Source organism: Oryctolagus cuniculus, chromosome 5, assembly GCF_964237555.1.
Source record: "Oryctolagus cuniculus chromosome 5, mOryCun1.1, whole genome shotgun sequence".
NCBI lineage: Eukaryota > Metazoa > Chordata > Mammalia > Lagomorpha > Leporidae > Oryctolagus > Oryctolagus cuniculus.
Window position 1 is genome coordinate 131,976,365 of NC_091436.1, and position 132,102 is coordinate 132,108,466.

Genomic DNA, 132,102 nt, shown 5'->3' on the forward strand with positions numbered 1-132,102 from the left:
GGAGAGGGGGAGGGAGGCGGGGGAGCGCGAAATGAAAAGCTCCGAGGGGCGAAAAAGCAGCACAGCGAAGCCTAAGTTGCCGAGCGAGCGCAGCGCTCCCGCGGCCCGCAGCCGAGCGCCGCCGCGCCCGGGAGCCTGGCCCGGCCCCGCCCGCTCGGGGCCCCCGCCAGCCGAGGCTGCCGGGCGGGGGCGGGGACGCCCAAGTTGGGGCGCGGCGCAGTCCTCTCCGCCGCGCCTCGGAGCCCGGGAGCGCCGCGGCCGCGGCCAGACGGCGGGAGCGCAGCGCGGCGAGCGGAGGCGGCGAGCGGCGCCCGCGCCGCAGCCGCGGCCTCGGCCAGAGCGCGAGTATTTTTCAAACTTTCCTCCTTTCCCGGCTTTCCGGGGCTCTTCTCGCCTGGAACTGCTCTCCAGATTCCCGCGGGGCACCGGGCTGCGACTCGTCCTCCAGGGCCCTCCGCGGCTCGCCTAACTTCGCGGACCCGGGGCACGCGTGGCGCTCGCCCAGCCCGCGCCGTTCGCCCGCTCGAGAGGGCCGGGGCCCGGGCTCGCCGGGGGACGGGCTGCTGAACCCTCCACAGCGGCTGCAGGACTGGAGTCGGCGGATTAACCCGAGCCGAGCCCGGCCTCGCGGCCCCGGCTCCGCGGAGGGCGTCCCCCGGGCAGGGAAGCGACAAGTTTGTCAGTCGTCGGTGGCTGCTGGATCCGAGCGCCGCTGCCGCCGCCGCCGCAGAGAGAGCTCCGGCGCCCGGCACATCGCGCGGACAGCCCTGGGCGCCCTGGGCGGCTCGGCCGCCAGGCTCCTAGGGCCGGGGCGCTGGCTGCCGCGCGGGGCGCGCGGAGGCACCCGGGCCCGGGCCAGCGCCCCCTGCGTCCCCACGCGGGCAGCGACCCTGCCAGAGTAGGAACCCGGGTCTCCGCCGCCGCCGCCGCCTCAGTCTCCCGGTCCCCGCCACCGCCGCCGCCCCCTCTCTGTCGCCTCTCTGGGAGAGGGGGACACACCGGGAGCATCGCGGGGCCCCGGCGGATGCGCCCCCCGCCGCCTCTTGGGCTGCGCCGCCTCGCGGGGATGAAGCACCGGCCGTGAAGATGGAGGTGACCTGCCTTCTACTTCTGGCGCTGATCCCCTTCCATTGCCGGGGACAAGGAGTCTACGGTAAGAGCCCGCCTCCCGCTCCATGCTGGCTTAGCCCCGCGCGGAAACTTTACAAGAGGCGCAAAGCGCGCGCTGCCGGGGTGTGGTGGAGACCTCGGCTCGGACTCTGGAGTGAGTGCCCGCGTCCCCGCCCTCCCGAGGGCACGAGGAGACCGAGCTCGCTGCTTCGTGGCACAGGGACGGGTCGTAGGGTCTGGCTGGTGAGCCGGCCGTGCCATGGGGGGAGGGACCCACTTTCCCAAACGCTGCTAAGGGGCGGGCGTGACATGGGGTCCTTGAGAGCATTCGGCCGGCTCGGGAGCCCCTGACCGCCCGCGAGCCCGGGGCTGGGGCAGCTACATGCATGGAGACCGCGTCCTCCCCCTGGGTCGGCCTCTGGAGTGGAAGCCAGAGCGCGGCGCGAGCCGGAGTTGCGCGCGGCTTTCGGGCGAACGGGCTGCCCGCACCGCGGCGGAGCGCCAGGCTTGCCTCCTTCCGTGCCGCTGCTGCTGCTGCTATTGCGGCTTCGTTTCTGGACAGCCGGAGCGCATGCCGGCATCCTCTGGCTCCGGCGCCTAGGACCCTGGCATCTCTGGACCTCTCCCAAGCTCCCAGCTACAGAACCCCTGCCCCACCTTCCTTCTCCCTGCATGCGCGCGCGTGTGCACACACACACACACACACACACAGAGGCACATTCCGCCACGGTCCCCGGGAAACGCAAACACGGCACGCACCGTTTGGGCTGCGTGTCCAAACTGTACCTCCCCGCCAGGCAGCTTTGCTCCCACATCTCCAGGCCTTGTTCCACTGGTCCCCACTCCCCCATCCAGTCCCGAGGGTTTTCCCAGGGAAGGGCCTGCTCCCGCAGTGCCCTGACCTCCTTCCCCCAGTCTACAGGGTCCAGCGGCCCTCCCTCCAGGGCTCTGACCCCAGGGGGGCCTCCGTAGGTCTCTTTAATGCTGGGCAGCTGGGCTGGGCAGCCTTGGTGGCTACCTTCCCCCCCCCCCCCCTTGGCATATCCTCCAGTTTCCCCGGACAGACGTCAGAGGAGAGTTTGACTTGTGGTGTGCTGGCTGGCGGAGGCATTGTCCCCGGCTGCCAGCCTCAGGTGCTGATGCGAAGTGCTTCTTTCCGGAGATGCCTGGTCTTTGGGCCTGAGCCCGCGCCTGGCCAGAGGAAGGGGTGCCCTGTGGGACGACCGGAGGTGGTGGGCTCCTGGCCCTGCACAGTCCACTGACTTGGGCTTCATTCCCTGGTGAGGCTGGCTCAGGCATCTGGCCAAACTCTGCTTCTTAATTAGTTCGTGTGTCTGACTGCACACAGGCCGGGAGAGGCAGGCAGGAGGAGGGAGGCAGCAGGACCAGGAGAGGCTGGGTTGTGGGAGGAGGCCCCTGAGCTGTTCCTGGAGGCCGTGGCCTCCACAGGTCGGAGGAAGATGCCAGGGGCCCGGGCCTTCCTCTCTCTTCTTCCTCCTCAAGCTCTCCCTACAGCTCCACTGCCTCTTTGGAGGTGCCCTAAGAAGGAAGCAGCAGGGGTGCTTACCTGCTCTGCACCTCCCCACCGTGGCCCCATGCTCTCTATGCCCTTGGGCAGACCTGGCCGGCCCTCTTCTCCACCCCCTCCTGCCTCTCCAACCATCTCCAGGTCTGTCCAGAAACCATCTGGCGGGGGCTTCTCTGGGCAAGGGCTGGGGAATGGGGCAGTGGTCTCTGTGACCCTCATTTCAGAGTATCGTGGGGCCAGGATTCAGCCTCGGGCTTCTCTTTCTCTCTCTCTGAAAGTTCTTCCCTCCCTCCTGTGCCCAGGTGCCAGCTTCTGTCACTGGGGCCGCACTGGGGCCAACCCCCGGCTCTTGGGTCGCGTTACTTCCATCTTCCTCCCAGGAGCTTGGCTTTAGGAATGCAGGGTGGGGAGAGGGGACGATCTCCTAGGAGGATGTCAGGGACAGCGAGAGGCTGGGATAGGAGAGGCTTTGGCCAGCGGCAGCTGTGTCAGAGTGACACAGGTTTAAGAAGTCGGGTGGAGGGCTGGGGTTCGAGCTTCTGAGCCCCAGCTTCTCTCTACCCCGAGGCAGACAAAGTGGCTTGAGAAAGGCGGAGGAGAGCACATGGGGGCCAGAGATGGATAGTCATGTCCATCACTATGTCCATCACCCAGCGTGGTGCCTGGCGCACAGCAGGAGCTTGGCATATATTTGTTGAATGAGCAAGGGACCATGGTTGGAGGAAGGTTCTGTCCAAGCAGTAAGTCTCTCCAGGACCCGGGTTCCAAAAGGGTCTCTTTCTACAGATAGACAAGGAGTGGTAGGCTGGCAGCCTGGTGTTGGCCTGGCTGTGGGGAGGGAGAAGGGCGGCCGCAGGTCTTACTGTAGGCACAGGGGGAAGATGCCCTGAGCAAGCAGCCTGGCCGCTGCCCCACTGCCCCCAGGCCTGGGTGGAGGCGGGCAGGGCGGATCTACAGGAAGGCTGAACTGCCAAGAGGGAAGGAGGGCAGGAGGTGGAGGGCCAGCCAGCAGATGCTGGCCTGGGCTGTGGCTGTCTACCAGGTGCCGGCCGGGAGCCCCCTGCCTGCCACCGCGGAGGTCCACTTACCCGCTGTAGGGGCTGTGGTCGCCCTGGCGCTGGCGAGGTGTCCTCAGTCTGACCAGGTGGCTTCACTCTTCTTTGGGGGGCACAGATGCTACAGCAGCCGAGTGCCGGGCCAGATGGTCCATTTGGAGCCCGTCCCCCCTCCTGCCTCGCCTCCCAATCTCCTGGCCCAGTTTGTTGTCCTCCGGGTGGGTGTGTAATCTGCTTTCTGGCCGGCCAGGGGGCTGGGCTAGCCTCAGAGGCCTCATTCTGGGTGAGGGAGAGCTCGGGAGACCACCCCCTCAGGCGCTCCGGCCTCCTTGGCAGGCGGCAAGACTTGCAGCCAGGAGCAGGCTGGTGGGATTCCTCTCCCTTACAAAAACACAACAAGCCCCTAGCTTATTTAATATGCAGGCGTGGGAATTGACATTATCCTTAAGACAGGTTGTTTGCAACTTACTGGTGGAAGTCAAAATATTTCACCAAAGGTGTCATCAGAAACTACTATCCTATGCTAATTTTTGTGGGAACATGAAGACAGATGTTGAATAATTTGACAAGAGCAACATAGCTTACAGAATTATCACCAAGTCAGGTTTTTTCCCCTCCTCAGGGGAGTGTGGAGAGGGCGTTCCAGGAAGCCGGGCTCCTAGTGCCGCCTCGTGGGCGTTGGTCTGGGCGTGGGCACTTGGCATTGCTCCCCGGGAGTCCCCACCTGCATCTCGACAGCTGCTGTCCACATCTGGCTCAGGGAAACTCCGGTGCTCTGAGGTGAACGGAAGGTTCTCTGAACGGCCCGGGGACATCCCTGCCTCTGCCTCTTCCTGCGGGAGGGGAGCGGGAGCTTGCTGTCCGCAAAGCCAGGCCCATGTGGTTTGTGTCGCCTGCTTTGTCCGTGTTTCCCCGGCCCCAGCCCAGCCTGTGGGCTCCCCATCCGCCCCCACCCCCATCGCAATGTCCCTTCCTGTGTGGCAGGCTGGGAGCCGGTGCTTCTTGAGTGGGAGGGGGCGCTAGGTGATGGGGGTGGGGTTGGCTGGAGGGGGTTTCATCCGCCAGGAAAGCACCCTTGGGGGCTGAGCTGGGGCCGTCCAAGGGCCTACGTGTAATTGGCCCAGGCCTGGCTGCGAGCTGCTGGGGCTGGGTGGCAAAGCCTCATTTAAAGCCTGGTATTAGCTCTGCTTTGCTGGAACATGGAGGGACGGGCGGGGGGCTCCGCGGGGAGAATGGAGGGAGCTAATCACAGCCGCCAAGGCCTGGCAAATGAATGATGCAGGAAATCAATACCTGGGGGCGGGAGTGGAAATCCGGCCGTGGTAGCGGCCCTGGCTTCTCCCGGCTGCCCAGGAGGCAAGGGCGGGCCTGGGAGGAGTGAGACAGGGGCAGAATGTGGAGGACTACCCCCTCCCCCACCCATCCCCATCTTCTTCCTCCTCCCTCCTTCCTGACTTTGATCTCCTTGGAGCTGGACTCCCAGCGGTTAGGGCGGGAGCTGGCCCACCCGGCGAACACGAGGGATCTGAGAGAGGGAACCTTGAGCTTTTCAGTCCACCAAGAGCCCTGGCCCACCTGCTGCCTGATCCTGACCCGGTCCCAAGAGCCGAGCCTGTAGGTAGCTGCCCAGAGGCCCTGCCTTGCGAGGCTGGCACTGCCGCGCCAGATGTGGCCAGCAGGGGGAGGGCTTGGCCGCCACATTGCTGCTTGCCTTTCCCCCGGGCTCCCTGGGCCTCGCCCTGTTGGAGGCAGGAGAGTTATTCTAAATCTTCAGCCTGGGGCCCAAGGGGACTCCTTAGGGCCTTCTGGATCCAGACCTCCCTCTGGTTCCTAGGTCGCTCACCCCGGTGCCCTAGGGCAGCAGCCTGGAGCGGAAGCCATGCAGCCGTAGGTTGGAGGGACTCAGCTCAGACCAAGGAGCTCCTGCACAGTGAGGGGTTTCTGGAGCGTGGGCTGTGCCCTTGCAGAGAGCTGCCTGTCTCTAAGCTGGGTGCAGGCCCTCTTAGGCATCTTCTTCCCCCTGCTTTGCAGGCATGGAAGGCGCTGGGAACTCAGGGTCCCTGTGGCATTTAAATGTTGAAATGGGAGGCCAGAGCTGTGCTCAGTTCAAGGGACTGAGGTTGGTTTTTTTTTTTTTTTTTGATAATGCAATCTCCTTTTCCCTAAGTCTATGAGTAACACATGCTCTTTGCAAAACAATGAAGGACATAGAAGTGTAAGGAAGCGAAGCACTTGTGAGTGCGGCCATGCATGTGATGGTTCTTCCAGGCGTCTTTGGTGCAGAGAGGAATGAACCCCTTGCGAGGACTGTTGCCCATATGGGTGTGTAAAGGCCTGGGGGCCTCCTCAGCATGTCCACGCCTCTGTGGCCTTTGATTGCCATGGCTGTGAGAGGTCAGCTGCCCAGGGCTCACGGTTCCCAGTTAACATGGGAGGTCACTGAGGCCAGGACACTGCGCAGCTGGTGACAAGTGTCTCCGAGGCTCCATCCTCGCGGATCTCCCACTTGGAGGTAGGGAAAGCAGGGTGTCCCTCCCACTCAACCATTTGTCAAACGTTTACTGAGCCCCTACCTGGAGCGAGACCCAGTGCGGCTGAGATGCAGAGCTGGATGGGAAGGGGAGGGGCCTCACAGATGAGCGGGGCTGATGAATGGTGGGCAGCAAGGGCAGGTGGAGGGCTGTGGGCCTGTGCAGAGGGAGGAAACTACTCCAAGGCCCCAAGGAGGAGGGAGCACTCAGCCTGGCCTTGATGGCCAGCAGCTAAGTGCTCCTCCCAGGTGGAGGCCAAAGAAACTGGGTGTGTGGAGGGAGTGGCGGCTCCCTCAGTTGGGTTGGGGCAGAAGTTGAATTAGGGGTGGCAAGGGAAAGGAGCCGTTCAAATCCGTGCACTTGGGGCCCAGGCTGAGATCACGGATGTACGTTATCTTCCAGGCTTCGCTGTGGCCCATGGAGCGGGTGGAGGGCTCAGCAAGCTGCAATCACTGGGCCCAGTGGCGGAGCCAGGCTCGAACCCAGATCTGTGGCTTGCAGAGCCCGTGCACCGGGGGTCTTGGGATCCTGGCTTTGGGAGGATGGGTAGCAGGGTCCTAAGCAGCGAGGTGGGTTGGCGTGAGCCGTGTTCAGGCCAGGCAGCCATGCAGAAGTGTGCTCGTGGCTGTGGGAACGCACAGGAGGGAGAGGTCCCAGTCATTCTTCAGCAGCCGCACCGAGTGCTGCTGTCCTGGAGTTCCCGTGCAAACTGGGGGGACACCGGCGGTGAAGGTGTCAGTGAGTTAGTCTTCCATGCAGCCTATGTGGGACAGAGCCGTCTAGGGGACGAGGAGTGAAGAAATGTGGTTCAAGTTCACGCACTGTGGTTGAGGGACCTCCCTGAGGAGGTGCCATCCAAGCAGAGACCTGAAGATGCTGAGGGAAGAGTCCTTGTGGATATCTGCAGGAAGTGTGTTCTGGGCAGGAGCAAAGAAAGTCAGTGCAAAGGCCCTAGGGTAGGCGCATGCCTGGCCTGTCTGAGCAACAGTGAGGAACACAGTGTGGCTGGAGCAGAGTGAACAGGGGAGGGAGGGAGGTAGAGAGGTAGTGGGGGCAGCTCTTGGAGTCTTGAAAGCGATGTGCAGACTTTGGATTGCATTCTGAGTGACACAGGGGGCCTTGGGAGGGTTTTGAGTGGAGGAGGCACGAGCACTGACACCTTTTTAATAGAATCCCTGGGGCTTGAAGGCAGGAGAAGGGAGCCAGTTAGAGGCTGTTGCAAAAGGCGAGAAAGGAGACTGGCCCTGAAAGCATCAGGGAGAGTGCGCAGGCGAGGGCTGGGAGCTGCCGCTGCCCCCAAGGACACACAGAGGCCACGAGCAGGGCGGAAGCCCCCTGGGAGTCACACGGGGCTGGGGCAGGGAGTGGAAGCAGTCGGGAGCCTGTGCTGCCGGGAGGAGGGGCCTGGGTCTGCCCACGGCGCTGCGAGAGTCCCAGAAACTACCCTGCTTGCTGAGCTGGTACCCACCGCATGGGTGACAGCTGTGCGCCGAGCCCGCAGCCAGCACCCAGCAAGCCCGCAAAAGCTTGTTCTAGTGATGGCGTGAGCACGCTCGGGGTGCCCGGATGCCTGCAGGTGCTCAGACGCAGGGGCTGGTGCCAGGAGAGAGCGCCACTCTGGAGAGACCTTGCACACCTGGATTTCCCTGTGCACAGAATGGCATGGTTTGAAATCTCGAGGTGGAATAGAACTGTCAAGGATCAGAGAGGTGGGAGGAGAGAGAGAGAGCCAGGCGGGCCGGAGCCGTAGGGTGCCCTAGCCTAGGGAGTGGATGGGGAGAGAGGAGAGGGCGGTTGGGGGTGGGCAGCAGAGGAGAGCTGAGGCGGGGCTGAGGGCCTGGCAGGCGGGGCTGTCCTGCAGTGGGGAGCCACTCAGGAAGGGTGTCTGGGCAGCTGCAGCACCAAGAAGAGCCCTGGGGACCCTGTGGAAGTGCATGATGCCATTCAGTGGGGCTGGGCCTTGATTCTGCCTTTTTTTTTTTTTTTTTTTTTTTTAAGATTTATTTATTTACTTGAAAGGCAGTTACAGAGAGAAGGAGAGACACAGAATGAGAGAGATCCTCCATCTACTCCCTAAGTGGCTGCAGCAACCCTGGCTGGGCTGATCCCGAGCCAGGAGCTCCATCCGGGTCTCCCATGTGGGTGCAGGAACCCCTGCACTCGGGCCATCCTCTGCTGTTTTCCCAGGTGCACTGGCAGGGAGCTGGATCGGCAGTGGAGCAGCCGCGACTTGAGCCGGAGCCTAAATGGGGATGCGCACGCAGGCTCCTTGGTTCCGCGTTTCTCGCAATGCTCCCGGATGCTGCCGCTGCCGTGCCTAGGGATTGCACTTTGCATCATGAATTCACAAAGGAAGGAGGAGTGGACGCAAATGGGCAGGCTTGGCTGGAGGGTCAGGAGGGCCGCTGAGAGCTACTTGCCCAGCAGCCCTCTCCTCTCCCAGCCTGGGCTTCTGCAGCCGGCTGGCTGCTTCAGGCACAGCCGCCCGTTAACGGGACGGGGTGGAGAAGCCTGCACGGGACAGTACCCTGTAAAGCCCACGGTGAAGAGCAGGGGAGGGAGCCGGAGGCAAGAGGAGGAGGCAGGAGGAAGGTGGCTGGAGGGATGAGTGGCAGGCAGCTCAGCCCAGCCCCTTGCCTGCAGGGCAGGTGATGGGGTAGGGGTGGAGGGCAGAAGATTCCACTCCAGGCTCTTTTTGGGTCCTTTGCAGACTGGGACCTCCACTGAGACACTTGATTATCCTTGAGGAGGGAGGCAGAGGGAGGCAGCCTCGGCACAGAACCGCCTAGAGGGCTTCTTGACTCCCAAGCTCTGCCCAAAAGCGTGTCTCCCTCCCTTGGGCCTTTGGGGGCATGTCTGGGTGTTCCAGGTCAGTGCCCATGCTTCATTTCAAGCTCATTTGGATCTTAAAAAAAAATCCTACTTATTATTTTTAAATTAGGAGCAGGCAGATTTTGAACAGTGCTAACTGGAAGGTCCAGGCTGAAAGCTCTCAGGAGCAGTGTCCCCTCCCTGCTCCTAGCCAAGGGGCTTCCAATCAGCAGGTGGCAGAGTCAGGATTCGCATTCAGTCCCGCCCAGTGTGAGGTCCCTGTGGCGGGGTGGGAGTCACGCTGCAACCGTGGGGAACAAACCCGAGCTCGGAGCCTTTGACACGTGAAAGCTGATTTTCCTAAGTCGCTGGGCTGTCCAGGCTCCTCTCACCTCTGCGCTCTGCTCTCCCTGGCTGCGCGTTAGACTCACCTGGGAGGCTTTGAAACATCCCAAGGCCCAGGTGCAATTAGAAGGGAATGTCCAGGGGCTGGGAACCAGGCACCGGCACTTTAAATGTAAGGATCTCAGGGGCTACCAAGTTTGGCTTGGAGAATTTGGCCTCAAGGCCACCCAAGGGCTGCTGGAACTCAGTGATCATGACGTGTTCCAGGCTGGAAGAAGGGAGGAACATTCCAAAGGACAGACCTATTGGTTGGGGCGGGTTTCTTTTTTTTTTTTACAGGCAGAGTTAGACAGTGAGAGAGAGAGACAGAGAGAAAAGTCTTCCTTTTTCCATTGGTTCAACTCCCCAAGTGGCTGCTACGGCTGGTGTGCTGCGGCCGGCCGGTGTACTGCACCGATCCGAAGCCAGGAGCCAGATGCTTCCTCCTGGTTTCCCATTCAGATGCAGGGCCCAAGCACTTGGGCCATCCTCCACTGCCTTCCTGGGCCACAGCAGAGAGCTGGCCTGGAAGAGGAGCAACCGGGACAGAATCCGGCTCCCAGACCGGGATTAGAACCCGGGGTGCCAGTGCCGCAGGCGGAGGATTAGCCTACTGAGCTGCAGCACTGGCCTTGGGGTGGGTTTATTGAAAGAGACTTCCCAGAAGCCCCCTCCAATGACTCTTACTTGGGCCACGTTGGCCATTCTTAGCTCCGAGGACTGGCCCATTCTCACCTAAGGAAGTGTGCAGGTTCTGTTAGAGGGGGAGCCTGGATATCTGGTAGGTGATAAGCAGTCATTGCCACAATTCCACCTGGGGGTCAGCTGGCCTTTTTTTTTTTTTTTTTTCCAATTTCCATTTATTTATTTGAAGGTTGGGGGGAGAGTGCTTCCATCCATTGGTTCACTCCCCAAATGGCTGCAATGCCTGGGGCTGGCCCAGGCCAAAGCCAGAATCCTTGAGCTCCATCTATGTCTCCCCAGATACGTGGGCCATCTGCTGCTGCTCTCCCAGGCACATTAGCAGGGAGCTGGATTAGGAAGTGGAGGAGCTGGGACTTGAACTGGCGCTCTTAGGGTGTGCTGGCATCACGGTTGGCAGTTTAGCTCGCTGCACCACAACACCGGCCCCCCGCTGGAGGCTCTTGAATAAGAGGAGAGCCAGGTGGATGTGAACAATGCCCCTCCTGCCAGCCTAGCTCGGGGGGGTGGATTGGGGTGGCTCTGGCTGTTCTGAGGATGCCCACAAGGCACCTTGGAGAAGACTAAGACCAATACCAGGGAAGTGGCCGGCGTGGGGCCACCCAGCTTCCAGTCTGTGCCCTCCTGGGCTCGTGTCTGCCTGTTGGCACTTGCGTGGTTTGTTGACTTCCCTGGTTGGCACCTCTCGTCTCATCTCGTTGGGTTCCAGTGGCAGGGAAGTGCTGCGGAAGAGTGAGCAGCCTCCTGATCTTGGGAAGGGGAACCAGTTGGACCCGAAGGCAGGGCCAGGGAGCTTGGGGCGGGGACGGGGGGGCAGTGTCCTGCAGGCCACACCCATGCATGGTTTGCTGTCTCCAGTCCCTCACCAGGAGACCCAGTCTTACATTATGTCAGCCGGCTGTGACGTCAACCCTGAGGAGAAAGATGCAGGCGCCGGGACTGTGCTCAGCGTCTCCCTGGCCGGGGCTCTCCCCATGGGTGCTTTTGAAACCCTTGGTGAAGGCGGCGTCCCCTGCTCCAGCGGCCTCGCCTACTGGATCTTGGTTCTGCTCTTCTGGTCCTGTGCCGCCAGGGCCCTTGGAGGCCAGCTTGCCTTCTGGCAAAGCACCCAGGCCCACGAGGCAAGCCGGAGGCCCGTGCTGGCTGACGCCTGGCCACGCGCTCCTTTCTAGGGTGAGACCACAAAGAAGACACAGAGAAAGCTGTGCGAGGAGCTGCAGGGCGTGGCGAGCGCGGTGAGGGGTGAGCCGAGCTGCCGGGTCAAGACACTCCAGAGCTGGGGGTCCTCTTGCTTCTCCCCCCTCATTTCCCAGCTCGAGAGAAGCAAGGCCTGTGCAGAGTGTCGGTGAGCTCCGTAACCCCTCCCTCGCCCTTGCAAACCTCATCTCTTCTTCTCAGGCATCTTGCACGTGGGGCTTGCTCTGGGTCTGGGACTCCTGGTTAGATGTTAGAAGCCCTCGAGGGAAATGTTGGAGCCACCCAGGAAGGACTCCCGGAGGCTGGGAAGGTGGCTGGCTTGGTGGCGTGAGCTGCAGGTTGCTGCCAGCTCTCTCCAGGCCCAACATCTTGTCACACTGCCTGTAAGTTGCATCTTGGACTTGTTATCCAGGGGCAAGACCACCATTGTTTCCAGAAGGTTCCTCTAGGAATGCCTGGCAGCTCTCAGCCTGGTAGCCCAGAGTATTTGATCAGATGCGTTGGGTCTTGAATCGTTGGACCCAGGGAGTGGTGGGTGGAGGGAGAGGAGTGTGTGTGTGTGTGTGTGTGTCTGTGTGTGTGTGTTGGAGGGGGTGTCGTTAGGCAGTGTGCACAATCTGGGTTGTGGCCATGTGGGAGCTCTAACAGTGGAGCCTGTGGATTATCCAGGTTCCCTTGGGTTGTGGTCTTAGTTCCGTTTCCCCTGCAGCAAACGCTGAGATAAGGAGTCAAGTTCAGGTGGTTTATGTGGGGGTGTCAGCCCCAGGAAGCTCTGAGAGGGATGGGGACATGGGACAGGGGAGCGAGGCAACCAGGGGAATGTGCCTCAGCAGAGTGGTTACCACGTGTCCCACTGGGGAGCTCTGGGACACTGTGTGCGGCCCACACTTCGGGGCTGTCCCCACAGAAGGCGAGGGGGCTGGGGCACGCATACACCCACTCCCGCCTGTCCTGGGTGAGGGCTGCTGTCGGGTGTTAATTTCCCAGCCCTCGTGGCCACTAGAGAGGAGCACGCAGGCTGGGCTGGTGGGGCCTGATGCCCGCACTGCGTCGTGCAGGCGCCGAAGTCTTGCCTTCTCCAAGCCCTCCCCTGTGGCCAGCAGACCTGTGAGCTGCTCATTTGCTTCCTTGGAGACTGACCAGGACTCAACGCATCGATTTCCCTAAGACGTCCCTGATAAGGTTCAAGTTCTTCCTGCAGGATTGATGGGGCCTTGTACCCGCAGAGGACAGAGTTGGGGCAATCAGCACAGTCAAATCCAGGATCCGAGGGCTCTTTGGGGGCACTGCCACAGAGCCACGGTCATTTCCTCCCTGCCCTCCCTGCCTGGCTGAGCTCAGAATCCAGATGCCGGCAGGGAGGGCATCGGGCACTGGACAACTGCCCCTTCTCTCTGCAGCCAGGGTCAGCGTGAGGGCTCTTGGGCTTGGGGGAGGGGTCACAAGGTCCACTCCCATGGGTCAGGACTGGGCTAGCCTACACCGCAAGTCTGGAATCAGGGAGTTTGAGGTTACCAGTTCAGGTTTTAGAATTGGAAACCAAGGCCGGAGGTGAAGTGGCTCTGTTCTGCCTGGCCTGGGCTGTAATTTATGGAAGGGTGTGTGTGTGTGTGTGTGTGTGTGTGTGTGTGAGAGAGAGAGAGAGAGAGAGAGAGAGAGAGAGAAAAGGGGGGAGGGGGAGACAGAGAGAGAGATGCGGGCCAGGACAGCAGGGAGGAGAACTGAGTGACCTCCTGACCAAGCCATCCCACCTCCTCCTGGAATGTTCAGAGGCTGCAGGGTGCTCTCCCTCCATGCTGCTTTTCCCCTAGCTCCTCCCTATGACACTGTCGCTGGCACAGAGGCCTTGACGATGCCAGGAGATGCTTGCTACTGAGGGATGCCCTGACGTGCCCAAAGCACCAGTGCCTTTGTCCAGCTGACTCCCTCGTTTCCTGAACCAGAGGCTCCGAGGCCGGCTGGAGCGAGGGTGGGCTACAGCTCCCGGCCCTCACCCGTCTCTGCCCCTCCTTCGGTTAGAGATGTGTGTGTGTGTGTGAGTACACCGTTGACATGACGTGAACTGCTCTCACCGGTCCCTTGACAGGAGCTGAAATACAGTCCCGTGCACCCTCTACCCTGTGCAAATGCACTTTGCATTTTTTTGTGCACGCAGAGGTACACGGAACGCATGTGTATGTGTGAAGATGTTTCACACAAGAGCACAAATGTCTGTGGCGGGGGGTCTTGCAAACATCATGGGGGCTCCCCTGAGTCCACCTTTAGCCCCCTGCCAGGCAGCCCCTGGTCTGCTAGCTCTGGAGTACAGGCAGGGGGCCGGGCGTGGGCATCCAGTGGCCTGGTGTCTGTCTGGGGCTTGTGTCCAGCCTGGGCATGGCTGCTCTCCACTCCACCCGGGAGACCTGATGTGGGGGCAGGGCAGGCCGAGGGCGGCCTGGAGCTCCTGGCTAATTTTCCCAGCCTCTATCGATCGAGCAGCTTCTCCTGAGTCTATTAGCAGTCGGCGAGTGAAAATCTCCCCCATCGAGAGCCCTGACCTGAGACAGGGAGGATCCATAGCAATTTGTTCCAACAGAGGAGAGCGTTTCCCTCTGATTTGTATTCCAATTTATTCCAGGCAGGAAGGGGGTCAGGGTGGGAGGCCGAGCCCTGGCATGGCCAGAGCCGGGCCCAGGCCTGCTCCCCTGGGTCCCCCGTGCCAGCTGGAGTGGCAGCTGGTGCTCCCCGGGGTTCCGTGGCAAGCCCCTTTGCGGGAGGGAGGCGGGAGAGGAGGCCTGCCAGGCTTCCCAGCAGGCCCCGCTTGGCTAGAGCTTGGTTGTGGATTTGGTTTTCACAAAACACAAAGCCGCCCGCTCGGAGCCTCTCCCGGGCCCAGGGGCCTGTGCCAGGCATGCATTCGTGTGGTGTGCTGCTGCCAGGCTGGGGGCTGGGCTGGGCAGAGGCAGCGGCCCCAGCTGGAGGGAGCTGGTGCCCCTGAAAAGCTCCCAGGGGCCCTGACTCCCCACTCAGGCTTCCTTCCTGTCTGAGCAGACCCCAGCTCACTGGGGTCCTAACTAGGAAGACTCCCGCGCACCTGCAATAGTGACAGCGCTGGCCGACATCTGTTAAGTGCCTGCTCTTTGCCGGACACTGAGCTCGTGGTGCTGCGGGGGTGCAGTTCTGTTGCCCTCTTATGCTTTGGGATCCTCATGGGTGCTTCTCCCACCCTCGCATGAACCTCTGTCTCTGTTACTTCCTCCCCGCCCCTGCTCAGTCCTTGTCACTTTCTGCTGAGGGTGGCTTCTCTCCTCCAAGCCAGGGTGGCCCTGGTAGCTGAGGGGCTCAGGATGGATACCTCTGCAGCCCTCTTTCCCAGAGGGACCCTAGGGGCAAGAGAGCTTCCTTCCTTCCAGGTTGCTCCCTCTGGTCTCACACGGCTCTCTCCTCCCCACCTCAGCAGAGGTGGTGCCATGGCAACCGGAGAGGAGGATTCTGGGAAGGGCCAGCCAGGTGGTCTTGCCCGCTCCTGCCTACCTTGTCTCCACTGTTGACTTCCCTGGCCATGCCCCCAGGGAGGGAGGAACCTGAGAAGTTTTTCACAGTGAGGTGTCAGCGGCTGGCACTCTGTGGTGGGCTGTTGCACATGACTTGCCGGCCTTTATGACACCACAAGGTCTAATTCCAGGATCGAGTCACTAAATATAGCCCAGTCACTTGAGTGGGAGGCAGGGAGGCGGTGTGGCCATGGGGATGGGCTGGTGGGGCAGAGGCTTCAGAAACGCATCTGGGTTCAGTTCCAGTTCTGCCTCAACCACTCACCGCGGGGGGACCCTGGGGTGCAGGACAGATGTGACAGTCCAAGTCTCCCCTGTGGGTGCAGGGGCCCAAGCGCTTGGGCCATCTTCCACTGCTTTTCCAGGGGTGTTAGCAGAGAGCTGAATCAGAAGTGGAGCAGCAGGGACTCGAACCGGCGCTCCATTTGGGATGCCGGTGCGGCAGGCGGCGGCCCCATGGACGCTTTCCTAGCCCAGCGCCTGTGTGTTTGGAGGAGGCCCTGCTAGGTGAGCCATGTCTCCAGTGCCAGGCCGTAGTAGCTCGGATGCTGTCACCGTGACCATTGTCACAGAAGCTGCTGCTTGGGAAGTGGCACAGGAGGTCCTGTGCACAGGCAGGTGACACAATATTGGGAGGAGACCGAGTCAGAGCCGGTGGCCGGGAGGCAGGGGGTAGAATTCCTGCCCCCCTCCCCCCTTTGGAGATCTGCTAGTGAGAGCATTCCCTGATGGCTGCCGTAGGTTGGAGATGGGGTGCTGTGCGCCCCGCCTTGCTGTCCTCTGTCGGTGGCAGACCTGGCCTTCCTCCCCCTCCCTCGTCCTCAGCCCCCAGGAGCCTGCTAATGGCAGCGACTCTTCGGTCCCTGGCTGTGCTGGAACTCCGATCCAATTGGCCTCCCCGTGCGCAAGTCCTTCACTCTTCCCCCCCAAACTGCTGACTTTCAAGTTGTTCAGAGGCTCAGCATTGTAATCACATCCTACGGCGCGCGCCACTTATGTGATTTCTCAGATTTTAGCCATAAAAGGAGGAGAAACCCTTCAGAGATGGAGGGGAAAAAAGAATACTTACACATAAGGAGGGCAGGTATTGCATTTCCTGATTTATAAATATACCTGGTGCTAAAGAAAATAGGTAGTTAAACTTTCTTGAACTGACTCTTGTTTAAAAAGAAAAAAAGATTGAGTATGCTATTTGGGGATTGAATGTGTCAGCTCCCCTTCAAGGGATGGTCACCTTTTTTTTTTTTTTTTTTTTTTTTTTTACAGGCAGAGTGGACAGTGAGAAAGACAGAGAGAAAGGTCTTCCTTTTCCGTTGGTTCACCCTCTAATGGCCGCTGCGGATGGCGCACCACGCTGATCCAAAGCCAGGAGCCAGGTGCTTTTCCTGGTCTCCCATGAGGGTGCAGGGCCCAAGCACTTGGGCCATCCTCCACTGCACTCCCAGGCCATAGCAGAGAGCTAGCCTGGAAGAGGGGCAACCGGGACAGAATCCGGCGCCCCGACTGGGACTAGAACCCGGTGTGCCGGCACCGCAGGCGGAGGATTAGCCTAGTGAGCCGTGGCGCTGGCCGGGATGGTCACCTTTTGAAAGGGACGCATGGGGCCAGCGCTGTGGCATAGAGGGTGAAGTCACCTCCCGCAGTGCCAGCATCCCATATGGGCACCGGTTTGATTCCCGGCCGCTCCAATTCCGATCCAGCTCTCTGCTATGGCCTGCGAAAGCAGTAGAAGATGGCCCAAGTCCTTGGGCCCCTGCACCCCCGTGGGAGACCCAGAAGAAGCTCCTGGCTCTTGGCTTCAGATCAGCAAAGCTCTGGCCATTGAGGCCAATTGGGGAGTGAACCAGCGGATGGAAGACCTCTGTCTCTCTCTTCCTCTCCTCTCTGTGTGTAACTCTGACATTCAAATAAATAAATAAATCTTTTTAAAAATAATAATTAAAAAAAAGGATGCAGGGAAGGGAGCAGTGACTGATATGAAGAACCCGCAATGCAGGCGCGGGGATTGGGAGTGATGAGGCTAGGGCAGGTGCACTGCCTTCACTGGGGTGGTCCCGGGACAGTTGGTGGAAGTAAAGGAGCAGGCTGCAGAGAGCTGGGCAGGACGTGCAGTCCAGGCAGGGGACAGGCGGTGCACAGGCCCTGAGGCCGGGCAAAGAGAGCCGTGTGGCTGGCCGCAGTGGGGAGGAGGAGGGCAGTAGAACGGAGCCGACTCAGGAGCAGGTGACAGGCAGGCTGTTGGAGAAGCCGTGGCTTTAACCCTGCAGGAAATGGGTGCCACGATGGGGCGCTGAGCAGAGGAAAAGCCAAGGCTGACTCAGGGCTGCCGAAGGGTCCCGAAAGGTTCCCGCGGGGCGTGGGCCATGCCGGGCGAGGCAGGAAGCAGGGAAGACTCACACAGCAGCAGGTGGTGGCAGTGGCTGGGGTGGCACAGTAGGAGGGATTGCGGCGTCAACCCTGAAGGTGAAGCTAGCCGGGGCCGTTGGTGGGCAGGGTTTGGGGTGGGTGACTCGGATTTCTCCCTGACACGGGGTCCACAGAGAGTGTATTCCTGGGGATCCAGTTGTGGGGGGGGGGAGTGGCTCTCAGGTCATGGAAGTGTCTACGTATGTGTGTGTGTGTGTGTGTGCAGGGGGCAGGTGCAAAGGTTGGCTACCAGGGGTCAGTGGACAGGGAGCAGATAAAGCCTGCAGCCCCTTTGCATTTCTGCTGACTCCTGCTACCACCCCCCTACCTCCCTCTCCCAGGCTGGGGATGAGGCCTGGCCTGGAGGAGCCATGCCACTCCTCTACAGAGGCCGCATTAAGAAATTCCCAGCAGTCAGGCTATATAGCACCCCTCTTCCCACCCTGCAGCTGGGGCGTGGGGTGCCTTCCAGGAACTCAAGCTGGGGCCAGGAATCTGCAGTGGCCCGGGAAAGGGGAGCTGCATGCTGCCTGGCAGCAGGAGGCCCCCAGAAACCTGTCCTCCCGCCCCCTCCTCTTCCGTCCTGGGGGCGAAGGCCACCCTGCTCTCAAGCTGGGAGATCGATTTTCCTTTCAGCATTGTTACTGTTATCATTATCCGCTTAAACAACTTCATAGAAGGAAAGAGCCGCCCACTGACACCAGACGTGAACCATTCACTCCGGATTCCCTGTCCCACGGTCCGTTTATTTTTACGGAGCAGGACGCAGTGGGCCCTTGTGCTTCCTCAGCTGGCCGTGTCCCCTGCACTCATCTGCTGCTGTTGAGTGGACGCTCAGCCCTGTCATTTTCATGGCCTCCGGGCACCTCCTGCAAGGATGTGTTTGGGTCGCCGTGTCTCTGCTTCTGGGTGTCTGGATAGGAGCCAAGTCCCCTGTCTTTTAAATAGCTCTGCTGTGAATATCCTTATGTGAATTACTTTTTCCTTTTAAATTATTTCCTTGGGGCCTATTCCCCAAAGTGAGATTGCCTAATAGGTCACAGGATGGGAACAGTTTTATGGTTCTCATTTCGCACCGCCGGCTTGCGCTCCGGAGGGTTTGAGCCGGCGTTGCACACAGCCCAGCCACAACGGATTTTATGATTTTAATTTATTTTCACTGGTGTAAGAGGTGTATTATGACCTGCGCTCCAACTTCCAATTTTCGCTCCCGGAAGCCGTGCTTGGGCCTTGCAGCGCCTGGTAACAGTGAGGCCGACACAACTTTACGCGACACTTCCTCACGGCTCTCCGCGCTTGAGGTGACACAGCCCAGAGGGCCTGGCCTCTGCTCTGGAGTCTCCCTTTGGATTTGGCGACCTTCCTAGCACGTCACCCATTCCCTTCTCATCTGAGGGATCAGGGTCCCCAGATGTCCATATCAGCCCCAGTCCAGCGCCCTAGCCCATCGTCTCCCTGGGGTGGCCGCAGCCGGGCCTGAGCCGCGACCCCGAGCTGAGCCCTGTGCTTCGAGGCAGGGTCTCAGCTGCGTGGGGTGCAGAGGCAGCCGGGTTGTGCCCTTGGCGCGGCGCTGTTGGGCTTTTGGTCAGGTGGGGCTTTGGCAACTCCCTGCCTAAGCAAAGGCACGGCTCGCCCCACTGCTGGCCCAGGCTGTGCATTCTAGGTTACAAGGGAGGGGTGGGTCTCTGGCCCCGCCCAAGAGATGCCCTACTATTAGGAACTGTGCCTCAGGCTTCTAAGGCCAGAGACACCTGGGGCCCTCTGCATTGGGATCAAAGGACCTTTTCAGGGAGACACGCCCCGAGCTGTGGGTTGGGTTTTATTCTACCCCCCACCCTCCTTTTTTTTAAAAAATATTTTTTAGTTTTTTTTTATTTATTTGACAGGTAGAGTTACAGACAGTGAGAGAGAGAGAGAGAGAAAGAGAGAGAGACAGAAAGGTCTTCCTTCCGTTGGTTCATCCCCCCAAATGGCCGCTACGGCCGGCGCTGCGTGGATCTGAAGCCAGGAGCCAAGCGCTTCCTCCTGGTCTCCCATGGGGTGCAGGGCCCAAGCACTTGGGCCATCCTCCACTGCACTCCCTGGCCACAGCAGAGAGCTGGCCTGGAAGAGGGGCAACCGGCACAGAACCCCGCGCCCGTATGGGATGCTGGCACTGCAGGGGGAGGTTTAACCAAGTGAGCCATGGCGCCGGGCCCCCACCCTCCTTTTTAAAAATATTTATTTATTTGAAAGAGTGACAGAGAAAGGGAGAGAGAGAGACAGATCTTCCAGCCACTGGTTCATTCCCCAAATGGCTACAATGGCCAGGTCTGGGCCAGGTTGAAACCGGGAGCCAGGGACTCCATTCAGATTTCCTGCGTGGGTGCAGGGCCCCAACCACTTAGGCCATCTTCTGCTGCTTTCTCAGGTGTGTTAGCAGGGAGCTGGATCAGAGGTGAGACAGGACTCCAACCAGCACTCTGACGTGAGATGCCAGTGTCGCAGGCGTTGGCACCATAACGCCAGCCCCATATTCCACTTCCTTCTTTTTTGAAGATATATTTATTTTATTTGAAAGTCAGAGTTACAGAGAGAAGGAAAGGCAGAAAAAGAGACACACACACACACAGAGAGGTCTTCCATCCACTGATTCACTCTCCAAATGGCCACAATGGCCAGTATTGAGCCAGGCCAAAGCTAGGAGCTAAGAACTTCCTCCAGATCTCCCACATGGATGCAGGGGCCCAACCACTTGGGCCATCTTCTACTGCTATCCCAGGCCATAGCAGAGAGCTGGATTGGAAGAGGAGCAGCCAGGACTCAAACCAGCGCTCATATGGGGTGCCGGCACCGCATGTAGCAGCTTTACCTGCTACACCACAGCGCTGGCCCCTTCCACTTCATTCTAACTGTCCTTCTAGAATATCTACTGTGCATCCACACCGTGCTCAATAGCGTCCCAGTCCCATTCTCACCAGGTATTTTAAAAAGTTTGTAGAAAAATGGAATAAGAAATATGAGTTTATTTTGGTGCAGAAAATTTTGTGGTCCAAAAATAATTGTTTTTCATAATACAATGAAAATGCATGTTATGAAAAAAAGCTATGCATGGATTTTAAAATTGGTTTTGCACCAAAATAAACTCATACTTTCCCTTTCGTTTCTGCACAACTTTTTTTTTTAAGATTTTATTTATTTATTTGAAAGTTAAGAGTTACAGAGAGAGAGGAGAGAGGAGAGAGAGAGAGAATGAGAGAGAGAGAGAAAGAGAAAGGTCTTCTTTCCATTGGTTCACTCCCCAAATGGCCGCAACGGCTGGAGCTGTACCAATCCGAAGCCAGGAGCCAGGAGCTTCTTCTCTTTCTCCCATGCGGGTGCAGGGGCCCAGCACGTGGGCCATCTTCCACTGCTTTCCCAGGCCACAGCAGAGAGCTGCATTGGAAGAGGAGCAGCCGGGACTAGAACCGGCACCCATATGGGATGCTGGCACTGCAGGCAGAGGATTAACCTACTGCGCCAAGGTGCCGTCCCCTCTGCACAACTTTTTGATGCCACTCCCCCCACAAGCAATGTGTTTCATGCTCAGTCTGGGGAGCACTGCCAGACCATTTTGCAGTCAGGAAACTGAGGCTGTAGCCGGCAGGGTTGAATGATCCGCCTCGTATCAACACAGCCATCACCGCAACAGGCTGCTGGGGCCTTGGCCGGATCTGAACTCTGGGCTGTGCCGGGTGCCGGGGTCTCTGTTCCCCAGGGGCGAGGCGAGCTCGGGTCTGTGGTTCCCAGGAGCCATCGTCTGCCCTCGTGGGTGGCAGCCCCTCCCTCCACCGTCAGCCTTGGGGGGCTGTTCTCTCTTTCAGCCCACCAGACTCCCGGCTTCCCTCCAAAGTAGACCTGCTCGTTCAGTGTTGTTTTCCCAAAGGCTCCTGGGCTACACTGTCAGATAACAATGGACCCGCAGTGTTCCGAGTACACACCAGGTCCTGGGCGTTGTGCTGTGGACGCCATGGGCATCATCTCATCTCATCCTCATAGCAACCTGGACGCTATTTCTGCTGGAGCCTGAGATGTAGCATTATCCCCATTTTTCAGATGAAGAAACTGAGGCTTAAGTAGGTCACACAACTTGCCCGATGTCACGTGGTCGTTCCGTAAGAGGTGAAGCCCTACCTTCCACCTTGCATAGGCCCTGGGGCTGGTTCAGGCCCCCAGACTGGCATGTTATGGCCTCCCGTGAGGCAACACCCAGCTGGTGGCCTGGGCCACTGTGCTTATCCTCACCCAGGACTGTTCTGCCTGCGCTGGCTTCAGCCTGATGTGCCCCCCTCATTGAGAGAGTTGATCCTGGTGTCCCGGGCCCTCAGATGCCTTCAGGGACCTGACAGTCCTCGGGTAGCATCCCAGAGCTCCCTAAGCGAGTGTGCAGATGCGGCTCCACCCGCCCGCGGACAGTGAGGGTCCTCTGAGCATGAGCTGCAGCCTCCATGCTCTCCTGCCTTCCGGGGGGGCCGGGACGCCCCTGGGCTGGCGCACAGGGACCGGCTACACACAGGTGCTTCTTAGGGGACCCCTCCTGCAGGGGGCGTGAGCTTCGCACACAGGGCCAGGCCTGTACCTGCAGAGGGAAGCAGAGCTTGTGTTTATGCTAAGCTGTGGTGATGGTGATGGCGTGGCAGCTGGTACGCTAACCCTTTCAGCTGGGGCTGCTCGCTGTGTTCCGGGACAGCACCCTTTGTACCCCAAGGCCAGGGCCACATGCACCTGGGCCAGGGAGAGATCAGCTGCCTGTGGGTTCGGTTTAGGCTGGCGAGAAAGGCCTCGTGAGGGAGAGCAGGTGCAGCAGTGTGGGTCGGTGACTCAGTGGCAGCTTGGATGGTGACTTGTGTGTCTCTGGAAGGGTTGGGAGAATGGGAAGGGAAGAGGAGGATGGAGAGGGAGAGGCTGATGACCTGAGAGAGAATGACCCGAGGTGCAACGGTCAAAAGACTGACTGCAGGTGGGGCCGGTGCTGTGGCGTAGTGGGTGAGGCTGCCTCCTGCAGTGCCGGCATCCCATATGGGCGCTGGTTCGAGTCCTGGCTGCTCCACTTCTGATCCAGCTCTCTGCCTGGGAAAGCAGTAGAAGAAGGCCCAAGTGCTTGGGCCTCTGCACCTGCATGGGAGATCCAGAAGAAGCTCTTGGCTTTTGGATCGGCCCAGCTCTGGCTGTTGTAGACAATTGGGGAGTGAACCAGCGGATGAAGACCTCTCTCTCCCTCCCTCTCTCTCTGCCTCTCCTTCTCTCTCTGTGTAACTCTTTCAAATAAATAAATAAATCTTAAAAGAGAGAGAGAGAGAGAGAGAGAGAGAGAGAGAGAGAGACTGCAGGTGCTTCCTCTAGACCTGCGTTAGGGCCAGGCTGGAGGAGATGGTGGGGGGTTTTTGAGCCCAGAAGTGGAGGCTCCCCCAGACGCGCCACCGAGGCTGACTCACCTTGGCCCCATTAAAGAGTTCTTGGGCTTTGGTAAAGCACAATAGGGCAGGGTTGATTTCCCGGAGACGCCCACAGTCCCTGAGAGAGGCTCAGAGCAACGTCCCTGGCAGGAGGCGGCCCAGGAAAACCTCGTCCCAGGCCCCCAGCCGCCATTCTCTGAGCAGCTAATTAAAAGAGAAAAGCTTGTTAATATTTCAGCACTGTTAACTCTGCTAAATTATTAAGTGTCCATTTGCATTACATGCATAAAAGGCTCGGTAAACATGTGCGTACCAGGAGCTGGGAAGGCAGAGGTGCATCGATGAGGGAGGCCTGGGTTGTCAGGATGCCGCACGGGACTAGCACAGCCAGCGCCGGGGTGTGCAGCCTGAGCCCCGAGTCCCCGCTTGGTGCCAGGCGGGCACTTGGGATGTGGACACACGCAGGGGTTGCTGTGAAAGGCAGGGGGCCAGACAGATTGCAGGCCAGGGCGTGTCCTCCTGCAGCTTACTGAGATCATGCTGAGCCTCAGCTTCCCCATCTGAAAAATGGGGCTTTTTTTTTTTTTTTTTTTGACAGGCAGAGAGGACAGTGAGAGAGAGAGACAGAGAGAAAGGTCTTCCTTTGCCGTTGGTTCACCCTCCAATGGCCGCCGCGGTCGGTGCGCTGCGGCCGGCGCACCGCATTGATCCGATGACAGGAGCCAGGTACTTATCCTGGTCTCCCATGGGGTGCAGGGCCCAAGCACCTGGGCCATCCTCCATTGCACTCCCTGGCCACAGCAGAGAGCTGGCCTGGAAGAGGGGCAACCGGGACAGAATCCGGCGCCCCGACCGGGACTAGAACCCGGTGTGCCGGCGCCGCAAGGCAGAGGATTAGACTATTGAGCCACGGTGCCGGCCAAAAAATGGGGCTCTTTATGAGCAGCAAATGAGTTAACAGAGAGAGCACTCAGACAATGAAGGAACTGTTATGGTTATGGTCACCTTATGGGGATGGGGTGGAGGGAGACCTGACGCATAGCACCGAGTTCTGGTTCTCAGCAGGCACCAGTCTTATCCTGCTTCTTCCAGATCGTATGCTTCCCTCATGCGGTGCCCAAGTGCCGTGGCTCCCTGCACGCCCAACACCAGGGTTAGCGCCTCACACCGACGGAAGTTTGTTGAATGACTGCTAGATGGAACCCAGGACCCGAACACAGATCCCAATTCTGTATCATCTGGTCCCCAGACATTCCACAGGACTTCTGAGGGGTGGCAGGTAGGGTGATGGCGCCTGCTCTGCTGTCTGGGGGCAGACAGAACCAGCTTCAGGGGAGCGAGTCTGCAGCACCCCCTCCTCCCGTCTCCTTGCCCCCCTCTGCACGCACTCCGCTCTTTGGGGGCTTCCCAGCCTGGAGCAGGAAGCCACACTGCAGCTCCGGCGTGGCCCGGCTGTGATCTGTCTTCGTAAATGGAGGCTGGGCAGGTGGGCTCATGGGGGGTCTCCTCACAGAACCCCCATCGCACTTGCTTCTGCACCGGGGGTCGTGTTCCTGCCCCTTGCTTAGGAAACGCCCTAAGTTCTGATGGGAATTCCCTCTGGAGAGCCCCGAGGGGCTGGGCTCAGTCCCCATCAGCTTGGGTTCCCCACCGGGCCTCAGCCACCAGTGGGGGTGCACACAGTGTGTAGGGGAGGTGAGAGTGAGCTGATAGGCCATCGGCGTCCTGCCTCAGCCCCAAGGGTGACGTTGCTGGAGCCACTTGCCACTCGCCAATTCTCAGCCAAAGAGCCGGGGAGGGCGTGGGCTGGCTGCGGCTGTTAGCTTCGCAGTAAGCCTTAGATCCCACTTGCCCAGTCGTTTTACAAAGCACTGCCGTCTCTCGAGGTGGGAAGAGGTGTTCAGGATGTGAAGAGGTGTTCTGTGAAGGGTTTTGTGGTCAAATAAACGTGGAAAGCACTGGGTGAAACCGCGTTCCACAGCTGCGTTCACTGGGGGACTTGTTGGAGTTTAATACAGCACATTCCGTGCCGGGCCTCCGACGGGCAGAGGGCGTGGTGACCCCCGGTGGCTGGCCGCTGGCTGTCAGACGCTGGTTCCCTTCGCCAGGAGGTTTTGTTGGCAGAGCTTGGGAGAGTGGGGGAGAAAATCTCATGGAGCAGAGACTTGAACTCATATTTTGTTCCAGCATGCTGGTCAGTTTCCTGTCTACCAGTGTGCTACCGAGCAGAGAGGGTCAGATCCAAGGGTGCCTCCGAGGTCCCCCCGGGAGCCTGTTCCCAGTGCAAACTCAGAGACCCCTCCCCTAAAGAGTAAGATTAGGAGGTGTTGCTGCCGCAAGGCCTGGGAATCTGCATTGCAACATGTTCTTCCCACCCCAGCCCACTGAGGATACAAGGGAGGTTGGAGGCGGTGGTCCCTGGAGGACTGGGACAGTGACCAGAGCCCCAGCCTAGCAGATGGAGGACCTGGGTTTGAGTCCTGGCTCTGCCGCTGTCGGAGAGAGTGACTCGATTAGGTGTCTGCTTCTCTGCCTCATAACTGAGGTCTGGAGCTTCGAGGTGGGCGATGGACCCTGGGAAGCAGGGTCATCTGTGGGATGCTAGCACAGGCTGGCGTGTCCACATTGCTTCTGGCAGAGCAGGCACTATTTGTGATCCTTGATGCCAGGTTACTTCTTTGGTCCTCACAACAACCCCATTTTACAGATGAGAAAAACTGAGGCTTGTGTGAGCTGCCACACAGCTAAGTGTGCTGGGATTGTAAGAGGGAGATGGGGAAGGGGCTCCCTCTCGCTGACCTCTCTTCGAACTTCGCAGCCCTGCTTAGCCCTCAGTGTGAATCTTGAATGTTTCATGGGACGTGTCTGCCAGTGTCTGCTTTGAGGGCACTGGGGCAGGCCTCTGCAGTCTCCTCTCCCCGTCTCTGGCTCCTATTGTAAACGCTGCCTGCGCCGTCATTTATTTTATTTATTTATTTATTTTGACAGGCAGAGTGGACAGTGAGAGAGAGAGACAGAGAGAAAGGTCTTCCTTTACCGTTGGTTCACCCTCCAATGGCCGGCGCGCTGCGGCCGGTGCACCGCGCTGATCTGAACCAGGATCCAGGTGCTTCTCCTGGTCTCCCATGCGGGTGCAAGGCCCAAGCACTTGAGCCATCCTCCACTGCAGTCCCGGGCCACAGCAGAGAGCTGGCCTGGAAGAGGGGCAACCGGGACAGAATCCGGCACCCCAACTGGGACTAGAACCCGGTGTGCCGGCGCCGCTAGGCGGAGGATTAGCCTAGTGAGCTGCGGCGCCGGCCTGCGCTGTCATTTATTGAGAGAGCACAGCTGTCTTACCCACGTGGTATTCAACCATCACTCCAGCCACGGGAGAAGGCACCATTGTCTGTGTTTCACTGATGCCAAGGCTCAGGGAGGTCAGAGCACTTGCCGCATGTCACCCAGCCAGAGGGCGGCAGAGCAGGGATCGAGTCCCGGAATGTCGGACTCCACAGCCATGCTCCCTCCAGTTCTCCGGAGCAGACTTCACCTCTGCGCACTGCTCCAGGCTCTCGCCCCTGCTCTGGAGTCGGCGAAGCCGTCCAGAGTGCTCCCTCACTTGCTCCATGGCTCCCCACCAGTGCTCTCTAGAGCCCTGTCTGGTTGCCTTTCCAATCAGATGCTGCCGCTGCCGCCGCCATGTGTGGTGTTGGAGGCTGCGGTAGAGGGGGGCATTGGGGTGCGGGGTCCTCCCCACCATTCCCAAGGCGAGCAGAGTCTAGGAGGGGCCGAGTCGCGTTCATGAGACTTAAGGTATGTGTGTATGGGGTGGGGCAAGCCGAAATGCCAGGGCCAAGCGGGTGCAGGTGTCTGCTACCAGCAAGTGCTCCGTCCGGAAGGAGAATCCGTGCCTTGAGCCGAGTCGGTAGTGGGAAGGGGCTCGTCAGGTGGGAACCGGGACGAAGGGAGCCATCGTTGTGATGGCTTCTGGACCACCATGCAGTCTCTCCGTCGGTGACAGAAGGCGTTCTCTTTCGTAAATGGAATGGTCACTTAGGGCGCCATCTTCAGCCAATACCTGGGCATGTTTTTTATACATGTGTTCACCCACCCGCGTCGCCGCCACGTGTGTTGAGACATCCGCCAGACAGGACCCCAGCTATTCCCTAGAAGACTCTCCTGTGCCCACCCCGCCCAATCCTAGGGCCTCTATTGCTGTAAGCTCCCTTTGTCCAGTTTTGAATTCTGAATGCGTGTGTTCCTACACTATGCTCCTTTCCGTCAGGGGTCTGTGACCCAGATTGGGACCGGGAGAGTCCAGAGTCACCTCAATTGGTAGTTCACTTTTTAAAAAGATTCATTTTATTTTATTTGAAACAGAGAGAGACATTGACAGTGACAGAGAGAGAGAGAGAGATCCTCCATCCGCTGCTTCACTTCCCAAATGGCTGCAATGGCCAGGGCCAGGCCAGGCCAGGCTGAAGCCAGGAGCCAGGAGCTTCTTCTGGGTGTCCCATGTGGGTAGCAGGGCCCCAGATAGTTGGGCCATCTTCCGCTGCTTCCCCAGGTGCATTCACAGGGAGTTGGATTGGAGGTGGTGCAGCCAGGACTTGAACTGGCGCCTGGGTATGGGATGCTGGCATCAACACCAGCTCAGTAGTGCCTTTTTCTCTCACTTGCGTGTGATATTCCATTACATAAAAGTACCCGGATTGGATTGCCCTTGCCACGCTGAGGGACGTGTCGATCGGTCCTGTGTGTCGCCGTTAGAAATAAAGCTGCTGGGAAGATTCTTGCGCCTTGCTGTGGGATTGTCAGAAGCGCGCTTCTCTTTGGGGTGCATCCCAGGAGCAGGTCAGCTGCATAATACTCGGTCAGCTGCAGTAGCCACTGGGAACCGTCCTTCCTGAAGGCTGTGCCAGAGCGGAACGGTCCCGTGCTACCTGCGCCCAGCCTCTTCGCCAGCTCCTTTTCAGCGTTGCTTATCAGTCACCAGAGCTTCTGTCATTACAACGCTGCCTCGCCCCGGGCAAGCCCCAGTACCCGAGATTGCAGCTTATCTCGCACCAGAGCCTGCTAAACAGATGTCTTCCTCACCGAGAAGCACCCCAGGCCTCGCGCAGACGTCCATGCGGGCCGTGGGCTTATCAGCGACTGGCATGTGCGTCCTCTCTTAGGGGGTCTTTTTTGGACGAGGTTTCCTGGGGTCCTTGGCCGCAGATGGCTGTCCCTTCCACGCACGGTGATGCTCACACATTTTCCCCGCTGGAGCCGACAGGTTCAGGCTCAGTCCTCAGACCCGAGGGTGCATCTTGTACAGGGACTGTGTGCTGACTGCAAAATGCAAAGCAAGTTCAAGCAGACCCCAGAAGTCATCCAGTCCATGTCCCAGGCTCAGAGAGGTGGATGGACCTCCCCAGAGTCACACAGCCTCTCTGTGGGAGCCAGGCACTTGGAGCCCAGATTCTGGGTGGTTGGCAGCTGTCACTGGCTGCAGAGCCTGCTTCCGTTGGCAGAGGGCTTCATGGAGAAGCACGGCCGGTGTCACCCCCTGTCGCTGCCCAGTGTGTTGCCAGGCTGCCTCTGGTCGGTTCATGTCTGTGCCCTCAGCGCAGGCTTCTGTGTGACATACCACAGTGCGAGTTAGCAGGCCTGGTTCAGAGGCTGCCTCCTCCTTGGAGCCCTCTGTGGTTCCTCCTCCAGCAGACGGGGTGTGTGTGGGGGGTTGTCTCTCTCCTCTGACCTTCTGGTACCTTCTCAAGGATCTCCTTGTGGGAGGTCTCCTTCATGGCCTGCCATGGTCGAGGCCTTGTGCTCAGGGGTTGGTGGGCTGAAAGAGAGGCAGGCTGAATCTGCTGGACACACAGGCCTGACTCTTCCTTATTGCACCATGGGAGTGCTGCCCGTTCGGGCTACAGAGGGATGGAGCATGCCTGTCGATCATGGCGTGCTTCCTGGAGGAAGCTACGTATGGTATCTTACAGCTGCAGGGCACGAACTCTCTGTAGTCCCTTGTGTCCCTCATGCCCTGTGACAGCCCTAAGCATGCGGGTGTGAGGTTGGGGCTGTCTCCCTCCTTCCCAGTGCCTGGGTGCTGCGATGCAGGGGCTGGTCTGCCTTTAGGACGATGGGGCTGGACACCAGGGAGGGGCTGTGACACCGGCAAATTCAGTCACTTTCCTAGCCATGTCCTAGGCTTGGTCCCCCAGCCCTGGGCGCTGTGAGAGGTCAAAGGGGTGGAGCTACAGTACCCTGAGAGCTGCCAGCCCCCCCCCCCCAACCCCCAGGACTCTGTGCCTTGGTGATGAAGCTGGGCACGGGCTCAGGGAGCCAGAGAGACAAGGAGCAGGCCCCGGGGGGAGAGGCAGGGGCGACCTGCGGCGCGGGGCTTTGGGCAAGGCTGTCGGGAGGTGAGCCTGATGTGGCTAGGGCAGCCTGGGGTTTGTGGCTGCGGCAAGCGACTTGTTGAGAAAATGCTCTCAGGAGAAACCGAGGGAAGCAGGCGAGCGCAGCTGGGGCCTAGGAGGGTCAGCCTCGGCCTGTGCCCAGGGGGAGCCTGCGGACAGCGGCAGTGCCAGGGTCACCCCACCTTCAATGTGTGTGTGCGCATGTGCGTGAGTGTGCACACGAGTGTGCCTGAGCGTGCTTGTGTGTGTGTTGGGGAGGGGGGTCACCTCCTGGGCGCGTTCTTATTTCTTCTCCTGTTTTTCTAATGGAAATCGACAGGCATTTGTGGCTAAGCAGCTCCTTTTGGCCGTGGGCGATCCCCTGGGGAAGGGGTGCTGCTGCACCCCGCGTCCCCCAGGCGCTGCAGCAGGAGCAGTAACGGATATGTGCAGACGCCTGAGCTGGCTAGGGAGCACGGGTCTCTCCCCAGCTCCACTGCTGGCCTGCACCCTGGCCGGGAGGTTCTTTCCTGGGCAGAGGACATCCTGGGAGGGCAGCTCAGGTCCGGCGCTCCCGGCCTCGGGTGTAAACCTCCGGCCTGGCTCTTGGTCCCACCAGCTCCAGCGCAGGCGCAGATCGTGCACGCAGGCCAGGCGTGCGTGGTGAAGGAGGACAACGTGAGTGAGCGCGTCTACACCATCAGGGAGGGGGACACGCTCGTGCTGCAGTGCCTGCTCACCGGGCACCCGCGACCCCAGGTAAGCACGCCCTGAGGGAAGAAGGCCAGTGGCTGGGACATGGCCTCCCGCATCCCTGGGGAGGGGCTGGCAGCCGTGGGCTGGTTCAGCCGCAAACCCTGATGGCGGCGGAGGGGGGCGCTGTGAGCCCCGCAGGGAGCAGACCCCTCCCTAGATGCTCCTTTGGCCACCGCCTGGTAACTGCTTTCTCCCTATAGCCTAGCCATGGGGGAGGCACTGTTGGAGTCCCCACTTCACGGCAGGCTGGGGAGGGGGGAGGTCGGGTGAACGCTGCAGGTCACACGGCCCTTGAGAGGGTGGGATCAGAGGTTGAAGCCAGAACCAGAGTTCTCCGCCGCCGAGGACCCCACCTCCCAGCGTCTCCGTCTTTGGGCTGGGGGCTGCACGGGTGACAGGCAACCCAGGGTCTGCTTGCCAAAGCTTCTGGCAGGCACGCACTGTGCTTCGGAGGCTCGGAGACCCGGAAGCCAAGTATCGGAGTATCCGGGAGCGCTCGGTGGAGTGTGTGACCGGCTGGCCAAGTGCACGGAGCTTGAGAGCTGACAGGAGGGGGCAGGGCGAGCGGGGTGGTGCGGATGGAGGGGGGGAGGGAATGTGATAGGATCTTTAATATTCGGAGCAGCAGGAGAGGTGGCAGTTGGATCCTGGAAGGACAGTGGAGCACAAAATCCTTTTTCTGGATATTGGGGGGGAGGAGTGGCGTCAGTAGGTCTGGCTGTGAGACAAGCAGAGAGAGAGGAAGCTCTGGAAGACTTTTTTTTTTTTTTTTTTTTTTTTTTTTGAGAGGCAGAGTTAGACAGTGAGAGAGAGACACACACAGAGAAAGGTCCTCCTTTTTCCGTTGGTTCACCCCCCAAGTGGCTGCTGCGGCCGGCGCTGTGCCAGTCCGAAGCCAGGAGCCAGGTGCTTCCTCCTGGTCTCCCATGGGGTGCAGGGCCCAAGCACTTGGGCCATCCTCCACTGCAGTCACGGGCCACAGCAGAGAGCTGGCCTGGAAGAGGAGCAACCGGCGCCCCGACTGGGACTAGAACCCGGGGTGCTGGTGCCACAGGCAGAGGATTAGCCAAGTGAGCTGTGGCGCTGGCCTGGAAGACTCTTTGCACCTGAAACTCTAACTGCTGCCTACAGCTTCTCAAAACTTGTCTAGAAGTGAAACCAGCGCCGCAGATAGAGGTCGGGGTGGCCATGAAGGTGGCGAAGGCCTCCCGGGAAGCCCGGGCTGCACTGGCCACCTCTGGGCGGCCCCTTGGCTGTCCCCATGCATGAGTGATTCATGGCCATGCCTCTGTGCACATGAGCTTGACTTTGTGTTTCCATCCTGGGCTCATGTTTGGCTCTGCCCCCTCTCGCTCTGCACATCTCAGCGGGCTCACAGGTGTTCTATCAATAGCTCTTGCATGGCTCTCCTCCCTCTCTGCTCCTCATATTACATCCCCAGGTCATACCTCTGCGCCTGTCCCTTGGACCACTGCAGTAGGCACAGAACTGGCCTCCCAGCCTCCTGCCTCTCCCCACCTTGCATTCAGGAGTGTGCTTACACCCAGCCTACTCTGTCCTATCGCTCCCTGCTCAGAAATCTTTAGAGGCTCCCCCGTCACTAACCAAACCCAGTCACGCTCCTGGCGTGGGGTTGAAGACCTTCTGTAACCTGGTCTGCACTTGCCTCTCCTGCCCTGCCTCCCAGGCCACCCACCTTATGCCCTGTGCTGTGAGCACACTTGCTGCTCCAGGTGCACCTGCTTTGCTCCTGCGCTAGCCACTGTGCTTACCTTTCCTGAATTGCCTTCTGCCTTCTCTTCTGCTTGCTTTGTGACCACCAGCCTGTGTTGAGCACCTGCTGCGTGCCGACCACGGGGGTGGTTCCCGAAGATGTGGCTCTAGCTCCTGCCCTCGCGTGGCATCCAGCCTCATAGGGGACGCATCATCTCCTGGCCCACGTTATGGTCAGGATGGGGGCCCAGTGGACATGGAATTCCTCACTCCAGACGAGGAACAAGAGCAGGGGAGAGTGCAGAGGGCGTTTATAGCAATGGCAATGAGCAGCTGTTGGAGAAGCTGGGCCGTGGAGAAGCTGGCGCTGCACCCACACCATAGTCCTTTAATAGAAACGTGAGGGGAGTTGGGCGTTGAGGCCACAGGTCCATCCCTGCATGGGAGGTAGAACTGGACTCAGCCTAAAGCTGGACGCACAACAAGAATGGCACCACCTGTGAGTGGGACCAGGAGGTTTCTGGCCCCCAGCCCAGGGTCCCAGCAGGAAACAGACTTTCTGCTCCAGGGCGTGGATGCAAAGTTACCTAGGAGACAGCTTAATCCTACACCTGGGCCTTGCAGTATCCAGATGGCAAGGGAGCCCTATGTTGAGAAACTAGCATGAAAACTGGCCAGAATCTTTGAACCCATTATCTTGGGCATAGGCAACCAAAAAAAACCACATCACAGACAGGCCTGGAAGGGCCCCAGTGGGATTTCCGTGGAAGATAATCCCACGGAATATGAGCCCACAGAGAACATTTTGAAACACATTTTAAAATACACTGCTAGGAGAACCAGTCCATAGACCCAGCAAATCGACCAATTCATAGCTACAATAGGGAAAATAAAGCAACCTGAAAGGCAATTCAAAATAAGTCTGTTTGAAATATTAGGGGGAATCCTGGAAGAATGCAGTCTGTAAGGCAGGACGTGATAAAACTGATGACTCAGATACGGGCAAAGCAAATAGAACTCCAAGATATAAAAGTGATACAGTCCGTAAGATAATGTGGCCTCAGGGGTGGGTGTTGAAGCACGGTGGGTTAAGCTGCTGCTCAGACACCCACATGCATATCGCCCACACCAAGTCCCACCTCTGCTCTCCATCCAGCTCCCTGCCAATGCGATCCTGGGAGGCAGCAGGTGATGGCTCAAGGTGGTTGGGCCCCTGCCACCTGTTGAGGAGACTTGGATGGAGCTCTTGTCTCCTGGCTTTGGTTTGGCCCAGCCTTGGCTGTTGCAGGCATTTTGGGAAGTGAACCAGTGGTTCTGACTTGTTCTCGCTCTCTCTTCCTTTCAGATAAAAACGAATAAATAAACTTTCAAAAATTTGGGCTCAACACCCTAGAGCTAGCTAAAAAGAAAATTAGTGAATTGGATGGTCTAGGGAAGTCAGCCATTATGCAGGCTGGAGAAGACAGAGATGGAAGATGTAGAAAAGTGATGAACGAGGAGCTACAACAGATGCAGGCACGCCAGAAGGAGGCTAGGGGAGACAGAGAGAAAGACTGAGATTTGTGTGGGACTAAAGAAAGCTAGGAACTCTCAGATGGAGAAAACTAGCCTTGAGTGACGTGTAAACAAATTCCATCCACACAAACCACAACAAAGCCCTAAAACATCGCATACAAACAAACAAAAAAACCATATTTGTGGCCCTTTCCAACATTTTTATTTTATTTTATTTTTTTTTTATTTTATTTTATTTTTTTTTTTATTTTTTTGACAGGCAGAGTGGACAGTGAGAGAGAGAGACAGAGAGAAAGGTCTTCCTTTGCCGTTGGTTCACCCTCCAATGGCCGCCGCGGCCGGCGCGCTGCGGCCGGCGCACCGCGCTGATCCGATGGCAGGAGCCAGGAGCCAGGTGCTTTTCCTGGTCTCCCATGGGGTGCAGGGCCCAAGCACCTGGGCCATCCTCCACTGCACTCCCTGGCCACAGCAGAGGGCTGGCCTGGAAGAGGGGCAACCGGGACAGAATCCGGCGCCCCAACCGGGACTAGAACCCGGTGTGCCGGCGCCGCTAGGCGGAGGACTAGCCTATTGAGCCGCGGCGCCGGCCTCCCTTTCCAACATTTTTGAAATCCATGCAGCTCCTTATAATATTCATGTCCATAGACCCCTCATACATAGGATTTCAAAAATTCTTTTTGGCGACAAAATAAACTTACCTTTTAGGTTTAAAATTTATTTATTTATTTGAAAGGCAGGGGGAGAGAGAGAGAGAGAGAGAGAGCAAGAGCGAGAGAGAGCCTGAGCTTCCATTTTCTGGTTTATTCTCCCAGTGTTCACAGCAGCGGGGGACTAGGTCAACCTGAAGCCAGGAGCCAGGGACTCCATCTGGGTCTCCCATGTGGGTGGCAGGGACCCAAGTGCTTGAGCCATCACGTGCTGCCTCCCAGGGTGAGCATTAGCAGTGCACTGGGATCAGGAATGGAGCTGGGACTTGAACACAGGCACTGTGATATGGGATGCAGGTGACCTAAGTAGCCTCTTTTTTTTTTTTTTAAAGATTTATTTGTTTATTATTTGAAAGGCAGAGTTACAGACACACACACATGCACACACACACACAGGGAAGGAGGGAGGGAGGGAGAGAGAGGTCTTCCATCTACTGGTTCACTCTCCAAATGGCCACAATGGCCAGAGCTGAGCCAATCTGAAGCCAGGAGCTTCTTACGGGTCTCCCATGTGGGTGCAGGGGCCCAAGGACTTGGGCCATCTTCTACTGCTTTCCCAGATCATTGCAGAGAACTGGATCGGAAGTGGAGCATCTGGGACTCAAACCGGCACCCATATGGGATGCCAGCATTGCAGGTGGCAGCTTTACCCGCTACGTCACAGCGCCGGCTCCCCTAAGTGGCCTCTTAACCACTGCACCAAATGCCCGCTCCAGACTTAGCTTTAACTGTATTTTCTGTGAACTTTTTGAGGTACCCTCCCATTAGTTATTGCTGCATAACAAATACTCCAAAATTCAGGAGCTGAAAGCAACGATCTCTCTCTCCCACAGTTCCTTTGAAAGGACAGGAATTCGGGCACCACTTGGCCAGAACCAGGGTCTCTCCCAAGGCTGCAGTCAAGGTATCCACCAGGGATGTAGTCGGCTGAGGATGCCTAGGGCTGGAGGACCCATGTCCATGCCAACTCTGTTCCCCCTAAGTGCCCCTCCAGAGGCCACGCAGGACGTGTGAGCCCGCTTTCCCCAGAGCAAGTGACCTGAGAGAGGCACCAGGGCGGAAGTCCCCCTTTGACTGCTAATGTTGGTGGTGACGCACTATTGCTGTTTTCCTGCTCTGTATCACTGGTCACACACACCCCTGCCCAGGACAGGAGGGTGTGAGGCCCAGGAGGCCATCTTGCAAGCTGGCTAGCACAGCCGCCTCTCACAGCTGAGACAAGTGAGCTACCCCAGGCTGCCGAGGCAGGAAGTGGAATAACAATGTTATCAGAGTCTTACCCTTGCAGCCAGCCAGTGTGGTGTGCACTCCCGTAGTCTGACCTGGGTTCCCCAGGCCCTTCCCTGTGCAGCCGCCTGACCCGTCTGTGCATCGTGGCCAGTCTGCATGGGTCCCTTTCCTAGGCCTGCCTGCACCCCACAGGCAGCCGTGGCAGGGGGCTGTTGCAGGGTGTCCAGCCCCGAGATGCCCCCACCTCCTGCAGGCTCTGACCCTGCCCTGCCCGGACTGGCCCAGGTGCGGTGGACCAAGACGGCGGGCAGCGCATCGGACAAGTTCCAGGAGACGTCGGTGTTTAACGAGACTCTGCGCATCGAGCGCATTGCACGCACGCAGGGTGGCCGCTACTACTGCAAGGCCGAGAACGGCGTGGGCGTGCCAGCCATCAAGTCCATCCGCGTGGACGTGCAGTGTGAGTGGAGGCCCTCCCGGGGCCCCAGGGGGCCGCTCGGGGTGGAGTGGGGTGGGGGGGCTCAACTGAGGAGTGGGCATGGAAAAGGGGCAATCGGCGAGAGCAAGACAATAGCACCCTCCTCTGTTGGAGCCCAGAGGGGTGGTTCTGCTCTCCCTCGGCTGTGTACCTCCCTGTACCTTTTACACAGTCCCACCTAATCCCGAATGGCCTTGAGACACCCAGCAAGGCGGCCAGGGCAGCAGGATGGGTTGGATACTGCCCCTTTCACAGATGAGGAAACCAAGGTACCACGTGGGATACGTCTGCAGGCGTGGATCTAGCTGAGGACAGGGGTCTCCTTCCACAGTCCTCACATCTCAGCTTGGCCCCAGGGTCAGCGCCGAGCCTTCCCTGCCACCCGTAGGAAGGACCACACACCCTCAGTCCTCACTGCTGGTTGAATGGAAGTGCTCCAGCCCCTACCTCGCTCTGTGTTAGCCCCAGGAGCCTCTGTCGCTGCGTGCCACCACCTGTGTGGCCATCCTACCTGTTACCTGTGCACAGTGGTGCCCTGGGTCTCATTCATGTCCCTCGTCAGTGACTGAGGTCATTTCCAGGGTCACTGGTGCTGGGAGGGACTGGCAGCCTCCCCACTGATCACCTGCACTCCTGGCCTTGGCTAAGGCTTCTGTTCAGGTGGGCTGTGGGGTTCTCCATTGTAGGATGTAGGACATCCATTGTAGGGTGTTGGGATGTGGACTGTTGGTGCCTGTGGTTCACAACCCTGGCGTACAGGAGAATCTCTAGGGGGAATCTGTAAAAAACGGTGATGCTCAGCCCTCCCCCACCTCGGGATTCTGATGGAATGGATGGAGGAGGGGGACTGACATCAGCATTTTTCCTTAAACTCTTTAAAAATTGAGGATTAACCTACATCCAGTAGAGTACACCTGAAGTGTACATTTCATTGGTTGTGTGTATGCGTGTGCGTGTGTGTGTGTGCATGGGTGTGTGTGTGTGTGTGTGAACGCCATCCAGTTCAAGGCATGTCCAGGACCTTGGAAAGTTCCCTCGTGCCCTCTCCCGTCAGTAACCCCCTGAGACAAGCCGCGTTCTGGCCTCTGACATCATCAATAGCCTTAGCCAGGCCTCAGTAGTAAAAGGAACATTTCCATGTGGTTCTTGCATACAAACAGGGCTGAGAGCCACCAAACTTGTCTGATTTTCCAATGTGGGCACTAAGGCCCGGAGAGATAAGGGACTTAGGCAGGTCCCACTACAAAGGAACCGAGTTTCCTGGTTTCCAGGCTGCATCTGCTCTCTCCATCCCGTAGTGGGAAGGCATAGAGCTAGGCACCCCGAGGCAGGTCTCTGGGGAGGGATGGCTGGGGCGAGTCTGGGAAGCCATCGGATGCAGACCCCTGCCTCCAATGGGTTGGTCTAGCAAATAGGGCCTGAGGGGGGGGGGACACATGGCTCCCTGGAAGTGCCCCCTTGGGGGCAGCTCGGCTGTGGGCTGCCAAGTACCCAAGTCTCCTTGGGGTCGCCCCATCCTGATTGCGTGCTGACCCCGCCTTGCAGACCTGGACGAGCCGGTGCTCACTGTGCACCAGACGGTGAGCGACGTGCGGGGCAACTTCTACCAGGAGAAGACGGTGTTCCTGCGCTGCACGGTCAACTCCAACCCGCCCGCCCGCTTCATCTGGAAGCGCGGCTCCGACACGCTGTCCCACAGCCAGGACAATGGGGTCGACATCTACGAACCCCTCTACACCCAGGTCAGGACGGGCAGCTGGCTCGCCCCACCCTCCCAATGGTGCACCCACGAGGGAGGGAATCCTGGGGGCCCAGACTTGGGGAGCACGCATTTGGATTGGAGTTCACACAGCCTGGGCAGAAAAAAACAGGGCATGATGGTCAGGGAGCAGCGATGAGGATGGGAGCGTCCCTGGGGAAGCATGTGCTCCCCGGGTGTTGCTGGTTAGGAAAAGGCACCCTAGAGACAGGCCAGTCATCCCTGCCCACCGCTGGCTGGCCAAGGGTTGGGAAGCTGTGCACAGACACACAAGGGCTGGGAACAAAGAGATGCGTTCTCTTCCCATGGCCCCTGCAGCCCCAAGCGATGGGGGTGATGCCGTCCTGCCAGGGAAGGCTCTCCGAGGGTCAACCCCGTGTTTGTGTGGGTTGTGACACACAGCAGGTTTGCCTCCTCACCCCAACATGTCCCAGAATGGCAATGCTGAGTCCTGGTCCCCCAGAGTGCACCCCGGCAGCCTCAGGTGCAGAGAAGCCCAGGCTCAGAGCCCCGCGGTGGGTGGAGGTGGGGATGGGATTGAGAGCAGGAGTTGGCCATAGCCTCTGAAGCCGGAGGGGGAGTGGCAGGGTTCCTGGGAGACTGAAGCAGCCCCTCACCCCAGTGGTCCTTGCTGCCCAGGGGGAAACCAAGGTTCTGAAGCTGAAGAACCTGCGGCCCCAGGACTACGCCAGCTACACCTGCCAGGTGTCTGTGCGCAATGTGTGTGGCATCCCAGACAAGGCCATCACCTTCCGGCTCACCAACACCACAGGTACAGGCACCTGCCCACTCGTACCCCTTGCCTACTCGGATCAACCTCCCGACGAGGAGATGGTGCCTCCCCAGCCCCTCTGCCTGGCTCCCTGTCTTCTCCCCACCCATCTTTCCTAAGATCCCACCTCCTTGTTCCCCTAGCACCACCAGCCCTGAAGCTGTCCGTGAACGAGACGCTGGTGGTGAACCCTGGGGAGAACGTGACGGTGCAGTGTCTGCTGATGGGCGGCGATCCCCTACCCCAGCTGCAGTGGTCCCACGGGCCCGGCCCACTGCCCTTGGGTGCTCTGGCCCAGGGTGGTATCCTCAGCATCCCTTCGGTGCAGGCCCGGGACTCTGGCTACTACAACTGCACAGCCACCAACAACGTGGGCAACCCTGCCAAGAAGACGGTCAACCTGCTTGTGCGATGTACGTGGCCTTGGGAGGGCTTGGAGGGACCTTGTGAGGCAGGTGGGGACTCTGGCCTCCAGGAGCCACCAGGAGCTGGGACAGGGGCCTGCCTGCTTCCCTTTGGTAGGGGACATATGTGGAGGAGGCTTGTCCCCAAGGACTTTGCTCTACCCACAATTCAGTTGTCTGCTAGCAGATGGCAGGAGGATCCGCACAGGTGTAAAAGTTTGTGTATAGTTTGCAATTTGCATTTCCCAACTTAACCTCAGCAATCCGAGAAGTAGGAAGGGCTGGTGGTAATTACCTACTTTTTGTTTTTAAATAGGGAAACTGAGGCTGCAGTAAAAGCTAAATGTGGACATTCTGGACCAGCAGGGAAATTTCTTGGCTTTCTCTTTGCACAGTGGTTTCTTCATTATTAACTGAATTTAAGTGAAAAGAACACACAGTTCCATATAGATAAATCTGTATGAGCAAAGCATTTAATTATACCTGAAGACAATTGCTAAGTGTGGAAATACACAAAACTTGGAGGCTGGACTACCGAAGGAGACACATTTCCCTTACTAAACCTCAGCCTCGGAGTCATCATTAGCTGCTCCCTCTGATCTGGATTTCGCTGTTGTCATTTAAGAAGAAAACTTTGAATTCTTTTGCTTTTGCAGCTTTAGGTCTTTTTCCTTTCTTTTAAAGACCCAGGCTGCTTTCTTTAGTACTTGCAAGCACAGCTGTTGAATTCAGTGGAGCACCTCTGAGGACAGGCTCTTTGTTCATCCCCCACTGACTGACCAGGCTGTTTCTGACGCTCCTCACGGAGAGAAGCTGGCTTCCCATGACTACTTCTTCTTGTAAAAAAATTTATTTATTTGTTTGAAAGGCAGAGTTACAGAGAGACAGAGGCAGAGAGAGAGAGGTCTTCCATCTGCTGGTTCACTCCCCAAGTGGCCGTGATGGCTGGAGCTAGGCTGGTCTGAAGCCAGGAGCCTGGAGCTTCCTCTGGGTCTCCCACATGGGTACAGGGGTTCAAAGACTTTGGCCACCCTCTGCTGCTTTCCCAGGCGCATTAGCAGGCAGCTGGATCGGAAGTGGAGCAGCTGGATTCGAACCGGTGCTCATATGTGATGCTGGCACTGCAGGCGGCAGCTTTACCCACTGTGCCACAGCGCCGGCCCCTTTCCATGACTTGTTAATCAAAATGAGACTGTGGCTCTCTGATGACTGCTTTTCCCACCGATGGTTCTTTCCCATCGGAAGACTACTTTTCTCCACGTAATTCCGTGTAGCCTTTAAAGCCCTGGCTGTTGAGCTCTAATTGACACCCAGTGCTTAGGCCACACTCGGGGTGCCTATGCAGCCTGCTTTGCCAAGTGCAGTCCTGGCTCGTGGCTGTTGCGCCAGGGTCCCATCCAGCCCATTAAGAGCTCTTAACTCTTGGCTTGCTTCAAACACAACCCAAGTCTTTCTAAAGAGGCCAGACCCTTTTCTTTCCCAACCCTGTGTTTTTATGCAATTGCATGTAAATAATTGTATTGACCTTTTATATATAAAAGTTACACCAACTAGTTGCAAGGAATCGAACAGCATAAAGGGTAAAATGTACAGATTAGATTCAGTTACCCTCAGTTCAACTCTCTGCTTAGAACCAGTGTTATATTCTGGTACATTCTTCCATATTTCTAATTTGCATATTCAAGGTTTAAAACAATAAAAATAAAGCAGCATAGCAATCAAGAGTCTGCAGGCTCTGACTGGAGTTCGAAAGTGGTGACATGGGGGCAGGTTACTTAAACAGCTCCAGCCTCAGTTGCCCCCTCTGTAAAATGGGCCAGTAAAGACACCTTGAAGATTGCAGGGCGTGTTGAGTGAGTAAATCCATGTGACGAGCTTCGAGCCCTGAGGGTCATGGTTACCAGGAAACCTCTTTCCTGCAGTGAGCTTTGTCCAACTTTTTAAAACATCTGAGCAGACAGAGCAACTTCCAAGCCGAGGAAAGTGCTGGGGGCTCTCCTGGTAGAGGGGAGTCTCCAGCAACCGGGAGGGCCAGTTTGAGGGGAGGAGCTAGGTCGGTGGAGCTAGAACATGGACCCCTGGCTCTGGGCCAGCCCCGGCCACTGTTCCCTCCTGTCCACACGCAGCCATGAAGAACGCCACATTCCAGATCACTCCTGATATGATCAAGGAGAGTGAGAACATACAGCTGGGCCAGGACCTGAAGCTGTCCTGCCACGTGGACGCAGTGCCCCAGGAGAAGGTGACCTACCAGTGGTTCAAGAACGGCAAGCCGGCGCGCATGTCCAAGCGACTGCTGGTGACCCGCAATGACCCCGAGCTGCCGGCCGTCACCAGCAGCCTGGAGCTCATCGACCTGCACTTCAGCGACTACGGCACCTACCTGTGCATGGCTTCCTTCCCCGGGGCGCCCGTGCCGGACCTCAGTGTCGAGGTCAACATCTCCTCTGAGACAGGTGGGCAGCGCGGGGGAGGCGTGAAGGCGTTGGAGAGTCCCCGAGTGGGGAGATGGGGGCATTTTTTCAAGCCGCACACACCCGTTGAGCCCGTTATTTGCCAGGCGCTGTGCTAGGCCCTGTAGTGGAACAGTGAGTGAAACAGGTTCTGTGCTCATTGAACTTAGCAGGAAGGCAAGCATGCCTCAGGAAGTCTCACAGATAAGTGGATGATCACAAACCTGACACGTGAGAGTCTGGAAAGGGTCCCTGAGATCACGCGTTTGAGCTGAGACCCGAGAGGGAAGGCTAGGAGTTTTCTAGGCAAAGGGGAGCCAGGGAGGGTCGGGTGGTGTGGGCTGAGGAATGAGCATGTGCAAAGGCCCTGAGGCTGGTAAGGGAACTGGAGACTGTGGCGGCTGGGAGAATGGAGTGAGAAGATTGGGAGAAGGCACCGAGGCTGCTTTAGTTTGTGGAAGCTGCCATGACAAAATATCACAGTCTGGGTGGCTTAGGCAATAGCAATCAGTTTTTCACAGTTTTTACGTCCAGAAGTCCGAGATCAAGGCGTTGGCAGGATTGATTCCTTCTGAGGGCTCCCCCTGGCTTAGGGGGCAGCCGCCTTCTCCCCGTGTCTTCATGTGGTCTTTTGTGCGTATCTGCGTCAGACTGGGTCGGGGCCACCTTAGCCACCTCTTACAGCTTAAATGACCTTTTTAAAGGCAGGGTGGCCACACGCAGTCACATTCCAAGGTGCCAGGGGCTAGGACTTCAACATGCAGATTTAGGGTCACATGATCCAGCCCATAACATAGGCTGTGGTTAGGACTCGGTTTGTTGGAAACTTTTATTTTTTTATTTGAAATGGAGAGGGAAGGAAGCGGGGGTGGGGGGCGGAATACATCTCCCATCTGCTGGTTTAGTCCCCAAATGCCTGTAACAGTGGTGTTGGGCCAGGAGCCAGGAACTCGATCCAGGTCTTCCATGGGGGTGGCAGGGACCCAAGTCCTTCAGCCATCACCTGCTGCCTCCCAGGCGTGCGTCGGCAGGCAACTGGAATCGGAAGTGGAGCCAACCTGGCACTTCGGTTTGGGATGTAGATGTCCCAAGTGGTGTCTCAACCACTAGCAAAATGCCCTGCTCCGAGACTTGGCTCTTTAGCCCCGGAGTAATGATGGTGTGATAATGGCTAGCACTTCTTGAGCGTTTACTGTGTGTGTGTGCTGATCTCACAGAAATCTGTCTCATGTTTGGGATTTCCCTCGCCGCACCATAGTTTGTCCTTCATGAAGGACCTGGGCTTGGGAAGTTTGAGAGCCTTGCCCAGGCTGGACGATAGTAAGTGGCAGAGCCTGCTGTCAGCCCCAGCGGAGAGTTTATACCTGGGTAGTGGCCGCAGCATCTTGTCTGCATCCCAGCAGCGTGCCGAGGGGCAGGCTGACTTTGGCAGCTGTCACCCAGTGCCCACCTGCAGAAAGGAAGACTAATAAATATTGGCGGTATTTCTTCCCTTGGCCCGTCGTCTCTCTGGGCCTCGGGTTGTCTTGGTGAGACTGGATCAGATCGCCACAAGGAAAGGCTGGGTAAAACTGGAGAGGGTAGGAAGGAGTGGGAGAGGACTGGAACTCCAGCGATTCCACTGTTCTTTTTTGGAAACAGCTGTGTGCTGAGCCCTGGGTGAGAAGCTGGAGGCTCAGGCATGGATGCCAGCTGTTCTGAAGAGCTCGCTGCCTGGCCACGTTAGAGGGGAGGGGCGAGGCAGGAAAGAGGCAGGCCTCGGACATGTGACGTGGGAGGGTCCTGTGGGCATCCTGGAAGATGCTAAAGGAGGAGGGACAGGCTACCTGGGGACGCCGGCCAGGGGCTCCCAGAGGAGGTGTGCTGTGAGTGAGTTGGGAGTGGGAGCGGGAATTGGCCAGCTGGGGGTCGGACAAGCCCACGAGAGGCTGTAGCAGCCTCTTTTGTGGAAAAGACTTGTGTACAGGGAGGGTATTCCTTACAAGTGGGTCCCTCGGCTGGGACACAGGACAAGAGATGGCACACAAAGCCAGGGAATGCCAGAGGCCGGGCACAAAAGTCCTCTTTGCAGAGCTGGGGAGTTTGTGCCTTAACCCAAGGCCTTGAAAGCAGAGACAGCTCTTGAGCTGTGGGGGGTGTGGCAGTGTCAGGAGCTGGGAGGGGCACATGGAGACAGGTGAGGGCCGCTGCCCGCAGCGTGGAAGCTTTCTAAGGACCCGTGCAAATGATTTAGACCGGGGAAGAGAAATTAATTGGCTCCAAAACACAAGGAGAAAGACTTCAGAATTAAAGTCAGTAAGTGTGTAAGTGTTTATGGAGCTTAAATTATGCTAATTAGATAACTGGCCTCAGCTTGCCTACAGACAGCTGTACAAACAATCACTCCAGGGGCCGGCGCTGGGGCACAGTGGATTAATTTGACATCAGCAGCACCCGCATCCTGTATAGGCACCAGTTTGGTTCCTGGCTGCTCTACTTGCAATCCAGTTCTCTGCTAATGCACCTGGGATAGCAGCAAAAGATGGCCCAAGTCTTTGGGTCCCTGCACCCACATGGGAGACCCAGATGAAACTCCTGGCTCCTGGCTTTTGTCTAGCCTAGCCCTGGCTATTGCAATCATTTGGGGAGTGAACCAGCATATGGAAGATCTCTTTCTGTCTGTCTCTCCCTCTCTCTAATTCTGACTTTCAAATAAGTAAATCTTTTTTTAAAAAATTACTTCATATTTGATTATACTTAAGGCATTTTGAAAAGATTTATTTATTTGAAAGGTAGGGTTAGAGAGAGAGAGATCGTCCATCTGCTGGTTCGCTCCCCAAATGGCTGCAACAGCCAGGGCTGGGCCAAGCTGAAGCCAGGAGCCAGGAATGGCAGGGGCCCACACACCTGGGCCATCTTCTGCTGCTCTCCCAGGCTCAGTAAACGGAGCTGGATCAGAAGTGGAGCAGCCAGGACATGCTGGCATCATAAGCAGCGGCTTAGCTATTTTAATGTTAATGCATGAGTACATTTTACTTTGCTTGAAGTGGTGCAGGATGGGACCCGTGGAGGTCTTGCAAAGACCTTCAGGTTGAGCCGGGTGCTGGGTTGGGTCAGATTCGTTATGAATCCCCCACTGTGACTCTCACAAGCTGGCTCGGCAATTCTTCCTCCAGGGAAGCTGGCTGGTGGCTCTGCTCCAACAAGCCCTCAGGGCCGCAGGCTCCGTCTGGGTTGCTGTTCCATCATCCTTAGCACCGGCCACCCTGTCCACAATGGCAGCTCCAGCTGCAGCTGTCTGCATGCTTGGGGGGGGGGGAGGCGATGGAGAGGAGGGACACAGCTGCTGCTTTTAAAGACTCACTGCCCCTCATCTCCTGCAGGCCAGAGTGTAGGTGTGTGGCCACCGCTAGCCATAGGCAGGCGGGGAAGAGAAGTCTTTATTCTGAGTGCCCTGAGAGAGCCAGGCATTGCACTGCTTGGGGAGGAAGAAGGAGAATGTGGGGCAGACCATGGCAAGAAGGACGAGGGCTTTAAGTGGGGGTAGGAGAGAGAAGAGACGTTTAGTGGAAGTGTTTGAAAGGTGGCAGGGTTCCTTCAGAGCTGGGAGCCCCTGGGGGCCGGACCGTGGGAAGCCTGGGAGGAGGGAGGAAGGCAGGAGCACCCCCGCAGGGGCCAGGGCCGTGGCGCCCTAACTCCACTGCTCTTTGCGCCCCCACCCCGCAGTGCCACCCACCATCAGTGTGCCCAAGGGCAGAGCCGTGGTGACGGTGCGGGAGGGCTCGCCCGCAGAGCTGCAGTGTGAGGTGCGGGGCAAGCCACGGCCACCCGTGCTCTGGTCCCGCGTGGACAAGGAGGCCATCCTGCTGCCGTCGGGGCTACTGCTGGAGGAGACTCCGGACGGGAAGCTGCGGCTGGAGCGCGTGAGCCGAGACATGAGCGGGACCTACCGCTGCCAGACGGCCCGCTACAATGGCTTCAACGTGCGGCCCCGCGAGGCCCAGGTGCAGCTCAACGTGCAGTGTGAGTCCCTGTGCACCCTCCCCCGCTGCCTCCGCGGCTCCTACCCTCCCGGCCCCCTCCACGCCCCCGCGTGTCCTTGGCCTCGCTTCCACCGTCCAGTGCGCCTCCGTCTTTCCTTTCAGGGCCTCGGCGAACAAAGAAATAACTTGATCTTGACAGGTGGAAATGGGATTTTGAAGGAGGAAGGCACCTCAAGGGGTGCACATTCCCTGATAACAAAATGATGAAATTAACCCACCTTGTGCCAAACACAAGAGCCTTTTAATGCGCAAACCCAGTGGCCCCGCCACAGCCCCATGAGTAGATTCTGTTGTCCCCGTCTTTACAGATGGGGAAACAGGTGCAGCGGGACAGAGGCAGGGCTGGGATCCGAACCGAACCCGTCCAACCCTGATGCTTCGTGGGGGTGAGGGGCCCCCTTAAGGCATGACGGAGACCCAGTCTGGGACGCATGCCTGGTGGGAGTGGGCCCCGGGGGGTCGGGGAGGTAGCGTGGAGGTAGCAGGACACTCTCAGACCCCACGGGCCCCGCTGACCGCCGCCCCCTCCCCCAGTCCCGCCGGAGGTGGAGCCCAGCTCCCAGGACGTGCGCCAGGCGCTGGGCCGGCCGGTGCTCCTGCGCTGCACGCTCCTGCGAGGGAGCCCCCAGCGCATCGCCTCAGCCGTGTGGCGCTTCAAAGGGCAGCTGCTGCCGCTGCCGCCCATTGTCGCTGCCGCCGCCACCGAGACCTCCGACCACGCCGAGCTGCGCCTCGACGCCGTGACCCGCGACAGCAGCGGCAGCTACGAGTGCAGCGTCTCCAACGACGTGGGCTCGGCCACCTGCCTCTTTCACGTCTCGGGTGAGCGTCCCGTCGGTCCCGCCCGCTCGCCACGCCCACCAGGGTCGGGCCCCGCCCCTTCGAGATCGGCGTACCGGAGACCCACGCCCTTCCAAGGCCCGCCCACCTGGGCCTAGATCCCGCCCCCATTTCAGCTGGACCCAATCCTTGACTTCCAGCTTCGCCCCCTCCAGGCACGGGCCACACCTCCTCACTCACCCTTTCAAGGCACCAGGGCGAGGCCACGCCCACGTAAACCTAAGCCCCATCCTAAAGCCTCGTCCAATCTCAGCTCTGGGTTTCCAGCCCTCCGTTCCCACCCACACCTCATTTAGACCCGCTCAGCCTGGGCACCATCCGGTCTCAGCCTTGGGGTTTCCAGCCCTTGCTCCTGTCTGGTGACGGTGGCTACAAGACAGAGAATCCCTCAGGGGCCCCAGTTGTAGTTTGGAGAGCAGCTGTTGTTGTTGTCCGAGTGGCTCTGAGCCAGCCAGCACACATTTCCCAGGCTGTCATCCTGGAGCCACCCAGAACCCCTCTGCCCCGGCTCTTCATCACATCACTCCCCGGAGGACTGTCTGGGGCTGCAGCGGGCCCTGTGTGGGTCAGAAGGGAGTGGAGGGCGTGGTGAGGGCTGAGGGGCACATGGAGGGGCTCTGGGGGCTGCCCGCAGCCTCTCCTTCCTGCCCTTGGGGAGAGCTCCCCGCCAGCGCTGGTGGCAGCAGCAGGCATGCCTGGCCCCTGGTCCACTGCACCCCCAGCTGGCCGGGGGTCCCTTCAGCTGCTGTTGCAGCAGGGGGCCAGGACCACAGGTGGCTGACCATGTCCTCAGCCCTGCCAGCCAGAGGCCCCTGTGACATTTCCCACCTCCTTCCCTCCTCCCCTGTTCTCCTGTGTCCCGTCTCCCCACCTTTCTGCCTCTCTCTGTCCCTCTCCTCTCTCCCCTTCCTTCCCTCTCAACACCCCTGACCTTCTGTTGTGTCTAACCCCCCCCCATCCTCTTTCCCTTGATATCCCTCCTCTGCGTCTCCCCAAACTTCTCTGACCCTTCCGGGGCCTCTCCTCACTCCTCCCCAATATCCCTTCCTGGAATTTGCAATCTCTCCTCCTTCCCTGCTACCTGGTCTTCGTTCTGCTCTAACCCCTCCTCTCCCAACGCCTCCCCCTCCTCACAACGTCCCCTTTCTCTTTGTCTCCCCCACGCCCTCTCTCTGCTCTGTCCCTTCCTCTCGCCTCCCTCTCCCATGCCTACTTTCTCTGTGTCTCTTCCCACCCTCCCCGGCTCCCTGCCCCCTGCCCCCTGCCCGCCCTCTCAGCCAAAGCCTACAGCCCGGAGTTTTACTTCGACACCCCCAACCCCACCCGCAGCCACAAGCTGTCCAAGAACTACTCGTATGTGCTGCAGTGGACGCAGAGGGAGCCCGACGCAGTGGACCCTGTGCTCAGCTACAGACTCAGTGTCCGCCAGGTGGGCCGCGGGCAGCAGGGACACTGGACATGCTCGAGACCAGAGGAGGGGGTTGGAGGCAGGGGCTCTGACGCGCTCACTCTTCCGGACAACTCTCTGGAGGCGGACAGTGTGCTGGGTTAGCGGTAGGGAGCTGGCAGCCTCAGGGACCTTCCCTCTGGGCACAGCACTGAGCACTGAGCAAGGATCCACCAGCTCCGTGGGAGAACCAGCACCGCTCACGTCACACCAGACCTGCTCCCATGCCCAGTGTAGTCTCTGGTGCCCAGCCCCAAGGCAGGGGCTGTGTGGGTAGAGCAGGGCTCTGGGGCAGGCTGCCGAGGTGAGGAGTCAGCTTGGTATGAGCTTGGAGAAGCCGCATCTCTTTGGCTTCAGTTTCCTGATCTGTAAAATGGGAGTAATTCTAATACCCTACCTCACCAGACTGATGTCTGAGCACTGAGTGAGCAAGTAACGGCAAAGCATTCATAGCGCTGTCCAGTCCAGCGCATCTGTTGCTTGGTTCTTTTTTTTTTTTTTTTTTAAGATTTTATTTATTTGAGAGGTAAAGTTACAGACAGTGAGAGGGAGAAACAGAGAGAAAGGTCTTCCATCTGCTGGTTTACTCCCCAAATTGCTGAAGCCAGGAGCCAGGAGCTTCTTCCAGGTCTCCTACACAGGTGAAGGGGCCCAAGGACTTGGGTCATCTTCTACTGCTTTCCCAGGCCATAGCAGAGAGCTGGATCCCAAGAGGAGCAGCCAGGACTCGAACCGGCGTCCATATGGGATGCCGGTACTGCAGGGGAAGGATTAGCCCACTGCACTACAGCTACTGCCCCTGTTGCTCAATTCTTGTTGCTGTCAGTGTTCTCGCATTAAGACAGCCCTGAGAGGCAGGTGGGGAAGGGGCGACTGCCCCATGTCCCTAGTCCTTTGCCTTTTCTGCTCCCCCATGCTGCCCCCCTCCCAAGTCATGCGGGGGCCTGGGCTGGTGTGTCACGGAGGGCACAGCATGCTGGGTATCTGGGAACTCCCTGTGTCTGCAGTTGAACCAGCACAACACTGTGGTCAAGGCCATCCCAGTGCGGCGAGTGGAGAAGGGGCAACTGCTGGAGTACGTGCTGGCTGACCTGCGAGTGCCCCACAGCTACGAGATCCGCCTCACGCCCTACACCACCTTTGGGGCTGGCGACATGGCCTCCCGCATCATCCACTACACAGAGCGTAGGTGGCCGTGCTGGGGAATGGGGTGGGCCCAGCGCACGCCCAGGGACACCTTCCACCCCCCACCATTCTGAGCCAGGGGCTCCCTGCTCTGCGCTCTCCCGCCTGCCACTGCAGGCCTGGCCCGCTGCCCCCAGTCCTGGCTCTGAGAACCCCGCCCCCGGGTCCCAAGCCCAGCTCCTTTCTGCACAGCCTCACGCCTTGTTCTAACTTGGTTTCCTTGCTTGCTTTCTCAGCCATCAACTCTCCGAACCTGTCAGGTGAGAAGCCCCCACCCCCACTCCCCTTGCCTCCCCCTTCCCCATGGGGACATAAGCACTCTCATGGTAAGAGGAGGGGGCCCTGAGAGACACCCAAAGAGAGGAGACAACCCCCTGGGCTTCCAGGGCACCAGGGCCGGCAGACAGAAGGAAGGTGGGCTGGCATTTGTGACCTGTGCATCCCCAGGGATCTGTAGGTAGAATTCAGGGCATCCAAGACCCTGGAAGGCGCATGTTGTTTTTGATTTTCCCTGTCTTCTGGCTGAAATCCAATGTGCCCCTCCATGACGAACTTGGGTGACGAGCCCCGCAAGTGTGAACAGCACCTGTGCCTTGGTCATCCTAGAAGCCCCTTGTCTTCAGCTCACTTACTGTCATTTACGTCAGCAGTCGGGAGGAAACCTCACCCTAGCTCTTGTGATTTAAGTGGACAGTGAAGGAGCTCACTTGTTACTGTGTAACAAACTCAGAAATACACCTGCCTTTCAGTATATTTCATTTTGTACTTCTACAGTCATTCTTCTAGCAGGCTCTTCAGGCTGCACTAGATGCCAGAAAGTTCAGTGGCAGAAAAAAGGCTAAGAAGTTCGGTACAGGCAGCGAATGTGTCATGAGCCCTGTTGCCTGCTCCCTCAAGCCCGTGAACCATGGGCCCATCGCTTGGTTGCTGGGAGCTGCTTCCAGGGATGGAGGGAGGCCTGGGGGCGGGGAGGGACCGAGGCAGCTGACCCTCCCGGGCGTCCGTGCAGATAACACCTGCCACTTTGAGGATGAGAAGATCTGTGGCTACACCCAGGACCTGACGGACAACTTCGACTGGACACGGCAGAATGCCCTCACCCAGAACCCCAAGCGCTCCCCCAACACCGGCCCCCCCACCGACATCAGCGGCACCCCTGAGGGTGAGGACCTGGCCTCCTGCCGGCAATGGGGCACCGCTTTAGGGAGGGTGTTGGCCCAGGGGTCCCAGTCGGCTGCGGTGGGGGTGAGGAGACAGAGCCCCATCCTCAGGGAGCCCCAGTCTGAGCGGGGAGGCCCAGCTGTGTCCTGACGGGCTTGGGAAGCAGGGGATCCCGTACAGCTGAGAACCCGTGAATGCTGTGTAGCTCCCTGTGTTGCACAGTGGGGAGGGAGGATGGGTGAGCCCCCTGGGTCCAGGCAGCTGAAGACTGGGCAGAGGGGAAGAGGGTAGGGGAGGCCCGGGTGGGAGGGAGGGAGCCTGTTGGCGCATCGCCCCTCGCCCGCAGGCTACTACATGTTCATTGAGACGTCGAGGCCCCGGGAGCTGGGGGACCGGGCAAGGCTGGTGAGTCCCCTGTACAACGCCAGCGCCAAGTTCTACTGTGTCTCCTTCTTCTACCACATGTACGGGAAGCACATTGGTGAGTGGCGGGTGGGGGTGGGCGGGCAGGAGTCGGACCCAGTGCTGCAGGGCCAGTGACATCCTGGCTGCCCTGCATCCGCAGTCTCCTTAACCCTCACAGCCGCGCCTACCAACAACTCCGGGAGGTTAAGCATTTGCCCAAGACCACACAGCACGGCCACCAGCGTCTCAGGTTTTCCTAGTACCTAAAGCGAGGATTGGAAGGGTGCTGCTTTGTGAGCAGGGGGAGGAAGTCCCGCTCCCTAAGTGCAGGAGTGAACTTGAACTTGAGTGCCCTTTGGGAAGGGACGGCCCCCATAGGAGTGTGATGTCCGTGAAGGAGCTCCTGCTCTGTGCCTGGTTATCCGGGCAGCCGTGAACGAGGCAGGTGAGTTCCCTGCCCTCTTGGCACCGGGCCGGCAGGAGAGACGAAACATCGAAAGGCACCGCCGAGCGTGGGCTTGGTGAGTGCCGAGGCCGGGGACAGACAGTGAGCGCCGACCCATGCGGGAGCAGTGCTTGTCCGAGCCTCTCCTGGGGAAATGGCTTTTCCCTATGTTGTGTAGCGCATTTCACAGGGGTCCAAAGGTACATGACGAAGTCCCCTCCCGTGCCAGTCCTCCTGCCACCTAGAAACCCAGAGGCAATTCGTAGACTGGGCTTGGGGCAGAGTTCCAGAGATCCTTGGTGCGTGAAGAAGCCAGGACAGACACACAGAAACGCCCGCGCTGCATTTGGCTCCCCTGTTTTGCACACGTCCTGTAGCCGGGTGTCCCCCAAAACCTGGACCCAGGGAGCCTTTTGCAGCCGCAAGAAGCTTCTTCAGGGCTTCGTTGGTCCACGGAAGAGGAGCGGCAGGCAGCCTGACTCAGCGTGGAGGAGGGGCCTCGGCCCACGCCCTGGGAACCAGGACAGGGTGGGATGGAGGGGTCTGGGTCCACAGAGACCCTCAAACCATCCACACCGAGGGCTTTGTGAGAGCTTCCTGCGGGGTGGGTGACGGCAGGGGCCCACCAAGTTGAATTCTGTGTAAGACCCTGAAAGCATCAACTCTATTCAGCAAAGGAGTTGGCTGTCCTGGGCGCTGGGCAGTGTCCTGTCCCTGGACAGAAATAGAAATGTCCAGCAGGGCTGCCATGGAAGGGGACCCTGCTGGTGTCCCTTCTCAGGCCCCTCCCACCTCTCCCCTGCTCAGCCCCCCTTCCATCCCCCAAGGCTCCCAGCATCATCGTCTCCGCCCTGCACGCCTGGTCTGCCTCTGCCTGCCACTCAGCTGTAGTGCACGGGTCTCCTTGCTTTCCTTTCAGCCCCGAAGCACCTCCCTGCCCAGCAAGGCCTTTGTGTGAGATGTTCCCCCAGCCCGGGACATCCCTCCCTCCCCCCTTCACTCGCGTCTCCACACGAGGTCCCCGACCACCCTTCCAGAAGACTTCTCTGCCCTTCCATGTTCTTTATGGAACATAAGTGCCACAGGGCCCAGGTCTTTGTCTCGTCCCGGGTGCCTGGGACAGTGCCTGGCACGTCGTGATGCCCAGTTAGTTCAAGGAATGAGTGAATGAATGTGTGAGGGAGGTTCCGGCTTGGTCAAGCTGAGGAAGACTTCCTAGAGAGACCTTTAAGAGCAGGAAGAATTTGTCCAGGGGGAAAGTGCTAGGGGAAGGCGTCTCCAATAGAGGGAAGAGTTGCCTGAGCAAAGGCCCAGGGGCCGGGTAGCTGGAGTGCTTCCAGACACCAGCGCCTGGGTCCACCTGGCTTTTAGGTGGGCGGGCGATGTGGAGGAAGTCGTGAACAGAACCGTTCTTTCTCAGAGAAATCATTTCTTTTTGACATCCCATACAATTACGTGTCAACTTGTTATATATTCAGATAATTAAAGCTGCAGTATTAGTGAGGTACAGTGGGATGACTTGGTACAGTACACAGTGTGTGGAGGTCAGGTCAGGGCAATGAGCAGCTCCTAGGACATTCATCCTTTCCCTGAGCTACGACTCTTGCAGCTCCTCCTCCTGTCTTACAAGAACAAGCGTGAGCCGTGGTCAGCCGACTGTGCTGCCCCGGGAACCTGTCCCTCCCATGCGTCTGGATCTCACTGTCCAGCTCCCGGTGCTCCCAGGCAGGCCCACCGTTCAGGGAGCTCAGGGTCTTGGCCCTGGCTGGCCCCTATGGTGGGATTTCAGGAAGCCCCAGTCAGGGAGGGGCTGGGGCCTGACGGGGTGCTCAGCGTGTTGGGCAAGAAGTCGCTGGTTGTCTGAGCTGTGTGGAAGCAGGCTTCCCCACCAGGGAAGGGGAGTAGGAGGAAGAAGACAGGGTAGGGGGACTGAGGCTGAACCCCAGGGGGTGGGGACAGATCTCCAGGAGCCGGAAGAAAGAGCAGTCCTTTTGGGGCTGGTGAGTGCCCCCCGAAAGACACTGGAACTTGGGCCCTTCGGAAACCGGGGCAGATACTTCCTGTCCTACAGGGTGCTGGCTGCCACCCCCTCTGGGGCCCATCTTGTTTTGGGGCGGTCCAAGTGCCCTGAACCTTTGGATCCCCCCAGGCCTGCCTGTGCTGTCAGGGAGGCAGTGTTCCGTGCTGTCTTGGCCCCTCCTCCCCTCCCCTCCCCCATGCCTGGCAGCTCTGGGCACCAGCTGTCCCCAGACCTTGTGTCTCGCCGGCTCTCCTTGGTCCAAGCCAACTCCTTTCATCCCAGGCAGGTAACATTTGGTGGCTCTCCCCCACCGGGGGGTCTGTCTGGTGTCACAGATGGTGTGTCTTTGTCTGTGGTCAGTGCCATGCAAATGGCAGCCACCAGGCGCTGTGTAAGATTGATTCCTTTCCCTCGGAGCCAGCTCTTTCATGTCACTGGGGGTTTGGGCGGGGCTGGAAGGGACAGGGAGGGGGCACTGACTGCTTAGGTACTCTTAGCCAAGCCATCACCCCTTCCTTCTCCAGTGTCTTGGATGCAGATTCCCGGGTCCCAGTGGCTGTGGGAACAAGGGCTGAGCAGCCCCAGGCTCCTGCCCCCAAAGTCTCACACTCATTCTCCCCAGAGCTCTGTAGCACGTGTGTTGATGTCTTTCTCCCGATCATTTCATTCTCTCTTTTAGCATTGTCTTAAGCATGGTTATTAGAGACATCTGGGTTTGGAGAGCTAGCTTTATTCGCCATATAAAATATGCAAATTAGCACTAAAATTGTTACTACCGCTTGCTCTACCTCCAGAGACTGCGCAGGGCTAGGGGCACGCTCTGTGCTCACACGTAGGTCCCAGTGCCCTGGGACAGCCAGCACCGCTGTTAGAGGGGAGGGGTTGGCGGCGGGCAGGGGAGGAGGGCATCTGTGGCAGGTGGGGAAGGCTCAGGGTGGCCTTGCCAGACCTCACTGCCCCCTTTCTCCACCCCTCCCCCAGGCTCCCTCAACCTCCTGGTGCGGTCCCGGAACAAAGGGGCTCTGGACACGCACGCCTGGTCCCTGAGCGGCAATAAGGGCAACGTGTGGCAGCAGGCCCACGTGCCCATCAACCCCAGTGGGCCCTTCCAGGTGAGGCTGCTGGGCGCTCCAGGGAGGACCACGTGGGCAGGCCGTAATGCTAGCGCCTGGGGGGTTTCCAGGTGGATTGAGGGGAACAGGCTGGGTGGGGCAGGGCGGCCGCTGTGTCTGTCACAGTCTGCCAAACTCCTGCTCCCTGCTCTCTGACCCTGCCCCAGATTATTTTTGAGGGGGTTCGAGGCTCTGGCTACCTGGGGGATATCGCCATCGATGACGTCACACTGAAGAAGGGAGAGTGTCCCCGGAAGCAGATGGATCCCAACAAAGGTGCAGGGCGGGGCAGGTGGCAGCATGGGGCTGCACCTGTGGGGGGCAGGCTGTAGGGGGAGGGTGCCTGTCGTGGGAGGGGGCTTTTGTCTGCCTGGCGTTCGGACTGCCTGGGTGACGGGAACCGTGTGTCTGTGACTGCAAGTGTGCACCCACCTGGCCCCACCTGACTCAGACTGTAGGGCCGCCCTCCCTGCAAGCTGACTGCAGTGTTTATAGTGTCTGAGTGTCTCTGTATACCTGCAGCCCTGGACAGGAATGTGGGCCTTCCGGGGACCAGGTGTTCCCAACAGCAACAGCAGCAGCTTACTGAGTACCAAGCAAGCCACAAAAGCCTGCATAAGCGTGTTTCACTTCGCCCTTGCCACGGTCCTATTAGACCCATTTTACAGATCAGGACACCAAAGGCTGTTGAGGTTGAATAAATTGCTCTGCACCTTTGTGAGCCCACTAGCAGGCCGGGTTAACCCCTATATGTATGTATATGAGTGTGTCTGTGTCCCCCAGAGACCCAGGGCAGAGTGCCAGGCACCCCCCATGGCTACCCTGTCCCCACTCCCTGCCCAAGCTGACCGGAGTCCTGGCCTGTCTCCTCTCTCTCTCTCTCTCTCCCGTCACAGTGGTGGTGATGCCCGGCAGCAGAGCCCCCCGCCAGTGCAGCCCGCAGCTCTGGGGGCCCATGGCCATCTTCCTCTTGGCGATGCAGAGATGATGAGAGCTGCGTGCTCCCCACCCCGCCCCCGGCACACCAAAGTGTCCACATCGTACCAAAGACTGACCCCCGCCAGCCGGGGTGCCCAGGGGCAGGGCCAGCCCGCCAGGGAGGGGGCCTGCATCGGCTGCAAGGATGAGCAGAGAGTTCAAGGACAGGCACCCGGCACCGAGGCCCTGAAGACGGTTGTTTGACACACACATGCGCACACGCACACACACACACACACACACATAGATATTAAAGCACAAGTTTCTATCTGACCTGCCAGCACCTCTTTATGGTGGAGCCAGGGACTCAGTCGGGACAGCACCCGCCACCCCAGGGACCTCGGCGCCACACAGGCTTCTCCCTGGCTGCACCTGCGGAGTGTTCCTGACTCCCCCACCCCCAACTCAAGCCCCGACTCCAGCCCAGTGGCTTTGCTGAATGGACGCCTGCCATTGGGCAGACTGGGACTCCCTGGGATGGGGAGGCAGGGGCCAGAGGAGGGCCAGGTGCGGCTGTGTGAGCTGTGTGACCGTCCCCCACCCTGGGGACAACAAGGAAGGTGGGCACCTGCTGCTGGCCACTGTTCCTAGAGAGCGGGCCAGCTGGAAGAGACCCCCGCCCCCCCAAGACTCCCTATTCCTCATTCCCTGTGACCCCTCTGTTGGGCCACGGCCCAGGGTCTGGGGCCTGGGCGGTGTGAGGACTGACACCTGTGGCCTGCAGCTGGCCTCCCAGAGCACAGCCCAGCTGGGTCTCAGAGGAGCGGGGGCAGCGGGCGGAGGAGATGTCTTTCTGTCCCCTCCCACCTCCGTGTAGGACGCTGCACTGGGGAGTGCCGTGCAGCCTCTGTCTTTGTGCTCTGGGCCTGACAGGCTGCCCTGCAGAGCAGGGTGTGTGGCATCTGCTTGGCCCTCCCCTCTTCCAGCCAGGGTCGGTGAAGGAGCAAGGCTTTGTGGAGGAGCTGAGGGTGACGGGTAGGGGCAGTGGCTGGTCCTCTTGTTCCCTGGGAGCTGTGAAGGGGCTCCGTGTCCTCGGGTCCTGGGCTGGGCGTCTGAGATGGTCGTCATGGGATCTGGATCGCAACATGGTCTCTGAGCCCCAGCTCAGCTGTCCCCAGGAGAGAGGACGCCCAGCCCCTTCCAGGATGAGTCTATGTGTGTGTGCCTGTGGCTGTGTGTGTGTGTCTGCATCTGTGCGCACCGTGGGTGCATCACGGGGCAGGAGGAGTGTGTGCAGTGTGGGCCTGCGTGTGCAATGTCACATATCTGTCAGTGAGGCTGGGTCTCTCCCCATCGCTGTGAGTGTGTGAGAGTGTGCATGTCCATCTTCCTGAGTGGCTGGTGTGTTAGGTGGGATGCTGGCCAGATGGACCACTTCCTGCCTTATCCTGTAGGCTCCGGCTGCCTCCTGCTGCCTGAAATCCCGCCTCCCAACCCCTAAGGAAGACAGAAAGCTTACAGATGACCCCACTGAAGGCAGGCACCTGTGGTGGGGGCTGTCACAGGGCTCCTGCTGGAGCCACGGCAGGGACAGCTGCAGAGAAGGGGCTTGGAATGCGGGCAACACCACAGTGCCAGGCGGCAGGCAGGGACCAGGGCCAACGCTGCCCAGCTCCTTGATCCGCCAGGCCTGCATTAGCATCATCACCAACAGCTGGTGGGTGGCCGGGCCAGGCTGCGGGGGGACCTCCTGACTCCAGCCAGCGGGGCTGCCTTCCTGGCGCGGCCAAGGCCTTGGTCCCGCATGAGTCACTCCAAGCCCCCAGCACAGGCTTCCGTCGCATCTGCTGGGAGCTGTTCCTTAATTGTCCCATCTGTGCAGAGTCTCTGCCCCCCCCCCCCAACTAGACTGTGAGCTCCTCCTCCGAGCCTTCCAACCCGCTCCCCTCCCCGCGCTCATGGCGGGCATGCACAGGCCTGGGATGCAGCCTCACTGTGGCTTTGCCCCATGGCCTGCAGCCTACCAACCCCATCCCCATCTTTTAGAAATGCTGAGTCATGCCCCCCCCCATGGATCCTGGTTCAAGAGCTCCTCAGAGAACCCAGGAGGCACCCTCCGGCCCATCACCCACCCCATGCTTCCTCTGCCCTTGCAGGGGAGGGCCTGGGGTCCAGAGAGGAACAGCCCTGAGCACTTCCTCCCGGGCTTCCTCATCCGCCCCCTGCCCGCTGCCCCACTCAGGCCGGCACAGACAAGGTGCCCAGAATGCGCTAGCTGAGCGGAACTGCGCGCACGTAGCTGCGAGCGCGTGGTTGGTTGGCGTGACTGCAGGGATGCCAGCGCCCTTGCGCGTGTGTGTGTGCACGTGTGCGGAGGTCTGTGTGTGAGTGGTGCTGTGACTGCCTTGGTGTGTGTGCATGCGTGTGTGCCAGTGGGTCTGCGGGGAATGCATGTCACCGGGTGCTTCCATGTTGGTGTTGTCTGTGCTGGCTTGGGACCCACAAATACCCCAGTCCCAGGGAGACTAGGCTGGCTGGACCAGTGCCTCTCCCGTGGGTGGGCTTGCCGTCTGGGGCAGGGTGCCTGGGGCATACCGTGGCCTTAAAGCTGAGCGTCCAGGGGCAGCCCTCAGCGTGGTGGACTCCTTCCACTCAGACCCCTCCAGGTTGGGGTCAGGGGCTGGAGAGGACCCCTGGAGCCAGGCACTGAACAGCAGCAGTGGGGCACCTCAGCCTGGCCCTCCTGCTGCCCCCCGGGACCCCGGACAGCCTCCGAGGGGTGCAGAGTTGGCCTGAGGACCACACTTCTCCTGCCCTGGCCCTCTCTGGGAGGGGCTCTGCACCTTTCCCCGTGCACTCTCCTGTCCCATGTGCTCTGTGAGCTCCTGGCCTCAGCAGCCCAGACCCTGCACGGTGCAAGACGAGATGGCAAAGCCGATTGCGGGAGGGACGGCCAAGGCCACACAGCCAGCTGTGGGTAGAGCCAGCCTTGGACTCCAGGTTCTGCAGCTTCACTGCGCACTGCCCCTGGGCTATCCGGCCAGACAGCTTCGAGGAGCTTGGTCAAACTGCCTTGTCTCCAGGGCACTGGGTGGAGCTATCTCAGGTGTTTCTGAGCTTCTGCACTGGGACAGCCAAGGGTCTCCCTGCCCCAGTTTCTGGCCTCTCATCCCAGGCCACATGGCAGGCCCGGGTGTTGCGTGGAAGATGTCACCTCTGGCCGCAGCTGCTGCCTGCCCCCAACACGCATCTAGACAGAAGGGACCGTTCTCCCTCCTTGCCTCTCTGCTGCCGCAGCCTGGGCTGCAGACGAAGGTCAGAACCCATCCTCATCCTCCTGAGCCCCTCAGGACCACTGCTGGTTTCTTCTCCTCCTTGCATGGCTCTGGGGGCGGGGGTATTTCTGCGGGCTGGTCCCAGGTGCACCTGCTCTGCAGAGTCCCTGTAGGGCCACTGGTTGAGGTTGGGTTCTGGGTTCAGGGAAGTCCTCCTCTGTTGGGTGTGTGTGTGAGGGTGTGAATGGGAAAACTAAGGTGTGTCTAAGGGTGTGTCTAAGTGTGTGTGTGTGAGAAGGTGTGAATGAGGGTGTGCTTGTGTAAGAACAAGAATAGGAAGGGGTGTGTGTGTTCAAGGGTTCCCGTATCTGAGGGTGCATGTGGGATGTGTATGTGTGTGTAAGGATATGAATAGGTGTGTGTGTGTGTATGAGTTTAAGGGTGTGTGTGTGTATGTGTGTGTGTCGGAGCAGAAGAGCTGCTCTTTCCTGGAGAGCCCTTGACCCTTGCAGCTGGAAGGGACCCTGCCGGTGGCTAGTCAGTGCCCACGGGACAGGTGAGAAAGTGGAGGCCCAGGGAGATGGCCGCAGCCCTGCCCCCTCCCCTGGTGGTGCTTGTGGTCACTCCCCAGGGGCCCTGCTGGGAGGCCCCTGCCTCCTCACAGCTGCCCACACCATCTCCGCCCAACTCTGCAGGCCCCTGTGCCCCACGCCTGAGCCCCCGTCCTGCCCCGGGGCGGGGGCGGCCTGCTCACCAAGGCCTTATCCCGGGCCACAGGAGGGGCAGGGGAAGCGGAGGGGACTGCTGCAGCCCGGAGGCCTCACAGACTCGGGAGAAAAGCCAAAACCCCTCGTGCCCAGGCCCCAGCCCATCCCACCAAGGTAAAAGCACAACGGAGACCCCTTCCTCATGGGTGAAACGCAGCGGGGTTATTTTTGAGTCTCACGACCCCGTCCTCACCCCTTTGCCTTGCTCTCTGTCTCCATCCCAGCCTCTGTTCCCTCTGCCCCGTCCCGTCCCCAATCCCCCACTGTAACCTGTCGTCGCGGCCGCGGTTCTTTCCATCAATAAAGCTGCAGTGTTCTAGCGCGGGGCCGGGCTGTGTGTGTCTGCGGGCGAGCGGGAGAGGCCCTGCCGGGCTGTGCGGCAGGCGGCTGCCACCACGGAGCCTGGTCTCCTTCCCCTATGAGTTCATTGCCTTCACAGCCAAAGAGGGATACCGCCTGCCTTCCCCGAGGCTCCAGCACCGAGGACTGTGGAGGGAGGTGAGAGGAGGGTTCTCGAAGAAAGGACCTCGGGCGTCAGCCTGTTTGCAGGGGCCGTCTTCCAAGCAGAGGGCAGGGTGTGCAGAGCCCCGGAGGGTGACGCTTGGAAGCCTCGGGGAGCAGGAGGCGCAAAGCTGGCATGGGTGCTAAAAACGTCCTTTCTTAGCACCCAACCCCATTGTAGTGCCAGAGCCCCAGGCCACCACACGAGATGTCCAATTCCCCCCGGGACTGCCACACTGGAGGCGGCTCCTGCTGACCAGCCCTGCTGAGCGGAGGCTTCCAGCCGTCCCCACTGACACCCCAGAAGATGTGAGCATGAAAGTGCCTTGGAGCAGCCAGCCCCCACCTCTGTCAGGGTCACGTGCTGTAGAATGGCCTGGCCAAGCCCTCCTCATTTCCTGACCCTCTGAGCCAAGGGAGACACTCACGGGGCTGCTGTCTGAGGCCCGCCAGGTTGGGGCAGGTTGCTTCAGCAGCAGTAGGTTGTGGTTTGGCCACGCCCAGCGTCTGAGTGTCTTTGCATGGTTCCTCTGCCGGGTCATGGAGCCTGCTCTCTCTCCACTTCTCATGCCAGCTCCCTCTCTCCTTGAGACCTCCCTTGGCCAGCGCCACTAGAAAATGGGCCGGCCGGTGCAGCGTGCTGTGTCCAGCCAACACACACCTCATTGTGGATTGGCTGCCCTGGAGTCAGGCGCCACCCCTGATCCAATCACCTGGGTTAGAGGAAGGAGCTGTGGGTACTCCTGGAGGGGTGGTAGGTGGGCTCAGGGATGGCAGGCACCGTAAATGCGGCTTCTCTTCCACTCCTCCCTTGCTGGGGGCACAGCTGTGCTGTGTATGCACCAGTAGAGCCCTCCAAATGGCCAGCCCTCGGATGTGTGCCCATGCAAGGTGTTCACAGGGAAGGTCAGGTAACCTGCAAAAGATGTTGACCCAGATATTGTTATGGCGGTGTTGCAGATGGGGAGGCAGAGCCTCAGAAAGGTGACATGGTCCCCCAGCTCATGCCCTCGAGAAGGGAAAGGTGACATGGTCCCCTAGCTCATACCCTCAAGAAGGGAAAGGTGACATGGTCCCCCAGTTCATGCCTTTGAGAAGGGAAAGGTGACATGGTCCCCCAGCTCATGCCCTCGAGAAGAGAAAAAAACTGAATGCAGAGTTTTTCATTCTGGTTCAGTGTCCTTGGCATCAGCTGTGTCCTGTCCTCCTCTTGGTCCTCTGACTTTCATCTGCTTTTCTCACCAGCTCATCCCCGGGGCCTGGAGGGAGCAGGGCCCCTTCCTGCGGGGCTCCGGCTCCGGCTGCGGTCCTGTGCTCCAGGCAGAGACCGTCCCTGGTCCAGCTTTTCTATTTCTAGCTTCCTGACCTTTCTGCATGTGTCCTCTGTTGAAAGCTACTGTAACACCTTTGGAGAAGGAGGTTGGGTATAAATAAATCCAAGAAAAAAGTCGAAACTCCTCCTTGAAGTCACCCCAAACTCGGGTGGACACCTCACCTCCCTCCATCCTGCTTCTCCAACCTCCTGCTTCCAGATCCATCTTTCCCCAGGCTTGCAGCCCCACCAGCGCCCTGCGTGGCTTCCTGCTCCAAGGTCAACCTGGCAGATCCCTCGAGGGCAGCTCCTGCCACCGAATCTGCCATCCCATCTCTCAGCTGCTTCGCTCCTCTCTCAAAGCGGGGCGAGCTTCCCACTCCTTGCAGGTCCCCCGTGATGCCTCAGTCCATCCAAACACACAGCCCCAGGCATAGCCCTGCTCTCAGTCCCCCTCCCCAATCCCTCAGGACCACCCACCAATTCATTCTGCTCCGAGAGGTGATAAGAAGCAGGCTCAAATACAAATCTGAGACACTGAGAGTCCCCGCAGTGGGAGTTGGCGGATGCCATTTGGAGATGCTCATGCTACATTGTTGCAAAAGAATGGCAGACCAGGGGAGAAGTCGCCTAATACCACCTCATTTCTATATCAAAATGTCTGTGAGGCTGTGAGGTGAGGGCGTGTGTTTTTTTCCTGGTCTGAAAGACCACTCACTGGGGTGTGGATGGTGGTGATGTGCACAGCGAAATTTTGCAAGCTTCCGATCACAGCTCCAGGCTTCCTGCATTGGCTGAATATTTTTATGTGAACCTGTATTATTTTTAATAACTGAAAGAAAAATCTATTTTCTTGAGAAAAGAAAAGCCAGAAGTCATCAAGGACTATAGATTAGAAATAAAGGTCACTTTTCTCTTCTTAGCATTATTTTTATAACCATGCATCACCGAGTTTGGGAAAGGGCTTTGAACTTGAAATCTCTTCCTGCTGATTTATTTGAATAAAAATATTCATACAGTTGAGAGGGGAGGGAGAAGACCTGGGTTGAGCCGGGCAGGGGTGAGGAAGTGGGAGTGTCAGACCAATGTTTAAGAGAAATCCCAGGGGATACTACTACTTCCAGCAACAAACAGCAAACATGTAGTCATGCCTGAAGCCCATGTGTGTGTGTGTGCGTGCACCTGTGTGTGTATGTTTGCACACGTGGGAGCGTACTTCCTGCCCATGCATGTCAGCCTGCAGCAACCTTGGTGTGGAATCAACTATGAAGTGAGCACCCGGCTGGGGTGTCTGGGGTCGGGGGTTCCTGCGGTCAAAGGGGAAAGAGCCAGAGCAGGTGCACACACTGCAGGTCCTTGGCCTTCCCTGCTTCTCTCTCTCCTGCCCTCCTGATCTTACCCACAAAGTACAGAAGGGAAACTGAGGCATGGGGTGAGAGGAGGAGGTGGGAAAGAGGACCTGGCGTTCTGTACTCTGTCCCAGGCCTCAATAGCACTGTCTTTTGCCTCAAGAATACCAGGTCTCTTGAGTCCCCAAAAGCAGGAGTCAGGGCAGGGTGTGGAGAGCTAGAGAGAAGAGACCACCTTTTCAAACTGAAACAGCGGTCCCGTGCACACAGTCCTTCCGGGTTCACATGGGCTGCGTCTCCCGCCCTTGCACTTGGCAGGTGGGGGAGCTGAAGAGGACGGCCTGGCCCAGGGCCCCGCCGCCGTGCAGACTGGAGCTCAGACACGGAGCCAGGTCTCCCAACACCCCTCGAGCCTTCCAGAGCTACCTGCCCACCCTGATACACTGTGTTTGGGAAGTAATATTGCACATCCACCTGGTGTTCACGGTGGGGGAAGAATGGAAACATTTATAACGCCACAGGATGGGCTCTGGGGGCTTCTGGGAGGAGGTATGGGGGTGCCTGTGTGGGAAGGAGCCGGGAGCCCCTTGGCCGAACCTCAGGTTGAATTTTATTTCCTGAGCTAATCCAGGAAGGGGCTCTGGAGGGGGCTGGTGGGTTGCAAAGAGGCCACACGGGGTGGAGCAGCCTGGCTGGGGGTACAGTCTCCAAAACTCACGTGCCACCTCTTACTCACTCTGTGACCATGGACGAGTTACTTCACCGCTCTGAGCCTGGTGTTTGTCCCCGGCTTCCGATGAGGGGAAGAGCAGCTAGAGATGAAATGAGACCACCTACCTCACACCTGGCACAGCCTCTGGCCACGCAGAGCTGGTGACAGCAGGTGTTAGGGGTCATGCTGTCTCCAAAACACCCGGGAGCCCACCGCGGCCCCCACGTGGCTTCCTGCAGGAGCTGCTGCTTCCAGGGAAGGAGCAGGTGCTGGCAGAGAAAGTCCAGAGCACAGATGGGGGGGGGGGGACTGCCAGGCTGTGAAGGAGTCCCGGGAACTTGGGGGTGGACCAGGGGTCCTCTTCCCTCTTCCTCTAGCTCCTGGCAGCCCCTGTGCAGTGCTGGCATCTCCCACCCTCTCATGAATGGTGGGCTGAGGGTGTGGGCAAACTCACCCCACAGGCAGCCTGGGAGACCCCTCCTGCACCCCACAGGCAGAAAGCCCCCCCCCCTGCTGGGAACTCTTAGATCCTTGTCTAGAAGTATCCAGGGCTTTTCTTTCAAGTTCTCAAGAGCAGACGAGGAGCGAGGAGCGTTCCAGAACCTTCCAGGATCCCACATTCCTTTGTCTTACTGCCTCACTCCTGGTGAACAAGTTCCTTTTAAAAGCTGCCTTGCATCTCTCCTGCTGTGGTCTGAGCAGATGTCGTGACGACACAAGCTCCTGGGCGCCTGCAGCACCTGCCCCCAGTGCTGCCTGCCGGCCTCTCCACCCCGCGAGCCCCTGCCCCGCGCCCCCAGGAGCCCTGCACATCGCTGGCCCCGTGCTGGCCCCGCAGGCCTCTGCTGATCTCAGCCTCAGGACCAGGGTCAGGAGGAGTCCGGATTCCACGGTGGGAGGACGCGGTGGAGAGAAACAGAGGCCGTGGCTGGGGAAGAATGCCACGGCCGTAGAGGTCCCCGACTCCGGCTGCGACAAGGAATGCGGCAGTCCTCCACCTGCCCCGAGTTTTCCTGTAGATTGCAGAGGGAGTGGGGAGGGCTGCACTTGTGGGTTCTTCCAGCTTCAGGATTCAGTGACAAGAGGGAGTGGGGTGGTGGTCCTAAGTGACGCTGAGAAAAGGGGGCCGCCACATGGAGTGCAGTCTGGTTTCTGTTTGTAGGACAGAGCATCCATCTGTCTCTGTCTCCTCCCCAGCCCTGGAGACACCTGTGACCCAGGCCCAGGTAGGAGCTAGTCCACCTGCTCCCCATGTCCCACCCCCTGCCTAGGAACCCAGCCCCACCTCCTCCAAGGAGAGGCAAGCAGCAGAGCCGAGACACCCTTGCACCTTGGCTGCTGCCGAGCAGGAGGGGGCACGGAGCCCGTGGGTGGAGGGGTGGCAGGCTCTGGGCTCGGTGCCCAGGGGCGGGCGGCCTGCTCTGCACCAGTGGCCTCGGGCTGGAGAGAGCAGGCGGGCAGGGGCTGGCTGAGTCCTGAAGCAGGGAGTCGTTGGCTGGCTGGGGTGGGGGTCAGGGACAGCAGAGGGCTGAGCCAAAGGCAGAGAAGGACAGGGATGGCCTCCCGTGGTATGTCGGGGGGAGGTGCAGGTGCAGGTGGTCCTCAGGCAGGAGTGGCCATGGCAGGTGGGGCAGCCCTACCTCCATGGACCCTTAGAGGCACCAGAGTCCCTGTTCAGCTGGGACCCTCCACCCTGGGAGAGGAGTGACTCCGCAAATCCAGGAGTTTCCCTGGAGGTCATTGGCCTAGCCCTGGCCTCCTCTCCTGGAGTAAGGAGTGAGGGTGGAGGCTGGGGGCAGGTGGGGTCTGCACCCAGTCACTCCCTCCACCCTGCACCCAGTGCCGCAGAGGTGGAAAGACCCCTGCCCTTCCCCTAGGATGAGCATGTGAGGCTCTTTTCTTTGTCTAACACACTAAGAGTACAGAAGGTTCTGGATGGGCCAGTCTTCCCCTCCCTCCCCTGAGAGGACACAACTCCCTTAGGGACTGCAGTGGGGTCTGTAAGTGGGGGAAGGGGGAGGGGCATCCTGGAGACTTCTGGCCTGGGCGCTGGAGGGAGGTGGGGGTCCAGATTCCCCCAGATCTTCCAGCTGGGGCACTGCTGGCCCCCGGGGCCTGTCCAGCACAGGGTCACACCTTGCCCTTGTTTCCAGGGGAACATGGGGAGAACTGACTCAGCCTCAGGGGCTGCCAAGGTTTTGCGCAGCACCAGGACCCCTCCGATGAGCAGCAAGGCCCTCCCTGCGGCATCCCTCCAGCCGCCCTGGAGCTCGGCCAGTGACCGGGAGCTCACTGCTTTGCCAGCCTGCTCACTGTTGACCAGCAGTAAGCCCCGTCCCTCTGCATGCGGTGCGAGATTAGGGGGAAGGCCAGGGCAGGATGGAGGCAGGCGCTCAGCCCTGCCCACCTCGGTTGTCCAGGATGCTCTCTGGCCCCTGATTCCCTCCGTGGGGGCTGCGACTCTGACTTGAAAAATGGTGCAATGCCCAGTGGGAGAGGCAGAGCCCAGAGCCCTGCAAGGCCCTGCCACAGGCTTTGTTTAGTTGCAGGCTCCAGGCCTTGGTCTTCTCACCTACATAATGGTAGGAGTTTGGAGTGAATGATTGCCTTCGGGTCCTCTGCTTTATTTGAGGTTAGAGGACTGGGGATACGAAGCTAACACCAAGAGCCACAAATGTCTTTGCTTGTTGGTTTGTCCATGTCTCTGTGTTGGCAGGGGTGGCTTCCTGCTAAGCACATTTACTCCAGGGTCACCACTGCATCCGGGACCCCGTGGCCTTGTCTGTCCCCAGAGGCTCTGCCCAGATTCTTAGGCTTGATTGAGCCTTGTTCCCTTCTTCTCTTCCCTGGCCCCAGGACTCACCCCAGCCCAGCTCCCGGGTGCCCTGTCCCCCCAGGTCCCCCTGGCCCTCGCTGCCTACCCTGCCCCGGGGGGCACTGACCTCCTTCCTGCTGTAAACCCCTGGCCCTGCATTGATGACTTTTCCGTTCCTGGAACCTGGCTCTGGGAGTTCATCCACCCACCAGGGCTGGAGGGAATACAGTTGCTGTTTTGCCACTTGGGTTTGTTCATTCATCCGACCCCACTGCCCTAAGTTACCCCCTGGTGGTTCCTAAGCCACAGCCCTGTCCCACCTTCTCTTTTTTGTCTGCCTCCCAGGACAGAGCTTGAAATCCCTGGAGGAGGGACCCAGTCACAGCCAGTGCGGAGGCTGAGGAGGGCTTTGGGGAAAGTTTTGCTCTCCCTGTTGCAAGGAGACTCAAGGGACAGGCACTCGACACAGTTATGCCTCTGCTAGGGACATCGGTGTCCCATATCAGAGTGCCTGGGTTGAGTCCTGACTCTGCTGTCTGCTACTTGGATCCCTGTCCCCAGCACCGGACACCTCGATTGAGTTCCAGGTTCCTGGCTTTGGCCTGGCATTTGGGGAGCGAACCAGTGGACGGACAATCCCTCCTTGTTTCTCTATCTTTCAAGTAAATAAAATAAATAAATTGTTTAGGAAGAAAGGAGCATCAAAAGATAATCCTATTGCATTGCTCTGGGCTCTCCGGGGCGTGCCTGTGCCTGGAACTGCTGCCGTGGTCATCTTGTGACCATGAGGCTCCAAGCTCAAGGTGAAAATCAACATTCTGAAGACAGGGAAGAAAAAGGTAGAAGGATCCTTGATGAATGATTTGCTTTCAAGCCGTCACTGAAGCCACCCCCTCCACACGTCGCGTTAAGTATAAAAATGTCATGTGCTTAAAGCTTATAAATGACGGGCTGTGTTTTTTGCTGTCACCTTAACAGCAACACTTTAGACATTCACTCAGTCGGTCATTTACTTACTGAAGATCTCACTCCTGCACCTGTTCACCTCCTTGCCATATTGATTAGGATAGAGGGTCAGGAGCTCTAGCAGAGACCCCAAATCACTGTGACTGCATTCAACAGAAGTGCATCTCTCTCTTGGAAGCCGCTGGGGGCTGGGGTGGCAGATGTCAGGGGCCCAGGACTCCTCCAGCCAGTCACCGCACCATTCCTGGGTGTCCTGTTGTTCAGGTGGTCCAGGACCTCTGACCACCACCTCGCATTTCAGCCTCATCCTCCCTTGGCCAGACAGGACCCAGTGGCTGCCCATCCCACACTTGGTTCACACTCCACTGACCAAACCTTATTTCTATGGCCACTCCTAGCTGCAAAAGAGGCTGAGACACGCATGCTTGATTCGAGGTTGCCATGTGTCAGCTATAAATTATGATTTAGGTTCTGCTGTAAAAGAAAATGAGGACAGATATTGGCTGGAATGTGGGATGGGTGATTTTGGCTGCTTTCATTCATTCATTCCCTGATTCATTCATTCATTCTGCAAGCATGGTGTTGTACACATTGGCTGCGAGGCACCAGGGCCATAGAGTCCAGGTTCCTCATGGCCCAGCAGGAGGATAAGGCAAGAACAGATGTTCAAGCCCAACAACCCTTGGCGAGCACCTGCTCTGCCCAGACAAGGCACCCAAACTGAGAAGTGGGGAGTGCTCATGACATGACATTTTTGGTTGTCATGGTCCCCCCAGCCCATCTGCCCCTGTCTGCACCCAGGATGTGGAGGGAGAGAAGACAGTGGCCAGGACAAAGGCGACAAGCCCCCAAGGTGAGTCTTTACTTGGAAAACCGCTTCTCAAAGTCTACAAACAGTCCTGCCCGCAGAAATGTGCGCGCCCTCTCTGTCCTTGGACACAATGGGTGTTAGTGCCGGCTGTGGACACAATGGGTGTTAGTGCCGGCCGCTACCCAGAGCTTCCTCACGTGCCGACAGTGTAGGGATCGGGGAAGGCACAGCCCCCAAGGGGTGGTCTTGCCCCCCTGAAGAGGAGCTGTCAGGCTCCCACACTGGGGGCAGCTAGGTGGCTCTGTGCCTTTGGGAATCGGAGAACCTCTGTGGAAGAACTCCATGTTCACCTGGGCGAAGAACCAAGGGATGTGCCGTAGATTCCGTTTTGCAACACAGACCTCAGAAACATTTCAGGTCCTACCTTCGTTCTTCCGTGACCTGACAACTCTCGGTCAAACACTGGGTCCGCTTTCTCTTGACACAGGGCAGATGTGTGACCGCCTCCATCCACAGAATGCTGCAGAAGCATCGCTGACCGCTGCTCGGACTGGGTCGTGAGAGGCGGCACAGCTCCGCCAAGCCTCTCTCTCTCTCTGTCTCTCTTGGGGTGTCCACCCTGGGAACCCAGTCTCCACTCTGCGAGAAGGCACTGGCTGCTATGTGCTGAGACCATGGGTAGATTCCTGAGCAGAAGAACTGTTGTCTTGTTTCAAGCCCCTGAGTTTTCTGGGGGCTTGATATGCAGCAACAGGGGACAGGCAGCATGGTGGCTTTACATGGCTGCAGGGTCTTTGTAGCTCCTCCTGTAGAGAGATAGAGTCTGTTTCCCCACAACTTGAATTTGAGCTCTTTTTTCTTGAGATATTTATTTATTAGAAAGGCAGAGTGACAGAGAGAGACAGAGAGACAGTAAGAGGCCTTTCATCCACTAGTTCTTTCCTGAAACACACACAACAGCCAGGACTGGGCCAGGCTGAAGCCAGGAGCCAGAAGCGCCATCCGGGTCTCTCACATGTGTGGCAAGAGCCCGGGTACTTGAGCCGGCATCTACTGCCTTCCAGACACATTAGTAGGAAGTTGGATGCGAAGTGGAAAAACGAAGACTCGAACATGTGTTCCCAAATGGGATGCAGGCTTCCCAAGCAGTGACTTCTCCCACTGTGCCACAGTGACCATCTCAGAGGTGTTTTTTTTTTCCCTAAAAGACAGAGACAGACAGAGAGAACTCCAATCTGCAGAAGAACTGCGGAAGAACCACTGCCACCCTTTAGGCACTGCCCAGCCTGCCCAGAGGAGCCCCTTGTGACTGACCCATGGCGTCCCTGGGGTGGCAGCGGGGAGCAGCACCATGTCGAGTGTGTTGTTTGCTATAGAAGCAACGGCAGAACAGTGAGATGGAAGCAAAGTGAAGAGTCCTGTGCCAAAGGGGACAAGCTAGTGACACAGGGGGAGGCCATTCCGCCTCAACCCAGTAAAACACCTGTTCAGCTCCCTCCAGGGAGCCAGCTGGGGGCACCCCTTCCTAGGTGCTGTCTTCAAGCTCCCGGTAAACCGCCTGGGTTGCTCCTTGGCCAGAGAACTCTTGGCCGGTCTCAGTGGAGTCCATCTTCACCCCAGTCTTTCCCACGCTGGCCAGGGATTGCAGGTATGTGGGTGTCCCAGGCAAGAGCCCAGCACACAATGCTGAGCAGAGAACTGGGAGCAAGTTAAATGATCCCGCCTTAAGCCACTGTGCTTGCTACATGCTAAAACATAACTGCTAATATCAACCTCCGATTTCAGATCAACCTAGGAATAGTTTTCATGCCCAGGGCTGTGCCTCTTGTGGCGGTGGACACAGGAGGAGACGAGACCCTTGTCCACATAGAGTTGGCTGTGGACATAAATCGTGGGGGAGCCAAGTCCCCGGGGGCACAGCACTAGCACCCGGCCAAGTCCCTTCTCCCTTCACTGTGCTGAGGGACTGGGAGCCTGGCTCCACCTCCTTTCCCAGCCTCCCTTGTTCCCAGCAATGGAGGTGGGGGTGGGGGAGGTGAGGGAGGCCACCCCAGTCCAGAGCCCAGAGGTTCCTGGGCCGTCAGGTGGCCATGTGGGCAGCCAGGATGCAGACTGCTGTAGAGGAAGGCATGAATGTGATGGGGGCTTGCATTCTGGGCTGGCTGTCATGGGAACTGTTCTTATTTTTATTTTTTTGAAAGATTTATGTATTTATTTGAAAGGCAGAGTTACAGAGTTACAGGCAGAGGCAGAGAGAGAGGTCTTCATCGGCTGGTTCATTCCCCAATTGGCCACAATGGCCGGAGCTGCGTGGATCCAAAGCCAGGAGCCAGGAGCTTCTTCCAGGTCTCCCACGCAGGTGCAGGGGCCCAAGGACTTGGGCATCTTCCACTGCTTCCCAGGTCAAAACAGAGAGCTGGATTGGAAGTGGACCAGCTGGGACACTACAGGGGGCGGCTTTACCTGCTATACCACAGTGCCAGCCCCAGAAACTGGGTGTTACACCATTTAACCCCTCAGCTCCTGCCGCTAGCGGCCCGCGGGGCCCAGGCCTCCTGTCCACACGGGAACCCTGGGCGGAGGGGGAGGTGGCGCTGGATGGTGAGCTGCGCCAGAGCAGGGCGTTTTGTTCTTTGTGTTCACAGCTGTAACGCCCAGTGCAGTGCTGGAAACAGAGCGCGACGCACAGGAGCTGCTCGGTGGACACGCAGCTGCGGGGAGGGAGGCACAAGCGCCTTCCCTCGCTGTCCTGGGGCTCCCAGAGGAGAGGGCTGTGCTGCCCGGCTAAACCAGGGCCTTCCCGAGGGCTGAGACAGCTCCTTCCACCCAGACCAGGGCCCCCTGAGGACCGGGCTGTGTCTCCTCCCTGAGACTGGGGACCCCTGAGGATGGAGGTGTGTCTCCCCCCTCAGACTGGGCTTCCTGAGGACGGGGCTGTGCCTCCCCCCTCAGACTGGGGCTCCCTGTGGACGGGGCTATGTCTCCCCCTCAGACTGGGGCTCCCCCCGCCTGGCTCCCTCCTTGGCTGCGCTCCCCTCCCTTACCTCCCAGCTGGGGCCCCTGTGGCATGGGCAGCGACTGTGGCGGGGCTGCAGTTGGCATCCGGCGATGCTCGAGGGTGGTTAAGCACCCTTGGAATGAAGTTGGGCCTCATTACAGCCTGTTGGAGAGGAGAGCCAATTAAGGAGGCAATTTCCCTGAGCGGCTGCTGAATGGAGCAGAGCTGCAGCCACAGGCGGGACAGCAGCGGCCGTCCTGTCCAGCTGGCCTGCAGGAGGCCCCCTCGCCTCCGGAGACCTCCCACCACCTGGGTGTGGGCCAGTGCCTAGAGCCCAGCTGAGACCCCAGGGTGTCCCCGGCCCTGGCTGCCCACCCCAGCTCCGCCGCACCTTCTGGGTGCCTGGTGCTGGTGTTCCTGATAATCTCACTGCTTCTCCCTGTCACACCCTCTGTGAGGCAGGGGGGCAGGCCCAGCCCCTCCCCTTCCCTTCTGCCTCCCGCCCATCAGGTGCGGGGTAGGCACCTGAGCGTGACTCCACAGGGAGCAGGTGGGAGACCCGAGTTAAATGATGGAACCAAGGCAGAAAAGGGCGTTTCAGGGAAGGATCCAGACTTCCTCCCATAGTCAAACGAGGACAGGCAGGGGCGTCCCCGGCCCAGCTCCCCTCCGCCCGGGGGCCTCTGCCTTCCCCGAGGCCGCTGGGGGCACCCCCTCTCCTCCTCCACTCTCAGAGTGTTTCTAGCAGAAACAGCTGAGCCTCCCCACACCCATTTCAGAATTTTTTTTTCTTATTTGAGAGTAGGGGGGGTCCCCTCCCTCCCACTGTTAAGTCCCCAAATACTTGCAAATGCTGGAACTGGCCTGGGACTGAAGCTGGGAACTCCGTCCAGGTCTCCCAGGTGGGCAGCAGGGACTCCACTGGGTTTGCATTATCAGGAAGCCGGGGCTGGGAACTGAACACAGGCACTACAATGAGGGACTCAGGTATCTTAACAGCTAGGCTGAACGCCCTCCCCCCTACCCCACTCATTTGCAAAGTCCTGGAGAAGCGTGATGGGCCCAGCACTGAGCGTGCCCTCACACCTCACCTGACCATCTCACAGCCAAAGCACATGCCCCGCATGATAAACCCCGCCCCCCATCACGGGGCAGGGCCGGGCGGGGCCAAAGCTTTCTCCTAGCCTCACCCTGTGCCTGGCATCCTGGCAGATTCTCTCGGCTCCCTTGTTTCCAGGACTAAAACTGAGGAGTTTCTGGCATTTTCATCCATGACTTATAGATGGGGAAACAGGGGCCCAGAGAAATTCAACAACTCATCTCGGCCCACATAGCTGTTAGGTAAGAGAGCTTAGCGGGAGGTAGGAGCCATGTGCGTAGATGAAGCTCGGCCTAGTGGGCCAAGCGTCCAAAGCACAGGTCACACACAGCTGAAAGCGGCAGGTCCGGGAGCCAGAGTTGAGCAGGATCCAGCACTCCAGAGAGGCGCCCTGCAGGAGGCAGTACTTTAGCAGCGTAGTAGGGTGGCTGGGCCAAAGAGATCCAAATGCTGGCAGTCAGTCCCTGGGCCGGTGCATTGCAGGGGTACAGGTGAAGGATGTGGACCGACTGGGAAGGCCGCATGGGCCCTGTGACCAGGGCTGGACTTCACCCGCGGGCACTGGCACAGGGTGGGTTTTCCAAGAGGGGAACTGGCAGGGGGGAAACTGAAGTTGGAGGGGGGTCTCTTAAACACTTGCCGGGGAAGGGAGGGACAAAGGAGGCCGTCCTGTGCCCCATCCCAAGGCTGTACAGGACTTAGGCTTGCCGCTGAGCCGCGTTGGGGGAGCAGCGTCTAGGACAGCACCAGGCACACAGCAGGTGCTCATCAGAGGAGTGACGAGCACCCAGCTGAGGCCGTGGTGACACTGCCAGGGCTTCTGTGGGGACAGAGATAGTGGGAAATACCACTCCTGACTCCTGAGCACCTCCTACAAACCAGCCTCTCGGGCCCCAGATGCTGGGGGGCTGGGGGGAGACCTCTGCTCCACCCCGAAACCCTGCGCGTAGTAGGGCTCACTGCACTTCTGTCCAATCTGCAGGACCATCCTTGCAAACAAGGAAACCAAGGCCCGCAGCGTAAAAGAGACTTGCCCAGGGCCACACAGGGCATCGAGTCTGCAGATTCCCAAAGCCCACAGCCTCCGCCAGCGCCAGTACAACCTGCCGTCTCCCACTCCCCCTGGGCACGCGGGGTCAGACGGAGGCCTCGCCCAGTGGTGAGAGGTCTGTTTGGTTCTTCCGCCCTGGGCAGGACCTGACTCTTTCAGACCTGGGTGGGGGCCAGAGGAGAGAAAGGCCCCGCGGCTCCCCCGCCCCCGCCAGCCGCCTCCCGGGGAGTGGGCGGCGGGGGGGGGGGCGGCCTGAGCAGCAGCCGCAGCCCGCTAATTAGGACTCGCTCCTTATGACTCACTATTCCGAGATGTCATTTTCTAGACTCGGGGTTGGGGCCGGGAGTGGAGAAGGCACACACAGTTGTTTTTAATTACATTTGGTTTGCTAATTTCTGATAGAAAATAAATATTTACCGGGAGCCATATTTCTTCATTTCACGCCGGCTGACTCCTGAGTTTATCGGGAACCCAAACAGGCACCTCCCCCTCACCTCCGTGCCCCCCCCCAAATAAGTCCCCACCCGGGGGGGGGGCTGGAAGGGGAGAGCGGGGAAGAGATGGAGGGGCAGAGGGCCAGGCCTGGCTTCTGGGGGTGACAGGGCCGAGTTCCGGGGTGGCAGCAGGGAAGAGGAGTTGAGGACACACCCTCCCACGGGCCATGGCCAGGGCCAGATGGGAGACTGGGGCCAGGGAGGGCCCAGCTCTGCCCCAGTCCACCACCGGGTCGTGGCCCTTCCCCAGCAGGGTCTGCAAGGCCTGTGACAAGGTGGGGACCAGCAAAAAGCTGGGTGAGGTCACGCTGGCTGATGGCCAATGGCAGTGCCTCGGCGTCCCCAGGCTGTGGGAGGAGCCGGGGCGGGGACCCAGAAGGGGGAAAGGAGGAAGGCGTGGGAGCAAGTGCCCCTGGCAGGGTGAGGAGTGGGATGCGACCCCCTGGGGGTAAGGACACCTGCTCTCTCTCCACTGACTGCTGAGGTCTGGGGGCTTCCAGGGGCACTCCCCGGAGGGCGTACCTGGTGCTTAGAGGAAACCTGCAGACTGGGGGGCTTCCGCGGAGGGGTGCGGTGGAGCTGCTGCCTTTGGGGCTAGAAGGTCCCATGCTGGGGAGAGGAGCTGCCCTGTCCACCATCAGGGGTGTGTGTGTGTGTGTGTGAACACACAAACTCACCCAGATTGCAAAGCACCATTTAAGAAAACTGGGCAGGGGGCTTGGGGGGGGGAGGGAGGAGCCTGGGGAAGATGGGAGGAGCCTGTGAGCCCCTGGCCTGAGTGAGGCCCCCAGGGATGGGGAAGAGATAAGAAGATTTGGAGGCAGGAGAGTGGAGAGGCCCCTGCCCCCAGTCTGGTTTCTAAATCCATGTTAAGCCACGGCTGTTTTTTTTTTTTTTTTTCCAATTACATTTCAATTTAGCTCAATTACTTTTCCATTATTGTTCAAGCGACTCGGTTTTAATTGAAGCTGCTGGTTCTTATCTTTCTCATTCCCCCACATACAAGGGGGGAAGGAGGAGGAGGGCTGGGGTGAGCTGGGGGTGGGTGGAGGCCCAGGCTAGCGGAAAGCTCAAAGCCCCCAAGGGTGGGGCACACCTAGGAGGCCCTGGGGGTTCCAGAATGTTCAGGGTAGTGGTGAAGAGGCTGTTTGGGATGCTCATAGCCCACACTGGAGTGTCTGGGTTCCAGTCCCAGTTCGGCCCCCAATTCCCACTTTCTGCTAACGTGCTCCCTGAGAGGTGGCAGGTGGGAGTCAGACTGAGTTCCCACCCCCTCCCTTTGGCCTCGCCCAACCGCAGCTGTTTGGGTGTTTGGGGAGTGACACAGTAAATGCACGATCCTTTCTGTCTCTCTCTCTGGGTCTTCCTACATTTCAAACACAATGAAAACCAATAAATTAAAGTGCAGAAGCTCTGCAGGGGACAGGGAGAGCTACAGCTGGGATCGCAGCACTCACCAGGCCCTGGACTCGGCTCACCCGAGATGTAGTCCATCTCCAGCACCATCCTGTGAGGGGTGTGCTGTTATCAGCCGCGTTTTCTTACAGATGCAGACACCGAGGTCCAGAGGACTGAATGAATTTATTGCGACCCATGCACTTGGCAAGCAGCAGAGCTGGGAGGCAGTGCAGCCCTCTGGCTCTTGAGTTTGCGTGGGTGAGTGACAGAGGTGAGACTAGGCAAGCCCCCTGGCACACAGGTGTGGGGTGCACATGGTTTCTCACCTGAGAGATGGGAGAGAGACCTGCCAGTAGAAGTAATAGAATATCGGACCCCAGGTGGCTGTCTCGGTCTTTCTCCAGTAGCAAAAGTCTGGAGTTGGGTGGTTCCTGAGCCTGCCTATGGCTCAGGCTCCTCACCAGATGCCTTCAGTTTGTGCAGTGTCTACTTCATGATCATAAGACGGCTGCCAGAGCACCTCATCACCGCCTCGTGCAGCAGCAGCTAGAACTGTAAGGAAGGAGAGGGAAGAGGGAGCCTTCTTTAGGTTGCGCTTCGTCAGGGAGAAAAGTCTTTCCTAGAGACCGTCCAGCAGACTGATTTGGGTCTCAGTGGCTAGGACAGAGTCACACAGAGCCCCTGGCTGCCAGGGGGTTCTGGAGCCCTTACCTTAATAGTGCACTCATTTATTTATTTAAAAGGTGAGGCGGGGCAGGTAGGGAGAGAGAGAGATTGATCTCCCACCTGCTAGTTCACTCCTCAAATGCCTGCAGCAGACAGGCCTGGGCGAGTCAAAGCCAGGAGTCCTTAAAACTCAGTCTGGGTCTCCCATGTGGGTGGCAGGGACCCAAGTACTTGTGCCACCTGCTGTTGCCTCCCAAGGTCTGCATTTGCAGCTACCTGGAATCGGGAGAGGAGCTGGGACTGAAATCCATGCACTCTGATATGGGACGCCGGCACCCCAAGTGACCCCTTAACCAGTGCACTGAACACCCACCCAGGGTGCACCCTTTGAAGGTCCAACCTTGGTGGGCCTTGGCTGCTGTCCCCTTCGTCCCGAATCTTCTCTAAACTGAAGCCCAAGGTTATCTGCAAGTAACCTCGGGATGAAGAACTTTGGTGCCTACCTCTCTGGTTCTAAACGGTCACGCCCACATGGGCTTGGGTCTCCCTGCTGCCTTTTCATCTTCTTGAAGCTTTTAAGTTTGTTTCTTCAGACATGGTTTGTGTCGTCTTCAGATAGAGGGTTGAACTGAAAGGGCCAGGGCCTCCTTCCCTGGGACCAGGAGCCCAGCGCCCCGGCACTCACGCGGGCAGAGCCAGCTTGGGCCCAGACCGGTGAGTCAGCCTCCAGGCAGGGTGCACGGTCGAACCCCCACAAAACCAGGGTCCTCTGAGAGAGGGGGGAGGAGAAATGGCTGCAGTGGGGGCCATGGCTCAGGGGTCGTAATGAGTACAGAAACCCTGGGGAAGGGCTCCAGGGGACGGCCAAGGGGGCTCACAGAAGTGAAATTGCCTCTCTACGCTTTGAGGGTTATGGAGTCCCTCCAACAAGCATCCTGCTTTCCTTTGAGATGACAAACTCTCGGAAGAGCTGCCAGTGCCGTGCGAACGTCTCGTTTTCTGAACCATTTGAGAATGAGTCGTGGCCAGGATGCCCTTTAACCCCCAGTGTGCGCGTCCTGCACGCCGACACGCTTGCCTGCGTTGCCAGTGTCTGATCCTCAGGCTTCGTTCAAATTCTGACAGCTGCCCCTGGGAAGGCTTTCGTAAGCCAAAGGATTTAATCCAGAATCACACGTTGCGTGTGGCTGTCATGCCTCTTTCGCTCTCTCCACTCGGCTCTTTGATCTTCTCTGGACTTTGATAACTCCAACACGCTAGAAGATTGCAGGTCAGTGATTCTGCAGAGCCTCCCTCCGTGTGGATGCTCCTAACATTTCCTCCTGCTCGTGTCCGAGGCAAGACTGTCCCGGAAGGGCTGCTCCGCTCTTCTTAGAGCACCCTATCCCGTTTCGATGGCCTCACTTCTGATGCTGTTCACTCCCCGCAAACATGATTCTGAACACGTGACTTCTCTGAATGTCGTGTGGCTGCACACACAAAGCCAGGGGAACCCTGTGTGCCATCGCCTATCTCAGGCAATCCCGGTTCTGATGCATTCAGGGGAGATGATGAGAGGGCTCCAGAGAGTGGGGACCGTGGGTGAGAGGAAGAGTATATGCAGGGTCGGCGCCATGGCTCACTAGGCTAATCCTCCACCTGCGGCGCCGGCACACCGGGTTCTAATCCTGGTCGGGGCGCCGGGTTCTGTCCCGGTTGCCCCTCTTCCAGGACAGCTCTCTGCTGTGGCCCAGGAGTGCAATGGAGGATGGCCCAAGTGCTTGGGCCCTGCACCCCATGGGAGACCAGGAGAAGCACCTGGCTCCTGCCTTTGGATCAGCGTGGTGCGTCGGCCGTGGCGGCCATTGGAGGGTGAACCAACGGCAAAGGAAGACCTTTCTCTCTGTCTCTCTCTCTCACTGTCCACTCTGCCTGTCAAAAAAAAAAAAAAAAAAAAAAAAAAAAAAAAAAGAGTACATGCAAAGGCTCCGAGCTAAGAGTAAGTCACGACAGAGACAATGTTACATACTCAGCACAGCTATGACGTTTCTCGCCCTTAGGCACATGGGAAAACCACATTTCCCAGACTCCCTTGCAGTTCAGCTGGGCCATGAGATTGAGTTCCAGACAACAGAATATGAATGAAAATAATGGACACGGTTTTTAGGCTTCTCATAAATCCTGCATGCGCTTCCCCGCTCTCCTCTCCTTGCTTGACAGCCCTGGGGAACCACAATTTATTTTTTATGTGTTTTTTTAAAAAAGATATATTAACTTACTTAAAAAGCAGAGTGACAGAATGAGAAACAGATCCTCTGTCTTCTTGTTCAGTCCCCAAATGGCTACAACAGCTGGGGCTGGGCCAGGCAAAGCCAGGAGCAAGGAGCTCCTTCCAGGTCTCCGACGTGGGTGCAGGGGCCCAAGGACTTGGGCCGTCTTCTGCTGCTGTCCCTGGCACATTAGCAGGGAGCTGAATTGGAAGCAGAGCGGCCGGGACTTGAACCAGCTCTCCGCTATGTAATGCTGGTATTGCAAGTGGCAGCTTAACCTGCCGAGCCACCACACAGGCACAGAGACATTGTAAAGATGGCACTGTCACCAGATAGAGCTTGAATCCCTGCGTGACTGAGGGGTGAGGCTGTATCCCCTGCGAGCGCCATTGAAATATGACATGAGTGAACAATGACCCGTGGTTGTGCCAAGCCACTGAGACTCGGGGGTTGTTTGTTAAAGAAGCCGGCACCCCTGACTAGTACAGGATGTGATATAGACTCCCAAAGTCAGCACAGAGGCAGGTGGGCACATGCAGACAAGATAAATCCGGTTCACGGTGTGACTTTGAGTGTCAGCTGCATGAAATCAGACTTACTTCCAATAGGGAAGAGGGAGCCCCATAAGACTTGTGAGTTGGGGAATAACATGAAGAAACCATGTTTAAAGAATAAGTGGTTTCTAGGATAGCTTAGGTTGCAATGAGAAACAAGGAGGCCGTTTGGAGGGTCTCAGGGTCACCAGGTAAGGGGTGACATTAAATAAGATCAAGTTCAGATTGACCGAAACCCCCCTCCTCAAAACAGTGGTTTCCTCAAGACGAGCCCTTGTTGGCCCCGGCTAATGAAGTCTGGGAGCATCAGCCCGGGGCTGACAGCCGGGCCACTCCCGTGCTGTTGCTCTGCCAGCCTCTGTGAGCTGCCTTCTGCATCATGGCCCAGGATAGCTGCTTCTGCCCCAGCAGAGCTGCATCTCCTCTCTGGTAGGAAGGAAGAGGGAAGGAACAAGGAAGAGAGAAACACTGCACAAAAGTTGTCTGTACGGGGGCCTGCGCTGTGGTGTAGCAGGTGGGGCTGCCGCCTGCAGTGCCAGCATCCCATATGGGTGCCAGTTCTAGTCTGGGCTGCTCCATTTCCAATCCAGCTCTCTGCTATGGCCTGGGAAAACAGTAGAAGATGGCCCAAGTCCTTGGGCCCCTGCACCCACGGGAGACCCGGAAGAAGCTCCTGGCTCCTGGCTTCGGATCAGCACAGCTCCAACCATTGTGGCCAGCTGGAGAGTGAAACAGCCAATGGAAGACCTCCCCCCCACCCACCCCCCCTGCTTCTCTCTCTGTGTAACTCTGACTTTCAAATAAATAAATAAGTCTTTTTAAAAAAAAGTTGTCTGTACAGATTCCACTGCCAGGGATGCTGGACATTTTGGCCTTGATTCTGTTTGTCCTTAGGTGCCAGCTGAGCATGGAACCATGAGGACTAGGGAATAATCTACACTATTTTCCATGGGGAGAGTGGGGCCTAAGCCTCAGGGGTGACCCTGAGATTTGGAAAAGTGAAATTAGTGACCGACTAGAAAAAAACAGTCCGGCATTCAAATCCTGGCTTCTCCATTTTACTAATGATTTGATTCAATGAAGTTCCTGAGCCTTTACTTTTTAATTAAAAGAGGAATGATACTACTTCCCCCATTGGGGAATTAAATGAAATATTAAATATTAAAAAATGCCTGGCACATAGAGGATGCCCAGTGAGTGGTAATTTATTTAGCTTCTGGAGTTGCAAGGAAAGATGAGTGGGGGACGGGAGGCCAAGGGAGAAGCATTGGACCTCGTGCATTCATTCATTCATGTATCCACTCGTCATCCTTGATTGACAGTCTGCACGGTGCTGAGCTCTGATCCCTTTGAAGTTCTGCAGCCATAGAGACAGATAAGCAGTGAGAGCCGGTTGGGTGGAAAGCCCTGGCCCACAGGCCCAGCCTCATTCACGGTTCATGCCTCCTTGCTTCTCTCCAGGATGTGGCAGGAGTTCTCCAAGGTCCTGACCGCTCCCATGCTCTGACTGCCAGCCAGCAACCAGGGAGGTGTAGAGACACCAGCAGGGAGGAGCTTTCCGGAGGGAGAGGATCTTCCCCTTTGAGCACACCAGAGGGTGAGGAAGGGGCTGAGTGTGTGTGTGAGGGGGGAGTCCTAAGTGTGTGCATGAGTGTATGTTTGTGACGGCTTTGGTCTTGAGATGGTTGTTGGATGAGGGTATGGGCAAAGTGGTCCTTAAACAAAGACTGACATTGCAAGGGGATTCCCTACTCAACAGATTTCAGATGCCAGCTAAAGGAGTTGGATTTTCCCTCTTTTATAACATTTGGCAGCTGGGAGGGTGCATTAACCTTAGAGGGTGGGAAAGTCTCATTGCTGAGAGAGGAACCATGAACTCAAGAGCAAACATGAAGCCTCTGGGCCTTGTTCATATTCTTTGTCTTCCCACTGCAGCACAGACGGGAAACTAAAACTTCAGCTTTCTGGTTGGGATTCTGGGGAGGGAAGCTCTTGGGATCTGGAGAGTATTGGGTGGATGGAGAAGAGGGAGCTGAGGGAGTAATCTCACCAAGTTTGGCATGAGTTCCAGGCCTCACCTCTGAGCTATGGGCCTGGATATCACCCAGGACAGTTTATTTCAGCATTTTAAAACTGAGTTGCAATGCAGGTTAGTCCGTGGGTGGTGTGTGTGGGCCACGGGGTGGTGCACCTGCAGAACTGACTCTCGAAGCACTGCAGACACTAATTACTGACTTTGAAACCACAGACCACAGAAGCAGGTCAGATCTTGAAGACTAAACACAGTTGCACTGAATGCTTGTACACAATTAAAAAAAAAAAAAAAGCCCAATGCACCTCCTACGCTTTACACAAGGCCCAAGAATAAGTAACAGAATACTAAAAAGGCTCAGGATAAAACCCAGGAATGCTTGACATGTGAAGAATCGGGAAAATCTTAATGGATGTAGGAAAAGGTGTCAACCCAAAGATGACACAGATGTTAGATTATCAAAGACTTTATTTTTTAAAAAATATTTATTTATTTATTTGAAAGAGTTACACAGAGAGAGGTAGAGACAGAGAGAGAGGTCTTCCATCTATCTGCTGGTTCACTCCCCAATTGGCTGCAACAGCCAGAGCTGCGCTGATCCGAAGCCAGGAGCCAGGAGCTTCTTCTGGGTCTCCCACATGGGTGCAGGGGCCAAGGACTTGGGCCATCCTCCACTGCATCCCCATGCGTGGTTTGAATTAAATGACATCCCCATGCTATAGCAGAGAGCTGGATTGGAAGTGGAGCAGCCGAGATTCGAACCAGTGCACGTATGGGATGCCGGCACTGCAGGGGGCGGCTTTACCCACTAAGCCACAGCACCAGCCCCTATCAAAGATTTTAAAGCAGCTGTTGCAACCCTGCTTTAGAAGTTAGGGAATACTCTTTAAAGAATGAAAAGATAGAAAATGTCAGGAAGAACATAAAAGATAGAAAGAAAAAGACCAAACAAATTTTAGAACTGAAAAATACAATAAGACATAAAAATTCCCTTGTGGCCCCAGTAGCACAGAAAAAAGAGGCAATGAACCCAAGAGTGACATTCATAGTCATTTAATTCAAACCATGCATAGAAAAATGACTTTTGAAAAAAGATGAATAGATAGTGGGACTTGAGGGACAATACCAAAAGTTGAATATCTGTGTTAAATTTAAGATAATTGAAATTCAAAATATGGTTTCTAATCATGGTTTCTTAAACAAGAAATCAGTAACAGATCATTGGAAAATCTACACATTCTGGAATGTTAAACAATAAACTTCTAACTAATCAATCAACAAGCAAAAGAGGAAATCTTAAACAGAAAATATTTTGAAAGGAATGGAAATGGGGACTGGCACTGTGGTGTAGCAGGTAAAGCCGCCGCCAGCAATGCCAGCATCCCATATGGGTGCCGGTTCGAGTCCAGGCTGCTCCTCTTCTGATCCAGCTCTCTGCTATGTCCTGGGAAAGCAATAGAAGATGGCCCAAATCCTTGGGCTCCTGCACCCACGTAGGAGACCTGGAAGAAGCTCCTGGCTCCTGGCTTCGGATCAGCTCAGCTCTGGCTGATGCAGTCATTTGGGGAGTGAACCAGAGGAATGGAAGGCCTCTCTCTCTCTCTCTCTCTCTCTCTGCCTCTCCTTCTTTCTTTCTCTGTGTAACTCTGACTTTCAAATAAATAAAATAATTCTTTTTTTAAAAAAAGAAAGAAAGGAATGGAAATGAAAATAACAAAATTTTTGGTATGCAGGTCAAGCAGGGTATAGAGGAGATTTTATAATCTTAAATACTTGTATTTAAGAAAAAGGTCACAAATAAACTATCTAAATTTCTCCCTTGAGAAACTGGAAAAGTGTTCAAGATAAACTCAAAGCAAGCAGAAAGAGTAAATAATACAAATCAAGAGGGAAAAAAATCAATGAAATTGAAACCAGAAAACCACTAGATGGTTTGCACTAGGATACCAAGGAAAAATCCCTGCACATTCTATCTTTGTGGCAGCCCAGATTGAATAGGGTAATACATTTGTAGAAGAAAAAGAAAACAATAGAGAAGAATCATTAGGCTGAAAGCCGGTTTTAATGAGATCAAGAAAAGTTATAAACCTATAGCTATATTGGTAAAGAAAAAGAGATGGCAGAAAGTCCAGTATCAGGAATGAAAGAGTGAATTCATTACAGACCAGAAAAGGCCTTCAAGTAATAAGAAAATGCTGCAAACAATTCTGCATCCACACACTTGACAACCTGGATCTGGGTTCAGCAAATTATCACTCGTGGACCAAATCTCACCCACTACCTGTTCATGTAGATAACTTTTATTATAATACAGATAGACTGGGTTGAGTAGTATCTCCCCTCCCCCATTCATATCCCCTTGGAACCTCCTAGCTTGGAAATCAAGACTTTGCAAATGCACCTAGTTTAGCTGAAGCCATATTTGATTGAAGGTGGGGAGAAGAGAGGAAGACTTAGAAGTAGACCTGCAGACAGAAGAAGGTCATGTGAGGGTCGAAGCAGAAGTTCCAGCTGACCAGTCAAAGCGTGCCTGGGGCTGGGAGAGACAGGGAGATCTTGAGTTCAGACTCCTAGCCTCCAGGATGGAGGGGACATACTTAGGTTGTTTGACGCCACCCAGTTTATGCTAATTCGTTACGGCAGTTGCAGAAATCCAATAGAAGTCTTACATTCATTTCCATATTGCCCATGGCTGCTTTTATGCTTGAGTGGCAGAACTGAGCAATTGCAGCAGAACCTGTGTGGCCCCAACCGCCTAGAATCTCGTCAGTCTGTCCCATTACAGAAGAAGTTCAGTGGTTCTTGACTTCGATGTAGATGAAGTCATCGAAAGCTACAAAATACCAAAAAGTGCCCAAGAAGAAGTAATCAGAATAATCCTGTACCTATTAAAAAATCAATTTCTAGGGGCCGGCGCTATGGCACAGCAGGTTAAAGCCCTGGCCTGAAGCGCCGGCATCCTATATGGGTGCCAGTTCTAGTCTCAGCTACTCCTCTTCTGATCCAGCTCTCTGCTGTGACCTGGGAAAGCAGTGGAGGATGGCCCAAGTCCCTGGGCCCCTGCACCCACGTGGGAGACCTGGAAGAAGCTCCTGGCTCCTGGCTTTGGATTGGCGCAGCTCCGGCTGTTGCAGTCAACTAGGGAGTGAACCAGCAGATGGAAGACCTCTCTCTCTCTGTTTCTACCTCTCTCTGTAGTTCTTTCAAATAAATAAAATAAAACTTAAAAAATTAATTTCTAGTTTAACACATTCTACCCCCAAAAGCAACATAAACAGCTTCTTGGGTGGAGCCTACCAAGCATTCACAGAACAGATAGCACAGTCTCCTCTAGAAAGCAGAAGAGACAGAAAGGGTCCCTAGCGCACTCCTCACTCGAGAAGAGCATCACCCTACTAACCAACCCGGACGAAGACAGAAGAGAACACAGACCAGCATCTCTCCTGAACATGGAAGCAGAAAGCTTACAGATACCAGAGAGCTGAACGCAGCAACATGTGGAAAGAACAGTATATATGGCCGAATGGGATTTATTCCATGAACTCCAGACCGGTTCAGGATTCAGAATCAGCCAGTGTGATCCAGCCTATTCACAGGCTGAAGGAGAAAATCTGTACTGTCGTACCAAACTGAGATAACAGACGTGTTGTTTTAAACGTGTGACAATCTGATATTCGGCAATGGGTGATCAACACAAAAAAGGACCGTGCCCGTTTCTTCCTCTCTTATTCCTTCCTCAGCCACCTCACACTCCCCAGGGCTCATCACCAGCTTGAATGTGTTCTCCTTTCCATATTTCTATACTTTTATTTTTTAGATTTTATTTATTTATTTGAGAGGTAGAGTTACAGACAGTGAGAAGGAGAGACAGAGAGAAAGGTCTTCCGTCCGTTGGTTCACTCCCCAAATGGCTGCAACGGCTGGAGCTGTGTTGATCTGAAGCCAGGAGCCAGGAGCTTCTTCCCATCTCCCACACGGATGCAGGGGTCCAAGGACTTGAGCCATCTTCTTACTGTTTTCCCAGGCCACAGCAGAGAGCTGGATTGGAAGAGGAGCAACCAGGACTAGAACCGGCGCCCACATGGGATGCTGGCACCACAGGCGGAGGATTAGCCTACTGCGCCGCCAAGCCGGTCCCTATTTTTATACTTTTACTCCATATGCATATACCTCTGAATCCTAGGGTTTATTTTACATAGACGGCGTAGTTTACACAAATGATCTCACATTGTATGCAATTCCTCTGGTCTTTATTCTTCTCTAAATATTGTATTGTGAGATTCATCATGCTCTCTGAATAAATCTTGCTCATTCATCCCTACCGCTGTGTAGTAACACTGTTAAAATAACGCTACAATTTACTTATTCATCTGACTGAGGAGCATTTCATTCACTTCCAGTTTTGTTGCTTTAGGAACAGTCCTGCTGGAGACCTTCTTGGACGTGTCTGACCTGGGAAGCGCCTTCTCCGCAGAGCTCAGCCTCCTTTCTTTCTGGACCTACAGTACCCAACGTGTGCGTGAGCAGCACAGGTACCCAGAGATGCCATAACGCACACACACACAACCACACGCAGGCCCATATCAGCAAGCACACACGCTGTGTACTCAGAAACACACACTATGGGACTTCCAGAAGTTCCCAGGAAATGGAATGAAAAGATTAGTTTGGGGGCAGGCATTTGGCACAGCGGCTTAAGTCACCACTTGGGATGCCCTCATCCCATAGGGGAGTGCCTGAGTTCAAGTCCTGGCTCTGCTCCCGGTTCCAGCTTCCTGCTGATGTGCACCCTGGGAGGCAGCAGGTGATGGCTCCAGTACTTGGGTTCTTGCCACCCAAATGGAAGACCTAAATGGAGTTCTGGCTCCTGGCTTCAGGCTGGCCCAACACTAGCTGATGTGGGTATTTGGAGAGCAAACCCATGCATGGAAGATCTCTCTCTCTCTCTCTCTCTGCCTTTCTACCTAAAAAATAAATAAATAAATAAAAATTTTATAAGTAAAAATTTTAAAAAGATAACTTTATTTTGGAATAAACATTTTAAAAACACGTGCTTACATTTTACATAGTATGCATTTCCCACAAGCCTGTTGAAGAGCCTTAGTGTACGTGCACCAAAACGAACATGTCTTAATTCCGCTTTCCTTGAAACTTTTGAAGTGCTCTGGTATATAAATAAGCACACGCACACATGTGTACACCACAATACACACACATGCCCACACCCATGTGTGCTCATCACATACAAAACTCCCGTCTTCCATGGTCAGACAAGAGTCTAATCCTGCCTTGTGAATTCCCAGAGCATATCAGATTATCAAACCCATTTCCATCTGTTTAGGACTCTTCATTTGTTTCACATCATTTACTTCCTAATCGTGTCCTTGGTGTTGGTTTTCAACAGTAGCAACCATTTGTGTGTGTTTTCGTCAAATTATTTATTTATTTATTTATTTATTTATTTTGGAAGACAGAGTGACAGCTGTTTCGTTCCACAAATGCCTACAATGGCTGGGACTGGGCTGAGGTCAAAACCAAAAGCTGGAACTCCATCCAGGTCTCCCTCATGGGTGGCCAGCACCCAAATACTTGAGCCCTCACTGCTCCCTCCCAGGGTCTGTATCAGCAGGAAGCTGGAGTCAGGAGCTAGAGTCGGGTATCAAACCCAGATACTCCAATATGGGTTAAAGGTGTCTTAACAGCCACTTTAACTGCTCCTCCTGTGTTTTGTTTTGTTTTGTTTTGTTTTGTTTTGTTTTGTTTTGTTTCAAAATAGGAACAGGCAATGTATCAGAATACAAAAAAAAAAAAAAAAAAGGAAGTGAAAACAACAAAGGATATATGCTTCCAGAATTTTCCCTCATCAAAATGCACATGCATTTCTCTTTCTCATAAATGTTCAATAACTTAGCTTTTTCACTGATAGCTGACATCTAAAGCTCTCTGCTTGATCACAGTATTCCATATTAGGAGTGATGGTAGGTTGTGTTTTCCAAGGAAGGCTGCAACGGGGTCTCCCATCTCTAGAACCTTTCCGTGCCACATCAGCCAGCAGAGTCTATGTCCCCTCCCCCCAAGCCTGGGCCAGCCTTTGTGACTGCCCCCACCACTCTACACTAGGTGACCCGAGGCTAGGTGAGAAGAGCCCACCCTGTCCTCGTGAAGCCCTTGCTCCTGGAACCCAGCCGCCACACCGCCAGGAAGCCCCCGAGGTCTCCAAGAGACCGCGAGAGGACCAGGCTCACTCTTACAGCTGGTGGTCAATCAGGAAAACCAGCCCAGCCTCTGACCCGCACAAATGCTTTCTTGAGAGCAGTCGGGATCCCACCTCCCACCAGGCCCCACCCCTTAAAGGCCCCACCACCTTTTTTTTTTTTTTTTTAAGATTTAACTATTTTATTTGAAAGGCAGAGAAGCAGAGGCAGAGAGAGAGAGAGAGAGAGAGAGAGAGAGAGAGAGAGAGGTCTTCCATCCGCTGGTTCATTCCCAGATGACCGCAATGGCCAGAGCTGCACTGATCCGAAGCCAGGAGCCAGGAGCTTCTTCCAGGTCTCCCATGTGGGTGCAGGGCCATCTTCTACTGCTTTCCCAGGCCGTAGTAGAGAGCTGGATCGGAAGAGGAGCAGCTGGGACTTGAACCAGCACCTATATGGGATGCTGGCCCCACAGGCGGAGGATTAAAGCACTACACCACAGCACCGGCCCACAGAACCAACCCCTACTACCTTTCAGTCCCACTACACTGGGGCCAAGCCCCAGCCCATGAACTCTTGGGGCACAATTCCCATCGAGCCATAGCACGACCTGCGTGAGACAGTCGCCCTCAAGTGACCACCCAGCTTGAATCAAGCTGTCCCAGCTGGAACACGCAGAGCCCAGAGCTGCCCAGATGGCAGACAGGTGGGAAGAACCAAGGACTGTGGTCGTAGCATGCCACTGAGCGTTGGGTGGCTTATTGCACAGCCACAGATAGTGGCGACGGGGACGCCACATCCTCTATGGGAGTATCACACTGCAGTACATCTCTAGGTGGGTTCCAGTCCTCTCGCATCAACGTCTAGTTTCTTCCATCATCCTTTCTCCTGTATTTCTGCAGCCCCGCCTTGAACAGCTAAGGTAGTCGGGAGCCCACAGCAAGAACTCGGTATGTGCTATTGCGGGGCTGCTGAGGGGGAAGGGCGAGTCTCATGGGGACCTCAGAGGGGTCCTGCCTCCCTTTGCCTTGTCCCTGCATATGCCGCTGGCTCCCATGGGTTTCTGGGAAGGGTAGGCAAACACCACCGTGGCTGGGGGACAGAGGTGGCCTCGGGGTGGTGCAGAACATGAGTGAAAGTGTCCGGTCCTCTGTCCCTCCCCCAGAGGAATGGAGAAAGCCTCTGAGCCCATAGACTTCTTCCGGGGCCTGGCCCCCTGCAGTGAGCTGCACAGGCCTGCTGGCATGGGGATGCAGGCGGACCTCTCCCCCAGGAGTGAGGGTCCCCCTACACATGTGCACACGCGCACACACACACCCCTCCTCTCAGCTGCCTACTGCCACACACGCCCCGGGGCACTCTGAGCTGGCCTCGGGGATAGTTAATGCCTCTTGCCATCTGGGTCTCTGGCCACCAGGGGCTGGTTGTAGCCAGGCACTGGGGGCCCTTCTCTGACTGCTGGGCTGGGCTGTAGAAGCGGGGGCAGGGTTGGAGCTGGATAGTGGATGAAGCTGCCTTGGAGAAAAGCAGCATGGGGTCGGGGTCCCCTGCCTCTGGAGTTTCTGGCCTAGAGGGTTCCTTGTCGCCCCTTCCAGTTTAGTCCCCCATCACTGTTAGTGGAGAGAATATACCCGGTAGGCCAGGCGGGTGGCTGAGAGCTGAGCGCGCAGTCTGTTCTTCCTTCCGTTTCTCCTTCCCCTCCTCCACCTCCTCCTCCAGGACAAAGGGTTTCCTGAGTGTGAATTAGGTGACATTCCTTCCCAGGTTTCACTGCTCAGTGCTGTCAGACTGGGGCCCACCTGGCACCGGCACGGGAGGGTCCCCTGGGGTGTCTGCCTGGAAGAAGGCTGGGGAGGTCTCAGGGCTCCGTGGTACCAGGCCACGTGGCCCATTTGGTGCTGAGGAGAGAGGAGTCTCCTGGGAGCTTCCCTTGGGGGAGGCTGAGACCACTGGGAAAGTTATCAGGGTCTGGGCAGGACTTTGAAGTGTGACATCCGGGGCTGCTTCCCAGGTGGGCTTCTGCGGGTGCTGTGTTTTCCGCAGGCCCCTCTCACACACACGTAGGCTGATTTCCAGCTTCCTACCTAACATCACCACCATCTGAGACCAGATTCTGAAATCCAGGAGCTTTCTTTAATTATGATCCCTAAAGCCATCTTCTGGAACGTTCTAATGGGAGGGACGTCAAGCCTTTGCCTGCCTGTGCAGGTGAATCATCTGGGATCTTGGTAAAATGCAGATTCGGATCCAGTGAGTTTTGGGGTGTGGCTGGGAGTGCACGTTTCTCACCAGCCCCGGTGACATCAGTGCGGCTGCCAGTGGCTGAACCACATTTGAGGAGCGAGGCCGTCATCCATGCCCCACGCTCAGGGGCGAAGGGTGGCAAAGGGCTGGGCTTGAAGCTGCACAGATAGACCATGGGCCCTGCTCTGACCTGCACACACTGCACAGCCCAGGGTGGGTGCCTACACCCAGGAAGAGAGTCGGGGAGCCCCTGCTGGATGGCAGAGCTGGGAATGCAGACATGCCCATGCTGGAAGGGTGGGGTGGGCCCAGTGAGGAGAGACCACCGAGACCTTCTGTAATGGCAGGGCTCTGCATATAGGGCACCATGTCTGGGGTACCTGGCCTGGAGCAGGGAGGGGAGGAGAGAGCCCAGGCTTGTCTCTGTTCCTACAATCCCATCCTGTCCCTACAATTCCATCCTGTCCCAGGCTCAGCCCACCTGCTACAGGCAAGAGGGAGGGCCATCGGGTGCAGATACACCCTCCAGAGTCAAGTCACCGCCCCCTTGCTGGTGCAGCTTATTTTCCACCTCTCCCTCTGGGCTCAGAGGGCCCATTACAAGCTTACACAGAAGACAATGCAAGCAGCCCAGGCCCCAGGGCCGAGAGGCGAGAGGCAGCACCAAGACAGGCCGCTGCTCTACCAGCCCCCTGGGGATGGGACCGAGGAGAGAATGCTGGGGACCCCCAGTGGGAGGGAGGAGGCACAGCGCCTGCTCTCACACCTCTCTTAGTCCAAGGGGAGCTCCTAGCTTGGCTGGTTGTCAGCTCTGCACCAGGTGTGTGCTGGGATACGGAAGAGCCCAGATTTCGTGTCCAGCACCTGTGTAGATTGGGGTGGCAGTGAGGACCCACCGACTCTTGTTTGCAGAGACAGTGCAGGACCAGAGGCCGAAGCAGGGAGGTCTGCCACCTGTGACAGGTGCAGGCAATGGAATGGGTAGGGCCGGGTGCCTCAAGGATCTGCCCATGAGGCGGCCTCCCTCTCACTCATTAAAGCTTGTGACAGCCAGCATGGGGGTTGGGTGGGGAACATCTTTCAAAACCTCTTTTTGTTAAAAATGTATTTATTTTTCTAAAAGGCAGAGTTACATAGAGAGAGGCAGACAGAGAGAGAGGTTTTCCACCCACTGGTTCACTCACTGAATGGCCACAACGGCAGGGAAGACAGGAGCCAGGAACTCCATCCAGGTCTCCCACATGGGTGCAGGAGTCCAAGGACTTGGGTCATCTTGCATTCACAGGTATGTTAGCAGGGGGCTGGGTTGGAACTGGAGCAGCAGGGACTCGAACCGGTGCCCATATGGGATGCTGGCATCAGTGACGTCAGAGGTGGTTTACCCACTGTGCCACAACGCCGGCCCCTAAAGCCTCTTTACTGTAAGGAAGCGCCGTCCTTGAGAACAAGCTACGAGACCTCACAAGAACCCCCAGCCCTGGATGCCTGGGCTCCAGCCCCAGGGGCTCTGCTCCCGACTTGCCGAGTGACTCCAGGCACGGGCATGGTCCTCTCTGTCTCGGTGCCTCCTCAATCAAGGAGGACGGGGGCTCACCTCCCGGCATTGCTGTGGGGTTAAACAGCGAAAGCGGCCGTCCCACCAGCACAGTGGGCTACGTCCAGGAGCTGTTACCACGCCCTTGTCGTGGTGGCAGGCTCCAGGGTCCCTCGCAGGGTGATGTCTGTCCTCCGGGACCCAGGCTCAAGAAAGAAAATTCCCAACCCAGGGGTTCCCTTTAATAGCCAAGGTTCATCTTTAGAAAGCCAGGCGGGACACGCCGGGCCCCATACCCACAAAATGCAGGCAGCCTGGTGGGCAGATTGTGGGGCCTGTGGAAGCCCCGTCATTCCGCTTGCCCAGCCTCCTCCCTCAGCCTGTGGGAGCTGAAAGCCCGAACACTGAGCGTTAGCCAAGCCCTGTTCCTCTTCTAAACCAACGCGACTCTATTAAAGTAACAGCGTGGTTTTTAAGTAACGGTAGGAATATGGCTCACCCAGCTCCCTGGTTTCCTGAGCTCGTCACCGCCCACCCTCCCCCCAGAGCTTTCCGTGGCCTGGAGACAGCCCCAAATTGTAGCTCTCAGATCCTGTTGGGGCCTCCTCGGACAGGATCCTGCACGCTGGGCCCACTGGGCCACTCTGGGTCCTTCTCTCCGCTGCCTGCCACTGAACTCCTCTGAAAATCTAATCTAATCAGCTTCTCCACGAAGCCTACTTTGGTTGCCATGGGCCCAGAGTTTCTAGAAGTGGACACAGCAGCAGCAGCAGCGTCACAGGATGTGCACGCAAGGGGCCTGCAGATGCTGGCCTTAGACTCCCCTAGAGCTGTCAGGCTGGACCCGTCACGTGCTGGGACCCTCCACCAAACACCAAAATCCTTCATAAGCTGTATTTAAGGACACAGAGTATGGGAAAAGCCAGAAACCTCCAACATAGCCCTGAAGGAGCAAGCCGATTTCAGCTCTACCGCAGGCTTTGCTGGAGGAAGGCAGCACCCAAGAGCCCTGTCCAGAGTCTCACGGTGGTGGGGGGTGGGGGTGGGGTACGTTCCCAGAATGGAGTCCCTTCTGTCAAGGTGTTGCTTCACCTGAAACAGCTAAAGCTGGGTCAGGCTGAAGCCTGGAGCTGGGAACTCAATCCGCGTCTCCCACAATGAGTGGCAGGAACCCAATTATTTAAGCCATTACCTGCTGCCTCCCGGGGTGCACACTGGTAATAGGCTGGACTCAGAAGCAGAGCTGAGACTCAAACCCAGGCACTCCATTAGGGGCTGCAGGTGTCTGAATCATAGGCCAAGCTTATCTTTTAATTCTATTTTTTCATGAACTTTCATGGCTGGGAATTCTCTGAGTCTTACGTAAAATGTGGTTTCACAGAGACAAGAAGCATACCAAAGAGCAGGATGGAGGCTGTGTTTGACAGTTAAGACCCCTGTGTTCTGCACCAGAACACCTGTGTGCAATTCCCAGCGCTGGTTCCTGACTCCAGCTTCCTGCTGATGCAGACCCTGGGAGGCAGCGGTGATGGCTCAAGTACTTGGGTCCCTGCCATTCACATGGGAGAGCTGGGTGGAGTGCCAGCTCCCAGCTTTGGCCCCGTTGCAGGCATCTGGGGAATGAACCAGCATATGAGAGTGTTTCTCCCTCTCTCTCTCTAATAAATAAATATAACAAGGAGGAAGAGAAGAGGCCCTTGTAGGGATTCTGGTTTGTGAGACATTTGCCTGAGTGCCTGCTCTGCTCCACATTTGCACCACCCCTGCACAGTGGCCGTCATGGGGGAGGGGTGTCGGGGCGAGGGTGTGAGAAGACTCGCCCCTCCCCTGTGCAAGGTGCTTCCTCTCTGTGCAAGGCTCCCTCTGTCTCAATTTTCCTTCCCCTGGTTTATCTCAGACCCCCCCCCCCCCCCCCGCCGACACCAGCGCACGTGCTGATGCTCTTCATTTGGGTCCTTGATTGCCGGCATCTGCCCTTATGAAACACGCGGTGTCAGTTTACGGAGACTGTGTTTCCAGTTCCCATAACTGCCATAAATGACACCGCGCTATTGACTTGCCTTCTGCTTTTGTCCCACTCAATACCATCTTGCTAATGGCGATCCCTCCGTCCGTCTGTCCATCCGGCATGTGACTTCTCATTGCTGTTTGGCATCCCCCAGGGTACCCAGTGTCCCCAATCCACAGGTGAAGTGACAGAGGCTCAGAGAGCCTCCGTGACCTTGCCCAAGGTCACACAGTGACTTGCAGGCCTCTGTCCCTTCATGGTTTCAAAGAGGGCCCCTTGTTTTCTCTGTTAACAGACTCCTTGGATCCACCTGCTTGTTTCTTCTTCTTTTTTTTTTTTTTTTAAAGATTTATTTATTTATTTACTTGAAATTCAGAGTTACACAGAGAGAGAAGAAGAGGCAGAGAGAGAGAGGTCTTCCATCCGCTGGTTCACTCCCCCAATTGGCCGCAATAGCTAGAGCTGGGCTGATCCAAAGCCAGGAGCTTCTTCCAGGTCTCCCATGTGGGCGCAGGAGCCCAAGGACTTGGGCCATCTTCTACTGCTTTCCCAGGCCATAGCAGAAAGCTGGATTGGAAGAGGAACAGCCAGGACTCAAACCAGTGCCCATATGGGATGCCGGCACTGCAGGCGGCGGCTTTACCCATTATGCCACAGCGCCGGCCCCATAGCTGCTTGTTTCTGGCCAGGGAACGGTCTCCCTGGGCTCCTGCTGGTCTCCCAGTCACCACTCACCCTGGTGCCCCACCCTGGGGGCCTGCGGGTGAAACCACTGCTTGCGACACCGCATCCTGCATCAGCATTGGTTCAGCCCCAGCTGCTCCGCTTCCCATCCAGCTCCCTGCTAGTGCTCTCGGGAAGAGAGAGGATGATGGCCAAGTGCTTGCGCCCCTGCCGCCCACATTGGAGGTCAGGATAGAGTTCCCGGCCCCTGGCTTTGAACCGGCCCACCTCTGGCTGTTGAACCACAGGACCGGAGAGTTCTTTCTCTATCTGTCTTTCCCCTCTCTCTGATGCTCTTTCAAATAAATAAATCTTTTTAAAAATAAAAAAGACTTTATCTTCTTCTAGACCTCTTTGGTGGATTGCTTTTACAATACCTAATATTTAACTAGGCAATATACTTTAATTTATTAAAAGAAATAGCACAGTTGCATGTTTATTTTAATAGAAAATACAAGTGTGTGTTTCCATACTCACATAACAAATATCGGAGATATGTAAGCTCCAAGGGTACTTCAAAAAGTTCATGGAAATGGAATTTAAAGTTTATTTTGGTGCAAAAAACCTTGAAATGCATACATAATTTTTTCACAATCTGCCTTTTTGAATATCCCTCATATGCATGGATTTCAGTCTTTTGCACAAGACCTTGTCTTATAATCCTACTTTCCATGAATTTTGGGAAATTCCTTATGAAGCGGAGTCTCCCCTTTTGCCAACCCTACTCCCCAGCTGGAAAACAGGGGCCATTGCCAGTATTTTAGGAACCCGCCCAGAAGCATTTTGTCCGCCCACGAAAGCGTGTTCATTGGTGGCAACACCCCCATTCTCGTACAAATGCCAGCATAGCCTTTCTGCCATTCTGCTCTTCTCTTCTGTCACTTCAGACTGTGTCGGGCTTATCTGACTGTAGCAGACTGTTTCTGTGTCTGGGTCTGACCGCATCAGACTGTATCTGGCTGTATCAGACTGTATGAGGCTGTATCTGATTGTGTCCGGCTATATCCAGCCGTATCTGGCTGTGTAGCGGGCCGACGGGGGACCGAGCCCCGTCAGTCCTCCGACAGCTCCTGCTGTCTCTCTGGCTGCATGGAATCCCACACTGTTACAGCCATGTTCCCTGCGGAACCTCCTGTCTGACTTCCGCTGTAGTGAAGCCCTGGTGCTTGTGTCCTATCTCCTGGGGGCAGGGGGAGTGGCCATCACGTGCTCAGACCCCATCTCAGACCATGGCACCTGTTCCCCCAATCCTGGGGAGCAGAGCGTTGGGGCTGTCAGCATCAGGTTGCAAAGTTCTTCAGGAACATCAGGTGTGGGCGGGGCCAGCCCAGTCCCGAGCTCCCAGGAGGTGGGCCTTGCAACTCAGCTCCTCCCTCAGCCCAGCTCCCTCCCTCCCTGTCAACCCCCCACCCCCACCCCCCGCCCCTGGGGAACCTGCCCAGGGAACCCTGCCTCAGAGACCGTTTCCCGGGGGACTCAGAGGCGGAGAGTCGACACTGTGTGGTGAATTCCTGGTTGGGGAATCAGAGGGCAGTGTTTCTAAGAGCCTACACTTCGGGTGGATTTCAACCTGTTTTCAAAGGACACAGATGCCAGAATCGCTGATGGCTCTCTCCCACCTACCCCCGGATGCCAGAACCGCTGATGGCTCTCCCCCACCTACCCCAGGTTAGGTGGTGCTTTTCTGCAGTGGTCATATGGGACCTCCAGGCACAACCACCATGTGGTGGGCAGGGTGGGCGGTCCTAGCACTTGGCAGCTGGGGAGCTGGGCCGGCAGGGGGCTCCTGGTTCAAGACGGGGCAGCAGCTGGCACGGCAGAGGCAGGGCCGTCACACCACATGTGGAAGCTGAGCCGTGGCGGCTCAGATGCTCTCCTGGGGGGACAGGAGGGGGACGAGCAGGCACAGCAGAGAGGGCGGCTCCACACTTTGTGAGCCTGCACCAGCACTGTCTGTCCCTTCACCGTGCCCTGGGCACTCCAGGGTTTTCCTGTGGAGCTGGAATGGAGGCAGTGAGGACCGTGGGCTCCTCAAAGGCAGTCCAAGCTCAGAAATAGAGGGAGAGGAGCAAAGAGGAGAGAGGAGACTGCCCTCACCATGTGCCCACCTGTGCCCGGCCCAGCCTTCCTCCTCTGAAGGCCGCCCCACTGCACGGCTGGGCAGGTGGACCGTTTCAGAGTATGTGGCCCATCCAACCGCACCAACACATCAGGCTCACAGACAGGGCTCCGCCCAGCTCTCCTGACCCCATCTGGGACCCAAGCTCCTGGGCCTGGTATGGGATGGAGGTGGGGGTGGTGTGGGAGGGACAGGGAGCCTTCCCCAGGGGGCTGAGTTCCAGGGTCCCAGATCTCAGAGCAAGCACAACCTCCACCCTCTCTCTTCCCACTGCTGCCTCTGGCCCCAAACCTAAGCCGACAGCCTTTCCCCGCCCAGTCAATCACAGCATGGCCACGCGAGGACAAGGCCAGGGGCTGCAGCAGGGGTGGGGTAGGGGGCAGAGTTGACAGGACCTCCCAGTCCAGGCTTGGCTCATCCCTAGTGCCCCCCAGACGCCCAGTCCTGCCCACCCTCCCTCTTTCCTCCTGACCTCCCGCCCTCTCCTGACTCCCAGGGCCACCGGACGCTGTGGGATTCGGACAGAAACACATTCAGACTAAAGCGGGAGCCAGGTGCAGCCTCATCACGAGCTTCGCAAATGTCCACCTGATGTTTAGATGGCACAAAAATAACCTGGCACGAAAATAACCTTTCCAGCCGTTCACGACAGCACCGCCTGACACCTGAGAGCAGGGTTCTGTCAGGGCTCCGCTTCCTGTACCCCAGCCGGGGTGGCCTCCCACCTCCCCACCTTGCCAAGACACCCTCCTCATCCTCCAGCCCTCACCCCAGCACCCTCCCCCGGTCAACCTCGCCGGCTTCCCAGGACAGATGCGCTCTCCCTCGGGGGCCCTCAGTAGCCACAGCTGTTGCCCTGCATCCCCCCCACCCAGTTTCTTTCTTTCTTTCTTTCTTTCTTTCTTTTTTTTTTTTTTTTTTTTTTTTTTTTGACAGGCAGAGTGGACAGTGAGAGAGAGAGACAGAGAGAAAGGTCTTCCTTTGCCGTTGGTTCACCCTCCAATGGCCACCGCGGCCGGCGCGCTGCGGCCGGCGTACCGCGCTGATCCGCTGATGGCAGGAGCCAGGAGCCAGGTGCTTTTCCTGGTCTCCCATGGGGTGCAGGACCCAAGCACCTGGGCCATCCTCCACTGCACTCCCTGGCCACAGCAGAGGGCTGGCCTGGAAGAGGGGCAACCGGGACAGAATCCGGCGCCCCGACCGGGACTAGAACCTGGTGTGCCGGCGCCGCAAGGCGGAGGATTAGCCTAGTGAGCCGCGGCGCCGGCCCCCCCACCCAGTTTCTGGGTTGCCCTCCTATCCCCCAACACCTAGAACGTGACGGTGATCATGTGAAGAAAAAAGAGCCGGGCACGGAGGAAGATGAAGGGAAGCTGCTATCCCCAGGAAAAGTCACAGAAGCCAGGAGGGAGGTCTTTTTAAAGATTTTTTTTTTATTATTATTTATTGGAAAAAGAGAGAGAGAGAGAGATCTTCCATCTGCTGGTTCACTCCCCAAAAGGCTACAATGGCTGAGATTGGGCCAGGCTGAAGCCAGGAGCTTCTTCCTGGTCTCCCATGTGGGTGCAGGGGCCCAGGCACTTGGACCATCTTCCATTGCTTTCCCAGGCCATAGCAGAGAGCTGGATGGGAAGTGGAGCAGCCGGGACTTGAACCTGCTCCTCTATGGGATGCTGGTGTGGCAGGCAGAGGCTGAACCTGCTGTGCCACAGTGTTAGTCCCAAGAGAGAGGTCTTGTATTCAATAGCCTTTGGACTACAACAAGGACCCTGAGGTAACTAACTTTATAAAGAAAAGAGGTTTCTGTGGGCTCCCAGTTCTGTAGGCACAAGGTCAGGACAGGGCAGCCCCATTGGTCTGGCCTCTGGTGAAGGCAGCAGGTGACAGTGGCCAAGGTGGTGCAAGGGAAGGGCCAGCCAGGGAGCCAAGTGGAGCTGGGCCCAGACACAAGCTTCCTGAGGGCATGTCCCCGTGTCCTAAAGACCTCCACCAGGCCCACCTAAAGGTCCTCAGCTCCCAACAGCGCCACCCTAAAACCGAGCCTTAGCCAGATACCCCGACTGCCACCCAGCCACAGCAGCCCTGTGAGTGGTCCTCACCAACCCTGCTGGCACGCAACCTGGCCTCCAGAGCCGAGAGGAGATGAGTGCCCGTGCTGAAGTCACCCAGCTGGTAGGACCATGTGGCGGCAGCCCAGTGGCACCAGGGCACTCGTGCAGCCCTTACCTCACGCAGCCTCGGGGCTCACCAGGGTGCATTCTGCGAGCAGGGACAGACAGACCCTCGCTGCTGGGCCGCGCAGGTGTGCGGGCCTGGCAGGGCAGGAGCTGGTCATGCCCCGGGTGTTAGTGAAATGGAGCTGTCTTATCTGTGGCGCCATCTATGCCTCGGACTCCATCTTGGGCTCTGGCCCTCATAGCCATCCTGCACAGTAGGCTTCGGTCCTAAGCCCCATCGCCCAGCCACCGGTGTCAGCTCCACTCCCCACCCTAATGGGATTCTCTGCTCCAACCTCCCTGCCCCCACCCCGGGGGGGAGGTATAATAGGACCTGCTTCTCCTTCTTCGCCCTTTCCCTCCCACCTGTCGGATTTCCTCTGTCAATAAACCCTTTCCCTTACGCCGCCGTACACCAGGGCCGAGCAGGGTGTCACGCACACAGCAGGGGCTCCCTATGTGCAGGTGGGTGAAACGAGCCCACACGTGCTGGCAACGCGGTGCCTCCCTGGCTCTCACACTGACGTTTTACCTACGCGGCTCAGAGTATCCACAGACCCTCGTGTCAGCTTGCTAAACGCCGTGATCATTTTCCACTCTGTTGGCTGACTCCATTTTCCTTAACGGGCCCCGATTGGGAAGCAATTGGATGGCTTCCCATCGCCTGCTAAACACGCGGAAGGTGCCAGGGCCATGGCCCGGAAGCCCAGCTGCGATCCCAGGCCCGCTGGGGAGAGGCTTGGCAAGTCCCGGGCTGTCCTGGCCGCCGCGGCTGCACCACCCCTGCACCACCCCCCAGCCCTGGGTCTGTTGGTGCATCTCACCTCTTTCTTTCCCCAAAGAGTAGACAGATGAGCTCCATGGGGGTGGAGGTAGGGGTAGGAGGAGGGCTGGTGATTCAAATGGGGTGGGCCAGGAGGGCCTCTCGGAGGAGGCATGCAAGTACCTGAACAGAGAAGAGAATCATGAGGCCATGTGGGAAGAACTTTCCAGGCCAAGAGAACAGTGAGTGCAAGGGCCGTGGGGCAGGCCAGAGACAGCTCGGAGGTGAGTGCGGCTGCAGTGGGTGAGGCAGCAGGGGCCTCGGGCAGGACTCTGGACCTGCCTGGGAGCTCTGCCTTTTACACTGGGCGAGAGGGAAGGATCTGGACAGGCGTGAGACACGCACCAGCTCGTCTTCAAAGCTCCCTGGGGCGGCCGTGAGAACAGACTATGGAGGGACAAGGGGAGAAGCAGGCGCCAGGCAGGAGGCCGCCGTGGCCTGGACCAGGGTGCTGGCAATGGAGTCTGTGGCATGTGTGCACTCGCCAGATTGTTCTAGATCTAGGGCAGAGGGCGCTGTCGGATCCTGAAGGAATTCTGAAGCTCACCCCTCATCCTCCTTTGACAGACTTGGCGGCCCAGAGAGCGGAAGCCACGCCCACAGCGGGGGATGCAGAGCCGGCAAGAGCCCCAGTGCTCTGCTCCATGGCGTCCCGGCATCTTCCTGCACCCCGTGAACTCTCCACTCCTCACCTCTTCCTCTCCCGGTCCCTCTGCCTCTCTGTCTCCACAGATGCTTCAGCGTCTATTGCTCCTCCTGTCGGGCCCAATTTGGAGCATTAATTAGTGATGAATTAACAACGCAAATCCCAGCAGTCACCATCGCCTGGTGCCCACGGGCTCCTGGAAGGGACCTTGCAAATCTGCTCCTAATACCTCTCGCCTCCTCTCCCAGGGCAATTACTTCGCACATCATTTGTCTGTGGAGGCTGCGGCCACCCCCCACCCTCCCGCCCGGAGGAGGACAACAAGTTCATCTCTGTCAATTAATTATTGAACGGTTTATTTCGCACTGGGAGGTGATAGGGAAGGGAAAGCCGCATGTTGTGAAATCATCACCGTAATTATACAGACTCTGTCGCAGCGTCCGGCATCGCAGCGCCGCAGGTGACTGTGGGGGCGGGGAGAGGGAGGAGGCGGGGGCCCAGGCCGGTGGGCAGCCCTCCCTTGTGGCCTGGGGACAGCCACGGGGCCTCTCTGGGGTGTGACCAGCAGACACTCCTAATAAGCCTGCAGAGTCCGGCTCCACATGGGCAGGGGGTACAGAGAATCATGCAGAGTTACAGCTAAACCCCAAGTGCAGGCCCCCGCTTCTTCATCGGGGCGATCAGGCCGTGGGAAGGCGGAGGATGTCCCTGTGATCCTTCCCCACCCGAGCAGCCTCACGACCTGCACAAAACAGTGACACGGTAGAGCGTTGCTCCAGCAGGAAGCCCTTACCACACTCCACAGGCCCAGGGCATCTGCCCCACCCACTCTCTCTCACCACTCACTTCCTCTCTGGCTTCTCTCTCCCTTTTACCCATCCCATTCCATCCACCCGTCTTCTTGCACAAGCCAGGCACACCCCGCCCCAGGGCCTTTGCACATGCAGGTCCTGACACTTGAAGTGCTCTTTCCTCAGAAATCCCCACGGCTCGCCAGAGCCCCTCCTGCAGGGACCCTCCCTGAGAGCCTTGTTTAAAATGCAGCCCCTCCCCACACACCCCTTCTCTAGCTCTCTTCCTGCGGGTTTCTCTGCAGAACACTCACCACATTTGACATGAGCTGGCTGACTTATCTGTCTGTTCTGTCTCTCTCTCTCTGAAGTACAAGCTCCACCGGGGCTGGGAGCCTCCCCCGTCTCCACCACGTCCCAGCCCACGCCCTGTCAGTCAGTGTCTCCAGGACTGAGGACCGTGCCTGGCGCAAAATAAGTGCAGTTATTCACTGCTGAATGAATGAATGAATGCGTATCTGTGTGGGAGGGGCCCGATCGTGGAAAAAGCCAGGGATGAATTCCCTTTCCCAGAACTGGCCAGCCAGGGCCACTGCCACACCAGGAATTTTGGAAGATTCGCGGCAAAGACCCCACAGGGGCCCTGGCCAGGGAGGAAGCCGCTGTAAAAGCGAGTGCGGCCCTTGTGCTCCTGTTGGCGCAGGCCTGCAGGCTGGCCGGCTGCATCCCACCCCTCCAGTCACAGGCAGACAGGTCCCCGCCCCGCCCGGCTCTCCCCAGGGAGAGGCCAGGAGCATGAGAAGTTGTAGACACTTTGATTAACTCCCCAGCAAGAGTCCCCACGCCTGCGTCTCCTTCCCTCTCCAAGGCTGTGATGGGGGACAGTGAGCTGAGGGCTGGGGGAGGGGTGGAGCGGAAGCTGGGGGGAGGAGGGGACCGGAGGCTGGAACTGTGGGGAGGGGAAGGCCTTCTGCCCCTACCTGGAGAAGGTGGGGGCTGAGCAGGGAGGTGCTGGTGATGCCTGTGGGGTTGCAGCACCGCGGAGACGGGGTTCGCGGGTGAATGGAAAAGGGTGGTGGGCCCTAGGGCACCAGCTCTTCCGCACAGGACCCCACCCCCCGCGCTCCCTCCCCCGTCCCCCAGAAACGAAGATGGTGATTTTTAAAGCCAATTTTCCCCCAAATCTCTGGAGATGCGGGAGCTGCTGTTGCCATGGAAACCTTCCCCCGCCAACCTTTCAGAAGGAGGAGCTGGACAGCCGCCCCCGCCCCCACCACCCCCGCACTGCCTCGGCTGCAGCCTGCAGGGGGCCCCAAGTCGAAAATAATCCCCCTCCCCCAGGTTTTCCCAGTAGGAGCTCTGCTTGGCTGTGGCACTGAGGCCTAGATGTGGGGCCACTGGGAACTCAGCAAGAGAGAAATAAGGCTGCTGGGAAGGGGGGCAGGGTGTCTCCAAGGAAGGCCCAGGATGTCCCCCAAGACCCCCACTGGTCTCTCTGGTCCCGCTCATCTCTGGGGAGTTTCCCTCCCAGCCCCCCACCCCCGAATTCACCAGGAGGGATGGCTGCAAACTGTTAAAAAAAAAAAAAAGCCTCTGTCCAGGTCCGGTAAGAAAGGCGCTGGATGGAATTGGAATTGATGGGGAGGATGCAGGAGCGGGAGCGGGGCGGCAAACTGGCCGGAAGCAAGAAGGTTGGAGGAGGAGGAGGCAGGGAGGGCCTTGGCAGGGCACAGCCTCCTCCGGACTGTGGTCCATGGGGAAGGAGGCTTTGTGACCGTTCCCACGTCCCCATTTACTCCCGGCAGGACTGGCGCCCGTGTTGGGTGATGGAGCCCGTGGTCGTCCAGCCAGTGGCAGTGCTGAGTGACGCGAACCTGGGCTTGTGCTAACGTCGCATCAGGCTGGCCCCCACCAGTCATCACTTTGACTTAGAAAATAAAGCGCTGGGCCAAGATGGCGAGTGCGGGCACAGCTGCCAGTCAGGGCCCAGAGCTCTCTGCACCCCTTTGATTTCAGGAGGGGCTGGGCCCCGCCTCCCAGCCGGTTCGCCCGCTGAGACGTGCAGCAGCCGACAGGGACACAGGCGGGTACTTGGGAGATGCCTGCCGTCGCGAAGGCCCCCGCTTCAGCCAGACCCACAGCTCCTGGAGGAGCAGCAGGTTCCCGATGCAGAGGACACGGGGCAACACTGGCGCCCACTCCAACATGCACCTGCAGACTGCATGCAAACGCAGAGCAAGTGCACAACCCAGGGCTCCAAGGCGTGTTCTAATGCCCCCAGCCACCCACCGGGGCCGTCTCAGTGACCTGAGGTGCCCCAACACCCCCCGTGTGGAATGATGGACCTCTTTGTCCCTACCACCGTCCTGCACTGCAGGGGCATGGAGAATACCACAGGCTGACGGCTGACGTCACAGGGAAGGCCCCAGAGTCCCCAGATGAGGAGCAGTGGTTGCCACAAGAGGATGCTCTGGCCAAAAGGCCACGCCTCTCCCGCCAGTAGGAATGCAGTCTTGGCAGGCCCCCTCCCCGTAGCGCAGGCTCTGATGGTTTTTCTTTTTTTTGGAGGGGAGGGTTAGAGAGGTGGCAGGTGCGGTAGCTTCCTCAAGCCTAGGCCCACGGGGCCTGTGTCCCCTGAGACATGCCCCAAGGGCAGTGGAGGGCCTCTCACAGGGGGCTTCATACACCCCAACTCTGAATCCCACCCCCTGCAGTACTCCCCCGGCCTGTGCTAACCCCCGCCGATTCTGCCTGTGTCTATGACGGGAGCCCACTCTGGTTCCCAGCTCGGAGCCTCCCTGCAAATGGGCGATTCCTAGTCCTTCAGCTTGGACGGCAGGCAGAGGGAGCTGCTCGGGTGGATGCGTGTGTGCACCTGCGCCTTTGAACCCCATCCCTGGCTCTGGGCTCCCCAGCCCCCCTGTGTGTGTGTGTGTGTGTGTGTATGGACTCCCTGCTGGAATCACCTAGGGTAGGAGGTCCCGAGGGCTGGTGGGAGGGGCCCACATCCCAAGGGCTCTGGGGGAGGGGTTGAAGGTAAGGTGGGGGCGCCCCAGAGTGGTTTTCTGCAGTCCCAGAGAATGGAGCAGGGGATCACAGGCCGATGGCTCAGATCCTGAATCAGCAGGCTGTGCTGGGACCCAGCTGGTCACCTGCCCTGCAGCAAAGGGCCTTCCTGAGCACATTCATCAGAAAGATGATAAACACAGGAGTGGACATTGTAGTGCAGCCGATTAAGCCGCAGCCTGTGACACCGGCATCCCATCTCGGAACACCAGCTCCCATCCTGGCTGCCCCGCTTCCAGCCCAGCTGCCTGCTGCTGAGCTTGGGAAAGCAGCAGATGGCGGCCCAAGTGCTTGAACCCCTGCCACCCACGTGGGACACCAGGATGGAGTTCCTGGCTCCTTAAAAAAATACCAACTGGCCAGCGCCGTGGCTCACTAGGCTAATCCTTCGCCTGTGGTGCCGGCACACCAGGTTCTAGTCCCGGTTGGGGCGCCGGATTCTGTCCTGGTTGCCCCTCTTCCAAGCCAGCTCTCTGCTGTGGCCCGGGAGTGCAGTGGAGGATGGCCCAAGTGCTTGGACCCCTGCCACCCATGCAGGACACCAGGATGGAGTTCCTAGCTCCTTAAAAAAATACCAACCAAGGTTACTCCTCGATTTTAAAGACATCAGGCTAGCATGCCCTGTTGTCGGGACTTCATGAGAAAGCCGAGTGAAAACAAGACCAAGGTACAGCCTTTTCCCGGCTGCTCCCCCAGCAGCCACAGAGCGCCTTGTCAGCAGCTCTAGCAGCCGGGGGAGGGGCATGGAGGTGGGGGTGCACCACTGTGAATGCCAGGAGCATGGAGAATGAAGGGCGGGAACCCCACGGAGGCCAACATCATCCGAGGCCCTTTGTGCCCCTCCAGGAGTCAAGGTGGGCGGTCCATCCCCATTCCTCAGGTGCGCCTCCTTGTGGAGAGGCACAACGAACAAGCCAGCATGCCCTAGTGAACGCGGGTGGGGGGGGGTGTAGAGCACAGGAAAATGGGAGCATTGGCAGAACACCTGCCCTGTGCAGGGAGGGAGAGAGAACAGTGGGAAACCTGGGGCGGAGGCCAGGGGGAGGGCAGGGAGGGGACACTGGAGGCACTGGATGCGGGGCCAGAGGGGCCTACTGATGACACCTGTGCAGTCCTGAGCTGCCAGTTCCCCCTACACAGTGCTCTCCCCTGCTTTATATCACTGGAATCTCGACACCCAGCTACGGTGTGCTGCTCTGTCTGGTGGCCCTGGGCCCACCCATGCTCCTGGGTGCTAGAAATGTGAGAACTGAGGAGCTGGGCTTCAAGTTCTATGGCGTTGTAATTCATATTAACGTAAATGCAAATTTAAATAGCCACCTGGGCCCCCCCGGCCGAGCGCAGGGTGGACACCCTGGGACACAGCCAGATGTTACAGTCCAGTCACAGAAGGAGACAGGCATTGCACTGGTATGCAGTGGCCTAGTGTCAGGCCGTGATAAACACCATGGAGAAGAATCTAGAAAGGCCCCTGTGAGCAGACCACCTGCACGGAGGCCCAAGTGAAAGCCGGGGAGAGCTCCAGGTCCCCCAACACCCAGCAAGGACTTCCCCGGGGAAGGGGGCTACCATGCCTCGCCTGGGGCAGCCATGGCTCGTGGGGCTGGGGTGGGGAAAGGAATCCGGAGACCCAGGGGCGAAGGCTAGGCTGGTCTTGCCAGCCTGGAGAGATGCGTGGGCTTTCTGCTGTGCGGTGAAGCCCGTGGCCATTGCCACAGCTGCTGGACCAGGACTTGGGCCTGAGCGGACACCGGCAAGCCCAGCTCTGCACTTACTTCCGCCTGCCAGGAGCGGTGCACAGGCTGGGGCATCAGGAGGAAGATGCACAGCTGCTTCTACTGAGGGTCAGCGAAACAGGCACCTGCTGCCACGTGTCCCTGGCCGCTTCCTCCTGCCGCGTCTCACTCCCGCTGCCTCTGTCCTTGCCTGCTCCTGCCTCTCTCTGGGCCTCTGTGTCCCTGGCTGGGCACACCTTCCCTGCCTGCAGGAGGCCCCGCAGAGACAATGCCGAGGGTCACAAGCTTAGTGGTCAGCAGTCCACAGTGAGTCTTATGGGGCTAACCTTGGGCTGCTGGAGGCGGAGCCCAGGGGACAGCCCAGTCTGCCTCTTCCAGCTTCCAGAGGCTGCCGGCACGGTCGACCTGGGGCCGCGCTGCTCCGTCCCTGCCTCCTCGGTCATGTCTCTGACCCTCCCACGTCTCTTGCCTGTTTAGGAGGGCTCTGGTGTTTTTTTTTTTTTTTTTTTTTTTGTTTTGTTTTGTTTTGTTTGACAGGCAGAGTGGACAGTGAGAGAGAGAGACAGAGAGAAAGGTCTTCCTTTACCATTGGTTCACCCTCCAATGGCCGGCGCACTGCGGCCGGCGCACCGCGCTGATCCAATGGCAGGAGCCAGGTACTTATCCTGGTCTCCCATGGGGTGCAGGGCCCAAGCACCTGGGCCATCCTCCACTGCACTCCCTGGCCACAGCAGAGAGCTGGCCTGGAAGAGGGGCAACCGGGACAGAATCCGGCGCCCCGACCGGGACTAGAACCCAGTGTGCCGGTGCCGCAAGGCAGAGAATTAGCCTAGTGAGCCACGGCGCCAGCCTAGGAGGGCTCTTAATCCAGGGTCCTCTCCCTGTCTCCAGGTCCTTACCTGTAATGTTATTTTTGCCAGATACCGTAACGTTCACGGATTCCAGGGATTTGGATGTGGGGGTTTCGGGGTGCAGGGAGCTTTATTCGGTCTCCCACAGGGCCCTGGAGGCACCAGATGGTGAGGCCCTGGAGGGCACAGCCGTGTCTTCTCTCCCTGCTGCCACTGCCTCCAAGAGCTTGTGCAGGACCCCAGGGTGCCCTGGGCTCTGGAGACGTCTGCATTTGCATTCATTTTTTCTTCTTTTTGTTTTTAAAGATTTATTTATTTGATACATGGAGTGATAGAGAGAGGAGGGCCAGCCAAGAGAGAGATCTTCCATCTGCTGGTTCACTCCTCAAGTCCCTTAATAGGTAGGGCTGAGCCAGGCTGAAGCCAGGAGCCAGGAGCTTCTTCCAGGTCTCCCACGTGGGAGCAGGGGCCCAAGGACTTGGGCCATCTTCTGCTGTTTTCCCAGGCACATTAGCAGGGAGCTGGATTGGAAGTGGGGCAGCCAGGACTGGAACCAGTGCCCAAATGGGATGGGCCAGCATTGCAGGTGGCAGCCCAACCTGCTGTGCCGCAGCACCAGCCCCCTGGCTCTGCCTCTTCCTAGTGGTGACATCGCTTAGCCCATCTGTGCCTCACCTTCATTATTTGTGAAGCAGAATAGTGATAGTACTGACCTCAGAGGGCTTCTGCGAGGATTCAGTGGGTGAACGCGGAAGGCATGGAGAACCACTGCTGACGAGTTCGTTAAATGCTGTGATGCGGATGCCCACGGCCCACAGGCAGCAGCCGGGATCCTGACTAATTCCTGTTCCCCTGCGTCCTGTGGCCAGCCTGTGGCAGCCCCGGGGGCCCTGCTTGTTCTCAGAAGTACAAAGGCTTGCAGGGACAGGGACTTATTTTTCCAGAAAGTCCTAAACATTGCCCCACAGACGCTTCTGCTGTGAACTTTTCCGCGCTGTGCACCTGTGAGCACCACTAGCGTCCTCGGGCCGTGAGTGTCCAGTGTGAGCCCCAGGTGGAGTCGTTCTCGCCTGCCCCCGAGTGGGCGGGCCCCGGCACTGGTTCTGGCCCAAGAGTTGTGAACACAAGTGAGAGTGTCCCCACCAGGCAGGGGGCCGCAAGCCCCTCCAGCCCTCTCCTTCCCTCTGCAGCCTCTCCGGTCAGCCCATCCATGCCCCAAGGCATTCAAATGAGCCGAGCCCCTGCAGCCTTTGATGTGCTGATTCCGATGGGTTTGGATTCAGTTTCCCCAGGGATGGCAGAAACTCAGACACACAATGACTTGCACACCTGAGGTTATTCCATCCTTCAAGAACCAAGCTCTTAGTAGGCAGTCCAGGGCTGACACCGTGAGGGATCCAGGCTCCTTCTTGGTGTGTTGCTCTGCCTTCTCAACAGGTGGGTGCTTACAGGTGGCTCGAGACAGCTGCTGGGACTCAAGCAGTCACACCTGCATTCCCACCAGCAGGAAGGAGGAAGGCTTGCTCTCTAATCATACGTGTGGCTGCAACAGCTAGGACTATGCCAGGCTGAAGCCAGAAGCCAGGAGTCAAGAGCTTCTCCAGGGCCTCCCACGTTGGTGCAGGGGCCCAAGCGCTTGGCCATCTTCTGCTGCTTTCCCAGACACACTAGCAGAAAGCTGGATCAGAAGTGGAGCAGCTGGGACTCGAACTGGTGCCCATATGGGATGCTGGAGCTGCGGGCTGCAGCTTAACCTGCTGCACTGCAGCGCCAGCCCTGACTGCTCTGTTCCTATCCCGTTTAGAATTTGGTCACAAGGCCACACTCCGGTACAGGGAAAGCTGGGAAACGGGGTGTCTGTTCTGAGTAGCTGAGGAGTCGGCTAAGGTTTTTAAGGTAGGAAGAGAGATGGATCCGGGGACGCAACTCTCCTAGTAGTTTCTGGTCGGGTGTTATTTCTTTACGTGTACGTTCCATGGCTTAATAACTGAGCTGGACCTTTTCCAATTGTTTTCACATTCCAGGTAACCACATTAGTGCAAATTGCTTTTCTCGGTCTGTGTTATTTTGTTGAGATTTATTTCCAAATGTGGAATAGCCTGCCAGGTTGAAGGGTGCAGCTCCTTCTCCCGGGCAGTAGCTGCGGCCGTGTTGCTGGACCCAAGCTGTAGGTAGGGCTCTGCAGGATCTACGAGCCCGCCTCCTGTCTCCCCCAGGCCGGCACAGCACAAGCCCGCATCCTTTCAGCTTCTTTCTGCCGGTGAATTGGGTGTGTTGTTTTAGGATGTGTCAGTGTTCTACAGCTGAGATTTGGGCCAGGGCTGCTTTGCAATCTATATTGTCTCTAATAGTAACTGTTTCTCCCACCCCCTGCCATTGGAAGGGAATCTTAAAGGCCCATTTTAGAGCTGAGAAGACAGAGGCTGTGAGGAGGAAAACACGTCCCAGTTATGGAAAAGCCGGTCCTGGATCCCAGCTCTGACCCCGAGCCCAGTGCACCTATGTAAGCCGTAAAGCGGGACCAGGATAGAGGCTGAGTGCCGTGGGAAGATCACGGTGCCCAAGGCTGGGGGAGGAGGGGCCTCACTGACCAACCTTCCAGGGCTTTGTGCAAGCTGCTCCCCTCTCCCCCCACCCCACAAGATCTCCTGAGGGGAGAGAGGGAGGTGGGGAGGATAGGGAAGCTTCCGGGGCACAGGCTAGTGGCAGGGCGGCCGGGGAGAGGCGGGCTGGAGCGAGGATCTGCCCGGCCCTGTGTGCACTGTGCTGCCGCCGTGTGGGCCGTGAGTCCAGGCTGAGGGTAAACAAGCGTAGGTCTATTTTGAACACACAGGTGAGGGCTCAGAATTAGCACCCGGTCACACCGCTCTTACCCTCGCCTCAGGGAGACAGAGCAGGGGCTGCGGTGGCAGGAGAGGAGGGAGGCATCTCCTGCAGTGCTGGGGAGAATGCTGGGGTCTGGGCCCTGGAAGGGAGGCCCCCCAGGCCTGTTACAGTGGTGGACACTGGCCTGGGGTCCACAACAGCCCTTGGTGGTCTTCGTTAGCTCCTCACACCCTGCAGGGCCTGCGGTCTGTTTTCAGCACGGAGCAGGCGGTACCCCTCCTCTGCTCTCTGCACTCTGAGTGGAGGCACGAGCTCTCCAGGGGGCTCCAAGCTCGCTGCAACCCAAGTCTCACTGCCCCTCTGGCTTTACATCCTCTCCCCGACGGCTCCGCAAGCCCTGTCCTACCCCAGGGCCTTTGCACTGGCTGCCCCCACCTGGGAAACTTCTCCCCCTTGGGATCTGCAGAGCTTGCCCCCTCTCCCCCTTCACCCTGTATGACCCCATCTGAAAGTGTGACCCAGCCTTTCTCACCTCCCCAGACCCGACACTTTTGTTCATAGCCCATGTGCCCTGTGTCACATCCTCAACCATCTATTCCTCCAGCCCCTCACTTCACAGGGCGGGGTAGGGGGGGTCACACAGACTTGGCTGCAGGACCCAGGCAAAGCTGAGTGCAAGGCACCGCCCCCTCCCATCGCTGTAACTGCTCTGCGTGTTCACCCCTGGCTCCCTGGCACTCAGCAGCCAACCTGTGACACGGTGACTTTTCCCGCAGCTTCCCCTGGGCTGTCGGAGCCGCCTCGCCCTAAGGAGAGCTGGAAGTGTCCGCGGATTTGCATTCCTGCCCCCTGTGCACACACATGTGGGCCACCATGGCCGGGGGACTGGCAAGGAACACCAGAGCAGGGCCCACCCGGGGTGGGATCTGTGTCCTACAGCTCCCTGAGAGACCAGGCTGAGCTCAGGACCACGACTGAGACCTCCCTGTCATACTGCGTCTGGCTGATAATGCAATACCACAGGCTGGGTAAGCGCTGCAGAAAGGAAGCATCCTTTGTCTCACAGTCTGGTCCAAGGTCAAGGGGATGGCCTGCTTGCTGGCAGTCCCGAGGCAGCACAGGGAGGGTAGCACATGGTGAGAGACAGGGGCAAACCTGGCCAAGCCGGCTTCTACAGCACACCCCCTCTGCAGATGGCCCGCCAGCCAGGATGCGCTAACCACAGGCATGGATGAGTCCTTTGATCACCTCTCCAAAGTCCACGCTGTCCCCCTGTTACTGCCCTCAAATGGCACTTACACACACCACACGCAAACAGTGGCACTGCTCTGGCCCGGCCTCTCCCTCTTTCCTAAGCTGCTCTATCCCGTCTCTTGCCAGGTTCTCAAGTGAGCGTGAAACCTGCCAGCAGGCTCGGCTTCTAGAAGGAGCTAGTTTAAGCTTCAGGCATCTGTGGTGATCTGGCATGAGCTTGTGACCAGCGAGGCGGGGAAGAGAGACGGCAGAATTTGGAGACCCTCTTTCCCGTTCCCGCTCGGCCCCTGACCTGGTGGGAGCCTCAGTAAAAACCTCAGATCCCTGAGCCCAGTCTCCCTGCTGGAGAAAGTGTACAGATACTAGCTTTCGGATACATTTATTTTTTATTTATTTGAAAGGCACAGTTACAGGGTGAGAGAGACAGAGAGGTCTTCCTTCCATCAACTGGTTCACTCCCCAAATGGCCACACTGGCTAGGGCTGGGTCAGGCCCAAGCCAGGAGCTTCTTCTGGGCCTCCCATGTAGGTGCGGTGGTCCAGGGGCTCAGGCCATCTTCTGCTGCTTTCCCAGGGGCATTAGCAGGAAGCTGGATCAGAAGCGGAGTGGCTGGATCTCAGCTTTACCCGCTATGCCACAATGCCAGCCCCACTAGCTTTCTTTTTAAAAATTTTTGAAAAAGATTTATTTTTATTTGAAAGGCAAAGTGTCAGAGAGAGAGGTAGAGACAGAGAACAAGGGGTCTTCCAACTACTGGTTCACTCCCCAAATGGCCACAACAGCCGGATCTGGACCAGGCTGGAGCTGGGGGCCAGGGAGCCCTGGGTGCTGTGGAGGGGCTGAGGGCTCATGGGCTGTGCCACTGCAGGGTCCGAGCAGCTGCCCCCACAGGCAACCACCCCTACCCGCGGGCAGCACCAACCCCAGGCTCTGGTCACTGGAGGTTCTCCATCCTTTCTCCACTGCCCTGTCTGAACCCCATTCCTCTCCATAACTATGTCCAGGATTTCTTGCAGGCCCAGGCAGTCCCCGGCAGCAAGGGCCAAGCTGACCTTTATTGCTCGGGAGTGTAAGTGCAGTGGGTTTTATTTTGGAGCTAACCTTGTGTTCCACCGCAACCCCAGAGTTCCCTCGAGGCTTTGTGAATGTGGCCACGGGGAGGAAACGTGGCTCTCTCTGGGTCCCACAGTGAGTGAGTGGCAAAGCCAAGAATCCTGACTGCTATTCTATTTATTTGTGTGTGTGGGGGGGGGAGACAGACAGACAGAAAGTCACAGGGGAGGTGAGGAAGAAAATGAGTGCTCTTATCTGCTTATCTTATCTGCTGGTTCACTCTCTAAACATCTGCAAAGGCCAAGGCTGGGCCTGGCCAAAGCCGGAAGCGGGGAACTCCTTCCAGGTGTCCCACGAGGATGACAGGTACCTAAGAACTTAAGCTATCACCTGCTGCTCCCATGTGTGCATTGGCAGGAAGCTGGAATCAGGAGCCAGAGCCAGTTATCCAACCTAGCGTGGGACACAGGTGTCCTAGCTACCAGGTCAAATGCAGGCCCCCTGCCTTTCTCTTTGATTTTGCCACCACAAAGACACCCCTGAGGCCCACCCTGCCTGTGGCCAGGCCTCCAACATGGACCCTCTGTGTCCACACCTCCCAAGAGGGAATGGTGTGGGCGGGAGCGTGGGCCGCATGAAGATGTTCATCAGTGGCTGGAGGAGCCCACCAGGGAGAAGTGAGACCCCTATAAAGATCCAGCCACACCTCAACACTGAGGCTGGTTGTTCTTTAAAGATTTATTTATTTTATTTGAAAGGGCAGTGAGGAGAGATCTTCCATCCAATAGTTCACTCCCAAGGTAGTTGAAATAGCTAGGGCTGGACCAGGCCAAAGCCAGGAGTCCGGAACGCCTCTGGGTCCCCCATGTGGATGGCCTGGACATAGGTGTTGGGGCCATCTTCCGTGGCCTTCCCAGGTGCTAGGTCAGAAGCCGAGCAGCTGGGGTTTGAACTGTTGCCGCAGTATGAGTCAACAAGGTACAATGGAGGTGCAATACTGAAGTCAGATCTCACACACAGAACTGACCAGGAAATGTCCAAGAGCCAGCTTCATAACTCTCAGCACGCTCAGCCGGGACTGCACAGGCATTGTAGTACCCGGGATGAAGCCACGACTTACGGCGCTGGCGTCCCATATTGGAGCAGCAGTTCAAGTCCAGCTACCCTGCTTCTGATCCAGCTTCCTGCCAATGCACCTGGGAAGGCAGCAGATGATGGTTCAAGTACTTGGGTCCTTGTCACTCACATGGGAGACCTGCACGGAGTTGTGGCCATAAAGCCAAGTGGAACCAGTGGATGGAAGATCTCTCTCTCTCTCTCTCTCTCTCTCTCTCTCTCTCTCTCATGCTCTGCCTTTCAAATAAACAAATATTTACATAAAGAAACAATTTGCAAAGAGACCAGGTAGTGCAAGAGAAGCCCGGGAGAAAAGCTGATTTGGAGAAAGCCCTTGGTGTGTCACAGCCCCATGTCACACTCCCTGGCATGGCCATCATCAAAAGGACGATCGATAGCAAGTGTTGGCAAAGATGTGGAGAGACTGGGACCCTCATACACTAGTGATGGGAACGCACAATGGTGCAGCAGGTGCCTGTGTGGCTCCTCTGAGAGTCCCAGTTGCCATCTGCCCTGGGAATCTACTCCTGGTCTACACCCAAGAGAAATGAAAGCATACGTCCACACAGAAGCTTACCTGGGGATGCTCACAGCAGTGTTATTCACGGTAGCCAAAAAGTGGGCCCAAACGTCCATGCGCTGAAGAGCACATAGATACGGTACAGCCAAAAATGGAAGACTCGGTGTGAGAGGGACTGCAACGTGATAAACCTTAAAAACACTATGTATCTTTAACTACACATGAAGAGAAAGCAGCTGGCCACAGAAGTCAACATGTTGTGTATTCCATTTTCTTTTTTATTTATTTTTAGAAAGATTTTATTTATTTGAGAGGCAGAGTTACAGAGAGAGGGAGAGACGGAGAGGCAGGTCCTCCATCTGCTGGTTCACTCCCCAAATGGCCACAACAGCTGGAGCTGGGCCATCCGAAGCCAGGAGCCAGGAACTTCCTCCAGGTCTCCCACGTGGGTGCAGGGGCCCAAGTGGGCCAACCTCCACTGCTTTCCCAGGCTATTAGCAGGGAGCTGGACATGAACCAGTCCATGAACCAGAGCCCATATGGGATGCCGGCACAGCAGGCAGAGGCTTAGCCTACTACGCCACAATGCTGGCCCCATAAGTTCCGTTTTCTTAAAATGTCCAGAGCAGGACAATCTATGAAGGCAGAAAGTACATTACTGATTGCCTAGGGCTGAGGAGTTGGGGTAGGGGTGTGGATTGGAATGGGGAGGGACTCCAAATGCATGCAGGGTTTCTTTGGGGGGGGTGATAGAATGTTCTAGAATTGGTGGTGGTGACGGTTCCACACTCTTTGAATATACTAAAGAACTACAGGACTGTATACCTGAAGGTGGATCTTATGATATACCAGAGCTGTTACTTTTGTTTAACCTAAGAACAGGAAAGGCTTGGGCCCTTTTCATTGGGGTCATGGAAAGAGAACTGTGTACATCCGAGAGAGACCGTGGGCACCTCATCTACGAGTGCAGTGCCAGCCCCTCCACTGTGACCCCCGACACCGCCTTTCGGGGCTCTTGTCCAGCTCACCAGGGCCCCCTGAGAGCTGACAGATTCCATTTTGGGAAAGGCCTTGATGGGTCGAAGTATAGAAAGATGAAAAAGACTGAAAATAGCCTTGTGTTTAAGATCTGCATACATTTGCAAGAGAGTGAAGGTGTGAGGTTCAATAGAAGTGTATGTGTGTGTGTGTGTGTGTGTGTGAGAGAGAGAGAGAGAGAGAAAGAAAGACTTGGTTCTGCTGACCCTAAGCGCCACAGCTGCTAACCATTTGATGAGATGGAAAATCTTGCTCCATCTTAGGTTATATTAAAAGAAAGAAAACCACGGCGTGGCAGGAGGTGACAGTCCCCATGCTGTAAGGACCCAGGTCACCCCTTACGCTCCATGCTGGCATCAGTAAGAAGTGCATTGAGGGTCTAGCTGGGGAGACACAGAAGAAGCAGGAAGTCGCCTCAGAGGAGGGTGTGTGACCTAAACATGTGAGACGCGGCTGGGAGCCACGTGAGCTGTCACGGGGACAGAAGGCCACCAGCCTGTGGGAATGAGCCGCGACCTGCGTGCAAATTATAGACAGGGAGGCTTAGCTTTACCACTGCTACTGAAATACACTGTCTCCAAAAGAAATGACACTGGCTGTCGTGGTGGGGGAAATCCGCCAAGGCTCTTACTCTGCTTCTCTTGAATAGGGATTCATTCGCCTGAGTCAAAAAGCAGAGTGACCCAGACAGGTTTGCAGGAGAAAGTCCACTTGCCATCCCAAGCGTCCCGTCGCGCTCTCCCCTCGCGTGCACAGGCATCGCGGTAAATCCCCCCAAAGCTTCTCTAGGCAAATGGCTGGTACCAACCCCAGCTCTGGCTCCTGCTGCAGGCCGATTGCTCCCACGGAGACCCTCCAGTCCCATTCTGTTGGTGGCCAGCTGCTGGCAGGCCCACATGCCCGGCTCTTGGTTCTAGGAGTTTTACTTTCACTTGCACAATTCCCGTCTGATTCCTTTTTAGAAATTATTTCCTTATTTATTTGCAAGAGCATTCTCATGTACTGTTTCACTCTCCAGATGCCTGCAGCAGCCAGGGCTAGGCCAGGGGATGAAGCCAGGAGGCAGGAATTCAATCCAGGCCTCCCACATGCGTGACAGGAGCCCAGCTGAGCCATCACCAGTACTGCCTGGGATCTGATTAGCAGGAAGCTGAAGCCAGGAGCTGGAGCCAGGCACCCAACCCAGACCAGGGCACCCTAACTGCCAGGCCAAATGCCCACCTCTGATTGTTTTTTATAGATTCTGATTTGACAAAATGTCACATTTGACAATGCTTTTCGTCTTCTGGTTTCTTGTACGTATTAATCATAGACATTTAAATATCTTTAGGCTCAGGGTCACTGGTAGGTCTGTTTGTGCGTCAGGTTTTTTCTCTTGACTAAGGTCATCTCTGACCCTGTCTCTTGGTGCTCCTTGATCTTTTTTACTGAATGTCAGACATTTTGATTTAAAAATCCACAGAATGTCCTAAAGACCTTCTCATTGATATAATCCTCTCTGCCTCTCAAGTTAAAAAAATGAGTAAAACAGGAACATAATACGAATATATTGAAAAGCTCCCTTTCATCTAGGTGGGCATTTTATAACAGCGTCTCCAAGTTGTACAGCAATTCTGCGGTGTGCGTTTTGTGCCCACGTTCCCTACAATGTGTGCAAATCTAGAGAAGGGAAATGTCTTTGGACAGAGAAGCCCCCTGCCCAGCAAGGACAGGCTTCCTGTGCCAGTCCGCCCAGCTCCAAAGTACATGCTCCTCTGCAATCCCACTGGCACCCGGCGGCAGGGCCTCAGGCAGGTCCTGGAGGGCCCAGTGTCACAGCGCTCCAGATGGGCAGGGCTGAAGTCTGAGATCCACTCACGTGAGCTCAATGCTAAAAAGCCATGTCTAGTACAAATTCTTCCCATTGTGGGGCCAGCATTGTGGCCCTGTGGGCTAAGCCACTACCTGCAGTACCAGCATCCCATTTGGGAGTTGGTTCGAGTCCTGGCTGCTCCACTTCTGATCCAGCTCCCTGCTCATGCACCTGGGGAAGCAGGGGAAGATGGCCCAAGTGCTTGGGCCCCTGCAGCCACGTGAGAGACCTTGATGGAGTTCTAGGCTCCTGGCTTCGGCCTGGCTCAGACCCAACTATTATGATCACTTGGAGAGTGAACCAGTGGATGGAAAATCTCTCTCTCTCACTCTCTGACATTCTGCCTTTCAAATAAATAAATCTTTAAAGAAACAAAACAGAATCTGGTGCCTGATGCTGCTCATGGGGAGTGGTGAGACCAGGTGATGTGCACAGCTCGTCTGCCCCATGATCAGAGGCAGGATCCTCCTCATCTCCCTTATATTCTCAGAGCACCCGCTGTGCGCTGGGCTCAGCAAGTGCCTAAGAGATACACACTGACTGATTTCAAAGGGCTTAAAACTGTCACAGCAAGACCCAGTGCTGGCCCAGCCCAAAGTAAGTCTAACAGGAGTGCAAAGAGGGGAGACAGCATGGCAGTCAGGAAGGGCTCCCTGGAGGAGGTGCTGGCTGAGTACACAGGGCCCAGTGGGGCAGAGGTGGGGGGAGAAGGATTAAAACTTCAATAGGAAGGGTCAGGTGGCCCAATGCACGGGGCATCCGACCAGAGTGGAGCTCTATAGAAAAGCAAAGGAGGGGCCAGTGCTGTGGCTCACTTGGTTAATCCTCGGCCTGGCGCCGGGTTCTAGTCCCGGTTGCTCCTCTTCCAGGCCAGTTCTCTGCTGTGGCCCGCGAAGGCAGTGGAGGATGGCCCAAGCGCTTGGGCCCCTGCACCCGCATGGGAGACCGGGAGAAGCACCTGGCTTCTGCCTTTGGATCGGCGCAGCGCTAGCCGTAGCGGTCATTTGGGGATTGAACCAACGGAAGGAAGACCTTTCTCTGTCTCTCTCTCTATATATATATAACTCTACCTGTCAAATAATATGTATATATATATATATATATATAAAGAAAAGCAAAGGAAATATGAGGGTACTTCAAGAATGTTCACGGAAAATGGGTTAAAAGATAAATTGGTCTTGTTGCAAAAATTTTGAAACACATGCTTAGCTTTTTTCATGGACTTTCTGGAGACTCCTCCTAAGGTGGAGCAGGCCAGGGGGCTGGGGGTGGCAGGAGGGGCAGGAGTGGAGGGTGACTCGGCAATTCAGAGCCACAGCAAGTAGGGAGGGAGGCTCAAATTGGGAGTGCACCTGTCTCTTCCACTCCCTCCCTGGGAAGCCTAGCACAGAGCTCTGTGTTCGCTGAACCCAGGTCCTACCCATGGGCTGGGGGAGCCTCCTCCCCCTCCTGTCTGGACCCAGGCTCCTCTGAGCAAGTGCTGTGGGTTGGGAACAGGCTCGGGGCAGGGGGTCCTCTAGGTCAGTGTGGCCTGGTCCCTGGAGGAGCTGGAGAGGGGAGAGCCCTCCCCTTGCATCCAGCGGAGATTTAATTAGGAGAGCTAATTAGTGGCCTGGGAGCAAGAAAGAGAGACGGAGGCAGCGGTGCCCGCATGCGTGTGGGAGCAGGTGACGGGGGCTCACTTTGGGCACGAAGTTGCAGGGAGGGCCTGCCGTGCCAGCCGCCAGGGACAGAGCCAAGGCCCTGTGCTGGGCTGGCTGCGGCCCCCTCCGCAGGGGGACACACTCACGCTCACCTTCACATGCATACTCATGCACACTCACCCAGTTTGTACACCAACACTCCCATGCCCTCACCCACTGACAACCACAGGGCACACACAGTGTCTCACAGGGGCTCACCCACGGAAGCCTCATCCACGCGCTGCCCCTCACACGCTCACACACAGTTGCATACACATTGCCCATGCACCCTCACACCCCCACAGACACATACGCAGCCGGAGCGTGACCTCCACATTCCCCACCCAACCCCATCCCTCCTGACTGTGCTAGAATGTTCTTCTCAGCTACCCACCCAGGGCCATTAGCAGAGGCTGGCCCCCTGCCCAGGCAGCCCCCAGCCCCCGGCCTCACTCTCAGAGGCCTCGCCCCATCCCTTTTAGTTTTTAACTTCCCAAAGCAGATGCCACTGTCTCCTTGTTCCCACTGCAGCACGACCCACAATGGCAGGTTCTCCCTCCCAGCTGTGCCAGCCCCCTGCAGAACCCGAGCCAGTCCAGTCTCAGAGACAGAGAGCGACTCACCTGAGAGCCACACGCAGGGGCTTTGCACCCAGACTTGGCCAACTTACCCAGCCTCTGGGAGCCTTGTCTGCAAAAGAAGCATGAGGATGTCCCAGGTTCTCTGAGGAGGAGGTGCAGGGACACGCTACACCTGCTTAGCACGGAGCCCGGCTCGCAGCAGGTGCTCAGTGAGTTTAATATTCATCATCGTGGGGGCCGAAGCCAGGACCCCCGGCTCCCACGCCCCTCCGGGCCTGGCCGCCTCTTGCCTGCCTTCCCCATCTCAGAGTCAGAAGATGGGTTATTAGTACAAATTTGATCAAAATGACACATGGATTAGCATGTACGCTGCAAAGTCTAATTCTGTTTACTGTTCTAGGGGAGCATGCAATTATTACAGGAGCTGGGACAGAGTGTTTTTAATAACATTTCTTGTTAAGATTTAATTACAGGAAATTGTATTTTCTTAATCACTGAAAACTCAACTGGCTAGGAAAAGAATCGTGATAATTTTGTTTGCAGTTTATTAAATCCTTAGGATATTCTTTCTCTTACATTTGCTTTATTATGTGCTGCTGCTAAGTGCTTTTTAACCCTTGGAGCTGTGAGCAGGAGGGAGGCCCGGGCGGCCCACCCTCTGCCCCTCCAACCCCAGGTCCGCCATTCCTGGCAAACTCGGAGGCCAGTAAGGCCATAAGCCAGAGCAACAAAGGACGCCGGCCATTGGGATTCCTGCCCAGTAAGAACAAGCAGGTGTGTGCTCCTTGTCTGGAGTGAGGGGGCGGAGAAATCCCCCCAGAACTCCTGGGCCCCCTGAGACTCAGTCCCCTGGCACGGGTGCCTTCGGGCCAGGAACCCCCAGGAAGGTGGCGAAAGACCCAGCCCGGGCAGTGCCCTGAGGGTGCGGCAGGCACTGCTGGGGCTCTCTGATGCCCCCTACCTGGCCTCCCTTGCACAGGGCAGCACTGTGCGTGAGGTTTCCTGTGCCCTCTTTGTTGCCGGCTGCTGGGCTGAGACAGGGAATACCAGAGCCCCGCCCACGATGCCCCGCCTCCTCTTCCCTGTCTGTAGCCCCTGTGTGAGTGTGAGTGTGTCAGTGACTGTGTGTGACTTGTGTATGTCAGTGACTTATCTGTGACTGTGGGGGGGGGGGGTGTATATGCATGAGGGGACCAGGGTGGGAGTGAGGGGACCAGGGGGTGGTGGAGAGAGATTTCCACTGAAGACACAGAACACAGGGTGTGGGAAGAGCAGAGGTGCCTTCAGGAGGCCACGTCTGGGGTTGGTGGGACAAGCGTGTCAGTAGCACCAGGAGCAATGCTCACAGCACTGAGACACCGCCTCCCCACCCCCTACCCCACCCCACCCCAGCCCGGGCTGCGTGCTGCCCAGCTAAGTGAGAATTCCCAGCCAGGGCGCGTGTGAGAGCTTGCGTGCATGCACGCATCACGCTTAGTCACGGCTCCATCTCTGCTTCTGCCTGGCCCAGTGACTCCAGCACCCTGGACCATTCTTCCTGGAGAGCTGCAGCCACAGGAAACCACTGTTTGCCCAAGTCTAGCCTGGGGCCCTCCTGCTGCAGCTCAAACCCAGGTGCTCTGGCCCCTGGAGAGGAGAGGAGAGGGAGAAGGAGACAGCAGCAGCATACCCAGTAGAATGGCTTCCTCAGACCCATCTCTGGGTCTCTCCACCCCCAAGCCCAGCCCCCAGCAGCCTCTGTGTTCCCTCCACGTCCCTCTGGTGTCTTTGTTCTCAGGGGCTGGGCAAGGCGGGCCTGACAGTGTTAACCCCCTATGGCAGAGTGTGGGACATCAAAGCTGGCAGCAAGAGAGGTGATGGATAATAGATGACCTGGAGTATGAATGATGCATATGTAGATAAATGATGGATAATGGGCCCGCCAGAGGTATACATGTGTAGATCCGTATAGATTGATGGGAGACAACAGACCCAGGGCAGCTGGAAGGGTGTGGACGGATACAGTGATGCTAGGTAGACAGAAGCAGGGAGGACCCTGGACACAGGAGACCAGAGGGTGGCGGCCGTCAGAGCTGGACACCCCCAGCCTCCCACCGACGACGGAGGGGGTAAGGGGAAAGAGCCCGGCGCCGAGACGGGTGATGGATGTGCCCAGGAAAGACGAATGGCTGCGCGGGCGATTGATCGGGGCCTCGCTCTGCCCGGGGCGTCATCCGCAGCCTCGCTGGCCCCTAGGTACTGCGAGCTGCTGCGCCGCTAGTGGCCGCTTGGGGGCGCCCGGGGGGGCGGGAAGGGTGGAAGGGAGGCCAGCGCCCGAGGGCTTGTTTCCATGACGGCCGGGCCCACGTGATCCGGGCCCGGTCTCCCCACTCCGTCCCTTCATCTGTGAAGGTCCCAGCTTGAGAACTGCTGCCCGAGGAAGGGCCGGGGAAAGGCAGCTCGCTGGGCTGAGCTGCCCAGCACCCGGGCGAGACATTGAAGCCCGCCAACCCTCCCCCACTGCCCGGCCCCTCTGCCTGTCCCGTCTGTGCCCCTCGCCCAGGCCTCCTCCGTCCGCCAGTGTCCCCACGGCCTGGCCGGTATGCAGTGCGGGGGCCCGCGAGGGAGGCTGAGCTCCGGGGAGCCCGGCGCAGAGAGGACCCGCCCTCCATCAGCGGAGGCGAGCACCCAGCGGCCTGGGCTCCTGCCCCCACGGTCAAAATTGCAGAGAGGCGGAAAGAAGGAACATAAACTGTGGATGGGTTGGCCAGGGGAAGGGCTGGGGTCCTGGAGGTGGGGCCCTTAGCCCAGGCTGGCGGCTGCATTAGGTCCTGTGGGAGCCAGCCACTGCGCCCTGACCCCTAGGGCGAGCACAGACTCTGCAGCCCCAGGGCCCTCACGGTCTTACTAAGTTTCCCCAGGGGGATCCTTCTGCAGAGCCCCCCCCCCCCCCGGGAGGCACAGAGAGGGTAAGGGACTAGCTCAGTGCACCACAGCCTGGCAGCTGCATGGCTGCAGCCACCATCAAAACACAAGGGATTCTCAGTGCTGGGAGGAAGGGGGTGAGAGTGGAGGGGTCAGAGTGGGGGTGGGTGTGTTTTAGGGCCTCTCCAAGCAGTGGCTGCCTGCCCCTCTCTGCTTCACATACCATCCCCTTCATTTCCAGTTTCTTCCCCTGGAATCGTTAAAAAAAAGTCTGGTGACTTTGCCTTTGCCAGGAGGAAGTGGTACCAAAACAGCCTTCTAGAAGTAATGAGAGCTGTCCAGGGTTGGCCAGAGACTGGAGGAAGCAGAGAGAGAATCCCGGCAGACTGGCTGTGCTGCAAAGGCAGAGAGACAGGGCTGGTGCTGTGGCACAGCGGGTAAAGCCACCACCTTTATGGACCCCATATGGACACCAGTTCGAGTCCTGGCAGCTCCACTTCTGACCCATCTCTCTGCTATGGCCTGGGAAAGCAGTAGAGGATGGCCCAAGTGCTTGGGTCCCTGCACCCACCTGGGAGACCTGGAAGAAGCTCCTGGCTCCTGGCTTCAGATGGGTGCAACTCCAGCCATTGTGGCCATCTGGGGAGTGAACCAGCGGATGGAAGACCTCCCTCTCTCTCTCTGCCTCTGCCTCTCTGTAACCTGTATTCCTGGGGTGCAGGCTCAGGACAGGCACATGTCAGCAGCTTGCACGCTGGCAAGAGGCAGCCATGGCAGGGTTCTGAGCAAGGGCGGCACAGGTCCAGACCTAAAACACGCTGGGTGAGCTGGAGCCTGGGCCATCAGCTGGGATGCCTGTGCAACAGCCCCGGGTGGTGTGGAAGACGGGGGAAGTCGCACCGGCCTGAGTGGAATGGAGGCCAAGCAACAGTGTCCACGCGGGTGGAGAATGAGGAAAGTTGCAGTCCAGGATGTAGATGACTGGGGAGAGCAGCAAGGCACTGGCGCAGGTGCCTCCAGACCTGCAGCGCAGGGAAGGGAGTTTATGCTAGGACGTAGCTGAGCGCATGAGAAAGAAGTGTGGGGACCAAGCTGTTAGAGGAAAGGGTGATGGCGGCGCCGGCACTCTGGGTTCTAGTCCCGGTTGGGGCGCTGGTTCTGTCCCGGTTGCTCTTCTTCCAGTCCAGCTCTCGCTGTGGCCCGGGAAGACAGTGGAGGATGGGGGCCCTGCACCCGCATGGGAGACCAGGAGGAAGCACCTGGCTCCTGGCTTCAGATCCGCGCAGCATGCTGGCCGTAGCAGCCTTTTGGGGGATGAACCAACGAAAGGAAGACCTTTCTTTCTCTCTCTCTCACTGTCTAACTCTGCCTGTCCCCCCCCCCCAAAAAAAGAGGAAAGGGTGATTAGAGATGGAAGCAGGCCCAGGAGGAAGGGTGGGACGGGGGACAGGAGGGACTTGGGCAGGAGGAAAGCGGCCCATCCTCCCTACCACCTCACCCCCATGGTGCGTCTTCTAGGCCAGGGGAGTAGTCTCTGTGCCAGGGACAAGGGCGAGAGTGCCCATGCATGTCCAGGGCTGGGAGGGGCAGTGCCCAGCCCAGATCTGCATGGTGGCTGGGGCGGGGAGATGCAGGGAGACCCCATAACTCAAAGAGAAGATTCAGAAGGAGTTTCTAGGGAGCCGGCGCTCTGACGTAGCAGGTAAAGCTTCCACCTGCAGTGCCGGCATCCCCTACAGGTGTCCCTTTGAGTCCCGGCTACTCCACTTCTGAACCAGCTCCCTGCTAATGTGCCTGAGAAAGCAGCAGAAGATGCGCTTAGGCCCCTGCACCCATGTGGGAGACCTGGAAGAAGCCACTTGGGGAGTTAACCAGTGGATGGAAGAGCTCTCTCTCTCTCTCTCTCTCTCTCTCAAATAAATTTTAAAAATCAAAAAAAGAGGCCGGCGCCGAGGCTCACTAGGCTAATCCTCTGCCTGTGGCGCCGGCACCCCAGGTTCTAGTCCCGGTCGGGGCGCCAGATTCTGTCCAGCTCTCTGCTGTGGCCCGAGAAGGCAGTGGAGGATGGCCCAGGTGCTTGGGCCCTGCACCCACATGGGAGACCAGGAGGAGGAAGCACCTGGCTCCTGCCATCGGATCAGCGCGCTGGCCGTAGCAGCCATTTGGAGGGTGAACCAACAGCAAAAGGAAGACCTTTGTCTCTGTCTCTCTCTCTCTCACTGTCCACTCTGCCTGTCAAAAAAAAAAATCAAAAAAGAAATAAAAAGAATACTTGGTGAAAACCTAGAGGGAATTTCTGCTCTTCTTCTAGAACCAGGAAGAAAAGAAGTGAGACCAGGCCCTTCTTGGCTAAATCACCCGGGAAGAGAGAATTATGTTAATAATCAGGGCCATTTTAGCTTCCACTCACCCAATTTAGAGTCCACTCACCCAGTTCTCACAGTGCTATCAAGTGTGCCCTGTCTCAGGCCCGAGGAAACAGGTGTGCCCCCTCACTTAGCTGGGGAGTGGCCAGGCCAGGATTCCCGGCCAGGCACCGGGCTCCAGCACCTGCCACTAACCACCAAGCTGCACAACCTCTGTGTGCATACAGAGAAACACACAGCCCCATGTGCCTACTAGGTCTGGGGCAACACTGAGCCAGGACCCTTCTGTCTGACCACTGGTTCTTCTAGGGTGGGGACAGCCCCACCTCCAACTATTTCCTGTGTCTGTCCCCCCAAAGTAAGAGACACTACCCCTCCCCCACCGCTGGCTTCTTGGCAGAATCCCAGAGAAGGCGTCTGAGTGGTCTGGCTCCGGTCACAGGTGCACACCTGACCAGTCGCTGCCTGGGCTGGGGAGGGAGGGAAATGGCACTGAGTAACCGGAGCCCTGGCCGCTCCATGCACCCTTGGCGCTGAGAAGACGCGTGGATTAAAGTGGGCGTGTGACGCACAGGCAAGCCGGGGCACGTATGGCCTTTCGGGATCCTGCGTGCCCACAGCACTGCGCGGTACACTTGCTCACATCCATGGTGATGTGGCCCTCCGAGGCGGGGGCTTGTCACCCAGCAGGGGCCAAAGTTGCATGCTCAAGAAGTGGCTCTTGCTCACTCCACCTGCCTGACACAGCTCTGCTCACGGCTTCTGCCTCTGCCCAGGCCCGGCTGGTCACTGGGAGGGGTGGGGGAGTCAGAGAGACAGCAAGGTCGCATGTGGGCAGTGGAGCCCCCTGTCTGGAGGTGACAGCATCTTCTGCTCATTGCCAGGACTGGTCATCTGGTCCCGGCAGGAAGCCTGGAGACCCAGCCCCGATGACTTCCACGCAGAGCACAGCTGTGCGCTCACACACCTCTCCACTGCTTCCTACCTTCCACCAGGAGCTGGTGGTCGGGAAACTCCCCCCCTCCCCTCTCCCCGCCCCTGCCCAGGAGAAATTAAAGGGCCAGCTGCGCATTTCCTCAGCACCTCCCTGCCTTGCCCTACCACGTGCGTCAAGTGGCCTGCTGGTGGCCCCCTCCCTCTCTTCTTTCTAGGGCTGCCTTGAGAGCTTAGCAAGTGTGAGCCGGTGACACACACCCTGCCAGGCTGCTGCTGAGCCAGGGAGACAGGGAGGCGAGGCCCACACGGCCCTGGGGTGACCAGAGAGTCACCAGACACCAACAAAACACTGCCTTGAGGGCCCAAGCAGTGACAGGCACTAATGGCCAGTCAGGAAACAAGACAGCAGTGTGGCAAAGAGAAGCAGAGAGGAGGCATGTGACAGAGGCAGATGGAGACACAGATCAACAGAGACGAGGAGATGACAGAGACAGAAACAGGTGGAAACGGAGACGAGCCGGGGAGGGGGAGGAATGGGAAGACTGTGCCCTCCAGGCTGGAGGGGGGGGCCTGCCTGTGTGCATGGGTGTGTGTGTCTGCACATGGGCGTGCGTGTGTGTGTGTGTGTTACCACATAGCTGTGGGTCTAAGCCATAGCCTCGGGAAGGCACGCACTGAGTTGCGTTTACAGAGTGGAAGAAGAGGTGGCCCTTTCCCAGCGAGTGGTGGGGGTGGGTTTGAGGCCAGGGTTTCCTTGGAGATTTCTCGGCCGGCTCCACGGTGTTGGCTCTGTCAGCCGCGGGAGGCTGCGGGGTCTGAGCAGTGAACGCCCCCTCCCCGCAGCGGCCTGCAGCCTGCTCCAGCTCCTGCCGGGCACCACGGGGCACGGCCACCCTGGAGGGGAGCAGAGCAGAGGACAGGTAGTCCTGGCTCTGCTCAGGGAGCGACAGTGGGCTGGCTGAGACAGGCAGACTGCTGCCTTCTCCGAGCTGCGTTCCCCCTTACCACGTGGTCGTCTCTGGAAGACAAAGGCCGCGTGCCCCATAGGTGTCAGTCTCACAGAGCAGCCCACAAGGTGAGGGCAAAGGCCCCGTAGGAAGTGTCACTTGCCAGAAAATGGTGGCACAGAACTTTCTTTAGACTGGGCCTCAGGAGAGTCTCCCCAGTGGGAAGGAACCAGCCAGGAGGAAAGGGGGCGTGGCAGGGGTGGGGGTGGGGGACAGCCCAGACACACCCACAGGGCAGCAGCAAGCTGGGGTGCTGCTCCAACACCGAAGGAGAGCCCAGCCTGGCCCTGGCAGCCGTGAGCCGGCACGCGGGAGGTGGGGGGTGGGGGCTGAGATGGGAGCTTGCAGGGCAAACCTCGGGGTGGGTGGGACCCAAGTATCCCAGGAGAGCCCAGCTCGTGTTGGGCTGGGGACACAGAGGGAACCCACACATCTGCTTGGGGCACCCCTCAGCTCAGTGTCTTCAGGGACCCCCCTCCTCCCTCAGGATAAAGCCCAGACTCCTCAACAAGGGGGCATTCCCCCCCACCTCCTCCTCCCTCTCTTCCCTCCCCCCCATTGCTGCAGGCCTGTGCTTATGCTGCACCCCACTCCCTCCCCTGCCTCCCCCCACCACGGGCTCCCAGCCACCCTTCCTGACCTGGCCCCAGCCCCCCTCCCAGCGAAGCTTTGGCTGAGCCTGGCCCTCTCCATCAAAACCACTGACTGCTCCTAGCCGGGCCTCAGCACACCCCGTGGCCCGGGAGTGCACCCCAGCCCTGCCTGTCCCCTAGATGGGGCCCTGAGAGCAAGAGTTGAGCTGAGAATCGCTCACCTGTGCTCAGGTAGCTGTGTTGCAACCCCCACAACCCGCACCGCAGCACAGCCTGAGGGCACTCAGAGCCCAGCCCTGGCTTGGGACCAGAGTCTGGGGGAGGAATCCAGAAAAAAACATTTAAAAGATTTATTTATGTAGCTGAAAGGCAGAGTGACAGAGCGAGTCGGGGCTGGGGCCAGAGACAGACACAGAGAGAGCTTCTATCTGCTGGTTCACTCCCCATATGGCTGCAACAGCCGGGACTGGGCCAGGCCGAGGCCAGGAGCCAGGAGCTCCATCCAGGTCTCTGTGCGGGTGGCAGGGACCCAGTCTGTGAGCCGTCACTGCTGCCTCCCAGTGTGTGCATTCCCAGGAAACTGTGAGGGGCGTGGAGCTGGGGCTGCCGCAGTCAGGCCCCGGGGTGCCATGTGTCCCAGGCAGCAGCCTGGTCTCAGACGGTTTTTTGGAGCCACTGAATGCTGCTCAGGGATACAAGAAAGGGCAGGGCCCTGGCTTGGGAGTAAGGGCAGGGACTCTGCTGGGAGAAGGCACAGGCTGAGGCGTCTGCAGGGGTGGGGGGAGGAGGGGAGGCGCCGCCCACTCTGCCCACTGCAGGTGCGAGCCAAGCAGGGCAGAGAGTGTCTGGGAGGCGGTCGTGAAAGCCCACCTAATCCCAGCAAAGCAAGTCTGCCACGGAGAGATTTGTCTTTAATTTGCCATGGTCGCCTCCAGGGACCTCCTGGGCCGCCCAGACAGGCAAAGACAAAGGCTGTCCCCTGGGAGCCCAGCTTGGCTGTGCTGCCTTCTGAGCGGGGATGGGAGGGTGCGGGGGTGGGACAGGGGCAGCTCGGGGCGGGCGGCGTAGACAGAGCTGCAGTCCCCGGGAGAGCTACGGAGAGGGCAGGAGAAGCCGGGTGGGCTTGAGGAAGGGCTGGGGGGACAGCATGGACTCCACAGGCCCCGCCCCACCCCACAAGGAGAGCCAATCAAGAAATCTGTTTCCCTGCACGTGCACGTCGGCCCCTCTCTCCCCAGACACCCCCAGGGCACGGCGGTGGGTCTGCACACATCAGTGCCCAGAGGACTGTGCCATTGGCAGGCTCTGTGGGCCGTGGGGCCATCCTACAGCCTCCCCTGGGGCCCTGGCTGGCCTCGGGCTGATGCGTTCGTTCTGTCAGCCCCCTGGCGACACCAGGGTAGCAGGGGAAGGGCCTGGCCAGAGGGAGGGGTGGAGAAGGGAGAGGTAGTGCCTGCTGCAGTAACGCAATCACCGCGTCCGATGGCCTCACCTCTTGTCCCGCCCAAGTGTTGCTGTTCCCTCCCTCCATGTGCAGGCAGCCAACAGGGAAAAATACCATCGCCTGAGGCTTCCTTCCTGTGCACCTGCCATTGGTGAGGCCTTGGAAGTGTGGCCCCGCTGTGTGCAAAGGGGCCTGGAGAATGGGGTTCCTGGCGGGACAGCTCCTTCCCAGCAGGGGGCGGACGCCATTGGCCACCTCTGCCTCCGTCACCAGGGTTCACTTGAGCCCGGGCACGCCGCGCTCCTCAGCATTGCTTCTGCCCACTCCCCGGGTTGTTTCCTAGGAAATGACCGAGAGAGGCAGGCAGACGGAAAGGAGGAAGGAGAGGCTTGGTGAGAGAGAAAAACACGGGGAAGAGAGACACAGAGACAGCGCGAGGGTCCCAGAGCAGGCGTGGTGGGGCTGGAGACAAGAAAGAGCTGGAAGCAGAACCCAGGGACCTGCTGGCCCGGCAAGGGGGCCACTCCCCACCCCACCCCCCGCAAAAATGAGCTCTTGTCGCAGAGAGAGCCCCTGTGCCCTCCCCTTCACAGGTCCGCTGGCTCCAGGCCAGCCCATGGTCATCTTGGCTGTGAGGGTCCCTGCCTGGCCTCCCCTCCTTGTGGGGAGACTCTGGCTTCAGACCTTGTCTTAGTCCATTCTTTGCGGCTCTACCAGAGCTCTCACGACTGAGTCATTTGTGAAAACAGATGTGTGTGTCCCTCACAGTTCTGGAGACTACAGAGTTCAAGGTCAAGTAGCCGGCACCTGGTCTCGCTGGGTCATCCCGCGACAGAAGGTGTGAGGGGGAGAGAGAGCGAGCGCCCAGAGAGGGGGCGGCAGGGAAGAGGAAAGAAGCTGAACTCATCCTGGTATCAGGAACCCACTCCCCAGAGAAAGAGCCCACCCCTTGGCCCTGGCATTATTCCCCAGGCCCGAATCAGTTCATTGAACATTCTCTCACCAACACAGGAACTCTGGGGGAACACGCACAAACCATAGCAGCTGCCCCCCACCCCACTCCCCACCATGGCCCCAAGTTCAAATCCAGCCTCTACCCTTATTAGCAATGGACCTTGAGTGGTGGGGGGCTCATGAAGCCACTGGGAGTGGCAAGATGGTTCCTGGTGCCTGTTCTGGGGGTGTCTGTCAGGAAGAGCAGGCAGACAGGGGCCAGTACCGTGGCACAGCAGGTTAAGCCCTGCCTGCAACACCAGCATCACATGCTGGTTCGAGTCCCGGCTGCTCCACTTCCGACCCAGCTCCCCGCTAATGCACCTGGCAAAGCAGTGGAGGATGGCTCAAGTGTCTGGGTCCCTGCCACCCACATGGGACACCCAGATGAAGTTCCAGGCTCCTCTCTCTCTCTTTCTCTCTCTCCCTCCCTCTCCATTACTGTGCCTTTCAAATACATAAATAAATCTTTTTTAAAAATTGAAATTAAAAAAAATAAGCAGCAAGGCAAGCAGGTGGGCTCTGCGCGGGGCAGGCGATGTGAGGGAGACATTACAAGGCCTTCGGCTTCCTGTCTGCACTCGCCCCCAGGAATCAGGAAGTGAATGGGTTGCTAATGTTTCATGTGCCTGGTCATTGGCTGGGGCTCGGGTGTCACCTGGGCCCTCACTATGGCAGGTGATGAAGGGCGGCGCAGGCCCCACATGAACGACGGGTGGCATGGCTTGTAAATGGTTACAGCCCAGTAAAGAGCGTGCCCTGGATCATCACTCACGCAGACAGGCCCAGGGACCAGCCCATGGCACAGGCAGAGGTGGCAGCTGGTGGGGTGGGCCCCACGTGGCAGGGGGAGGCTCAGACTCTGCGGGCAGGGCCACAGGACCCCCACTCAGGAGACCCCCCAGGAGACCCCTTATCTCCAGCATCATCTCATCTCCTGCTGGGGGTAGGAGTGCACATGGAGGGCAGAATGGAAGAACTGGCCTAAGAGTGGAGCAGCCAGGAGCACGGCCCGCACCGGCTCGAGGTCCTCATTCTCTCTCTGTCTCTCTATCCCTGTCTATGTCTCTCTCTTTCCTCCCTTCTTCTCCCTTGCCCTCCCTCTCTCCCTCTCACCCTGTCTCTCCTCCTTCCCCTCCCTTCCAACCCGCCGGCTGCCCATGCAGTGAGGTGGACCCAGAAGGCAGAGCTGAGAGGAGTCTGAATGAGGGCCCCGGGGTGGAGTGTGCGGGCAAGGAGAGAACAGCTCCCAACTCCCCCCACCCCCACCCCCACGCCCCGACGTCCTCCAGAAAAAGGTGGGACTTCAGGTATCTCCTGGCTGTGACCCCTCTGCCTCCCCTCTCTCTATTTTTTTTTTTTTAAATAGAGGGAAATCTCCTGTCCAGAACAGAGCACGAGACAAATTGTCCATTAGTCACTTGTTTCAAAGCTATCCCCCAGGCAACCCCTACGCCAGCCAGGGCTGAGCACACCACCAGCCCCCGGACCTCGCTTGTCCAGCGGGGTCCCGGCCAGCCCTTCCCACGTCTCAGGGTCCGTTTGTGCGCTCCCTAGGTGCTGTGCTTTGGTCTGGCCGGTTTCTGAACGTTTTAGAACTAGAGTCACGTGTGTCCAGCTCCTTGGGGCAGACCCAGTGGTGCACATGGGGGGCTCATCGTGGGGCGGGCGTGGTGGCAGTTCAGTCACTCAGCGTCCTGGAGAGCTGCCACTGTCAGCCGCCCCAGCGTCCCTCTCCCCAGCACTGGGGGCACGAGCTACAGCCCCTCAGGGCTTCTGGCCACCTGAGCCCCAGGGTTGGGGCTGATCCTGCCTGCCGGGGGGGGGGTCCCCTCACGTCTCCCCTCTGGCGCCTCACCCCTGCATTGCTGGTCTGCTGTCTCTGATAAAGCCAAGTGCGAGCTTTTAAAAGGCAGTTCTCAACCCACGCCGCGCTTCCTAATACAGTCATGGAACGAGATGGTCTTGTGGGCATCCTGTTCTGAGCGTTTTGCATTTTTAACCCCTTTAACCTTCGCCACCAGCTCTGAAGTAGGCACTAGTATTATTCCCATTTTATAGACACAGGAGCTGAGAAATTAAGTGACGTATCCAAGGTAGGGTTGCCAGATAAAATACAGAATGAGCAGTTCAATTTGAATTTCAGATTCAAGGAATTTTTAAAAATATAAATATATCCCAAATGTTGCGTGCTGCATTCAAATGGGCATCGGGTATTTTTGATTCCCCAAGTCTGGAGAGCCTAGTCGAAGGTCACATGGCAAGTAGAAAGAGTCGGGGTGAACCCAGCTCCCACCTCACAGCCCTGTGCCCATAGCCACTGGCCTCCTGCTACACCTGGGGGCTGCTGGGTTGGGGGTGGGGAGCAGATGGGTTTGAGACTGTTTAGTAAATCCGAGCGGCAAGGCTGGGAAACAGATTTGATGTGGAGGCTGGGGAGGGGGTAACATAAGCTCTCAGTTTCTGGGTCCAGGGGATGAGATTCTGAGAGGAAGCTCCTTGCTGGGAACTGCTCAGCTCAGCGGTAGCTGTGTGGAGGCCAAGGTCAGGCCACCTGGGCCCTAACTTTTCAATCCCCATCCTCCTGGTCACCCACGGGTTCAGCACAGGCACCTCGGTCCATCCGTCTTCCCCACGGCTCTGATTCCTAGGTTTATAGCTCATAGCCAGGGTGGGCATGTGCCTCAGGGCTAAACCGCTGCCTGGAATGCCCACGTCCCAGAGCTGAGGGCCTGGGTTCGAGCCCCTGATCTGCTCTCCATTCGCCCTGCTAGTTAGGCCCCTACCACCAGCATGGGAGGTCCGGATGGAGTTCTAGCTCCTGGCTTCAGCCTGGCCCAGCCCTGCCCACTGCAGGTATTTGGACAATGAACCAGCAGATGGATGATTCTCTCTCTCTCTCTCTCTCTCTCTCTCTCTCTCCCCCCTATCTTCCTCCCCCTCTGCCGTTCAGATAAATGGAATTAAAAATTCTTAAAAACCTGATCCAATGGCCATTATCTCCCCGAGGCTGTCCTGGGATCTCTCAGGAGCCCCTGCCCAGGGCTAGCTGCCTTCTTTAGATGGGACACAAAGTTCCCCTACGGCAAAGGTTGCACAAACGAACAGGCTGGTGCGCACACGGACTTGGGCTGTTATTTTGCACGGATTGACTTCCGCAAAGGGAAGCCTGTTTTGCAGACTGAAGGCAATGCTAATAATAGCGCTTTGCACCCAGGGCCTCACAGGCAGAGGCAGAGCAGCGAGCACGTCCCGGTTCTGTTGGCAACAACTTGAAAGCTCCCGCGAACACTCGCACCTCCTTCCTCCAGAGGCAGAGGGGACTGTGAGGAAATGCGGCGGGTTCTCACTGTTAACTCGCTACCTTGATCCTCTGCAGCTGTCAGCCGCGGACCCCAGAGAGACGGGGTAGGGAGAGCGTGCAGGTGGGGGCACACCTCCTCTCTTCCCTTCTTCTACCCTTCCTCCCATGGTGTTGGGGGGGGCAGAGGGAGCGCCCCCAGGATCACGCCTGCCCTGGCTGAGCCTCAGTTTTGCCGAGGTGGGCAAATTGTGCTCCAGGTCCGGGCCTTGGTTCTATCCTGCGTGTCGGGCACGTGCCTTAACTGCCCTGAATCTCATCTGTGAAATGGGCTCAGCATGACAGACAGGTTATGCACACAGGCACGGGGCAGCACTGATGTGAGCAAACCTGCATGCCCTCAGCCACAGCAGGAGCAGGCACAGCTCTCTGAGCACTGAGAGGTTTGGGCCAGACCGAAGGCCGAGGAGGTCAGAGCGTGGGGAGCCTGGGCGGGAGACTGTAGGGAAAGGAGCAACCTGCAGCACACTTGGGCCACCATAAGTCAAATGGACATTTTTCTCCAAGACCAACAAAACAGGTCTATGGGCCTCACATAGCTCCAGCGCCATCACTTTCAACTGCCGGAGCCCTTTGGTTCCTTCCTGCATTAAAAATCCTTGATTTTTTTTAAAGTATGTATGTATTTTATTTGAGAGACAGAGACAAACAGGTCTCCCATCTGCTGGTTCACTCCCCAAATGCCTGCAACAGCCAGGAGCTCGGTCCAGGTCTCCCATGTGGGTGGCAGAGACCCAGGCATTGGAACTGTCACCTGCTGCCTCCCGGGGTGCACATTAGCAGGAAGCCGGAACCGGAAGCAGAGCTGGACTTGAACCCAGGCGCCGTGGTGAAGGGCTGGGCATCCGAACTGCTGTGCCAGACGCCTGCCCCTAAATGTCTTTGTGATTTGAATCCAGGATCTCCCACTCAAATGCAGACCCAGAGGTGACTCGGAGCCCTTCAAGTCAAACCAACTCTTCGGCCATTTTACAGACAACAAAACTGAGACCTAGAAAGGGCAACTGTCCTTTGAGTCGTGTCCGTGCCAGGACTCCAGCCCCAGCAGTCTGCCACCCAAGCAGGGCACCACATCATCTTGGCTTGCTACCACTGTACCTCCCTAGGGTTTGTTTTACTTTCCATGTAGGAAAAAAGTGACAAAAGGTCACTTATTGCTGACTACAGCTCTGGGGGGTGAGTCCTGTTATTATCCCCAATTTACAGATGAGGGAACTGAGGCCCTCAGAGGTGGAGCCACAGGCCCAAGGCCGTGCGCCTCTCAGGCTTGTCTCAGGAGGATTCAAGTCCACTGCATAGCCCAGCGCCCTGCAGGTGGTAGACTGGGTGCCCCAGGGTCCCTTCCAGGACTGCCCATCCCTGGCTCCCAGCCACTGCCCACCCCCAACCGCCAGGAGGCCTTGTATGCACCATATGGCTGTGGAATGAATAAAGCATTGTAACCAAAGATTGGAAACGAGATCGGGGGCTCTGCTCCTGGCGTGGAGCTATTAAAAAGGAAAGCAGCCGCTCGGCTCTTCTACGGAGGGGCAAGAATAGGGCCCAGGCCTCCTCTTAATGCCGGACAAACACGAGGCGAGGGAACACCCCCAATCAGCGACATGGCTGTCTCGGCCGTAATGGCCAGGCTTATTGGCACTGCGGTCATGGGAGAACCAGGAGGCACAAAATGACCTCTTTGGAGGCAGCTAAGGAGGCAGGTTTATTACCCTCGGCAAAGAGGGTGGCCCGGGGCGGGAGCCAGTCTCGCCTGCAGAGGGCAGGCTGAGAAAGCCACACAGGGCTCTCAGGGGCTGCCACCCCTGCCCATCACTGGCGCAAGCCGTGGGGAGGGGGACACTCCCCAGGGCCTTTGCTCCCACCTGGGCCTGCTGAGGACAAGGGCAGAGGCCACAGTAAGCTCTTCGACTTTGGAGGTCCCATGTTGTCGCCAACCATCCTGTTCACACTCCGTCTGCCTGGTGCCTGACGTCTGTTGACGGCCTGGAATCTGATCCTGGCTCAGCCACTTCCTGACGGGGATGTGAACCTTGGGAAAATCATGTCACCTTTCTGGGCCCCAGTGTCACCATCTGTGCAATGGGGATGCTAACAGAAGCCACTCAGGCTGTTAGTGCAGGGCTCCAAAGACAGCTTGTCACCCTCGGCCCCGGGCTGTGATACCCAGGAAGTCAGCAATAGTTGTGCATTTAATG

At 57.6% G+C, this 132,102-nt stretch overlaps 1 protein-coding gene across 1 annotated transcript; it reads left to right on the top strand.

Moving 5' to 3' along the window:
- Window positions 1-204: 204 nt before the first annotated feature.
- MDGA1 (MAM domain containing glycosylphosphatidylinositol anchor 1) lies at window positions 205-58,742 on the top strand. The gene is made up of 17 exons (XM_051854779.2): window positions 205-1,153; window positions 29,659-29,798; window positions 35,246-35,420; window positions 36,984-37,180; window positions 37,837-37,969; window positions 38,113-38,382; window positions 40,500-40,829; window positions 44,532-44,828; window positions 45,383-45,670; window positions 46,966-47,117; window positions 48,143-48,320; window positions 48,557-48,580; window positions 49,330-49,482; window positions 49,828-49,962; window positions 53,333-53,463; window positions 53,631-53,739; window positions 54,360-58,742. Exons 1-17 carry the CDS (start codon window positions 1,087-1,089, stop codon window positions 54,449-54,451), a joined length of 2,871 nt encoding a protein of 956 aa, XP_051710739.1. The 5' UTR covers window positions 205-1,086; the 3' UTR covers window positions 54,452-58,742.
- The last annotated feature ends 73,360 nt before the right edge of the window (window positions 58,743-132,102 follow it).

Coding starts and splice junctions, on each gene's coding strand:
- MDGA1 (XM_051854779.2), top strand. CDS start 1,087: ATGGAGGTGACCTGCCTTCTACTTCTGGCGCTGATCCCCTTCCATTGC. Junction 38,383..40,499: donor GGTCAACCTGCTTGTGCGAT/GTACGTGGCCTT, acceptor GTCCACACGCAG/CCATGAAGAACGCCACATTC. Junction 47,118..48,142: donor ACAGACTCAGTGTCCGCCAG/GTGGGCCGCGGG, acceptor CTGTGTCTGCAG/TTGAACCAGCACAACACTGT.